General features: G+C 40.4%; 1 protein-coding gene across 1 annotated transcript; it reads right to left on the bottom strand.

Annotated features, from left to right (window-relative positions):
- Positions 1 to 47,569: 47,569 nt before the first annotated feature.
- On the bottom strand, positions 47,570 to 135,460 carry CD109 (CD109 molecule). The gene is made up of 33 exons (XM_065630899.1): positions 135,360 to 135,460; positions 134,898 to 135,058; positions 117,493 to 117,521; positions 113,649 to 113,879; positions 113,382 to 113,507; positions 105,052 to 105,091; positions 104,351 to 104,435; positions 102,048 to 102,144; positions 100,828 to 100,963; positions 99,840 to 99,949; positions 98,872 to 99,111; positions 98,431 to 98,532; positions 98,274 to 98,336; positions 96,796 to 96,972; positions 93,842 to 93,994; positions 93,046 to 93,120; positions 92,544 to 92,604; positions 91,866 to 92,001; positions 91,022 to 91,139; positions 84,842 to 84,955; positions 84,411 to 84,629; positions 82,524 to 82,668; positions 81,350 to 81,526; positions 77,122 to 77,203; positions 75,579 to 75,807; positions 74,878 to 75,043; positions 73,529 to 73,719; positions 69,585 to 69,740; positions 69,431 to 69,496; positions 63,152 to 63,288; positions 58,359 to 58,515; positions 57,834 to 57,936; positions 47,570 to 55,305 (listed from the first exon to the last, which is right to left on the bottom strand). Exons 1-33 carry the CDS (start codon positions 135,425 to 135,427, stop codon positions 55,115 to 55,117), a joined length of 4,341 nt encoding a protein of 1,446 aa, XP_065486971.1. The 5' UTR covers positions 135,428 to 135,460; the 3' UTR covers positions 47,570 to 55,114.
- Positions 135,461 to 144,179: the final 8,719 nt, after the last annotated feature.

The raw sequence follows: 144,179 nt of genomic DNA, 5'->3' as shown, positions 1-144,179 counted from the left end.
TTCTGCCCTCCAAACTGAGGATGACCATGCAGCACAGCTCTTCAGAGCTGTTCATAGGAACCACCCAGAGAATGGTTTCAGCTCCCGTGTCACAAATGTGCCCTGGAGACTGTATTTTCATCAGAAATGGATACAAAATGCGGAAGCTGAGTCCTGGATTCAAACACCTTCAGGTTTGAGCCTTCTCACATTTGTCCAAAAGAGTTAAATAGTCTTTAATTTTTGTTTCCATAAGGGCTCTTGAGAAGTATATAACCTTTTCTGGTTATTTTATTGTTCCAATACTTGGCCTCTGAACTGTCCCACAATAGAGGGATGGAGGGCTATCAGAGAAAGTCGGCACATCACAAGTTCTGAGTGAACAGGAAGAGGTATTCTTCACACAATATCCACTTAAACTCTTGAATTCATTTCAATATAATGTCAAATGTCTAAGAGCAATTACACACATTCATGTGTGGGACTGTCAAACTGCCTCAAGCGAAGAAGTCATAAACTTCTGGAGACCATATTATTCTAGTGAATATCACCATCTGTTTGATATTTTTATTCTCCTCTCCTGTACCTACTATTGGTCACTGGCAAAGACTGGGTACTGTACCAAAGAGAAAATTATTATGACACAGAGTCCATGTACTTTGTACTAGAAATTGCCATAGCTATTAATTTGTGTGCTGACTTCAAAGTATACACAAACAGACATACAGGCATTTTGGAAAATTCAGTACATTTCTATTCATCTTTCATCTCCAAAATACAGATTTACTAATGTAGAATAAGAACACAATAAAGAAATAGATTTATATTTCACAGTGTCTTCTCAAAGGTTACGTGAGTTTGTTCTGTGTTTCTTTTCTTCCTGTTTTTAACAGAATTTTTTAGAATCTCTGTTACTTGAGCATCCTTAGGTCATGTCTGTCTTGTGAAGTTAAGGTTTATACCTGCCAAACATCATGATGTCTGAAACTCATCTGTATCCTGGCTCTAGCATAAGGAACATCTACCAAGTGCATAAGAGTCATCTATAGGACTCCTGCTGATAGACTGGACTGCAGTAATCCTGCCTCGTGCCTGGCGCATCCAAACCACCTGAGTGAGAGCTTGGGCTGGCAATATGTAATCATGTATGCCCGAATTCTCCTTCTCAAGGTGTCAAGTGCTTGAGCTAGGCTGTTAACCCACCCTGGGTGCAAACATTTGGCTTTAAATTCCTAGTTCCTTCTGTCTGAAGTCTTCCCTTCTTAGCAGAATCATCTCTGTGGATATTTTAAGGTCAGTGGACAGGTTTATCGACACCACCTTTTGTAAGCTCCTGTGGGTTGGACATGCCTGCGCTCTGAGATGACCAGGTGCAAGAGCCAGCTCACATTTGCTAGGACTGTTGCAAAGCTGGAGCAAGCTTGCCTGTAAAAGCTCACACTGGAGTAGCTGGAGAGGGGCTGGGTTGCTGTTGGCAGAGACAGCCATCACAAACACCAGCATAGCCAACAACACCAGGCCAGTTTCCATCTCCACCAAGGTGCCAGACACCAAGCATTTCATTGCTGCCATATATTTTGCGTAAGGATGTGCTGACTGTCCATACAAATCCAAATCACCTGAGTCTCTGCTGGCCCTTGGAGAGCAGGTTCTTCTTGCTTGCAAACATCCTATTATCTTTTTTAGTTATTTGGGCTGCAGAAAACAGTACACATTAGCAGAAAAACAGAGACCTCTTTAAGAAACAGTGTCATAATATTGGGCACATCAAGCTGTTCATAATCAGTACATAGATTGTGTTAATAGAAGGTCTTATATGTATGTACCAGAGATCACCTTTTTTTACTCGGAATTATAATTGACATTTACTTTCTGTGGTAACTGTTTCATATTGCTGATACAAGCCCAGAACATGGACAGATGTTAATCCAAGAATTATGTTTCCTTATAAGGAAATGTTTGAGTAGCAATTCAAGTGTGATTTATTAACTGTAATGTAAAATATACAGGATTATTTTTGAAATATTATAATACCATACCATAGTGAAAAGAGCAAGGAAAGTGAAATATAGCACTAACAGTCTTTTGCTACAGAAAGCCGTACACGCGTTGTTCCTGTGGGTTTAGCACAGGGGAAAATTATTTTCTTCCAGAAATAGCCACAGACAAATAATATGTAGCTATACACATATGTTCATTAACACAGATAAATATGTTACAGGCAAAATTTGTTGTGGGATTGTTCTGTAAACAAGACAGACTAAAAACATGCTAACAGCAACAAATGCAAGTTAGGAAAACTGTTCCCACAAGTCTCAGGTAATGGTGCATGCGTTTCATTTTTTGAGAAATTTGTAAGTACATTTCTAAGTTAAATAAAGAGGTTCAACAAAAAAATCTCTACATACTTGTGCTGCTCATTTTACACTCTCCAAAATTAAAGTTCTTTCATATCTGTCATATATGTAGTACACATGACATTTTACAAAGAAGTATCAATCTTGCTTTATAACTTACCCAGTGCAGATAGAAATGTGGTCATTGAAATTCTAAAAACAGCCAAAATGTTAGAAAAAGAATAGTCAGAGTAACAGGAAAATCAAAAAATCTTAAGTACTATCAATTCTTACATGGCAAAATTATTCACATATATTCTAGAGACCGCTCTGGTTTAATTTATCAATAACATTATTCTGCTGGGACAGTTTTGTCACTAAATACAATTCTCTTACCATAACCAATTGAGCTGTATAGCTCATAGTGTTGCCTTGTTCCAGGCTTGCTAGAGATAAGTCTGGGTTCACTAGAGATAAGCCTGGGGGTGGTACGCCAGTGTTTGAGGGATGATATGCTAGCAATGTCCTTCAGTCTGCCATCTCAGTGGAGCTAGGGGATGGAGATCCACGTGACAGCAAAGACACAAGAGCTATTGATGTGTTAGAAACCATGGGAGCACCCAAGAACAGTCAGGTAGGAATTAGGACTTTGTTCCCAAAAAAGGTGGCGGGATCAATAGCCCAGCTGAAGTGCATCTACACCAATGCATGCAGCGTGGGCAACAAACAGGAGGAGCTGTAAGCCATTGTGCAGCTGGAAAACTATGATATAATTGCAATCATAGAAACATGGTGGGATGATTTACAAAATTGGAGTGCTGCAATGGATGGTTATAAACTGTTCAGAAAGGAGAAGAGGAGGTGGGGTAGCCGTGTATATTAGGGAGTGTTTTGACTGTCTAAGGTTTGATGGTGATGAAAGTGTTGAGTATTTGTGGATAAGAATCAGCAGGAAGGCCAACAAGGCAGATATGGTGGGAGTCTGTTATAGGCCACCCAAACAGGATGAAGAGATGGATGAAATATTCTATAAGCAGCTAGGAGAAGTCTCACAATTGCTAGCCCTTTTCTTCATGGGTGACTTCGACTTACCAGATGTCTGCTGGAAATAAAACACAGCAGAGAGGAAATGGTCTAGGAGATTCCTGGGGTGTATGGAAGACAACTTCCTGACACAGCTGGTCAACGAGCCTACGAGGGAAGGTGCCAGCCAGGCCTGTTTTTTGGGAACAGAGAAGAACTTGTGGGTGATGGGATTGTTGGAGGACATCTTGGGCATGATGATCATGAAGTGAGAGAGTTTTCAATTCTTGGAGAAGTAAGGAGGGGGATCAGTAGAATAGCTACCTTGGACTTGTGAAGGACAGACTTTGATTTGTTTAGGAGGCTGGCTGGCAGAGTGCCTTGGGAGGCAGCTCTGAAGGGCAAGGGAGTCCAGGAAGGCTGGTTGCTCTTCAAGAAGGAAATCTTAGAGACGTGGGAGCAGGCTGCCCCCGTGTGCTGAAAGACGAGGTGGGGGGAAGAAGACTGGCCCTGCTGAACAGAGAGCTTTGGTTGGAACTCGGGAAAAAAAAAAAAGAGTTCATGACCTTTAGAAGAAGGCCCAGGCAACTGAGGAGGACTACAAGGACGTTGTGAGGTTATGCAGGGAGAAATTTAGAAAAGCCAAAGCCCAGCTGGAGCTGAATCTGGCTACTGCCATTAAAAAAAAAAAAAAAATTAAAAATATTTCTATAAATACATCAGTAACAAAAGGTGGGCTAAGGAGAATCTCCATCCTGTATTGGATGTGAGGGGAAACATAGTGACAAAGGACCAGGAAAAAACTGAGGTACTTAATGCTTTCTTTGCCTCAGTCTTTAATAGCAAGATCAGTTGTTCTCAGCCCCTGAGCTGAAAGACAGGGACAGGAAGCAGAATTAAACCCCCCTAACCCAAGGGGAAATGGTTAGTGATCTGCTACACCACTTAGACACACACAAGTCTATGAGGCCAGATGAGGTCCACCCAAGAGTATTGAGGGAGCTGGAGGAGGTGCTCACCAAGCCACTTTCAATTATTTATCAGCAGTCCTGGCTAACCAGAGAGGTCCTAGTTGACCGAAGGTTAGCAAATGAGATGCCCATCTACATGAAGAGCCATAAGGTGGATTCAGGGAATTACAGGCCTGTCAGTCTGACATCAGTGATAGAGAAGGTTATGGAGCAGATCATCTTCAGTGCCATCATGCAGCATGTACAGGAAAACCAGGCAATCAGGCCCAGTCAGCGTGGGTTTATGAAAGGCAGGTCCTGCGGCTGAGGGAACTGAGGCTGTTTAGCCCGGAGAAAAGGAGGATGAGGGGAGACCTTATTATTCTCTACAACTACCTGAAAGGAGGTTGTAGCGAGGCGGGTGTCAGTCTCTTTCCCAGGTAATAAGTGATAGGACAAGAGGAAATTGCATCAAGTTGCGCCACAGGAGGTTTAAGTTGGATATTAGGAAACATTTCTTCACAGAAAGGGTTGTCAGGCATTGGAACAGGCTGCCCAGGGAAGTGGTTGAGTCACCATCCCTGGAGGTGTTTAAAGACATGTAGATCTGGTGCTTAGGGACATGGTTTAGTGGTGGACTTGGCAGTGTTAGTTTTACAGTTGGACTCAATGATCTTAAAGGTCTTTCCAACCTTAATCATTCTATGATTCTGCGGTTCCATGGTTTAGTCCATAAGTAAGACCAGCACAGTGAATAATTTCTACTATGAAGACAAACATGTTTCTTTCTGATAGTACCTTTTTCAGGAACATACTCTTTATGCATCACAACTCCAAATAGTGCCATGAGACAGAGGGAAAACTAAATAAAATGCAATTTCTGCCATCTGAGTTTGCAGGCAAAACATACTGAGTCAATAATGTGAATGAACAGTAATTTTAACATACATGTTCTATTTTAAAAATGAGCCAGATTTGCGTGCCATGTGCTCCTACAGCAGACATTCTTTAAAATAATTAGAGAAATAACAACACTGAAGCATGCATTTTTCCAAGCGAGTAATACCAGATTCAAACATAATGTTAAATAACAATAAAAACAATAGAGAATTTTTAAAACATGGTTCTTGTGAAAATGAGGTCAGCAGGAGCCACAGAGGTGGCAGTGAGATAGCATTCAGCTAACCAGGTTGCCCAAACTAACGAGGCCCATAATGATGCAGCTCCACAGTATGTACATCCCATCCACTTTTAATTCTTCATGTGTTTTTATTCATGATTAATCCTGGATGCTTACATGCGCCTATCCTCTGGCGCCAACACTGTTCAACTCTCAAAATGGTCACCAAATTCATCCAAAAGATTCCACATAAAAATACTTTTTGACATTTTCCAGTAATTGCTGTATTTTATTATGTTTTCTCTTGCAGGTCGTGTTCCCTAATCAGCTCAAATTTGCTCTGTGTTTTTCATTACAGCAGAATGAGAGTTCAATGAGTAAAGAGTCAAATGAGCACAGACACTCCCAGACTCAAACTATGTCATTTGACAAAAGTTCTCCAGCCTAACAGAGACATCTATAGCCCTAATTAAGCCAACAACCAGCTATACTAACACTGGTATAAAATTCTGTTTGATCCTTGAAAATGCCATTTCTAAGCATTTATTCTGGAATGCATGGTTCGTTTCAGACAATGATGATGACCTGGTAGGAGGGAGTCAGCTGCTTTTCCAGATGACTGGAGTGAAACTTGGTGCTGCTCATTGCTGTAACTGGCTTTAAGAGTGCAAACCTAGCTTACTGACAGCTACAGACTGAACCTTCTCCCAAACCATAACAGGCTGGAAAAGTCACTGCATGTGGATATGAACTTGCAAAAGAACTCAACCCTGCATCACTTGCTGCATACAACTCAGAAGATTTGTATGATCAAGATCCTGGTTTAGAGAGGATAAAAAGGTAATGGCACAGAGAGATGCAGGGTTGCATTAGATAGGGGTGGGGTCATTCTGGACCTGGGAGCATGCTCAATCATAATACACTAACTCATCTGCCAATGACAAAAAGTTCTAAAAAGCAGACAGAAGCTGTGATTGCAAGGTTTATTTTGAAAAAATTAAAAGTGTAGGTTAAAAATTGTGGGTTTACAAGGTCATCAGTTTTGAGTAGCACTTTTTTTCCTATGTACAAGTATGTACTACATATCAAGTTGCTAGTGGCTTGCCACAGTGGAACATTCCGTATACATGGGACACACACCAACCCGCCTAGCTTTCTTCACAACATTCTCAGTGCAAACATGATAAAGCCTTGGTCAGCTTAGTCACACTATAAACAACACAAAGCAAATAAATAATGAAGTACAATAAAGCGATTTGGAATGTTCATTTGCTGAGTAAACAACCACCAGAGCAGTCAGAGCAGTTATTTATCTGCTGTAATGGCAAAATCAAAATAGACTACAGATCTGCTATTACCATAATCCCTGATCTCAGCAGAACCCCTTAATGAAGTAATTCTTCTTGTGATTTCTAGATTATAATGTTTTTAAGAATTACAGCAAACATACTGACTAAAGGGTTCACAAAATAAATCACGACATTCTGTATAATCCTATAGCACAGGCTACATTAATAATGAGTGTGATCATGCTCTGGGCTCCAGATCTTCCAAGCCTCCAGGCAGGGCAAGCAATCACAATCTCCCACAGCTCCTTTTCAGCCTTCAGACTCCCTTTCTGTGGAAATCAAGAATTTAGGGAGGTTGCACTGATGTAAGCTTGCATGTGCCTGTTGCTAGAGCCAACGCTCCCAGGTAGAAGAGTTTGGAGGCTTTTGTAGCTTGTCTTACCTTTGACTTCAACTACCCAATGCTGACAGAGCTGGAGCACACAGTGAATTGGTCTTCTGGTTTGCGGTATGGGGAATAGGTTTTCTGTGAGCCCCACCAGGTCTTTCCATCTATGATATGCTACCTGTGGCAGCAGGTGATCAGTCTCAGAGAAGAAGCAAGAATTCCTGTGCCACAAGAGTTCAGCAAGTCAGCGCTTAGCGGAGGTGTTTCCATCTTGGTGTAAGAGAAGGTAGAGGGATACACAGAAGCTCTTTACAGTGTTGAGAAGTGAGGTCTCTGATCAAGGAGAGGTGATCTCCAGCCAATGAATACACAGGAGCAGATACTAGATGTAGGAGGAGAAGAAGAGTGGGATGGTATCAGACTGCTCCACCAGACTATGGAGCACCCTTACGCATCTGGATTTCTGCAAGAGCTCTATCATTCATAAAAGTTGAGGAGAAGCCTATTTGCCCAAGAACTATCTAGAAATGGGTAGGCACACACAGAAGGCATAAAATTTATTATTATGTGTCATTGTCTCCAGACTCTGTGGAGTTTAATGATTTCCTCAGGAATAAGTAACAAGAAAAAGTTAATTATATGACTTAACCTGGATTCTCAGTTATAACTGATATGGAGTAACTGGGAAATTATGATGCTACAGTGGTCATTTTATCAGCTAATGATTTACAAAGATTTTTCTATTATGTTTTCCTGGAAAATATCATCATAAATATCTATGTCATAGCTAAGGATTATTCTAGTAAAAAATTTTTTAAAATGTTTTAAAACTCCATAGAGCTTTCATCTGTGTTTACTTTTACTTGGGTAACCCCTTTTATCTGTTTGGCCATTTCTCACTGTTAAATCAGTCCTTTATCATATTGCCAGATTGCCTTCAGCTTGTTTATCTTCATAATGACATCATGCATTTTATTTTGTGATTACTCAACTATAGTCTCCAAGATGTAAACTGATTTTTATTGTCTGGAAGGGAGAATGTAATATGAAACAGAGTGACAGAGAGAATCTCATTAAATCATACTTCAGGAAAACCCTTACTGAAAACACAAAAAAGTGGGGTTTTCCCACTTTTGTTGCTAGCTAAAATTAAGTATACCTAAATACATTTTGTTCTAGTCACAAATCAGTGCAATTTAGGGCATTTCTTTCAAGCAAATGGAGAGATTCCAGAGAAGGTCTGCAAAAGCATACAAAACACAAAAGTAGGATTATTTTCACAAAACACAACTAAAGAACTTGAAGATATTTAGTCTAGAGGGGAGACATGATATAGTCTTCATATACATAAGTCTGCTGCAGAGAAGAGGCAGGGACAAGAAGTCATTGGCTTGAAACCACAGAAAAGGAGAGAAAAATTTTTTAGAAAGTGCTGAAGTGGAGCACCTCTATGGTCAAGGAATCTCTGTCTCTCAAGAGACAAGGACAGGTGAAACACCTGAATCAAGAATGTTGGTGCAGTCCATGAGCCTGTGGTTAGCCAAGCAAATGGATTAAATAACAGCTAAAAGTCTCTTTCAGAATAATCTGATACATTCCAAAATCAAAGACGTGCTGAGCTGAGATCTTGCCTGTGGTCTGGCATATCTTCACAAGCCAGCTGATGAATTCTTTTCTTTCAAACCACCTGTTCTCTACCGAGCAAGTCTAGGAGATGTGGCGTAAGCAGACCACAGGTGAAGCAACTTTTGTACAGTGAAAATATATTAGAAAGATTTCTTTTGCTGGTTGTTCAGCAATAGAAAGAACCATAATTCTTCAATAAATTATAATAGCGATTTCTCCAAGGTTTTAACTTTTGCTTGTGACGAAATAACACGTCTCTTTAAGAACTTATTGGGAACTTTATTTCAATAGTAATTTTGTACCACACCAAGCTATGGCATTTATGATGCTTAAATACAGCAAACAGTAGAAGGTTGTGGGGGTTTTAAAGTTGTGATAGAATGTGAAAATTAATCAATTTTCACCTCACCAGTTAACTGGAGGTAGGATAGGTATGTGCAGAGCTACAAAAATGAGTTTCTAGAGCTCTGTCTAAAAGCTATACAAGGTTTGTTTTCTCTGTGGAACACATGCACATGTAATTCTCCCTTCTTCCTTTTTCTTAACCATGAAAGAAAAATCATATGAGTCTTGTTATAATTATTATTATTTCCTGTGGCTAGAAATCCTACTTATGAGAAAGCTGACTTTTTTTTAATTAATATAATAATATTTCCATTCGCAAGACAAAAACAATGTTTCTAGTTTCTACATTTATATATGCTGAAAATGAAGTTCCTGGCTTTGGACCTACTCAGAATTCACATGTATATAACAGAGTGAAATGCAGCCCTTCAATTACAGACACATTTTTAAGTCTACTGCTGTTGTCCAATTTAGTTTCTGATTATTTTATAAAATGAAAAATTTATTGGAAAGTTGCATATGTTATGGGTTTTCTGTTTAACACGCTCATGATTTTTAGGCTCCTGATGAAATGGACGACTAATCTTGAAAATTAGAAAATGCAGATTTGGGTTTTTTGAGCAGACTTTACCATACCAAAACACATCCTACAGTGAGATAACTAATAGCTACCAAGTATAACTACAGTGTAACCAATGGGATGGCTACATCACATAATTTAGAAATCTAAATTACAGTGCATGAGTTTATGACAGCATACACAGATTTGTTTTTCTCCATGAGTAATAATTTCTTTACCAACAGAGACAAGGCTGGCATTAAAATACCTTTTGATGCAACATGGGTCTATAAGCTCCCCAAAAAGGGACTCATGGGCCAGGCTTTAGGGGAGCTGAAGTGATGCCCAGAAGCAAGTGAGCCCCCTCCAACTCCTGTGTGAAGGGGAGAGCTGGGCATCACAGGCTGGATCCCAAAAGAACCAGGACACTTATTTGGTAGTGAGAGAAACACTGGCAGCCCTCCTCCCCGTGAGGCAGGTGTCCAAGGTGTCCCACTATCCTTTTAACGAGCTGTCAGAGACCTATCTTTTGCCACGCAAGTGGTGGACTCTTTTCTCTCCAACGTAGACATTAGCAACTCTTTTAACACAGCCTAGGAGGAGGCATGTTCCTCATGCTTAAGCTCTCACCGACACTGAAAGGCTTCCCTATATTCAGCTCCCTTCCGTGCCATTCAGGATTTAGACCTCAAGCCACCCTGCAGCTCACCCAGGAGAACTGCTCTGAGCCTCTCCAATAAAGACTTCGGATAACCCCTGAAAGAGCTCAATTCAGTTCGTCAGATGAGAAAATTGGGCAGCGAAGTATCTCATATAATCCACCTCTTTACCACCCTTTACTAGTGAGACAGATCAGTTTGACAGTTGCCAAGTCTGTGAGGGGCCAGAATTGCAGGGTCCCAAGCAAGCCTACAGAATCTTTGATGGAGGAGATTTCTAGTCTATCTTTATTTAGCATCAGCTCAGTGATTCATAATAAAACCATTCATAGCCTTTCTTTATAGTTGTAGCAGGCTGGGGGAAATGCTAAAAAATAGAAGGTGCTGCTTACACTGCCCCTGGAAGCTGTCAACTTTATGAGTTGACCAAAACTGCTGAAATTGTGCCAGTTTGTGGGGTTACAACCATTAGTACTTCAATGCCTTCCCTTAAGAAACAAGATACTGTTTACAAGAAACCAAGTAATCTACTACATTACACAGTCCAGCCTCTACCAGTTATCATCTATAAATAAATCATAGGGAAGTGCTTTTAGCTATCACACATAATGAGCCCATTGAGATTCGCTGTGTCACCTTTTCCAGCCAGCGTGTTGCACAGCAGCGAGTGGAGGAAAGTCCTGCTTGTCTTGATGGAGACACCCCAGGAACTTAAACTTTGTGCTGAAACAGCACTAAATGACAGGACTGATGGCATATCCACAGAGCAAAATAAAACACGGCTAATGCAGAGGAAAGCAGCAATTATAAGACTTTTGTTCCGCTGAGGAAAGGGAAGGAGAACAGACATACTTTGGTAGCCCACGTCATATGAACCCAACAGAGCCCGCAAGAAGAAATGCAAGATTGTAATCACAACTTTCCCATGTGGTTTGTTACACAGCTTGTGCCCTAGCACTGCCATGTTTTACAATTTAATAGTGCTTTTCAAATTAAACTTGTACATATTTTCATTTGATTATAACTGTGGAATGGAAACAGTGTCCAAGTTAACCCAGGCACGGTTATTGTGCCCTGGCTATCACACGCACAGATTCTGAACTTGCATGTGCACACACAGCAGTCTGATGCAAGCAGTTTTAAAGCACAATAATGAAGCTTAGTGCACTTTAATGGTACGGGATTTACCGTTAAATCCATAGAGAACTTTTACATCCTTCTGTTTTTCAAGGACAAATTTAACAACCTTTTAAGACCTAAATAGTAATGGTTCTATTAAACGATCTTTCAATCATTTTACAAATTTTTAAATATTTTTATACCAGGATATACTAAGCATGACCTTGACCATGTACATGAAGCCAGTCAACTGGATTTGATGTGTAAATGAAGAGAGGAGGATCTTTTAAGGAAGAAATTAAGGCAATCTGAGCCAAATTTCACTGACGTGACACAGTGGGTCAGGGTGGTTATCTATCAGTACAGAACCTTAAAAACAACATTGTGCAACCAGATCTCATGGTCTACTCTACAGTCTAGTCTAGAAAAGCGTAGCTTTTCCAAGATTATTTGTGGTACTGTGGTACATGGAAATACAAGTGATACAACTGCAACCAAAGATAGCTTGAAAGTGACAGCAAGATGTAACATAGATGGGGAAATATCTGGGAAAAACAAGCCTCTGAATATCATGACATAGAAAAATGCACCACTTACACAGAAAAGTTGCAAGACCTAAGTAGAGACACGGAAACTAGGTGGAGAACAACTCAAGGGACAAAAAGAACGATCTGTCATATAAAATTGGGAAGTGTAAATTAATAGATATTTGACATGTTTTATTCCTTATCAATACTAAAATCCTGCAATTTTGTACTTCTGTTCCTAAAATGCAGTTGGTATTAGCAGCATGACAAGAATTTCAGATTTCAGTCATCTGGTCAGAGAGTTACTTGCTCAAGAAAACTGTGTGCTTGGTATCTGAACCCTGATGAGCTCTTGTGCAAGTTGAGGCATTACATTTATTTAGACTTGAGACAGTAAAAACATACGCTTTTCCATACAAAAATCCTAGCAGGAATTCATTACACATTGTAGCAGAACTCCATTACTCTCGAGGCAGTCCGAAGAGATAGACAGCTCCTGCATGCTGTTCTTCTCCAGGAAGAACCCAAAGCAACCACCACCAACGTCATCTGAAGGTTCCCAGCGCTGTTAGAAACTCTCCACTTTGCTTTGCAGAGAACTTTGTTTCAACCATATCCCACCTTATTGCTAAAACAGCTCCAATTCATAACCTCATCAATTTAATTGCATGCTCAATGTTAGAATGAACAAATAGTCCTTCTCCACAGATCAAGGAGTAAAAGCTGGTGCTGAAACTGTCACTGCTGCACTGTATGTCAGGCAGAGGTTTCCTTAGAGGAAAACCTTGACTTATGTACTGTGCTGCCTTACGTGTATTATCTGCTTTACAATGAAGAGCAGAATGCCTGTTGGCAAGTGTTTTTTTCTCTTAGCAACACCAGATTTTGTTGTGGCTAATGCTATGGAGTATCTCTCTGCTTTTTGAAAGAGTTCCCAATTTCCATTTTACTACAATGTGACAGATCTTGAGAGCTGTTTAAACCAAGCCTATGTCAGAAAACAAGACCAACATTACTGAAAATTTTTTACTTTCTTCATTCCAGCTATGTGTCATGACATCAGCTGAAAGCCTCAAACAGGATTACTAGCCTGTAACTTAATGCCAAGCTAGATGGGATTTGTAATCAGTTTAGCATACAGATCACAGCAATGTTGAATCAACAATACAGAAATGTCTAATGCGAGTGTATATCACGGTGTAAAGAGCCCCTACACGAAAATTTATTCAGGGGCTTCATTCGATGTTGTCCCACCACTAAGGGATTGTCTCAGGCTTCATGTTTTTGTCTTTAGTTCATTCCAGCCAAATTTTGCCCAAATAGAAAAGCAAACAGGGAAGTGACTGTCACCATTCTGTGATGATGCTCCAGCACAAGTAAGGACAGCTTCTTTCTACTGCCATGAGCAACAAGGGAGCTGGAGCTGGAGATCAAAGGGTCATCCTGTAGTCTTCTAACAGTTAATCTCCCCCATGTATGGTGAGGTGTTCACCCTTAATGCACCTAAAATGTACTTTTTGCTGCTCACTCATACAAATTGTCTTGTGTGGATTTGAGGATTAGTCCCCAATCATTTAAAGTTCATGTGACTGGCATAAATGTATGATTACAGTCTTTCCTGTGAGGAAAAATGAGCCCATGTAGGCTCATTTCCATATCTTCTGCATGACAAGGAATGGAACAGCATTGCTTCCTGACAACTTTGTTATCACTGTTGAAAAAATATAAATCAGTTTTCCAATGCATGTGAAAGCATTTATGTACTCCCCAAAGCTTTTATGGAACTGGAATGGGAAGCTTTGAGCCTTCCCTATTGTACAGTTATTCTGTAACTGTCCTTACCTGTCAGGATCTTCTCTGTAGTTTCATGAACACACAGAGAAAGCTGAGAACACAGAAACATCAATGAATTTTTTGTGGACATCTTTAAAAGGGCTATTTTGGTCATATTAAGGCTAAAGAATATGTGCCTTTCCATGCAAAGAGGAGGATTAAATCATTCTCAAGAGTACACCCTAAGTGATTGAAGATGGCATTTTGTACTTGATTTTCACCCATTTATGTTAACCACAGGTTTGACTGATATGTGGAAGTCCAAATACTATCTGCAGTAAACCATGAATTCACGAAAGTTTAAAAATGGCTCTGATAGGTAAGAGAGTATGTTTCTAGCTGCTGGAGAAAACAAGAATGGTATAGAAGACAAAAGATAAAGAATTTTTTAAAATCTTTCCCTAACATTATTCCATGAACTTCAGAGAAATTACTTTTTCTAAACATGGAATTGTTTCTCTTTGTTTCATCTACAAGGATTTAATATGCATAATATTCCAAGTTGTTTGCAAGCTCTCAGTTCCTGCACCAGAGTGGAACTTGGCTTCAGATTCAAATACTTAAATTCAGATGTCTACATGTAGACATCCACATGTGAGCCAGCTGTGTAAGCTTTCCACAGACAGCAGCTTTATGGTCAGCCCAGTCAGTGGAGCCTGCAGAGCTGTTCATCATGTCCCAAAATAAATGCAAAGAGCTTGATTCATTTGCCTGAAATTAAACACTCACTGCCTTTTGTATAACGTCAAGAAGAGCATCCTGCTTCATCTTAACCTGCTACTCCAAAAGGACGCAGGTCTTCCATAGGAGTGTTGTCCTGTGGATGTGCTGTGTGGATGTCTCATACATCCTGAGGCACCTCAAGTAGTGGTAGGCACCTCAAGTTAGGGCAATCAATTTAAGATGTTAGCGGCTCATCTCCAAGCACCATTGATTCCATAAAAGGAATTCTCAAGCACCTATATTTATGGATCTGAATTTAGGTGCCTCAGTCTCAAATGAATCCTACCCTGACAGACCGATCAGTCTCTTATATACCATTCACCAACCTTGTGATAAATCTTTTACCTTTTTTACCATATGTTAATAACAGAAGTTATCAAACTGCTAAACATTCTGCTGGTAGAGTGGAAGCATCTGTATCCTAACAATGTATTTTAGATACTCAGTGCCTAGGAGTAACTGCTGGATTTTCCTAGAAAATGTGATAGTTATTTTTTAATGCTAGTATTCTAATTCTACCCAAAATATGGTATTCCAGAATATCAGGTCAGAAAACGTAGGAAATGTCAGACTATAATTAAATATGTTCTACATATGAGAACAGATGATGAATACATCGTGTCTCAGTGGGCAGACAGTGCTTGTGACAGAGATAGAATTCTGTAATGATTCTACCAGTAATCATGTTATTAAGAATGCTCTTAACTAAACTCCACATGAAAACAAAAGGTTTCAATTGAAATGAAATTGGTACGGAAGAGATTAAAGTGGCTTTTCCACTTCCATTAAGATTCAGAAGCACACTCATATTCCTACTAGAAATAAACACGAAATACATGGAATTTCTAAATCCATGTAAGATGAATTAATAAATCTAATCCAGAATGAAGAAGAAAAAAAACCAGTATTAGTTAAATTATAAGTTCTCGGAAGTTAATGCACTTAAGCAACCTGGTGGGGATCAGCATGCAATATCTGCTGGGACTGATATAATGGAACAGTAATCGCTGGATCTCCTGACTGTCCAAAACACTGCAGAAAACGCCTTGAAAGTGCAGCTTTATTACATCAAATTTCTTGGTCCCAGCACTTAGCCAACATTGTGTCTGCCAGTTCCATTACCAAGTTAGTCATTCATATCACTCCCCCCCCCAAAAAGTCTGCATAACACCGTCTCAAATTGTTCAGCATGGGTTTTGACAAACAATTTTCTACATGCTTTACCATGTGTGCATGCATAAGCCTTTCTTTCCTACCTAAGTTAAAGACTGTAACTACTGCTAAGGGTAAAAGAATCACTGTGGCAAACAAAAAGGTATTTAAGCCTTTGACAAAACTCTTTCCCACATTTCTGAAATGTCTCACGCAAACGTATTTAATAACCAACAAAATGCAGGGTTTATTCTGGGATCACAGACCCATGACTGCCTTACTTTCCTAAAGCTCAACAGAATACTCAGATTTATTAAAAACTGTGTCTCATTTCAAGGTAATTACTGAAGACCCTTCAATGAATGGTCCGCTGCTTGGTGGAAAAGCTTACAAGAGCATTAAAAAGTTTGAAGTAGATAACAGTATTGCTGTGAGTGAGAACAAGAATCCAGGTTTGAGCTAGGAAATATCAGATGGAAGAGCAGTGGTAACAGCTGGTTTGATTAAATTTGCTATGATTTAATTTCAAAGCCATCACCTTGAAGAGTTCACAGAGGATAGTTGAGGCTCCAGATGGCTGATAAAGGGCAAATCAAGGGTCTCCCATTGGAAAATAGGGAAATAGGAGTCAGAGGGTTAGTTAGAGGATTAGAGGAAATAGTCAGTCAGCCTAACCTCAGGTCAGTACTAGAATGAAAATTCATGTAATTTGAAAATATTTAGCAAATGGAGAGAAGACCAGTCACAGTCAATTCTGACAAATCCATTTTATTCCTCCTGCAAAAAGAGGTTGGTTCTTATAGATAAGAGAAATGCAGTCAGTGTGGTGTATCTTCAAATTCACACACTTTCTAGTGCTGTCTTACACCATATTTTCATAAATAACTGAGAAATAAATCATGTAGAAATTAATAAATACTGCAACTACTATGAAAAACCTAGATACAGACAATACAAATCTACAAGTGAACTAAATCATGCTTAGACCCTTTTTGTGTCACAGAACATCCTATGTCCACGTTCTTTAATTTCCTTCCCCTTCATAACATGGTGACACACCTAAGGTACCTGTTGCTCGGCCTGAGAGGTCTCTGGTCCATTTTAACCTCACTCATGCTCAAACATTGTTTGAGAAAGTATTACCTGGCTTGGACAAAAATCACAACCATGATTGGTTTAAGAGTTTACAAATAGCACAAATGATGGAGTCCCAATCCCAGATTAAGACACCATAGCATATGAAAGAACAAGATGGAAAATGAAGTGTAGGCAACTACAGACTGTATCTGGTCTCCTGCATCAATAGCTGCTGGCAGAGGCACTGTTAGCTCCTGGCTTGCCACAAAATTACACATTTTAGTGACTACACTATATTCCAAGTTATTTAGCAGATCTGTCATTAGCAGTTATTAAATAGCAGCTCACAGCTCAAAGAATGCATTTTTTTTAATTCACTTGAGTAGAGAATTGCTTTGTCTGGGCTCCAGTCCTAATATATTTAGCACACCTCAGTGCCTCACAGTCCTGGCCCCCAGTCACCCCCAGCTCCCTACCAAGCCACCAATTCCCATGAAAAGCAAGGTGAAGGAGTGATAGTATTCATGAGGATCTTGTCCTAAATGGGGTTGGACCACAAGTGATGTCTACCTGCTACTGGGAGCTATGAAGTACCTGGAGCTCCAAAGTTCAGCCATACCACCAATGAGCCTCTGTTTTGCACATCGGGGATATGCCTAGACTCACTAAGCAAGTCAGGAATGAAATCCACACAGTTTGATTCCCATATCACTAAAGAACTCTGTAAGTCAGATGTAACTTTACCTAGGGTCAATTCACGCACTCTTCAGATCATTAAGGACCAACCACTGATTTTATGTGTGTACGAATCTCCAGGAGAACACAGTGATAACCCAGAAGTTGCTGTAAAAAATTATTTTACCATTTCATTCCCATTCTACCCATCCTAAACTTGACTGAAACAAGTTTTCTGCAGTAGGAATTTGCAGAACCTTCCATGGTAATCACTGGTAAGGACTCAAGTTTAGGAAAGTCCAACCTAAGAATTATCACTCAACCATCTTTCAACAAGCCCTATCCTACCTGGATACACTAGTCAAATTATGTTGAGGCATCACACAGATCTAGTTCAGAATGCAGTAAAAAGATATCTGTTTATAACATTTATCCTAGAAACAACATCAGATCTACAAAGAGTCTTATATTCTGAGGTTACTAAAATAATTGATTTAACTATGTCATTTGCAGCATAACCTATGTTTGAAATGGAGAATCCTGTGAATAAAATGAGGAAGTATTGCAAGAATAACCATCTAAATTTTAAAGGCACCCATTCTGTCAAAACTGACTAATACTGAATAGTCAAACATGTGAGTTGAAAAACACCACTTACATTCAGGTGGAGGAAGAAGTGGAAATCATGTTCAGTGGCTGGCATAGGCTGTGGCAATATACTTTTAAACTATTCTGGATTACTCTTTCTGCTGTTGTATGGAATTCAGTGTTTTCTGTCTCTCTGTAAGATAACTGTATATTATGTCAAATAGGAAGCACGTTCTTCCTTGTTTTATAACCATAGCTATTTTTCGTATGACTAATAATTCAAATAATTCATATAATTTCCACTAAACACACAACTTCAGACTTTTTCCTGTGGTAATTCAGAAAAAGCAGAAAATTTTACAGATGTCATCAGCCTCAGAATGTTTTCTTGTCTTGAAAAATAAATAGGAAAAAAAATGATTGAGACAAAACAGGAATAAGCATTTCTTAACTCTTCAACACAGGTATCTCTTTCAATGTATCAGATCCTTTTATAGTGCTTGAGAAATCTACTGCAGAGGAACTCACTGATTCAGCAGTTAATTATTTCTTTCCATAGATGCAGCACCCAGGCCGAGGATTCTGACCCATATGCACTTTGGTTTTGAAAGCTTAGGAACATTTCTAGTCAGATTTCTCATTCTGCTTTTTGTTCCTAGACTGAGGGATAAAACTGCGATGGCTCTTGTGTTGCAGCCATAGGACAGTCTGTTCTACAAAAGCAGAGGGAGGCCTCTGGGCACTGGGACTGGAAAATACCGCAGTGGCAAATCTGCCAGCAACGTTGATCAATGCATTGTAGACTGAAAAAAAAAAAAAAAAATCCACGTTATCCACGTTCAGGTCAGACTCACTGACAGCTCGATGGTAGGAGAGGCTCAGCCATCCACCCCCTGAGTCACAGGCGTTTGGCTTGCAAAGTGCTCTTTTGTCTGCAAGAACAAAATTCCTCAGATACAGGTGGTGGAGTGTCAGCAGTTCTTCTGTAGCTTTTTTGACTTTGTTACTGCAGCCTATTTCCATTTCATCCCCATACAGTTGCATAGGTTTAAGCAACCCTCAGGATTGGAGAGTATGAAAATAATTTTCGACATTAATTGACTTTCCTTGTTGGGATTTCCACTGTTTACAGCAGATAATAAAACTTTCCAATGGCATTTACTTGAGGTCTCCAAGCAACATAAATGCAGCATTCGGTTCAGACAGAGTCTGCTGCATCGTGCTCAAATGGTTGTTGATCAAGACCAAACTCTGAAAAATCGTGTCTAGACAAACGGCACATGAACATACCCAGAATTTAAGGAAAATTCGTGCTGATTCAATGTCTAAGGCTGTCTGATTAGTCAGACCACGAGGCCAAAGAAACAAATAACATCTAACTCACAGCTTTCAAGCATACGCTTTGCAAAGACAGGACGTTGCCAATAAAAAGACCTCCATATTTTAGTCTGGTTTAAGTCACCCACTTCCCACTGAGTGCCCATAAATACAAAATCATCCGTTGTGTAACTTGCAGTTATTTTCTTACAAACACGAGTTATTTAAGGCATACTTTCTGGCATCACAAAGGTAGCTTCTTTTGTTACACACTGTTAAAACACAAAACACAAAGTGCACATGTAAGTATTTATGCTTTACAATATTTTTTTCATCCAAGAAGTCAACGTATTGAATATCATATCCACCTGACAGAAAAGGTGCTACAGAAAGATATACGTACTGAAAAACAAAATGTGGCTGGATTCTTCGGCCTTGTATACAAGTCAGAATTGACTAGATCATTTTATCTCTCTAATAACCCTTTTTAAGGGGTTTCATATGTTTCAAGTGTTTCATATGAGCAGCACTGTGTCAGAATAGTCCCAGGACCAGATCTTCAGTAGCCACCATTTCAGAAGACTTATCTCCCCAGTGCATGCACAGAGGGCTGGCATGAACGGAAGTCTTGGAAATACCAGGGCGACACTGATGCTGCTATTTTTAGCCTTGTTTCAAGATACGATTTAACTCCTTAGATTCCTGTTACAGCTGAGGTACTGTAGAAATCTCTGAATATTTTGTCATACGCCTTATGCTGGTTTTTATAGCATGACATACTCTCTGCTGTATCTCAGGTAGATCCCAGCTGTGCTGTACTGTGAATGCAACATGGAACTGGATTAGCTCATGGGGCCAAAAAGATCAAAAAGGAATTTAGGTAGGGGGACACAAAAATTTGTAATCTAGTATGTGATACTCATGTAGGTTTCTCCTGTGCTTAAAGGAGAGCTGGCTGCCTGGACTATGGTGAGTTAAGATGAAGCAGCCTCTGGAAAGGCCTCTGTCTCTCTAGCAACAATGCAGAGAGTCTGAACAACTAATTTGCAGTGGATATTTTTAGATGGCTGGAAACAGTGAGATGAATCCCACCTCCTGGGTTGATCATTTCTGGCACAGAGGAAGTCACAATGAGTCTAGCCGCGTTCATTGAGTCTATGCAGGAGAGATCTAGGAAAGAACTCAGGAGTGTACGATGGGACCCTATCCTAAATTCAGGATTCAGCTGAGAGAGAGGAGTGAAAATGGAAGAACAATTAAGTAATATATTCCTTTCTGTCAATTATCTGTTCCAAAGCTGAAATACAACTCAAGAGCACCACCAAGTGACTGCAAATTAAAAGTGTGTTTTAAACATAAGTGCAGTGTATATTCAAAGATTTCCTTTGGGGTATTTTAAGACATCCCCATCCATTCTCACTCTCCTTCTGACACTTTGGTAATCACACCAATAGCAACCATTCTCTAAACTGATCCTACTCTGACTTCATTCCTCTAGCAATATTTACAGTAACATTTACAATATAGATTTAAGACAAGAAAAAAAGAAAAAAAAAGAAAACAAACAAAAAACCCACCAGAACAGGTTTTCAGCTTGTCACAAAAACATTTCTCGTGGTACTGCAAGACATTACAGTGCTGCATGGAGCACTGAAGTAGATGTCAGTTTATCTTGTGGTTGGCTGCAAAGCTGGAAAAGAAAATCAAGGAGAAACTCCCAAATCTGAAAGAAACTCCCAGAGAATTATTCTCTCACCTCTAACTAATTCTTCTTTTCTGTAACATTAGTTTGCCTCCTTTCAACAAGTGAAGAAAATGTCAGCAAACGGACAGAACAGTTAATGGAAAATCCGTGGAAAGCTGTCTTATGCATGTGGGCAGTTTGGTTTCCTCTCTGTTAATGCTACCTGAGGGAATCAGTCAGCTGCTTAATATGTTTTGACTTCACTAGATTCTCATGGAGTCGTGCTGTGAGAACCTAAAACTTTAACATTGCTGTTCTTAATAGGAACAGCTTGTACTATATGTTTGTTGATGAATAAGTACACGCAAAAACTGATGAGATCACAAAGCTATAAAGTAAATTAATTATATCTTTAATGGCAGGAAAAACAAATTTCAGTTTTGCCAAATTGTGCATCTCACTATCTCAGATAAAAATCTGGTTTTCTTTTCTTATATAGTAAGATTCACTAAATAATGTCACTTTGAAAATGTAGGCACCTGACAAGAAAAAGCTGTTAACAAAAACAAATAAAAAGGTAGAGCAAATTTAAGTTTGTAGATTTCAAATCCTTCTATCCTTGTACAAAGCAAACCAACCCATCCTTTCTTGGCTCTGCTAGCAGACTTTTTGAAACACATAATCTTTGCCGCAGTTCCTGGAGAGGTAATGTCTTTACTACAAAAAACTTTATCACAGTTATTTACCAGCTGCCGTCAGTCCTCACGTAATCAAATCTGAAGTCTTGACTAAGCAAGGTTACACACAGGTGTGAAAGAGGAAAGCAGTCACAACATGTGGAAGCAGAAAGGACGACTGCTTAGAGGTAAAAACTGGGCTATTCAGCTCTCTGGGCAAAAGGTCAAAGCATGTTGATGACGAAGCTCGAGCTATTATTTAGTCTTGAATAGTGGAAGGCATATTTCATAACTATTGCGTAGCCATATTGTATGTGTATCCCTGATGCAAAATCCCCATTGTCTTTGTATTGTAACTCTCCCCACAAAGTACAGAAGATAACTCCTAATTTGAAGGCTGCAAATCTCTTAGTCTGCAATTAAAGAGGTTACAGCTTTACTACAGTAACCTAGATTTGCCACGTGCTTAAAGCACATCCACAGAATTACTGTGGCTCAGCTGACTTGTAGTAACTTGTCAAACTTGACCAATTTGGTTGCTTGTCTGAACCCTAAGGCTGCTCTGCTTTGACTTATCTAGTCAGGCACAGAGCTTGTGAGGAGCTGCCACACCTCTCCTGACAAAGATGGCACAGTCAGAAGGGCATTACTCAACACACACTAAAAACAGGGGGAAGAACAACAATATTTTGGTTTTTCTTCCATGTTCCAAGCAGAGTGTACTGAGAGAATCCCTGCACAAAAAAACACAACTGACAAACTCTATTAAATCACTTGTTATCCTGCTTACTTCTGATTTAATTAACTCAGCTGGACTTTGCCATCCAAATATGAATAATATTGGCTTTAGCATGTTGGAAACCAAGAAATGAATAAGCAACCATGAGAACTCGGCAAAGGGCAAGCAGGCATTGTCCAAGCTTCTCTGCACTGTCCCAGCAACACTGACTTGCAGCTATGTGCCCTGAGGTTGCCAATAATGATGAATTTTAGTGTTCCTCTGTTATTTTTATACGGGCAAAACAATCCCATTCATTTATTTTTGTGACCTTCTTAGAGATTGTGTCACAATCTCTCATTCTGAAAAACCTCAGAAAGAGCAGCTGATTCCTGGAATACTGTTTGTAAAAGATAACCTTGCTAAACATTGCCCTGGCAGTGGAAAATTCATCCTCAAACTCTTTATTGCCTCAGACTACTACTATTAAATGATAATATATGGAGAAACAGTAAAATGATACAACACATCCTATTTGAGGCCATATCTTGGATCTGAATTCTAACTTAAAGTCATACCTTGAAGAAGATTCATATTTAGTCTGCCAAACATTGCTTAGGGCAAGAACAATGTTTGAAAAAAAACTCTCAACATTGTCTTACATCTCTTGGATATCTGTGATGTGCAGACACGACAGCTTTCCCTCTCAGCCTGACTTCAGCAGAAGGTTGCTGCTATCAGCCCCTTTCATGTTTCTTTCCAGCTCTTTAAAGGCAGATTGTCCTGGCAGAGCAACTTGTTTCATTCTTTTCTACCTCATTTTCTCAGTAAAATTATTCAAAGGGGTTTTGTAGTGAATATCTTAGCAGTGTATTGAAGCTTTTGCATAAAATGTTCCACTCCACTCCCCCCCCTCTCCTTTCTGTCTCCACAGTCTGCGGTTTCACTGTGTCTGCCTGCAGGTACGTGGCATTTCTCAGACCTCAGGCAGCAGCAATCTATAGTATCAGTCTGAGCTGGACCTCTGGAGAGTACTCTACCATCACACTCCCTGTCTTCCCTGCTTTCTGCACTCTGCTCCAGTTGCCATGAATGAGCCGAGCAGTGCAAGCACGGCACTTTGAACCTACTTGAGCTGATCAAGTGTTTTGCTATCATCTCTTTCAGCAGCTGATCTAGCTCTCCAGCGATACGATCCCTGTGTTTCCACCCATCTCTCATCTTTTCGCTATGTCCTTTGTTTTATGCAAACTTCTCACTGCTTTTTTTTTTTTTTCACTAGTGGAAAAATGAAGGACTACAGATGATGTCCATCTAGACTTCCGTAAAACTTTTGACATGGTCCTCCACAACATCCTTCTCTCTAAATTGGGGAGGTATGGATTTGATGGGTGGACTGTTCAGTGGATGAGGAACTAACTGGGTGGTCACACCCAGAGAGTAGTGGTCAATGGCACAATATCTGGCTGGACACCAGTGACAAGTGGTGTCCCTCAGGGGTCCATACTAGAACCAGTATTGTATAATATCTTTATCAATGACATAGACAGTGGCATCAAGCACACCCTCAGCAAGTTCGCGGATGACACCGAGCTGTGTGGTGCAGTTGACATGCCTGAGGATGCCATCCAGAGGAACCTGGACAAGCTCAAGAAGTAGGCCTATGCAACCCTCATGAGGTTCAACAAGGCCAAGTGCGAGGTCCTGCACCTGAGTCAGGGCAGCCCCTGGTATCAATACAAGCTGGAGGATGAAGGGATTGAGAGCAGCCCTGCCGAGAAGGACTTGAGGGTATTGGTGGATCAAAAGCTGGACATGAGCCGGCAATGTGCACTTGCAGCCCAGAAGGCAAATCGCATCTTGGGCTGCATCAGAAGGAGCGTTGCGAGCAGGTGGAGGGAGGTGATTTCACCTCTCTACTCTGCTCTGGTGAGACCCCACCTGGAGTCCTGCATCCAGCTCTGGAGCCTTCAGTAGAAGACAGGCATGGAGAGGGTCCAGAGGAGGCCACGAAAATGATCAGAGGGCTGGAACACCTCTCCTATGAGGACAGGCTGAGAGAGTTGGGGTTGTTCAGCCTGGAGAAGAGAAGGCTCCAATGAGACCTTATTGTGGCCTTTCAGTACTTAAAAGGGGCCTATAAGAAAGATGGGAACAGACTTTTTAGGAAGTCCTGTTATGAGAGGACAAGGGGTAATGGTTTTAAACTAAAGGAAGGGAGATTCAGGCTAGACCTGAGGAAGAAATGTTTTACACAGAGGGTAGTAAAACAGAGGAACAGGTTGCCCAGAGAAGTGGTAGATGCCCCATCCCTGGAAACATTCAAGGCCATGCTGGACGGGGCTTTGAGCAACCTGATCTGGTTGAAGATGTCCCTGCTCATGGCAGGAGGGTTGGACTAGATGACCTTTATATGTCCCTTCCAACCCAAACTATTCTATGATTCTTTCTGGAGTTGGTCTGAGGGGCTGCTGCTTGTTGTGGCTGCTTTCCTCTCTCACACACCTATGCATGACTTTGCTTATTCAGACTCTAGATTTGATCATCTGGGGACTGGCAACATTTACTGTGGCGATATAACAACATCCATCCAGTCCTTAGAAGTCTGGCCTTTTTAATTACTGTCCCCAGACAACCCATCACAACGTATCAGACAGCCTTGAGGCAGGGTCTGGACACTGCAGTAGGATCCTCTAGAGTGCCCAAACATGTTTCACAGTTCCCCAAAAATACGTAATGCAGCAAAATGAAGATTATTTGTCCCGGTTCAGGATGGGACCCAGTCACCTGTGTGTGCTTCAGGGATAGCTCTGACTCAGGCTTTACTGGCATCAGAAAGATGGTCTGATGGCCAGTAGCTTCTCCTTTAGGGGACCTCTTGAATCCTCTTGGTCTCCTTGTTTATCACATCAAGTCAAGATGGAGCATCCCAGGGCAGTGGAGTTCCTCCCCATCTTCCCTTACAGAGCAGATGCAGTTCTTGAGGCTTTCTATTCTAAATCAGCATTTTAACTGCTGATCTAGTCCCTTCATTCACATTGTCTGCCAGTGTGTAACATTTCCTAATTGTCATTTTCAAGAATGGTTTCAAGAATAGAGAGAAACAATTAGCTAATTGGCTTCTGCTGTAAAAGTGGCATTTCTCTTTCAGGAGACATAATTAATGTTGCTCTTTGCAGATGCCTCCCCACATTGAGTTAAACTTCTTCCTTTTGTTTAATCACTTTTTATCACTTTCCAAACAGCTGTTTATCCTCAGTGCAAGGGCAGTACTACATCTTGGTTTTCAATTCTGGACGATTTTTGTCATTGCAGCCTCCGTACTAACATTTTGGAGATGGATTCCAATCATTTGCAACAGTTTGCTTTGTCTCAGATTTCTCAGTCTTTCCTCTGCTTCCTAGTGCCTGTCCCAAAGAATACTTCCACAAGAGAGTAATTTTTAAATAAATTGCTGCCTGGGGAGACTACATCCCTGGGCTGAAACACTTCTTGGGTTTCTGTACAAGAACATGATGGCAGTTCATCTTTCTATTCAAAGTGTGAAGGACCACTATGTCCTTCAAAGAAGGATCTTCATCTGACCCTTATTATTTCAGCTATCTAAGTTGAGGTGGCCTTATAGCATGAGGAAAAACCCACAACACATAGTTTCTAGGACTGTGGGAACATATAAGCCTTCCCATTATTCCAAGGATACTCTTCAGGGAAAGGAGTATCAGAATAAATCCTAAAGATAGCTTACGCAGAGAGATCATTAGCAACACATTTTCTAACAGATTCTTTCCATGTGAGTGGCCAAAAATTTTTTAAAGCCTTGGATTTTTTTCTGTTGTTGTCATTAAGTAGTGTTTTCAGTATTCTGCAAAGAAAACATTTTTGTATTTCCTAGCCCCAGAGCCAAATCTAAAATAAAATAATGCAAAAGGAAGCAATACATTTTTGGTCAAAGGAAGAGTCCAGAGTACTTTATGGTTTCATAGAATCATAGAATATCCTGAGTTGGAAGGGACCCACAAGGATCATCGAGTCTAACTCCTGTCCCTGCATACGACAACCCCACAGTTCACACCATGTGTCCGAGGGCTTGTCCAGTCTCTTCTTGAACACTGTCAGGCTTGGGGCTGTGACACCTCCCTAGGGAACCTGTTCCAGTGCTCTACCACCCTCTGGAGGAAGTACCTTTCCATAATGTCCACATCTTCCTGCCATTCCCTCAGGTTCTGTCATTTCTTGTCTTGAGAAAGACTGCTCTCAGATGATTTTGCATGCAAACCCTAACCTTGCTATCTACCTATAAAGGAAATGTGGTTTTGCGGTGAGCTGAACAACTTTGAAGCCAAAAATCACTATTATTTCCCGTCTGCTAGAGGGACTTATCCTATTATGTGACAAGATCTAAAGCTTTCTGGTGACCCTCTAAGCTTGGGCTTGCGCAACAGTGAAACTGCACCGGGATAAGTGGGGTTGGGTTGTCTCCCTTGTTGTTTTAACTGCTTGATTGCTGTGTGTTCCCAAAGACGTGTGAGAAATAATTTTCACCAGCAGACAGTGTAACAATCCTAGACCAGCTGAAAAACTAAGAAGACCCACCTGAAAGGTCACAGCTCATATAAAATATTGCAGTTACAGGGAGAATCCCACTGATGGTTTGAAGGTGTTAGGCTAGAACAAATTAAACAACAGTTTTCCAGTGAACCTCTTTAAATAAGAGTATGTTCCAACTTATGAATAACTACAGAGGACCAAAGGTATTGTATCATATCTTCCAGCATACATCATATGTTAAGTCTCAATAGGCAGATTTATGCAATTTATTTGATCTCTGCTGTCTGGAACACACTACACCTGTGAGACAGACCCCATGTGCAAAGCAAGACTTGTAAATGAAAGCCAAATGTGGCTGGAAGTAGTGCTTGTAAGGCAGAACATGTATTTAGCTAGTGTTTTCTCCCAAAATTTTGCTGCTGATTTCTTTAGGCTCCTTTTGATCAAGCTTTATGTGTATGACTTCTTGGGTCTCATTGACAATTTTCTTGGCACTAACCTCCAGTCAACTTCAACTTATTAACTACCTGTTTACAGCTCTCTGTTAAGCCAGACACATCTCTTAGGTAGGAATAAAAAAAAAAAAAAAAAAAAAAGTTTAATTTGTACAGCTCAGTCACACCAGCTTCTTAGGAGAAGATGAGGCTTCGCTATTTGTAATCAATGAGGCTTTGAAGGTTTATGACTGAGAGGGCTCTTTTTTTCTTGCCTATTTTTTCTGACCTTGCAAACACAAATCTGATACACAGATTTTTTCCTTTGCCAACCGATTATTTGTCTCCCAATAATCCAGTATTAAAAAGTGTAGGAGCTAGGCAAGCCCATGAAATTCAGCAGCAAGTACTGGGTGCAAACTGATCGAACCAAAAAAAAAATTATTCAAAAAAACCCACCATTTCTTAGGACACAGTTTCTTCTGAGCATGGAGGAATCACAACTGATCATAAGGAATAGGCTTCAACCCAGATGCCCTAGCAGATTTTGTTCTTAAAATATTGCCCGGGTGCCTCTGTGTGCTATTCAGAAAAGCTGGCTTGTCATATACAAAACCCCCCAAATCTGAACTACCCTTGTTATTATAGTCATATGTGTGTGTGAAAGGGAGCCCCAGTCTTCTGAAAATTTAGGTTCTAATTCAGCAAGGGAAGTATGTGAACAAGCCTCCTAAAATTATAGTTTTCTATTGCATTCTGTGCCAGAGGTAAATCTTACATATTTTTCTTGGAACAGAAACAATATAGAAGAAGATGCAAACAATACTGATGAAAATACAAGCAGCAGAATATACTGAAACAGCCCACCACCAAGACCACAACTTTTAAAAACTGATGGCCACATTTTCTCATGATACAACTGCCACAAATTCCACACAAGTCAATTCAGGAATAAAAGTCAAGAAATTTACAGTATCACAGCGTTTGTCAAATGTGGTGGGAAGAACATCCTTTTCTGTAATCATTCTCTCCAATGGCTTTTTTTGGCCTCTGCTTGGGACACGTGCAGCCCAAAACGAATGATTACTGTGAGCGGGACGATCACAGAAATTTTTTTTAAGGCCATATTTTTATGGAATACATGCCATTTTTCTTCACATGTTGGTATCAGGGAGAAAGGCGTTTACTTCAGCTGTTTAAAATATTACAGGAAGAAAATTTTTGCTGAGTGCACATACCTCAGCTAAATAAGGTGCTCGTTTCTCTGTCTGTAGAAAATCAGTAGCACCATGAACTGAAGGGGGAGTTGTGAGGGTTGGAGGAGTTAGTGAGGATTAAAGTCTTTTTATATGCTATTCAGATGTTGCTTAAAAGTTTTTAAAGATCTGGTGAATCAAAGGTCAGCTAGGGGTTAGATGTGGTAGTGGAAAAATATCTGGCTGGCATTGTCTATGGAATGTGTTGCAATCACTTTGAATAACTCTGGAAATCCAAAGCTAGAAATTAAGGAGTTATTGGCAACATTTTTGACAGATAACAGCTCAGTGGAAATATCCTCATCCTGAAAAACTCCTGATGACATTTCTGGTTCATTTGTTTTTATTGCATGGCAATAGACTGACATCTAGTGGATATGGTCCTCTCAGGAATGCTGGGCCTAACCAGGACTGCGGAGAAATTGTCTGATCCATTTTTTTTATTATTATTTTTTAGTGGAAAAGTATATTTTTTACTAGACAAAAGCATTCCTGGAAATTTTTCTCTTGCTTTTTCATAGGAAACCACAATTATTTCATCATTTGCCATTTTAAAGCATTTCTCCCAACATTTGACATTTTTGGCTGAAACCTAACCTGCCTTTTTTTTTATTACTAAATTTTAATTTTTTCCGTTTCACATTGAAATTTTCCAAGCAGCTATGTCCCTGATCTCTGTCTCTGTGAAACATCCACTGCTGCTCTACCATGTAAATCCTCCTCATTATTCTGGTGGTTCAGGGAAACAGAGCCAAGAAGAGTCACGGGCATACAACTGATCCTTTGCCTTTGCTTATACCCCCAAGCAATCTCAGTTAATATCTTTTCAGTGTGGACCAAGGACACAATTCCCAGCCTGAGCACCCGTGAAAAGGGTGAGGATTTATTCCCCAGGGAGCTGTTCATGGGCAGAGCAGGACTATGAAGCTTATTTCTTAGCAGCTGGTGTGTGGTGGAGCAGTGCAGAGGTGCAGCATCCCCTGTGTAGTATCTGCTCTGTGGCCCAAGAAAAACACATGAAAATTAAAGCCGTTGTTGCTCTCCCCCTCCCAGTGACATGTCCCTTCCCCACATGCCAGGTTTCTCTCCAAGTAATGGCTTTATGAATCCTTTTATAATCAAAGCCATCTGATCTGCGCTTCTGATCTGCCATTCCCTTCCCCAGGTGTTATTAATCTTTTTGCTTTATAAAGGGGTTTCCATTTCAAAGGCCTCTCCCGTGGCACAGCGGGGGCTTGGCTGAGCCCCACAGCTGCCCTGCTGCAACAGGGCTGGACCACCCCCACAGGTACCTCTGGATAGGAGCCCAACACGGTAAAGCCTAGCTTCCCTGACATCTGTGAACAAGAATGGTTTGGAGTATCTAGTTTTCCAATGAGTATTTTGCAGTGTTGAACCGTGAGAGAGACCAGACAAGGGAAAGAGAGAAGAGTCAGCAGGGCTGCAAGGTAGGAGGCTGGGAGGTCTCCAACCAGTCACGGGAGGAAAGCCCTCCCCATCTACATGCTCAGCTCTAAATGGGGGCTATAACTGGCCACCTGCTGTCTGTTGGCTTGATTTGCTGAGCTGGTGAGATATCTTTGTACCTGACACAAGAACAGACTAGTAATGATCATCCCTGAATGACTGAAAAGGCAGCAAGTCCCTCTCTGTACCAGGGAAATGAAACCAGAGATGACATCCAGCTGTGGTGGTAGCTCAGCAAACCCATTTCCACCCGTACAGGCCTGGGTGCCTGGGCGTAAAACTGGAGGCAGGCTGGCGGGACTGGAGCTGCCTGCCACCCCTCGCAGCAGAGGCCCAGGCAGCGAGACCCGGCTACGGCCACAGCGAGGGCTGCACTGCTCGCCAGGAAACAAAGTCATGGATGGTTCTGACCGGCCGCTTCGCTCTTTTCCCACTGCAAACACCAGCAATCCAATATTCAATTGCCTTTACTTTGTCAGGATCTCTGCTTGAAAGAAATAATACACTTAATGCTGCGGTTGTAAAATGCATACTCTATGGACTCAGCTGTTCACAAAGTCTGACGTAAGAGCTTTACTTAGATAGGAGACGTTTCACTCCACAGATTTATTCACTAACAATTTTATTCGGCAGACTGATTTGACTCTGTCTGTGTTGTTTAAGAGCAGCTGGGACAATAAATCACATCATGTGTAAGAGTTACTCTTCCCTACTTTAAGGAAGAGTACAAACAAGACCTATATTAGAAAAAAAGCACACAGGCACTACACCAAATGATGTGGTAGTTCAGCTGTTGCAGAAAAACGAGTCTAGAAGAAATAACATATACGTTGCCAGTCAAATTTGATTTGAGTATATACACACAGAAATTGCTGTGGTTTGCAGCTCTTCTTGTCTCCTGCTTTCTGTACTACAGCAAATATTTTTTCCAGGCTTGTTTTGATGCATTTTTTTATACTGTTATTTCATTCCTGGAACTAGAGGGAAAAATGAACGGGAAGCAAATTTCCAGCACTGCTGCAGCTGAGAATTTCACCTTGATGGTGAAAAGCAGTTGGATCCAAGCTTGGACAGAGACCGGCAAGAGATCTAACAGGTGCTCACCCACAGTATTTGTAAACCTTCTTTTCTTCACCCTGAAAAAAAACCCAGAACCTGTCCTAATTGCATTTTAAATCATAAACAAATGTGATCACACGGAACCTTGCCATTTTCCCAGTACTCCTTTGCTCTGGTAATTCAACATCAACCATTATATTCATTAGAGTTTGCTGTGATTATTGTTGTTAGCCCTAGTAGCCATGATAACATTTTGGGTGTCATCTTTTAAATACCGGAAGATCAGAAGTTTTTGACAAGCCTTCTTAAAATGTCACGTCATTTTTTTTGCACGGAGGCAGGTGGCAGCGGCCGAGCAGCTCAGCCCAGGCTGACAGCCAGCCCTGCCCCGGGGACAGGTGTCCTGCTGGCACGCAAATTGTCCCCCTGGCATTTCCCACCCCAGCCTTCAGAGCAGAAGCTTGTGTTTGATTGCAGATCGACTTTGCTGCCTGGCCCCAGTCCCTGCAGCAGCAGAATATCCTGATTATTTTTGCAGACCCAGAGCAGCGCTATTTTGCCATCGCGGCGGGCCTGATGTCAGGCTGTCTGAGGGGCAGTGCATAGGTTAAATAAGGCTACTGCGCACACTGTTTTCCTTTCTCATGCAGGAGTAGCAGAGAATGTTTAAGGTCTCATTTCCCTGAAAATTCAGTGGCCCTTGCGCTGGTGGCAAATTCCTCAGCACCAGTCTCATCAGGATCAAACAGAAGCAGAGCTTTCTGGGCTCAGAAAAAAATGAAGACCAAAGTCCTGACAAATGCTGTGTCTGGTGCCGTTCCTCCCTAAATCCCTATGGGAATAGGATGGGAAATCAGGGGAACATAACGCCAGTTTTTGTGCTATTACTCCTTCCTCCATATCTGTAAAATGCTACAAATAGTATCCCCATTTAGAGAGATACATAAGAAGCAAAATGCAGGAAAATAATATTTACTTTACTTTGATAAAGTGAAAGCCTGTAAACAGAATTTATCTCAATTTTTTTGCCTTCAATGCATTTAACCATTGATTTCAAAAAACATCCCCATCCAAGCTGGGCTTTAGTCAGGCACCTATTTCTGGCAACCCAGTCTGACACCTCCTTTGCCTGCAGACACACGGCCCTCTGCAGAAAATTATTCCCTCCTGATTAAATATCCAGGCTACACAGATGAGTCTCATTTGCTGCACAGCATTTCCCTGGGCCACACTTCCAGAAGGATGCAGCTCTGGAGGGCAGAGTCCCCAGCCAAGGGCAGCACCAGCCCCCAGTGCAGTTCTGGGACAGCCACCTCCAGCCCTGCCTCCTCCAGAGGCAGTGGCAGCCCCCAGACCCAGCCTTAGGGGGCTTGGCAGAGCTCTGCTATGTCCCTGCTCTTTGCAGGGTCTTGGACTAGAGGACCTTTGAAGGTTCCTTCCAACCCAAACTATTCTATTCTATTCTATTCTATTCTATTCTATTCTATTCTATTCTATTCTATTCTATTCTATTCTATTCTATTCTATTCTATTCTATTCTGTTCTATTCTACCTTCAGTTGCAAAGAAAGCCAAAGAGAACCAGAAGCTCCCACCTGCCAGCCCTGCTTAAAAGGCAAACCTGTCATTCAGAGGACTTTGAAATGGCCAAGCTGATATTACCATTGACTGGAAACAGTCTAGCATTGCATTCTTATCAACTGCATGGACTGCAGATGGCATTGGCTCTCAGGCAGGCCAGTCTATCCACCCCTCATCAGATACGGATTGGATACACAGTAGGATCAAGTTCAGCGGAGGTCTTGGGTGCTCTGAGCCTCACAAGATATAAGTTTTAGGAGTTTGGCTTCAGTTCACCACATGATGCATGAGGTGAGCTAGGTACCTCAGGATCTTAAAAAAAAAACCAAAAAACAAAAAACACACACACCAAAAAAAAAAAAAAAGAAAGAAAAAAAAAACAGCATCAAGTGGCAAAACAACAGGTCTCACCAGTGCTTTCAGGTCAGGACCTTCTGTTCTTGCCCTGTTGCTTCTGGTGCTACACCTTGATTTTGAGGATTTTCCTCCATTCATTCAGGAGTCATAACCCAGATCGGTGAAGACAGCAGCCTAAATACTTATTTCTAAGAAGGGAGTAATAGTCATTCACTTACTCCCTTTACCTCTGCTCCTTACTCCTACTGCTCTGCAGAGGTGCCAGAAATGAAACCCAGTTGCTGCCTCTGCTCCCCTCCTACCACACTGTCCTCTCACTGAGGATCAGATGCTCATAAAAGAGGTACTGAGGTGTCACCTTGCCAGCGTTATTCTCAGATATGTGGAGCATCTGTAACTCTGAAGGCCTCTGGACTGCATCAATGAACAACCATGGGATGTGGGCAAGGGCAATAATCAGTGACAGTCTGCTTTAAAATTACTGTCTCCACTGACCAAAGCTGTCACTTGCATTACGTAGCATTTTGGGACATGGTGGGGTTGGCTCTGGGTAGGTGATACTGGCTGCTTGTGCTGCACTTTCTGCTCATTTCCTGACAGGTGTGTGTCTGCCTTCTGCTCTTTGGTTTTGCAATTGGGGTGTCTGGTCAGCATCCCAGCTGCCAGGCAAAAAGTAGCATCCACTATAGCAAAGTTTGCGTTTTTTCCACTTACCAGATGGCTAAAGGATTGCACCTTTTTATTTTTTTTTTTTTTAATTTTTGGATGTGAACCTTGTAACTGTCTTTTGAGCCTGTGTCAGCTGGAGATGATGGTGCTGTGCTCTGCATTTTTCTTCATGAACATAAGAAGCACGGCGTCTCCACAGATTTGCACTGGCAACAGGCTGTCTGCCAGACTGGGTTTTCAAAAATCTGTCTCAGTGAGCTAGACCTTTCCTAGGAGATGTCGTCTTTTCCCCATGGTGGCTGGTCAGAGCTGCCTTAGCAATGTGCTATTGCTGAGCCCCACTGTTGTAGGAGTAGGAGCACAGCAGGAAGTTCTCTGTTAGAGCTCAATGCCTTGGAAATTATTTCCCTCCTCGAGCCACATACAGTCATTAGTCTCTGAGAGAGAATCATATTCCTGGCCAGTGAGGAGGTGGGACATAAAACTCTGCAGATGGCAGAGGGGTGAACTCACTCCCTTCCTTCTGATCTGGGGCTAAACTCAAGGAAATGCAAAGTGATCATTTTACTACACTTCGAAGTCTGCCAAAGGTGCCATAGCATTCGGAGCACTTTCTGTTACAAGTATCTATATAAACAAAAATCATACCTGAAAAGAAAGGAGAAGCAGGTTCTCAATGCTTTTGAAAACTAAGTTTCTACTCATGTTGCTACTGCGATTAGCAAAAGCAACCTGTTTCTGAATGCCCAGGTGAGAAATTGCAGTTCTAATTTGTGACAGTGGGCTTTAAGGAATGAAACTTTAGGGAGATATTTTCTACCCAGGAACAGCAACACATATCCCCAGTTTGAACTGTCATCCCAACACCAATTTCATTAGGGGCACAAGGTGGGAATTTTGGGGAGAACTCCTGTTGTTAGGGAGCAGAAAGGGTGGTTATTGAAGTGCCAGGTTTGTTTAGCAGTGAGACCAAAGCAGGATGGCTGAATGAAGCTGTTAACAGGTTAAACAAATATCTGTCAGGCATGACAAGTGGTCATTGAAGCAATGGAAATACGACCATCTGAAGTTCCTAGCAGCTCTGTTTTCTATCATTTCTGGGATGCTCTGTGATTCTTTGGCCAAGTATATAGAACAATTTTTAATTATGACTGTGGCAAATCTATACATAACCAATGAAACAGTTAGGATTGTAATATTAGAGCTGTTTGTTTAGCAATTGGCTGGAGTAGGGCAGGGAAGATATGTGTGTAAGGAAAATATGTGATATGCTGGGTGGTCTTTGCTCATCCTCCAAAAATGCCTTATGTTCCTAATTTGTTGACTGTCTTTATTAATTATCATATTTATTTGAAACAGTTTTAAAAGCATAAAGCATTATGTCAATGGAAAAAGCTACTACAGGTCTGTTGGAATCTTTCCATTTATGCCTCATCTGTAAAAATGACATCAGACCAAGGAAAAGGAAAATGAGCCAAACAAAAAGGCATGCACAACAGGTGAAGAACAAACAGGGCAGCACACTACTGATCCCCTCTGTCAGTTACAGGACACACTGCAGTGTGCCCTGAAGGTCTGTCCTCACTGGCCTTGGACCACAGAGGGGAATGGCACTGTCAAAAGTTCAGCGCTCCTGGAAACCTGGCCTTGAAGTCGCCTCTGTGACTTTAACTGCTCTGGAAGCCAGCAGGTGCAATGGCTTTCACCCCTTTCTCCTTCAGAAATCAATTGTTCTGATTATGTCTTCCTTGAAAAGGGACTAACATTTATCCTCATAGGGTCTTAAGATTGGTTAATACGAAAAAATTAAAAGCACTGCATAGCTGGCAAGTATTAAAATAAATGATGTCAACAGCAGAACAGCATGTGCTGGGAAAGTGAAGCATCCAGGATGATTTTCAAATTTTCAAATTTTCAAATTGACGATTATGCAGCTTAATTTTGCAAAGGAGGCTGGTGACAGCACAGTAATCATCTGGTCCTCTTCATAAAAAAAAAAAAAAATAAAAAATAAAAATCTGCTGGACAAGGGAAAAGGAACAGAGATTTAAACTGTCTATACTTTCCAAAACCTTTCAATCTGAAGAGGATAGACTGAGCTCAATTGCTGTAAATAAAAGGGAAGTGGGCCATTACTACAGACATCTGCTGCAAAATAATAAGCTTGCATTGTCTTCACCAGAGATGGCAAAAAGTAAGGAAGACAAAAACCGTATCTGAAAGAACCTAGAGAAAAATAAGGACGATGGTCATCAAAGCACTGGTTACCCATTGTTATTTGTTCAGAGTCCCTCATATTTGCAGAGTAGCAAGATGAGTTACAGAGGAAAAAAAAACGTGCAGTGAAAGAGATAAACAAAGATTTGCTTTCCAATTATGTTCTAAAGAGAGTTAGAAAATCCACACAATGGAACTGAAACAGAGAGGAGAGAATATGAACTGCCGAGAGTATGCCAAAATATTAGTCATCCCTTGAGTCTACCCTGAAAGGTTAGTGTTGTTTTTAAGAACACATTCCTTTAAGGAAAAGAATAATTTCCTAGCAGAGGTAATTTCTGGATGCTCATAAACTCTCTCAAGGGAAGCAGAAGCCCCAACAATGAAGTCAACAAAAGGTAGTCAGAGGAAGAGGAGGAGGAAATCTGCATAGGAGTCCTTGGGGAAACCCTGAGGGCGAGCTGCTACTGGAAGGGAAGAGATACACAAAAGCCTGGCAGAAAGCAGCTGTTGAGTAGGTAAAAATCTGGGTGGGAAAACATATACAAGGAAAGGCAGTAGAAAACAGGTACGTGCTTCCTGGAGAACATCTCAGGTTAGGTGTCAGTAGTGTCCTTGTTACGGTGACATGAAGAGAAGGCTGGTACATTATCCTTTAATTTAGGTTTGCTTCATTTGAACTACATGAGGTTTTCATGGGATTGAAGGCAAGACAAAATGTTGTCACCTGTCCTGTGGCTCACAATACAGAATTTGTAAATCTTCAGGGTATCTCTAGCAACACTTAATGAACTAAGGGCTGTTATGGAGACAAAAGAGTCACTCCCTCTGGTTCCATACCACACTCATAAGCCAGCATTTTCTTCAGGCAGCCTCAAGTTTTGCTGGAACCTGACTATTTGTTTCATTGCTCTGGAATTGTAAGCGGCAGCGTGTTGCCCAGGAGACATAGGAAAGCATGGTTTGTGAGCTAGATGGCAGGTCTTATCCATCCCTGAAAGGAAATGAGCCTGTGAAGGGAACTCATGAGTCCAAATAAGCAGTATGCCAGCACCTCATCTAGAAGCCTCCAAAGTTACAAGTTTCTGAGAGCTCCTAAGCCCCTCTGGCATGCTGGACAGTTAAGGCTGCCCAGCACCTCTGGATGAATCTCTAAGTACCATGACAATTTGACCCATTGTCATCTGGACAACACACCGCTCTTCTCACTGAATGACAAAGGCTGATACTTGGCTCACTGGGACCGCTTAATATATTAAACAAGTTTTATTGCTAGGCATTCTTTAAAATTGGAAAAAATTAATAGACTCAGTCATTTGATACGCTATGAGGTAAAGACACTGTTTTTCAAAGTAAGTGATGACACTTCTTGTGAGTTCAGGAAGGAAGGAAGAAATCCTGTAATGTTAGTCAATTTATCAATTCTAAGTAATTAGAAATAAGTAATTAGTCATTACTACAATCAACAGACATAGAGACTTCTGAAACAAAGCAGATGTCATTCATTGCAAGACTTGCACATAAGTTTTTCCAATGTGTTCAAGTTTCTTTTGCTGTCTGCCTTCTCAATAGCTAGCCTTCTCTAAGTCTGTTTTTCAGTCCATAGACAGTAGAAGGGAGAAACTATTTTACCAGAGAGCATGCATAGTGCCAAGCCCATTTTCAGCACATTTTAAGTATATTCATATTGTGGGGATTGGTGAGAAAATCTTCTTTCTGCAAGGAAATTCATTTTGGAGCTCCATTGCTTTAGTTTAATCCATAGCGCCAGTCCGGAAATGTGATCCACGTGATTCCTAGCATCAATGGAAACCTTTTTTGTGCAGGGACTAACTTGGATTAGAAGCTTTAATTTAACACTACCTCATTCACGCTCTTAGGAAGTCAGATCATGACATTACATGATGTTTATATAACAAGAGAATAAAAACCAATTTCTAATGGACAGTTCATCAGTACTCTGACTGGAGCTGCCTATCGATAGCAATGCTAATATTAAAGATGTTCTTTTGTGAGTTTGAAGCCATGAAACTGGAATTTTAAGAACTAATAAATGTATATTAGGCCAAAATCAGCTGTTTCTCCTTGGGAGGTTTTGGGCTTGGAGGTTTTTTTTTCAGTAGCTGTTTCTTCCAAAGCAATTATCTCAATATTGCCTCTCACCAGAATCCAGTTTTGTTTTAATTTGAATGCCACTTCTTCCAGTCTGCTTACAACTTTGGTACTGCCTTGATTTCTTTGAGGTTTTTAAGGATAAAAAAAAAAAATCTGTATTGCCATAAAGTTTGACTTTTGGCTTCATAGTTTTTTACCAAGAGCTCAGAAATTCTAAGAACTTTTTATGGGAAGAGTTTCTGCAATCCTCAGTTGGAATTTCTGGTCCAAAGAAAATCAGTCCATAAGAGGATAACAACAGCTGAAAGTGTAGGTATTTATTTGGAGATGAAGGTTTCATGTGATGTAGGTCTTAAAACTCAGTCTTTTACATAACAGGTGTGTTCAGGGTTCCACCATATCAGCCATTGTCTAATCCATAACAACAAGAGCAATAGGCACTACCATGACTGGACTCTTCTAGACAACACTGTGAGAAAAACAGTATCTTTTTCAACATTACCAACAGGGTTCAGGGAAGTGCAAATACCTTCCCACTCCCTGCCAGATTTCTGAAATATCAAAGACTAAATCAGTCTTGAATTTAAGGTATTTTTATTAAATGAGGTCAGGAAGATCATTTAAGGAAAACTATCACAACTCAGTGAATCTGGAATATTTGAATCAAATCTGAACCTCAGCTGACTGAAATTTCCAAGCTTCTGCTAGGTGAGTTAGACTTCACAATTCTACAATGCCAGCAATGTTTTATGGTCTTTTCCCTTACTTTATGGTGAATTACAACTTTTATAAAACGAAATCATTGCCATAAAGTGCTGAATGATTATATTGCAAAGATATGCAATGCGCTCTTCGTGAAACACAATTTCTACTTCAAAATAGAAATCTTTCAATAATATCTTGATTTGAAAATTCACAGGAAATTCTGAGAAATGTCTGCAGGTATCTCCTGGAATTATATCAGCATGATCAGTATTTCTTCTTTTATCACAGTGCTCTGGCAATAATAAACCTCAGGCCAAAACAGCCACCTGAGCCATCTTGAACTCTCAAAACTGGGCACTCAGGAAGCCCTTGTGCTTGCACCTGAGTTTAGCAGGTAAAACCTGCCTTCTGAATATGGATGTCCGGGGATCTGCATCTGCTTCTTGCTTATTTTCCTGTTATTTCAAAATTCAACCCTTACAAACAAAGGCTCAGCTTTTGTAACACCTGATAATAGACCTCCAGGCTTGTGAAAAAGTACAAAATTATTATAGCATCATTTGTCACAAATACTATCTGCTAGTTCCAGATGTTCACATACATCACATATCACACACAGAGCAGTACATACAGCGTTCTGAAGCGCAGCCACATAAGCACATATCTTTTTTACCTATACAAGAATGTATGTTACACTTTAGTCAGACTCAAACATTTCCCAGTATAGTTGGCTGATGAAGATTTTCCCAGTCCTAAAATACTTTGCTTCCTAAGCTCTTGCAATGAGGTCAGTCTCTTGGAGGCATAAAAAATTTGGCTTTATTACAGTACTCGGCAGCATGTGTGCCTAAGATGCAGGAGCTCTCTGGAGCTAACTCTGAATTGAGCTGCTTTATCATCCCTCCTGAAGCTGCAAAAAGTCAGGTATTAAGCCACTGGAGAAATTGCACAGTTCTGTTATTTCCAAATTTCAGGACAGAAACTCGGAAAATTTAATGAAGTTCAGGTTTGATTCAAATTTTCCAATGTTATTAAATCTGGAACTCTCCTTCTCTCCACACCACCCCCATTGTTCTTCTGGACCTCTTCCATTTCTCAATCACCTTCTGCATGGCAAGGCAGTCCCAGAATACTGTGGTCATCCTTTCTGTTTATGAAAACAGAACAAGAGACGGTGCCAGAAATTTTAGGGCGCTTTTAATTTATTTAATTTCTCAGTTCCTTATGTGATTTTTCCACTCACCAGTTCCGCACACAGAGGTAGAATAGCAGTCATCCAAAAAGGAGAGAAGCTAATCAGGGGAGTGTCACTTCTATTTGATTAACTTTTTCTTTTAAAAAGCACAACAATTAGATCTGCAGTGCTTTGACATTCAATTACATTAAAAATCTACTGTTTTCCATGAAGAAAACTGAATGCAATGATGAAACTTCTCATATGGGTAACATTCCTTTTTAATCCACTTTAATGATATTTCCAGAATAACTATTTAGTTACATGAGGGAGTAATAAAAACAAAGGAAGGCATTTTTTTTCAAATATTTAAACCAGGAGGCAATCGGTCACCCCCAAATTCATAATCACTTCAAAAGTTTATAGCTGAACTCAAATCCCATCATGGTTCCTCTTCTGACCCTTAAAACTGACCATGACACCACTAAGGCAAAACCTACTCAAGCAATCTTAATGATCTTAACATGCCCTTAAATACCAGTCACGTAAAGCAGCATAAGCCCCATTTAATTAAACAGTTAATGTAAGATTATAGTTGTCAATGCTTTGTAGCTTTAATGAGATCCAAAGAGAAGATGAGAGGATCTGGCCCAGAGTGTTACCTACATCTGAGCTCTACTAGACACACAGTAAGAATCAAGACTGATCTATCCACTGCTTTCTAGTTGCCTCACTATTTCCTCATGTTCCTTCATCTGTCCGCATCCTTCTGCATCCTTCCTGTCTCATGTGTTGACAGAGAGTCTTCTGGAATAGGGACCATAGTTTTGCTCCCTGCCTGTACGATGCCTGGCACAGGTTGGTCATGGCCACTGAGAAGGACTGTCCCATCTAACAGCAAAGATACAGTCAGTGACAACTGCATGTGCACCAAGTCCTGACCAGCATGCTGGAGTGACAACCACTCTTCCACTGCACCTTTTAAAATTGGATATTGTGTGTGCATGCCTGGAGTTTCACATACCCCAGGAAAAAGAATATGGAGCAGCTGTTAATGATCTGACTAGAACATTTTCGGTTGACGGATTCTTCAGTTAGGTTACACTCAGCTGAGGCTGGACACCATATTCCATTAGTTTAGCACCTGAAAGGCTGTCCAGAAGGTTGACCTGAAGTAGAATCTGGTTTCAGAAAAATCTGTTTAGTAAATCAGTGCATCATTTACAATCAAGTTACAGGAAGTTTTTCAAAATGGGAATTTGCTGCTTATAGCATCTGGGGACTAAACTGCTTCTTCAGCTTTTGAAAATCTCTTTGCTTGCAAAACCTTTTTGTGAATGTGTCTGGAATAGTTTACCTGATATACTTTTATAAAACCAGCTATAAATTCTTTCTATAATTACTTTTTTTTTAAAATCCTGTTTAAAAAAAACTTTGGGTACTTCACTGCACATTCTTTCTTTAATGAAAGGATCTAATTTTGTATCAGGAGTCTACATAAGACTTACTGAAATAGTTGTAGATCATTCAGAAGCTTGAAAGGAAACTCGGTAAGTTCCTGTGGCTTTGGGACTTTGTGGTAGGATTGTTGGGTCATAGGAACCAACCATAGTGAAAATGGACTGTGGCTGAATGTACTTTTTCTCTAAACTAGTGGCATTTCCCAAGTAAGCTAAAAAAGTGGGATTTTCAATCACAAGTGAACCTCTTCAGTTTGAGCATCAGCCTGTTTCATAAAATGTGGTGGTACATAAACTTTCTATGCTCTGCTATAAGAAATAAAAGGAAAAAAAAATCTAACACTGTAGTCATTTGATCTTTCTACCTCCTTTATTTTCTCTGCTCAACTTCACATATGGAAAGACTTGCACAAAATCTGAGTACTCTAATAAAAATAGATAAAATCCAATAGAGCATGTTGAGGAGTAGAACTGGAGTTACATTGGGCCATTTGTTGCATCAGGAAAAAGAGGATTAAAAAACCTTTGTCACCTGGTTCTCAGACCCTCCCAGGCTCACTCACTAGGCATTACCCGAGTCATACCAATACTGTATGTGCAGATTTTTTTCATTTTGACTATTGGCAATGTTTTTTCCAATGTAAACCTACCAGTAAGCTCTTATAATCGTAGTTAGGTCACCAGACAGCAGTGAGCTCATTTTCAAAGGAGCAGATCACTTACAGCTCCCTGGGACTCTGCGATTTTCAGAAACCAAGAACTGAAATTCATCACCATTTCTGATTCTGAAATATTCAACATAAGTATTTGAAGATGGCCTAAAAAATCAAAATATGTGGAGCTGGTGGCTGAGCATTACATCCACACTTTGAGAAGCTGCCTCAGCTGAGATTCTTTGGTGGCCTCCAAAGAAAATTCCACACCTGGCTCTGTCTGCTCTAAGTGCTGCAAGGCATGCACCAATTTCTGTTAATATTTAGATTACTGCTCTCACCATTAAATGATAATTTTTTAAAAGTTAATAGCACCGCAGTTGGTTTTTAAAATGGATGAAATCAATTTTTTCCCAGATGGTAAAGATACAATGGCTCAAGGGGAGCAATTCTGGTATTTGCTCTGGCCCATCATTGTGGCTTCTTTCATGGGCATCTGCAGCCCAGAAGAATGGAAATACAGAAAGTATTTGATGAGTGTGCATACCTCATGAATGCTCACTTGGAGATGTTGAGTTGAACTACTGCCAGGGTATAAGACCTATATCATTGGGGATTTCACGGATTTGGGAGGATTTCAAATTTAAAGTGTTTATATCTGCAGCTGCAAGCTGTAGAACAGAAAATAACAAACTGCTGTGCTGTTATTCAAGCCATACACAAGTGGACAAGCAAAACTAGTAACTGGCAGAGGTCGAAAATCTCTCCCTGCAGTTATCTCCCCTCCCATGTAATCCTGCAGGTTGGGTTTGGTTGATTTCTGCTTGACAAGTGTGTGCTACCAGCTATGCTTTCTGTCATTCTCTCAGTCACTTGTACCGGGGACTAGCAGCTCTAGCAAGCAGTGCTGCTGAACAACCAGGATAGACTTCCTTCTGTAAAGGTTAATGGAATATTTGAAAAGATGCAGAGCAGTGCCAAAGAATTTTTCGAGAGCTAAAAGTTTAAAGATGTTGGGACATCTTTATATCTTTGTTCTCTCTCCAAATTGTCTTTATGGAGGTAGTGAGTATTCTCACCAGGAAAACAGAAATTCCCCATTTGTTTTATAAACCACGTCATCAATCTCCATCTTGCAATTGTGTTGGCCTCCCAAGGAACAGTGGACATTTCTGTTTTATATAATCAGGCCAAAGGTTGTCAGCTGCCATCGCTAACTGCCACATCTCGCAGCGTCTCCTACCTAGATTATAGAGTATGTGGTCACCTCACCACTTTTGGAGGCTTTAAAGCTGGATGCACTACAATAGTCTGTTCCATGGTTGACCCCTTCAAGGTTTAATCCTCAACACAACCTTTCCTAGAGAAGTAGTTTGTTGATAAATATAGAACAACCACTTATTATACCGTGCTTTCAGCACTTCAGTAAATGTATGGCATGTGATAGATATCTAGTCACTTAAATAAGGGGCCTTTTCCTCCCACCACCTTGGTGCCAGGGAACAGCAAGAGCAGGGCTACTCACTGAGAAAGTTTGAGAGGTTCTATAAGCATAAGACCCCCTAGAAGGGCCCTGACTGTTGGGCTCCTGGACTTCTAAGGCCCTTGCACAGGCAGTCACAGCAGTTAGAACATGGCAAAACAGTACAAACAAGAAGAAATAGGATAATAGGAAGCGCTGGGACCATGCCAGCCTCATCTATAGATGTATTTTAAAGGTACTAGGTGTAGAGCTGCGCTTCTGCCTAACAGTCTGCCTTCAGCACACAATTCAGTGATAAATAGTTCATTTGTTTAATTTCTGTTTGGACAAGCAAACATGAGCTCTGGTTTCATGGAAAAGCATAACTATAAATCAAAAGTGTTGCTGTTACCTTGGTTATCACAATCTTGCCTTCTGTGAGCGTTATTACATGTCCCCAGTATATTTAGTATAATTTTTCTGGGTTTGTAACCTCTAGTATTTTGATTTTATCCTTGGGGAAGAAAATGTTCAGCAGAAATATGATATGGAGGACAAAGCTTGGCACAGAATCGTAGCCACTAATGAAAACACCCTCTGGATAGCTTGCTTGTACTCTGTAAAGTTGAATCTGCACACTGTAATCTAACAACACAGCTGTAACCAGCAGAGTCACAAAGATATTATTTAAACATCTTTATAATAATGAGAAGCTTGGCGTTGAAGCCTGTAAAACCTATTATATGAGTCAGCTTCACCTTGGGAACAGCCTGGGAACAAGGCACCTGGTGTATGTTTACGCAACTCAGATCTGTAGTTTGGTTGCCTCCTCACCTTTATTAGTTATAGACAACTCCTGAACGACTCAGAAATTCAGATCTCTGTACCTGATACCCTTTCCTATAGGATGCCTGATCCTATACTTTCCAATGAGGCATTTTCAAGAGCGATTGTATCATTCTCCAAATATTGTGAATTCCACTATTCTTTTAAGAATCACCATTGACTTTATGGAGGGAATTACAGGCTGGATTCTCATTTACAGCATGTAACTCTACCATAACTCCAGTGAATTCAAAGCAGTTTTTCAGCACTTACCTTGGCAACAGCAGAAAACTACGCCTTGCACATCTTACAAAAGCCAGCTAACGCTGTGTCATTGTGGCAGAGCTTGCAGACGTCAGCTCATAACAAAACAGCACTGGAAAGGACACCATGAGATTACTTATTCCATCTCCACCACCTAGATAGACTCGTACAGACCCAGGTCATTATTAGCAGATGTTTTTCTAACTTGGTCTTAAAGACAGACTTGCTGAAGAAGCAGGCTGTCATCCACAACAGCCTGTCTCACAGTTTGTTTGTCCTATGATGAAGGTTCTCCCTGATGTTTAAACTGAAACTTCCTTTCTGCAATTTAATCACCTGCTTCTAATCTTACCTCTCATGGTCACAGCAGACAAATTATTCTCCTCAACATTTAAAGAGTTTTTGCTATAACTAGACACAGCTGACAGAGAAACATTTTATCCCACACCGCTACCTCCAGGGGCTTCAAGCAACCCTAATTAATTTGACCTTCCCATGGTGGCTGTGCTTTCTAGACAACCCTTGTTGTCTGCCCTGGGAGCTCCACAGCCAGACCACTGGTTTCCTGTCACAGACCTCAACAAAGCACAGCCATGGCATTCCCAGCAGCTGAGAAGTGGAAGGGCGTCACGCGTCTCCCAAGATGTACTCTCGTTTATGCATCAGAGTCTGGTGTTTGCCCTTTTCCACTGCAGCTTGATGTTGTTGACTCTTGCCGGGCTTGTTTGCGTTAACATGTCCTGCTCCTTGAGTTCCTTCACAGAGCGTTCTACATTATGCGTACGCTGCACATGATGCAGAGCAAGAGATTCATGTCCAGGCCAAAGTGTGTAGGACTGTGTTTTGAGACGTGCAAAACAGGTCACGTAATGCCAGCCTGAGGAGTTACTTTTGCTGCCACTATCACAGAGTAAACGCATTGATCAAGTGACAACAGTCCAGCATCGAGCTGACCGAAGTTTTGCTCCTTCTCCTTTTCCCTCTTCCACGCAGCCGTCTTTCCCTATGTCTCTCAGACAGACTCACACCCCATTGCCAAAGGCATTTTTTGGCCAGTGAGCAGGCAAAGAGGTTGGCCGCTGCCGCAGGGGGGAGATGGCCACTCATGCCTGGGCATTGGGGCAGGACGGTGCAGACAGCAAGTGCTGCCTGCCAGGCTCCTCTTGCTCCAAGAAGCCACCTTTGCTCACTGTCCCTCTCCTTGTCACTCTGTGCCTGCAGCTGCCCGGGCTTGGGGAACACAAGGCAGCACTTGGTTTTGCCTGCAGTTCACACAACTTCTTTTTGATCACATTCAGGAAAAAGGGGCCAGGTACAAACCTCCTGCAAGCCAGACCTGCCCCACTGGTTGCCACGTGAAATGTGCTAATCTAGAGGGACTTGGGGATTCAGTCTGTGTTTAGAGTTTTCCTGTATTTGACCCTGTGCAGCATTACCCCAGTCCTACTTATTCCAAGTGCAGAAGAATAAAGATATTATGAGTAAGTGGAAAAAGAATGAAACTAGAGAAGTAGCTGAGGCATAGCCGGGTAGGTCACACTAGGCTTTGTTTTCTGTATAATGCACCGTTAAATGTTTCACACTCCTTTGGTGAGAGGTACCATTTTGAGACCACACGCTGTGCTTCCTGACAAAGAATTCACACCGTTTTTCTTTGGCTTTGCTTCTTCCATATCCTGTAATAAAAGTCTTCTAGACTGCGGTTGGTCTCCATGAATTGGAAACACGGATCCATTTTAACTGAACCAAGCATAATATGTAACAAGGGCAAACTCACTCCTTACAACTGTCTCAATATTATTTAATGTTCTTAAACATTAAAAGTGTTCATATTTTTGTTATTCTAACTAGATCAAATTAAAACCAAGAAGGGAGAAAGAACAGACCTGAGCTGCATGTGAACAACTGATCATGCACAGGAACAAGACACATGAATCATATGGACTCTTATCTAACATTCAGCCAAGCTATTCATCTTCGAATTATCACCATGGTGATGATGCATAGGTCATTCCTGAAACCAAACTGTAACCTATAAAGGAAAAATCATATGGAACCTTGCTGATACATGCTCTTGTACTGAACTTAGAATACAATGTACAGCGAAATCCCTGGCTTAATTAGTTGTGCAGTGAGCTAGAGTTGGCTGCTATCTTTTTTCTCCATATGAAACCACAGAGTTTTCTCAGTACATTATTTCCACATGTGCTTGCATTACTATCCCTGGCCCTTGATCCAGCATTTTAATAAGCGTTCATCTCTTAAAAAAAAAAAAATCTATCCACATACCTAAAATATCCCTCAGCCCAGTCCTCCCTTTCCATCAACACGAGCCAGAAGAATTCACAGAGAAATCCAGTCTCCCTGGTAGGTGGCTGTTGTGAATCAGGTCAAGAGGCTCTTTTTTTATATCATTTTATTCCTCTTTATTAGGGATGAAATTTCTCATTCTTTGCTCCAGACATATTAAAATCCTCTCTTGCCTAAGTAGCCGCGCCTGAGGTCTCGGCTGGTTTCAAGACATGAACACGCTGCGAGAGCCAGGCAGACGTGTGCTGCCCCAGCACGGGGCAGAGCACACTGAGGTCTGAAAGCCAGCACTGCCAACTTGCGCTTCCTCTGCAGGTGGTCACAGGTCTTTTAAAGGTGTCCATGGGCCAGAGAAAAAGAAAGACATCAACACTTCTTTACCGCTGACACATGTACCTGCCTGACACTTCCAGGACTGCTCATGTAGGAAAAGATGGTTTGTTTACACCAATACCTGCACTTCAGCTCTGGATGCTTCTACATTTTATCTTGTAGCCTGCACCAAAATCAGCTTTCTAGGAACTGGTCTGTAGTCTACAGGTCTGATCTTCCCAATTTGCTTTATTTAGGGGTAATATCAATATTGAAACTAAAAATTTTAAATATAATGCTTTACTCGACAGCCAAAGTTGATTTAAGACACTGTTTCATGTTACATTTATACAATCTCTCCTTTTGTTCATCTTTAATACAAAAATATTTTCATATTAAACAATTATTGACAAAATTGAAATTCAAATTTCCATATAAGTGACTCAGTCTGGAGACCACAGTACCAAGTACCTCCCATCAGACTACAAAATTAACTTCTTGTTATCTACCACCCTACAAATTTTAAAATGAAAATTGAACTGTTCATGAATTTCTTCTAATAACAAAATATATTGAATGGCATTGCAATAAACTCAGTGGGTTTCACTTTTCTTACAGGCTTTCATGAAGAGTGAATCAGTTTTATTGCATTCTCAGTTACCGTAATAAAAGTGTTGGCCTAGAAGATACACTTCTAGGTTTATTAATCTGATCATATATCAGCTGGGAGTTTATGGCAGACAATAGTTCATAAAACTGTACAAAATATACTCTAAGGTAAAACTACAAAGTAATCCTTGCAGTCAGCTTGGGAGGAATCAGCAGTATGGATTTCATAAAATACTTAAATTGAAGGCAAATGAAGAAAATAAAACAGGATACCAAATGCAACAAACAGTATCTAAAACAAAAGACAAAAACTAAATGTAATTTGCCAGCAGGAATATAAGCACAAAGCAAGTTTTGCATCTAAATAAGCCTATGCTGCTATGCAACTGTTTATTCAAGCACTTGCTATGGCCTTATGGAACGAAAGCCGATGATCGGATTCTGGACCCGGATGAATGAGAGTGTCAGGGACACTGAGAAATCACATCCGTGCCCCAGGCAGATCTCCAACAGCTCCTCCATGAACTCCCACAACATCTTACATTGGCTGTTCTCAGTCCGCCAGTTCAGTACAGGCGTTCCCAGCTCTTCTGTACCAAACTGCCTAAAAGCCTCACTATCAGGCTCTGCAGTCCTTCAGCTTCAATCCTTCAATCCAGTTGGATTTCATAACTGAGGCTTCCGTGATATTAATTAACCTACAAGCTATTTTCAGAAATTTAAGTATTCAAGGTGCTTTGACTCTTTTCAGTAATATCCACACTAAATGCTCATTGCTGCTATTTAAATCTCTTTGCTACTTTTACTACTATGATAATAACCTCTATGATAAACTGTTATCACATTAGCCTCTGCCGTCTGTTCTGTTGATTAAACCACTGCTTTCTTTAACCCTTCCTCATACGTCTCATCTGCAACATCCCTGATCTATTCAGCTGCCGTTTCCATTCACATCCCCTTGCCCCTGGAGCGCTGTGCCCACATCAGAGCAGCTGCTCCAGCTGAGGCTGCAGCAGTGTTGGCTGGGGAAAGCATTGCTTTTCAGACAACACTCCTATTTACACAACACAGCATATTTGATTATTTTGCAATAGCTTGACAAACGTTGTCAGATACAATATCCTGGACAGCATCCAGTGAATGATTCATTTGCATCCTAGCTTTTCTTCTGCAGAATTTTCACCTTGTTTGTCATTCCCCAGTTTGCATCTGTGCAGCTGAGCACTGTCTTTCCTGAGCATGGAGCTTTGATGTTATCTCAGTTAAGAGTTAATGCTTTTAGAGCGTTTTTGCATTTTGTCAAGGTCAATTTGAATTCTAGTCTCTGCAGTGCTGGAAGTCCCTCTATTCATTATCTTGCTGCCTGCAAATTTAATAAGGCTTCTTTCTAGCTTTCCAAATAGGACCCCAACACATCCTTGTGAAACTTGACTCAACGTGACTTTCCCTTCTGGGGCTTCAAAAGATCTGCCAGACCTGCATAATCCTTCCTCCACTGCAACTGTCAGTAGTTTTAAGGTTTTCAAAGCCCAGAAGAGGATGATAAGCAAGTGGCAGTGTTGCTGATCACAACTCTTTTGAGTCCAGCTGTTCAGCCAGTTTTCAGTCCACATCGGTGCCAACCCATTTAGCCCATACTTCATCAGTTTAGCCATGAGGATGTTATGAGAGAAAGCCTTACTGAAGTCCGGATAAACATCCACTGTTCCCCCTCATCCATCCAGCCAGATCTCTCATCACAGAAAGCATTCGATCAGCTCAGCTAAGCATGATTTCGGTTTCATAACTCCATGCTGACAAGTCCCAAGTGTCCTTTGTCCCCACTGAGTTTGAGCTGATAGCTATTTATCCATCAGTGAGACCAAAAAGGATTTCAGCTCTGAAGGAAAGAGTAGATCTGTGAGACATCAGCACGAGGACGGTTGCTGAGCTCATGGGCAAGATCAGTGAGAGGTCAGGGTAGAAGAGGTGGGCAAGGTTGTGCAGAACCTGACCTTGAAGCTGAAACAGGCCAGGAAGCTCTTGCATGGGGTAGCAGGAGGAATGGCAAGAGGAGACTTGTGAGAAGAATTAGGGAAAGGTGGTGTCACAGAGGCAGTAGTCAACACAGTAATGAAACTGTGATCTACTACAGGTGCATTATTAAACAAGCAAACACTAGACATACATTATTAAAAGTCATCTTGAATAGAATTCAAAAATAGCAATTGCAAACTTTATTTGAAGAAAAATAAATCAATTATAATCTTCCAAAATCCTGTGAAACAGTCTAATTCCTTAACATTTATTTTATTATTCGAAAAGGCAGAAGCAATTTGTATAGCTGGCATGTTAGTTCACCTCTGTTTGCTCAAAACAGCTCATAAAAGCATTCTTTTTCTATCATTGCTAATCTGATCAAAAGTGGAAAATGTCATGATCCTAACCTAGATCAAAGTGGGTACCTGACTACGTCTCAAGGCAGCCAAGAATTTTAGTTCAAATTGCTTAAGACCTGATACAGAAAAAGAAGAGATGCTATAGCCAGGAGGACAGTTAATGTATGGTACATTACACCTGCTTATGTGATAGTTCCTTTGAGCCAGCGTTTTTACATTTTCTTCTTCATATTAGTATCCTTCCCACCCTAACAATCCTGAAAACCACAACAAAAAAAATCAATCCATAATATAGTATTGTAAGATCTGAGCAAGGCTGAATAAGCTTTTGGGTAACCACTAAGAAATACAGAAATAAAACGTATGATTTGAAATTAAAGAGAAATCTTAACATTGGAGTTCTGGTGACTCAAATGTAGCACATGAGCAATTAATGCCCATACACATCTGAAAAGAAAGAGCTACCCATTATGAAAATCACTGGATTGATCTAATACAGCTCACTGTTGGACTTTGTTGCATAGAATAGCATTAGTGCAATGATATTTCCAAGTGGCACACAAAAATACAATAAACTGACAAACAACACTGAAGTCAAATATTTTGACATGGGGAAAAGGAGAATCTAATATAACTCAGAAGATCTGATCACATACCTGTTGTTAAATTTTTACATATAAATTACTAGTGATAAAATTTAATTTCAAATACTCATCTGTATTTAAAGGACTAAACACAAAGATGTTTCACTGCATGAAGACTTATGGTAGAAGAACAGCTATAATAGAAAAATAGTGGCCATTACAATTAACATTTAATAATGCGGGTGATTTTGTACTCTTTGCTTAGATAGAAAAATGACGTCATTAGGCACCAGTTGCATTCCTAAAAACCTAAAAACCTTTCCTAAAAACCTAACTATGTTTTGTAAAATAGAACATCACACAATGTCGTGAGTTTGGGCACCCTGTGAAGATCTTGTATGTTTTTAATTGCACATATGTTGCACACTGTAGTACACTGGAGCTTATATAATGACTATGTACATACATATGCCTTCTACAGGATTCTGCTTAAGCCAAATATTGTCAATATTCATACCAACATGAATGACTCATTTGGAGAAATATTGCTAGGATCATATTTTGAAAACTGAATAAAACCAATTTTTGAATCGTAGGTCTGATTTTCAACAGTGACTTTCAAGCCAAAGGAGAGGCATGTAACGTTGGACCTTGGCTCTTCTGTTTCTCCTGCACCAGTCTGGCTAATTCCCCCTTTTATCACATGCCATTGATGTGCACAAGCCACAAGCTCCTGCCACACGGGGAGCCAAAACAGCCATCGAGCTGGCCCCGCAGCCAGACTGGGAGGTGCTGCAAACCCATTCAGCAGCACCCAGCATGGGACAAGCGTTCCCCGTTCTGCATAACAGGTTTTGATACAGATTTCTAGATGACACCCACAGAGAAACCTGTAGAGAAAACCTTGGCTAAGATAATGGATGACAGCAAAGGCAGAATTTTGAGGAAGAGATCCTTTAAAAGGTGTTAAGTTTTTGTTTTAAGCTCAGTCCTAAATAAATGGCTATTTGTTACTGCTTTAATAGTGCATTAATGGCACTGCACATACCGTGTCCATTGACATGTGGCTGAAAAGGGCACCAGAAGTACCATAGAATGCTCAGATTTCATAGAAACAGCAACCACATGGAAATGTTCAGTCAATGCAACATGAAGATTTCATCACAAAATACCTTTTCCGGACTGCTTTTAGCACCACTCCCTAAAGCTCCTTAAATAATTTGCTCCTAAAGGGTTCCCAAAGACTTTTGCTAAAAGACTTTCTAATAACTTCAGTGGGAGCATGGCCCCTCTAACATCAAAATCTGACTTTACAGAGCAGTGGGAAAAATATATATGCCGACAAGTTGTGTAAAGGTTCCTATATAGTGATGAGGAAAACAAAAAAAAAGTCACTACGCCACATAATATTCCCTTTCCTTTGTTCCATTCCCTACCAACATACAATACAAAATCTATCCCCTGCAGCTCCTCCAAAGCACTAGTTGCAACTGCAAAGTGACTGAAGGCATCAGTGTAGGAATGTTAAAGGCCACCTGGTGTAAACATTTGTTTAAAGTCATACGATGTGCATTGTTCCTTTCAAATAGCTTAGTACAGAGGCAGATTTGGATGTCTGTAATGATTTGCCTGTTGTATAGATAAAAAGTAAAATAAAAGAGGATGTTTTTTCACTGACTCAAATAATTCCCATGACATGGTGCATTATAACTGATGCTTCTTAGTAGGGTGTGCAAGGCAGCCAAGAGTCATTTAAAAACATGTGTTGTTTGTCTCAAAAACAAATGTAAGGGAATACTAGTAAAAGCTGCACTGTTTGAAATTAGGCTGAGCAGTTTAAATCCATTTTTCTGGAGGATATTCAGGAAGCTGGGACTGCCTGCAATTTAAAACTAGCTTATTCCTACTATCTACTGCAAAGGAGTAGTTTATCATCTCCAGTACATCTTGTCTAGAAAACAAGCCTCTTTATCCTAACATTAATCAGATATCAATGTCTCTCTTAGAAGTTCTACACGTAGTAAAAACAGAAAGTATGTGAGTTTTGGGTTCTTGAAATTATTGAATGGAGGCAAATCACATATGAAGGCTGCTGTCCCCAAACACAAAAGATGACCTGCTTTCATAGTTCACCAAGAAATCAAACACATGCAAAGCACATCCCGGTTTAGAGTGCAAATGTTTTCCAGATCTGACACAATTCCATCTGTGCTTCTACATAGGAGTAAAGGATTTGAGACATGAAGATGTGTTTCAGTTTGTATCTTGGTTTCTATTATATGAGCTTTGGACCTGTGTAACCAAGGGCATGACTTACAGAGGGTCAGATCCTGCATCCTATTGACTAAGTAGTGCTTTGGATTTCAATAAATACAGTATTGCTTCACGTGGGTCAGAGCAGTACAGGCAGTCATGGTAAGGCACTAACCAACTATTCAAAGGGCTAGATTCAAAGTGCGCCAAAGAGAAGTGAAAATAATGAACTGACTACAAAGAACCAGGCCTAAGCTCTGCCAGAGAGACAGAACAGAACCCTAAGTTTGTGAAAAACATTGTAAATTCTAGATATAGCTGAAGTAAAACAAATAACCTCACCTAAACTAGCTTTGTAGTTAAAAACGTATACCTCGGTATTAGAAGGCACTCAGTTCAGGAAGTTCAGGCCTCTTTCCATGCTACCATGCATTAATTTCCTTTGTGAACAAAAGTATAGATGAGCATAAAATACAAAATATACATTTTAAGCAGTAGCAAAATTTGAAAAAAAGTTTGAAATTGCTCAAGGAAAGTGACTGCCATATTATTACATGTGCACATGTACACACTCCGTCTCAAAAAGGTATGAAAGAAAGGGAATCAATAGCCTTAAAATTTCCACCTCTGTTAGTCAGCATGACAGCTGTTAAGTTCATTTTAGTAACTAGGAATGTTATCAGCTTGGCTTCCTTATCAAAAAGAAGTAAGCATTAGATATCACAGGCAGTGTTCAAGAAGAATAAATCATCTGCCAGACAGGGAAGATGTTCATACACTCAGGAGGGAAGAGCTCCCAAGCTCACACGTTTCCACATTCATAGAGACCTGTAATTCTCCCCATGTGCAAAGAGCAGGTTTGGGTGTAAAAGTGCCTGCTGCTCTTCACCGCCTCTCTCCTCCATCCCACTTCAGCAAAGCACTTATGCACACACGGATGTGCTTAAAGTTAAGCAAGCATGTCCATTTTTTTGCTGGACTGAACGCATGTGCAGCCCATACCTCCTAAAAGCCTCTCCCATCAACCAACAGCAGGAGTTTCATGTAGCGATGGCATCCAGGGCCAAGCAGCTGACACGGCACAGGGAACGGGAAACAGCTCTTTAGGGCTATGCCACTTAAATCATTGATGAGGCAACACTGGAAGCACAAGACATAAATGATGCCCCAGAGTGACGTTTCTAGAAGACTTCCAAACACCAGAAAAGGATCGATGCAACCTTCATCCTGCTGGCCACAAATATGCCAGTGGACATCAGCATTCTACCGTGGAAAGAGAATTAGGTTTGTTTCTGAATAACCCTGGAAAAACGAAGTCTTAAACATAGATTCCATCTTTGATACATTTACAGTAAAAGCCTTTCAGAGTAAAACACATGAGAACATCCTGAGGCCTCATTTTCAAACATGATTAGCTTATGAATTGGCAAAAAATCCACGTAGCTTCTCTGTAATGATAAAAAAAGATCGACAATTTTCTGGAGTGTTCAGCAGTTTGTGAATACAGCACTTTTTGGCTCTTGGATCTGCTCTGAAGCCAGCTCCTTTTATTTTTCATGTTATTCCCCATGAGAGCATACAGTGAAATTCAATATTAATGTTAAGTGTCATGTCTGCAGAACAGAACAAAGCGAGCCCTGATACCAAGCTCCCAGCGCTCTGCTTACCAACACCCCTATGGAGAAGCAGAGAGTTTTTCAGAAAAGCAAGTTAAACTAACACACATCCCTAAAAACCAACAACAATTGAAAGCTGGGGTAGAAAGGCAGTGGGAATGTGGAGCTAGGTTTCTATTTTCTCACACTGCTTTCTCAGTAAGTCTGTGCTTCTTCAGAAAATAACTTCAGTATGAAACGAACACTTGGAAAGTTTTTCCAGCAGACACTTAAAGAAGTTTTCTGGCACAGCCAGAAATGTACCATATGGGCCAGCCCAGCTCTCCCTGAACACAGCAGGAGTTTGGTCACTGTAATCACTAAAGACAGGCTGGTATCTGAACATAAAATTTTCTTTGGATAACTTATGGAAACCTTAGATGGGAACCATAATCTGTTTCCTTTTACAGCACCCAACCACACAGCAAGTTTACGTGAAGGACAAACAGCACACAGAACAAGGAGGCCAACGAAGAGTGCTGGAGCAAGGCTGGAGAACCATCTCGGTGGCAAAGACTGCAATCGCTTTCACAGAAGTCACAAGGGGTTATACTTTGCATTACTTCTGAATTGTAGCTTCTCACTGCTCTTCTCCCTGTTCAGAAAGGTTAGTTCACATTAGCTAATGAACTTCTGAGAAGTGACCAACAAATTAGCTTCACAAAAAGCATTTTTAAAGGACGCACTAAGCTCTGATACAGACCTCATCACATTCTGCAAAATACTTCACAGAGTGGGTGTTTAAGCCTAGGCATTAATCTTTGTTCTTCTCCCAAAACATCAAAATCTTTTCAGTACATTCAGGAAAATGCTTGGTGAAAGGCACACTTTCAAGGACTCGATCTCAGCTGTTGGACTCAATCTGTTCACAAACCTTCATCAAATACTTTAAAAGGAACCTTGCCTCTACGTACAGACCAACTCCCATGACAAAGGAATTGGGATTTTTAACTGGCAGGTTACTGGCTATGACATTTAAGAGCTGGGTCTCTCATAACTGATGCTTTCTCAATATTTTGCCTGGGAGCTTCAGGTTTCTGAATCTGGGACTGCCCACCTCACCTAGCTCCTGCTCCTGTATTTTGTTCCCCCATTCCCTGAAGGGTTGCTACAGAGCCAAATGGACTAGAAATCTGGAAAATCATATTCATTTCAAAAACATCAATGCATGGTAATTACAGAACAAGCTTTTGCAAAGTTTCACTCCCATAGTGGGGTTTTTGGTTTGAAGGTTTTCATTACAACCAGGGACACTGCAATTTCTTTTTTTATTAGTAGTATTTTTAACTGAAATTATATTCAGTTTCTTTTTGAGTCTCAAGATATTTTAAAAAATAAAATAAAAGACACATCTTTACTGGCCAAAATGCTTACCCAACAGTGACACCCAACTAGCTCTGAACCAAGTCAGGTAAGAGAAGCAGCAGTCATTTGAATGTGTTGAGGAGCTGCATATATTAATATTAACCCTGGCAGATCTCCTTGCTGGCACTGCTATTGGCATCCAAGCCAGCTCTTCCACCTATGCCAGTTGTGGTATCTGCCACATAGACGCAGTTTTTTTGATAAATGCCAGAGCATGAGGACTCCTAAGATGTCCAGCTCTGAGTATGACAGGATTCTGACCGTCACCATCACATAAAATATACATCTGCAGCTTGAGAGTGATGGAAAATAATAGATTAAAATAAAAGCATGTTCCTTTATTAGGAAGAAGTTTTCTCAGAACAACTCAGAATCATGACATATGTGTATATGTTGACCAATAATATGTTTATGCTACATGATAATAGGAATGGTGTCTTGTAAAATAACATTTGAAGCAATCTTTTTTCTTAAAGTTAAAGACTTCTATTGCAGCCCTGATTATATCATTTACATTTTAGTCTTTAAGGATATTAATTCATACCTTTAAATTAATATTGATGCATTCTTTCAGAATTTATAGACACTAAATTTGTTTAAACAGAGTAAAAGTATTTACACATGTGCATTTATATGTCTTTTCAATATTTGTTAGCGTATCTAACAGCATTCTTACAAAAAAATAGGTCCTGAGCTCTTCTTGTAGTCATTGAAGCATGTGGAAATTCATTTTGCAATAGATTCTAAGTGTTATATGTTTGTCTCAAATAAAACTTGCTCTAATTTGTTAAGCCACTAGGACTTAAAACATGCTTGAGTTTAACAGACAGTTTAGTTAAATCTGCTAATTTTCTATTTTAGCTTAAACTGCGATTGAACAAACATTTCAGCCTACATAGAATAAATGTGATCTTCATGTAGGCTAAGTACACCTCATAGCACATTTGATTGTCTTCTCTCTTGTGCTAAAACAAACCAACATGAAGAAAATTGCCTATACAGCATTGTTATGCCTTATCTCAAAACAAGCCCAAATCTTTAATAATGTTTCAGCTGGCTGGTGTAACAAAATCTCTCTAGTATCTTCTTCAGCAGCTTGTAATCTTTCTTTGCTTTTAATTTTGCCCAAAAGCTTTGTACGTTGCTGCCTTTCTCCAAAACATACTCTATATGTATTAAAAAAAAATTTAATAATAATAATAATAATAATAATAATAATAATAATAATAATAATAATAATAATAATAATAATAATAATAATAATAATAATAATAATAAACTTTGAAGCTGTTTTTCCCATCTACATCATTTTTACAGAACTACAGAAATCAAAACACTAGCATTTTCTCCAGTAAAGAACTCTATAGTTTAAAAAATAAGCAGATGGAAAATCTACTTGAAACATAATCATTAACTTGGTAAATGAACCACAGTGAAGTTCCTGCTTCATTTTGATAGTTCTGGGAACACATTGGTCCAGATCGAAGCCAATTTATACCAGCTGACAATTATGTTATGGCAATTCACACCAGCTGAGGAACCAACCCATTAGGACAGTAAACGTGTATATGGAAAAATACTACCATTGGTTAGAAATTCTGGCATGTCAATGTCAAAAATGCTGTAGTTCAATGAAAAAAAATAAATTTCAGTGCAAGGTGGGTTTTTCTTCGCTGACATTTGTCCTATTTCCATGAAAATAAGCTTCTTTTTAAACTTCTGAATCTCTAAAATCCATTTGGAATGACTGACACTTACGAGGTTCATAGTAATCCAATATAGTCACTGAAGCGTCTTGGATATTTGCCACTTTAAAGTCTCTCACAGCCGGAATATCCACACAAACCTGTGTTTCATTTAGCTAGAAAAACAGAGGAGAAACATCCTGAGAATCTGGGTGAAAGTGGTTTCATGGAAGAAGTTAAGGGCTTCTAGCTCAGTGGTAGTCTGCTTCATTTCTAAAGACTTGGAGTCGGCATGCATATAAAGATGATTATCTCATTTGTAGTCATTTTGGCCAAATTACAGACTTCTTGAAATCTCTGCCTTCTTATATATGATTTTTAAGAGGCTTAATCTAGAAACTCATTACAAATATGACTGAGTTGTACCTATCCAATCACTCTCACTAAAAAAACAGTGGAACTATTAATTCAATGTGAATAGCAGATGTTGATTTCCCCAAATAATACAATCATAATGTCTTTCCAAATTTAAACCAAACAATGGCAGAGTCAAGATTAACATCACTACAAACACATTTCTTTGTTATTTTCAACTTACAGAGTCTAAGTATAGGTTGACTTTTCCATTGTCCTTTTCCATCTTCTTAACTGTGTTGTCTAATGGAATGAAATCTGGAGACACTGAGAAACCACTGAGTAAGCCAACCTCCATGAGGACCATACCACTACTGGGAGCTGTGCCAGAACCCAAGTACCTTTTCAAAACACAGAGACAAAAAAACTTTTACTAGAAATACAGTAGTCCACTCTCCAAAGAAACTGTTTGATCATTAAATCCCAACTATGGAAACAATAATGCTTCAGAATACTTAAGAAACAAATGGAACAAAATGCTGATAAGAAAATTTATAACAGTAAAGAGATAATAATTGATTTCTCTATTATTCTGCATGATCATTTCAATCTATAAGTGCAGGTGTAGATCACAAATATGCAGGAAATATTGCAATTAAACACGTGTTTCAAAACAATTAAGAAAGCTCTGTAGGAACTCTTCAACTAAAATATACATGTTTCCTCTGATGGATGCATTGTTTTGCTTTTATTCATTTTTGGGGCCAAGATAAAGGTATACACCAAAAAAGTCTCCCAAATCTTTTCATATTTCCTTCACAGAAATTGACAGTTCCATTAACAAAATAATCATTAGATTATTTCTCAAAGCTCTAGTTTTAAAATGCATAGCCATGTTATTCATCTAGTTTTGGAAAAAGATTTAATAAGTTGAGTTTCTTGGTTTTTTTCCTAAATAATGCTTATTATTACATCTTCCAATACGAGAATCAGATGCTTGACTAGAAAGCTTTGCTCTGTTGAGCAAGCTTTACATACTATGGTGCACAACAGAACTATCAAAACATATTTATGGTGTTCTGTGCTACAAGTGAATCTTAAATGACCTGCAAAAGATTGTTTTGCTTTAAATAAAGTAGGTGGCAGAAGAGGTTTCCCCTCATCTTGGCATAGAGGGTAAATGATTGTTGTACTAGAACAGAAGTCTCCCCAATCCTCATTTTGAATGTCTGACAGTAGTTGAAAGTAATTGAATAAAACTATTTATTTGTAGAGCTGGATGGTTTAAAAGAAGGGAAGACTTGCTTTCAAAGCAACGCTGTGAAGCCAGGCAGCATGGCTGACTGAACGCAGATATGACTTTGAAAGAAATATAGCACAATTGCTGACTTCAGTTGGCTCATGAGATTAGAAAAAAATGAAACCATCTGTTGAATGATTTGCTGTGCCAAAGTAGCTGCTATTGAAAACAAATAACTGAATTGGAACTGGATGTAATTATTTCTGCATAATTACCAATAAGAGGGGAAGAAAATAGCCAAGATGTCTAGCCAGCCTAGGGTGCTACCAAAATACCAAGAGGCAACCAAACCAGCTCGGTGTTGTCAAGAAGTGAATAAGATATATCCCTAGAAGTTGTGAGGATCTGGCTCTTTTTACAAAGAAGAGAGACAGTCTTGGGGGTGGTTCCTGGTATTGTCTCTCCAACTCCGTGATCTCTTAAAAAAAGAAAATGAAATCACCATGCAAGAAGAATGACCAGTAAGAGAAAGACAGAAAGAGAGAAAGACAGAAAGTGAGAAAGACAGAAAGAGAGAAAGAAAGACAGAAAGAGAGAAAGAAAGACAGAAAGACAGACAGACAGAAAGACAGTGTGGTGGTTTGACTGAAAATGAGTTAATTTTCTTCATGCAGTTAGAAACCTTTCTTTTTCATAGGTAGCACAGTCATTATTTGGACTTAGTTTGATAACAAGAAGATAACACCCCAGGACAGAGTTAATGTTTTAAATTGCTCTGGTCTGAGGGCCAAGGACACTCCGAGTGCTCTGCCCACAGGTGTGAGGCATCGAGGAAGGGGGGCATGGATGGAACAGAGCTTGACTGACATCCAGACTGATCAATAAGAGTATTCCATCCCATTAGCATCATACTTCTTATTTAAGGGCAGTCGTGATCTTCTGGTCTGTCTCCCTTGCTTCTTCCCTCTCTTTGTCAGAGCCAGGATGGTGCAGGGGAGTTCTGTGCAGGACTTCCATTAGTTCAGCTTTTTGCCATCCTGCCATTTTGCAGAGGCCTCTGGGCCTTTCTGCCTTTTTCCTCTTTTCTGTCTCCAGGATCAGCTTTGGTGCTGCTGCCTGGGACTGGTTGCTCAGTGCGGATGGAGTTCATGAGGAATTGCATTGAGTATCTTTTATTTTATATTCTATTGCTATTTTATACATATATTTACTATTAAACTGTGTCTATCTCAATGCAGGTTTCTCCCTTCCCTTTTGATTCTTTACCCTATTTGGGGGCTTGGGAGGGGACTGAATGAGCAGCTATCGTGGTTATATTGCTACCTCGGGTTAAACCACGACAGACAGAAAGAAAAGAAAGAAAGAGAAGATGCAACCTGTACCTGAAGAGAACTGAGAATGTTCTGAGCTGAATTTTATGTTTCAGCTCTTCAGCAGTATGAGATCTGTGTGAGACCCTCTCATAGATGATGCAAAGAGGAGAAATCAACACCAAGCTAGGATAGGCAGAAAGTGTAAACAAGAAAGTGAGCATCAGCAATCAGTTTCCCATGCCTGAAAATGGTTTGCAGGCCACAAGACTGACCAGAGAAGAAACTGGCACCCCTGGATATTTGCTTCCCAGACAGTGACTTGGCTCCTCTAACCAAGAATCGGTACAATTTGAATGAGACATCATCTGCTCCAGCATCATAAATGATACCCAGTTGAGATGACCATGGCAAATCACTATCAAGCTGATTGAAAGAAGGAAGAATATTCTGAACATTAGATAAGAAAAAAAATGCAAATCTTCATCTTCTGTTACCTGGCTATTCATATTCACAGCTAGCTAAACTGCTTGAGATTTCAGCAGTCCTTCTGTATTTGCCTACTTGGCTTTCTCTACCAGAAAGCCACATCCTGTTGTAAAGATTGTAAGTAGACCGTTTAAACTAATTCAGGAATCGAATACAGATAATGCATATATTCTGTAAAATATATAGGGGAAAAAGAATAGGATGACTAGCTTATTAAGCCAAGCAAGCAGAGATGAAGTCTCAGCCTAAACAACAGAAACATAGACTTACAAGAACTTATACCAGTTCACTTTCCATGACAAGAGTTGATGTATCTTAATGTTCCAAATATTCTCCTGTGGCAGTTTTATAATGCCACTAGATTTTCCCCTATCCTGTGAACACTTTGCAAGTAAAACATCATCACCCTAGAGCTTTCCCAGAGATGGAACCCTTCCTGCCTGTATTCCTGAGCCAAAGGTCTCAGTTGGAAAATCAGAATGCTCAGCCAAGACCTATCCCAGACTCATCATATAAGCCCTTTATATGTCAGGAGTTTGTGCTAGACTTTAGAAAGCTGTTGACACTTCATAGAAAACTTTAAAAGAGAGCAAGCCCATTCTATTTCAAGAGCTCACATGTATTCTAGTGTCCCTGCCCACCATCTGTATCACTGAATTGGTTACCAGAAACACATAAAAACAGGGCTCGGCTTTGTGCTTGCTGGCTGTTTCCCAAATTAAATCAATCCTTTGTGTACTGAAATCATATTCACTATAGCTGATTATTTGTATGACGGTGTCACCTAGAGGACCAATCTCCAGTCACAGATCCCTTGTGGCAGGCAGAGCATAAAAATAGTTCTAGGTATACGGTGTTTAAATAAATAACAAAAAGAGAATGTGGAGGAAAGCAATGAAAGAGTAATCACAGTGGATCACGTGGTACTTTGCAAATCTTGCATTTATAAGGAGCTCATTATAATGTCACAAGAAGAAAACAGAAGATAGAGGATAGAAGATTAAAAACATATAGAAATACAATGTCCTATAGGGTTTTCTGTGAAATATGCACTGTTGTTTAACTACAATAAGAAGAGCATACTGAACAAACTGAGAAACAAGAAACACACTAAAGAAGCCTTTGATTTTTTTCTTGCATTTCGAACACTTCCATGTACCCTCTAACATTTAGGGTACCACCATCTTTATGCATACCAGTAAAAAATATCATTTGGCTAGCAACAATTTTGAACAAAAGATATATCACTCTATTTATTGACTTATTAACTGCTTCTTAGTTTAACTACTGCCATTTTCACAAAGTAATTCATAGAATCATATAATGGTTTGGGTTAGAAGGGACCTTAAAGATCATCTAGTTCCAACCACCTTCCACTAGACCAAAGCCCCATCCAACCTGGCCTTGAACACTGCCAGGGATGGGGCAGCCACCACTCCTCTGGGCAAGCTGTTCCAGCACTTCATCACTCTCATGGTGAAGAATTTCATCCTTCTATCTAATCTAAATCTCCCCTCTTTCAGTTTAAAGCCATTACCCCTTGTCCTATCACTACATGCAAAAAGTCCTTCTCCAGCTTTCTTGTAGGTTCCTTCTAGGTACTGGAAGGCTGCTATAAGGTGTGCCCAGAGCCTTCTCTTCTCCAGGCTGAACAACTCCAACTCTCTCAGCATGTCTTCATAGCAGAGGTGTTCCAGCCCTCTGATCATCTTCATGTCCCTTCTCTGGACTTGCTCCAACAGGTCCTTGTTGTTCTTATGTTGGGGGCCCCAGAGCTGAACACAGGACTCCAGGTGGGGTCCCACGAGATCAGAACAGAGGAGGAAAATCACCTCCCTCTACCTGCTGGTCACACTTCTTTTATTTTCTTTAGTTATACATTTATATGTCACACATTAGTAAATCCATCCAAACAAATGGATAACTTGGCTCATTTAAAATAATTTAAAAGCTGTATAGACAAAGACGTCTATGAGATATTCCAATTGAATTACCTACCTTGTGCACACATTCAAGGTCAGATGGTTTTTATCATCTTTGTCATCCTTTACATCAACATTCAAGTCAAAGGCTTCTTGTTTTCGGACAGATCTGAGCCTCTGATCAGTGTGTTTTGTGTTGTAAATAACATTGAGCTGTGGATTGCAAGTAGAGACATTAGATGACATATGTAAAGTAAATCTGTGTGGTTAAAACACTAAGTTTCTAAAAGTATAACACCAGAGGAGTGCTCACATGAGACAGCCTTGTATCTGACAGCTGCACACATGAGATTCATAGGAATTCTCTGAAAGAAATATCCTTTCTGAACAGTCTGAAACGCAGCAGAACCAGTGCAATTAGCAGGACACAACTGAGGCAAACACAAGGAAGCTCTAGGACAACCAGCAATTTTCTCCCTGGTTGTTGTCTGCTAGTTTATCGTGTGTGCAGCTACTTCCTGACAGCATGAAATGGGATGAACAAGGGCAAACTTCAGAGACTGACACTCACTGTGTTAAAAGAGACAGGCTGAATATGAAAGCAGAGCACAAGCAAATATATAGTGTATGTACAGACTTTATCTTCAGTCTTCATGTCACAGCATTCATACGCTGAAACCAGATGAGGAATAATATGTTACTCCAAGCTCAGGACAACACAGTTGTCTTGCAGTCAAGTAAGCAGTTTCATTATCTGGTTCATCTGTGCAAAGACAAACCTACAGCCTTCAGTCTGCCTGCAGGACAGAGCTCTCGCCCCTTCTGCTCAACAACTGCCCAGCTCTGCTGAGAGAACCAAGGTAAGGAAACATGACAGGGTGGCCAGTGCAGGACACTGACATTAATAAGATCATCCATTAGGAACAGACTGAAGAGTTTCCAATTCTTCTGGTGTAAACATGTCTAAGATGCTTGAAACAGTGGTAGGAGAGTGGTAACACCAGAATCCCTTAAAAGAGGTCTGAATAATTAGAAGATAGCCTGATCATTTCAATATCCCGTAAAATTACCAATGCCAACAGCCAAAGCAGAAATACTGGAGCTGGAATTGAGCAACCAATGAGTACTCTCACGTTATCAGCCACAACGGAAAATTAGGCAGTAGAAAAATCAGGCTGTACTGCCTACAGAATTGAATTTGATGAGGTAAATAAGCAGCTAAATCATTACCTGCACTGTTTCTTTAAAACTGCCTTGGTACCAGACTGAAGGATGACATTTGTGACAACAATTTTTAAAAGAGTACTGGAGGTCTAGAAAACTGTGGATATCAAGTAAACTGGGTATCTGTACCAGAAAACACAGTCAAAACTATAATAATAAAGAGTCAAATTAGTGGAAAAAATAGTATATATGACATATTGGAGAATAGGCTGTTGCTATAAACCCACCAGCTACCTGAATCAAATGAAAAAACATGGACAACAGAGCTTTGTCTAGTATAAGCTATCTGGATGTTAAATTGGCATCTAGCTGGCTGGGAAGATAACTAGCCAAAGGTATTGGAACAAAAGAATCTGCCAAGGGATAAAGGGCTGTTAAAAGACAGTAAGAGATGGTGGGAATTAATGTTCAGACATGAAAGGAGTGGAGTCCTGAAGGAATCTGTGCTGAGTCACCACTATTAGACATATCCATACATGATGTAGGAAACAAAGTTAATCCCAATATGATAATATTTGCTGATTATACTAATTTATTTGAGGTAACAAAGACTTGGATTACTGCAAAGCATTGCAGATTGAAAGAATATTTATGTACACAATAATGGGGTTTGAACTGGTTACTACCAGGTCTATCATTTAAGAAATTGTAAAATAGATGAAAATTCAGCCATAAACATGTAAGTTGGAAGAAGGACACAGTAAAAGCCTACAGAATAATGAGTTGCAGGGGAAAGATGAATAGGAAACAGTTTTTCATGCAATGCAAAATTAAACTGTGGCATTCTTTCCCACAAAATGCTGCAGATACTAAACGGTATAAGCATTCAAGGGCAAAATAGACAACTTCATGGAACAAAAAATTTTCTAAGCCCACAGAAACTATCTCCAGCTGAAGGTCTTGAATACATGGTAAAAGGTGGAAGACAGTCAGATAATATATTACATGTATTTATATTCATATACTCTCTCCTGAGCATCCACCTTTGGCTGTTGGGGAAAACAGAACACTGGAATAGACTGAACTTTGCTCTGATCCAACACAGTTCCTCTTACGCCTTCTCTCCAAATACAAGAACTATGGGAACAGATTCAAGAGGAGAAAGAGGCAGCACTTCTTTGTGCAACACACCATTAACTGCAGAACTACTTGCTGCAAGAAGCTGTGGTTGTTAAAAGTTTAAAAATATTTTAAAAGATACATATTTATGGAAGAAAAAAAATCAAGAAAATATCTACCAAGCCAGAGAGAGCACACAGAGATGACCTGTGGATTGGGAAGGCCCTGTGTTATAAATTGGTGAAGGGCAGAAGAGTGAAATATCACTTCCTGCTTGCCCTGATTTAGTAGCCTTCATTGCTCATCATCTCTCTACTGGCCACTATGGGATATGGGACAGTGAATAATATAAGTTGGCCTGGCACATCTGCTCTAGCATACTCAGGTACTTATACCAAATAAAACACAACAAAATGAAATTAACTTTGAGAAACCATTCTAAGGTGCTTCAGACTGATTAACACCCAACGTGGTATTGATGGTAACTACAGCACCAGTTTGCTGTGGCACAAACGCGACATCACCTCTGAGACAGGACAAGAGACTGGGTTGCTGACTCAGCACCTCAGTGAGATGAATAGGAGAGCTCAGCTTTCAAAACCCTAGAATGACAAAATCAAATACGGGAAACTAAGAAAATATTTACTATAAGTAGTGATTTTCACTGACAACAGAACAGCAAGTTTGCATACAGTTTTCATACACAAACTGACAATCATTTTCTGTTCCTTTAGTCATCAAGATAAAATAAATGGCAGGGCTGAGAGGGAATCTTCTTTGATTTTGGTAGAAAAATAATCAGAAAGTGGCTCAAACAGCTGCCCTTGCAAGACCTAAACATGCACTTTGCTCGGCTAAGGAAAAGGGAATGAAGAGTGCTTCTGGAAAACCATAGTCCCTTTACAACAGTTTCTGGCAGCAAATGGAAACCTGTCAGTCCAAATTTAAAGGTATGACAGGAGGTTGTCCAAGTTATTGGCTAGCAAGTCAGTTATAGGTTAGCAAGTCTGTGCAAACAGAGGAGTCTTGAATTTCTGATTTTTGCTTTTTGCTGCTACGTCTCTCACTCCTTGATAGGAAAGTCATGCTCCTTCTTTCAATCTACGCACACAATTCCCATTGCCCTGCCCTGCATTGCTGAATTTAGCAGGCTGTATGAGTACAGAGCCAAATCTTTACAGGCGCTAAGGACAACTGTGGTGCAAGAGTGAAGATTTATCTTGTACAATTGCTCTGCAGGAGAAGGCAGTACCAAGGATGAAGCCAATCTAGAAAGCCTGCCAGTTAAAGGCATGCAGAATGTTTGGTAAAGACAACCTGGCAGTGCCTCAATGATCTGTCATCACAGAAACAAAGCTGTTTTAACTTTTGCCAGAAAAAGCTAATGAATGGGAATTTACTGCCAGTGCAGGATGTCTGAAACCACATACAGAACAGGTCAATCATGTATTTTCATGGAATGAGTTATTGCTGTTATGATCTGACTTTCCTTTCCTGATTTCTCATGACAATGAAGGAAAAATTTTTCACAACACAGTTTAGTTAAAGCCTCCTCCTTTATACGCTCTTACTTTGGGGACAGAAGGCTATTATACAAAAAGTAGTATTAAATCAACAAAATGAGGAACTGCGTTTCTTCTTAACCCTTTTAAGAAGCAGCTGCCAAAGCTAAAGGCAGAACTGGTCCAGTCTTGTCATACTGCAACCAGTCCTTGTGAAAGGCCCAAGAAGAGAAAACTAAAAGCTAATTTTCTGCATGAGGGAGATGCTTGTACTAGTTTCTGACCCAATCAGCTGCACTACGTTTCAGAAAACTTGACTCATTTATAATGTCCTAATCAGTGTCTCTTTCCCTGTCCTTTTTGTTTTTCAACTAGCAGCACAAATGTGTTTGATTGAGGGCACGAATTCAATGAAATCATCTGCAACATTTTTCTGTCTTTTTTTGACTGCTTAGTATCCACTCAAACCGGAATGGAGAAATATTAATACGTGTGCATCTCACAGTGGACCTTTTTCAGTACTATCATACTGAATAACATCCAGTCTCTTGCCTAAGTCTAGTAAAAATACACCAAGAGAAAAAAATTGTCAGTGCTTTTCAGTAACAAGTAACAGGTGATTCTCAGGTTTTTCCTTGGTCCTTCTCTATACGTGATCAGGAAATCAAGGAGATCTTATTCACCTATCCACTCTGCTCATACCCGCCCTCTTTGAGTCTGCCCACCCTCTCCTCATTGCTAGTCCTGGATTTCAGTGGCATTGTCTTTCCTTCCAGAAGGCATCAAGCACACTAAATTATTGAGGCGTTTGCCAAGCCCAGTTTACAGTGGTTCCAGACAGCAGAGAGGTGTTTCTTCCAAGACTTTCAGCAGGCCACCTAGGGAAGATCACTTCTTCAGCTCCTGTCTCTAGAGATTGTCTTTCATATACCCTAGCCCTACAACCATCCTCTCTTCCCGCTTGCAGAGTCAGTGTCTTAGGTCACCCATAGTATGTGCCCACATAATGAAGGGATGAGCTAGGAGACTTTGTTGACAGCAGGACCACAAAACTGCAAGTAAACGTCTGCTTTTGCAATTATACTTTCCAAAATAAATACATTTTATCAGATCCTGCGGGGTCAAGATCGAGTGCACTGCCAAGTCGTACACACAGACAGTGAGATTCCACAAAAAAGAAAAAAAAAGGGTTTTTTTTCTAAGAATCCATTCTGTTGGGAAAGCAACCTTTTCCATTAATGGACCGAATCTTGTGTTTTGGGATATTTAAATGAATTACTGTTTTGACATGCTACATTTGGCTGGAAAGACAAATCCCAGAACAGTGAATCTCACCACTATACTTTGGCGGGTCTAAGACAATGAAACCCAGCTGAAGAAATGTGATCGCAATGTCATATGCTATCTGATTTATTAAATGCAACCCAGGTCTAGCTTTTGTCTGGGAAAAAGAGAAATCTCATTCAAATGGTATCGGTGCTCTTTCTTTTAGAACACCACACCTGCCAAAGGAAGCAAAAGTAAATAACTGATCCTAGCAAAGAAAAGGGTTTGGAGAAGTTACTCCAATGTATTAAGTACAATATTTTTAATCAAGTCACAGCATCTATGACTCAAAGCTGCAGGAAAAAAGGCAACAGCACAGTGACCGAAATGAAGATCATCTGGTGTTGGTATTGAACACCAGTTATTTGGGAGCACATTTGCATGTTCGTACAACAAACCAGGAACTTAAACCATGGTGCTATGCACTCCCAAGGAGCCCTTTAACCATGGAGTCAACTACTGGCTATTCTGGGTGGAAGACTTCTGCTCAGTCTTCACCAGACATGCTGGTTTGGATGTGAAATTTTCCTGCTGGCGAAAATGTAATTGAAACCAATGTGCTTCCAAAAAAGGCATTCATTTCAACAAATCAGTGTCTTCCAGCAAGAAATAAATTGCTGAAAAGTTTCTGATCAGCTCGCCTGACAAATTAGTTGACTCAATATCAGGGAGTATTTCTCAACAATGATTAAGGTTAAGTAGTCTTAACTGTTCTGGAGTCCCACTTCGTTGCATTCCACATACACACACCCACTGAAATCACAGACGTGTGAACGCAGTCCTGCTGAGATGTTCATTCCTATCTTGGCCTGAGGGTCTGAATCTAAATTATCCTCTGAAACTTTTGAACTTTGCTGTAAACTTAATTTGCGCTTCTGGGAATTAATAGACACGGGTAATGATTTGTGGCACTGTGGGTTTTGCAGACTGGTGCCAAATTAATGAGGTATATCTCTAGCTGCTGTTCACTGCTGATAGACAGCTGGAAAGGTTTCTTTGTAAAAGCCTTTTATCCAAAAGCATATTTACCAACCATCACGATGCTTTTTTGTTTCCCAGATGCATAAGAACACTGAAGTGAAGGTCAGGCTGGAAGGAACTTGAGATGGAATCTGACTTGGCATAAAACTTCAAGACAACTAAAGGCAGCCTAAGTTCAGTTTTTCCAAGTATGACTAGAAGGAGACTAGCAGTCTAGTCCTTATAGAGAGCATATCTTTAGCAAGAATAACTGCACTGCATACCTGAAAGACAGCAAATCCTGTCCCCTTGGCTGCTACTGTAATTGTCATTGGTTGTGCAGGGGCAATCTGAAAGAAAGATGAGCAAAACTGTATTTTCAAAGTACTTTCAATATTTCCAGTAATTTACAAAAGTATTGCTCATTTTCTACAGTACCTCTTTGGTCTGAAGCAGAAAACGGTTCTGAGTATCAATTGAAAATGTTTCTGGTGTTTTCAAATAAGGTGCTGTCACTGTTACATCCATTTCTGTTTTGCTTGCAGTAGTGAGAGTTGCAAATAGACTCAAGGCTTGCAGAGCCACCACCGTGTCCTGTTGAGAGAAACAAATCCTTCTGCATTAAACAGAAGCAGCCTGTGCAGTGAACTGCCTGTGTATTGACCATGCCCTGGGGAGCTCACGGTCCCTGCATTGTCTCATTTGTTGATTATACCGGAGTCTTCATGCAGCCACTTCCACATCTCCATTGGGATTCCAGTGGCATGAAGGATCCCAGCACAGGCGAGGGATGGCAACACAGGACAACAAGTCAGCTATTATGCTATGACATGCAATGGAGAATGAGATGGGAGCCAGCTAAGGAATCTTCCTCTTGTGCCAGGTATGTGGAAGACCTGACATGCCCGTAGACACAACAGTCAGAATCACCCACCACACAGACAGTGAAGAGAAAGCCAATGAGGAAAGTAATGATACTGCTACTTTCAAGATTTATTTAGTGATCATGCATTAAATATCCAGTACTTCACAGGAGTTATTCAAGGTACCTTGATCACCAAAGCAGAAGTCTGAAAAATTATTAACATTTATTAAAAGAAAGTTTTTATACTCTATATTTGATGAAAAGGTTTTGTGCAATTGTTTAATCATTGCAGAATATGCTTATAAGCACATTATCATATATGTACTTAAAACTGTCTTTTGTTTATCTTTGCGTATGACTGCAGGCTTAGCTTTCAAGATTTTGAACACAAGAGGCAGTTTCTGAACATTTGGTCCAGCACAGTTTAGTGAATGAGAATTTTAACATCCACTATTTTCTGGGAAAAAAAGCAGTCATCAGTTATATCTCTCTAATGCTTCTCAGGAATTTTTGCTGTTCATGTAGTTTGCACATATTTTGAACCAGTGACAGTGAAGGAATCAGCCTTGCAGACTCAGCATACAGAGATGTTTTATTCCTTCTCAGATCACTTCTGCTAACAAAATTCTAATGTAACAGAAGCTCATTAACATGGTGACTGTGCCCCACCTTAAGGTACCAGCATGTACCACCTATTCACTCTAAATTATTAGAAACCACTCTCCTTCCCCTGCCTCGTCCTTCTATGAGATGACCTGCTTCACTGATTTCTTACAACCCAGAAAGATCAGCTGATTAGCAACAATGCCAAAGTTGCCGGTATGGTGAACCACTACAGCTGGGACCCCACATCCAGTGCTTTACATGGGGTGATAGAAGAGATGCAACTAATGGGCTACAAGAAGATTTAATAGTGTGGAGTTGGTGGCAGACTTTTCCAGTAGGAGGCCAATAGTTAGCCTGAAAGAATGTCTTCAATTACGCCTTTGCAGAAGACAGTGACAAAGCACCTGAATGATTCTGCCCTTACTCAGACTACTCACAGGTCCATTTCTGATGAAGATCTGCACCTTAGAAGCCCAGACTTACGAAACTTCTTTCACATTGAAGTGAATGAAACTACAGTGATCTATCACATGTATATACCTAATCAATCTTATAAACCTAAGGAGCTATAAAATCTTGCTGGAGAATTTATTTTAACAATATGAAAGCAGAAATACGCCTGCCTTTACCTAAGTTGTAGAAACCAAGGAATACCTTGAAGCACCTTAACAAGTCCTTACGATTTTATTTCTCACCCTAAATTCAGAGAGAGTTCAGGATGTCTAGAAATGCTATCTGACTTCAGAGTTCTTCCACATCCTCACCTCAAATGACTCTCAGAAACACAGGTGAAAAACAAGAGGGCAAAGAACCACCTATAGAGAAGATAAACGTTCCCCTTGGCATGCTCTAACACAGAATCACAGAATGTTAGGGATTGGAAGGGACCTCAAAAGATCATCTAGTCCAATCCCCCTGCCGGAGCGGGAACACCTAGGTGAGGTTACACAGGAAGGCGTCCAGGCGGGTTTTGAATGTCTCCAGAGAAGGAGACTCCACAACCTCCCTGGGCAGCCTGTTCCAGTGTTCCGTCACCCTGACTGTGAAGAAGTTTCTTCTCATATTTAAGTGGAATCTCCTGTGTTCCAGTTTGTACCCATTGCCCCTTCTCCTGTCATTGGTTGTCACCGCGAAGAGCCTGGCTCCATCCTCGTGACATTCACCCTTTATATATTTATAAACATTAATGAGGTCTCTCCTCAGTCTCCTCTTCTCCAAACTAAAGAGCCCCAGCTCCCTCAGCCTTTCCTCATAAGGGAGATGCTCCACTCCATTAATCATCTTTGTGGCTCTGTGCTGGACTCTCTCCAGCAGTTCCCTGTCCGCAGAAGGCATAACCAAGGCTTCTCACCAGGAAACATTCACAGCTGAAGCACAAGGTGCACAGCTCAGTATGACAGTGCTGCCTTCAATACACAACCTGAAAAGATAGGGAATAGGATCTCAAGCCAGACTCATACGTCTGCCTTGCCCAGCAACACAGGCTTTGCAGAATTTGCTACTCTTCCCTACCTTTTAAATCTACATTCATATATATGCTATTTTTGTGTGAATTGTATTCCTGTACATATGAAACATATACATTTTATGCCCAAACATTCAAAGCACTATAAAGCAAATTCATAGTAAGCATATACACATACGCAAATTGCAGTGAGTTACTATACCCTGACTTACAAAACATCACACGTGCAACTAATTACTTTCCTCCTTATTGCTTAACAATATATTAAGTTTCTAATGTAATAAACTCATGGATGGAAACACTCCAAACATTCCTTTTAAAGCAATCTTAGACGTTAACAAAAACTATGGGGTCATTTCCACAAATTAATAAACGCATCTAGAGAGACAGTAGAGTAATTTTGAAATCAAAACAATTTATACTGTGGAAGAACAAAAGGATTAAATTAATTTCTTAACTTGACCCTCAGGGGTAAATGGTACACTGCTGGATTTTCAAACTTTCAAGTAAAAATGGTTTCTGGAGAACAGAGAAAAGCTTTTTCAACTCATTTAGTGCTTCAATCACCCTCTTCAAATAATAAGCAAGAATTAACACATTAGGAAAATACTAGAACCTCAGGGGAACCAGGCTGCCTCTTAAATTGCATTTTATTTAGTAGAACTAATTTCTCTCAGAGTAATACCTACAAACATTTGAAAATAATGAAGGATATCCTGTACAGCTTGATACCAAGCAGTATGATGAAATAGGACGTTTTACTGCTATCAGCATTTGTAGTTAATTTAAAAGCTAGTTTAAACTAATGCAATCCAAAGTACTATATACATTTTCTGGATGCCAGCACAGCTTACAAGATGTGGTTTCAATAACATGGAAACCTGGAGATAATGAAGATCTTCCAAATTTCACAGCCAATCAAAAACCTATGCAATAATGAGGACAAAATACATTATTAAGTTAAGACTAACCGCCAAGAGAGGCACTAGGTTAGGCTGTTTCTCTAAAACCTGCTCCCCTTTCTTAGCTAACAGCCTTTCAGGAGTTTGAAGACCCACATATGGAAAGAATGGAAAGAGGTTTCTCTCCTTGGAAAGAAAGAAAGCACAGGTATTTATACTTGCTTAGAAAATCTGATCAATTACTTTTCCATGGGCATCACTTCTTCTTCTTAATTTATTTTGTTATTAATATTTTATATAATCAAGGTGACCCTCTAATTCTGTTTATATTACACTTGCCAAAATACTAAAATTGCTAGCTCAGGTTTAAGATGCCAATATCACAAAGAATGCAAGCTTATACGTAACCAAGGCTGTTCGCACAAAACAAAATTCAGTAATTATTATGTAAAAAAACCCCCACAAATGTTCCCTTTTTTTTTTTCTTTAAATACACAGTACTCATTTAAAAAGTATAACAAAGCCCCTTGAGACAAGATATTACCTGAGTAGATGAAAATCCTCCAAGGTGATTTCTTTGCTGACTTAACCATTTCATAATAGGGATCCCCTCTGCTAATCTGTCTTGATGAAAGTGCGAGAGCAGAGCATATGCTGCAAGTTCAATGTCAATGGACCGTGGCTGCCAGGAATCCGAAATTTCAGAAGCAGGTGTTATCCAGAAACGAAATTCTCCTGCAAAAGGAACCAGTAATAACCTCAGATCTACAATCTGAAGTCTTCGGGCTTCTGGGAAAGACAGGAAACCTCTTAATTAATGCTTACATATGGGATCTTGCAAGGTTCTTAAAATCCTGTTAATGTTTAGGTGTGTGTCACATAATAGACTGACTAAAGCACTTCCTCAGCAATGACTGAATCTAGGTACAAAAAAGCTGGAGTCCAAATAGTCAATCCCATTGATTTCAGTGGACTTTACGTTGATCCTTTTGTTGTCAGCCCGAAGTGCTCACATAAAGGAGCATTTGTGAAAAGGCCACCTCCTTGTTGGGGTGCTCCTTTCTCATCAGGACTAGAGAAGGCACCTCAGCCAGCACAGCTGCTCACTAGGGTCATTCTTGAGTGAAGCCTTCCAAAAAAGTTACTTCCTCCCTTTCCCAAAAGTGATTGTCCGAAAGGCCTCAGTAAACTCAGTAAACTCAGAGACAGACAAGAGGTTCTGTTTCTAGGCTACAACAGTATTTCCTTTTGGATTTTTCAAGAGGACAGTTACTATTTTGAGCCAAAAACTTCCATTGCTTATAGTCCATATGGTCTATTCTTCTCTCAAAACAGGGAACAAAATTCAGTCGTGCTGAACTCAGAAGGGGTTAAACATAACGAGATGCTGAGTTCCATTAGAAAATTCAAGAGACCTCTGTATTGTCTTACAGGAAGTCCAGTCTTTCAACTCTTCATTTCAATACCGATTTTAACTAATTGGCCCCCTCACACACACACCCCCCGCCATCCTGATCTATCCAACCCACATTGGAACAGCTAACCTCATCCATCTCTCTTTAACCAGGTTGGTTTTACAAGCGCACATAATAACACACGAAAACTGACAAGTCATGTTCTTCAACAGCCCTGTGGTACTCCAAACAGGAACACGGTAACTGAGACTGAAAGGCCTGGCTTTGTTGTGAATTGTCCTTCATTTATGGACACTTTTCATTAAGGTTGTCTCAGAAGTCCTTAACTTATTCTCTATATCATACTCAAAACAGATTTGTATTCAGAAGAAGGATTCTTTTCATCTCTAATTTTATATGCGGCTGTAGATATATGATAGGTATTTCTAAATTTGACAAAAATCCATCTGTGCAACTGTACAAGATAGTTGTGCTATACCTTGGTGTTCTGCTCTCTGGTTCAGCATATTCAGTGCTTCCTTTGCCTTTGTACTTTTTGCCCAGGACAATGCACATGTCACAACTGCCAAAGTGTAATTATCTGAAATGCCTTCTTCTAATTTATCTTCTAGAAAGTTTGTAGCACTCTTGATGACATAAGCATGCTGGAAATGAAGATCGTATTGAAGAATGTACAGTGAATAACAGGTGTATTGAAATATTATAATTTAAAAGAAAAATTTGTGCAGAAACAGAAACATTATTATCTACCAAACAACAACCAAGAAATACTGAAGGTCTCTTTCAGAGTCACAGGCACGAACCTGAAAGGCAAGTCCTTTGATCTAGCACTGTCTTTTATGAACATGAGTAATCTCAATGAAATCAATTGGAATGACTTAACATCTCCAAGGGTAGTTCCCCCCATAAATTTCTTTGCAAGTTCTTGGACTAAAGCCATGACAATGTTCTTGTGAAAAGCAACTGCCTTTAGATTTTGCAAAGGCACATAAAACTGAAGGGCCTAACAGTACAACTTTGTGTTATCTAAGGTAGATAACAAAGTTTAACAAAATCAGGTTAAATTGTGTCTCTGTTCAAATGCCCCCTATTTCCTTAAACTGCCAAGTGTTTGTCAGGTACTATGACAATTTACAAAGTGTTCCAGTAACTATGAATTCTATTTATGAATTCTAGTACCTGTTTATCTGGGAACCCTAGGAGGGATGACATGACGTAAGCTGTGAGAGTGACTGGATTATTGGTGCCTCCTTGAAGATCACTGTGTAATACTTTCCCAGGCTCACGAAATTCTCCATTTAATTTCTGATGACGGACAATCCATTTAGCTGTATCCACAAGTACATCTTGGTCAATGTCTATGAATGGACGAGCTTGAAGGAAACATCTTAATACAAAAGCTGATAACCTTGGGGAAAAGGTTAATCAAATATGACAAAATTAGGAAAGTATTACAGCTTCTTCTGTTTAAGATGATGTGAGAATACTGTGATGCGTAAGGTGTTCTACACACGTCTCCCAAGCACAGGGGAAAATACATGGCTCACCCAGACAAGCAAGTAGACTAAGCTTAATCCACCAAAAAGAGAAGCTATGTCCTTGTTGCTAAATATCACCTTTTTTTGCAGCTGTTGTATTGCAAAAATAAAAGAGTATAAACCCCAAGTCTGCCAGCACGTGTATCTTTCTTCAAATGTTGCTTTCCTGCCTTCTGCTGCTGGGGTAAAGTGGCAAAAAAATCATAGTTTACAATGTAATGCAGTTATGAGTGTGATGTTAATTATCACAATTATCCATGTCATTATATAATTAAAATAACCTTCGTTGTTTTATTATTAATAATCCCAAGTTCGGCTTTGACTCCCTTTTTTGCCAACCGTGCATTCATGTAACCTGTCAACACACTATTTAAGTACCAGAGTTGCCAGTAAAGATAAATTATCTTCATTTTCCAATTCATCAATACTGAGCGTAAGGCAAATCTTGCTGATGTCAATGAAAGATGCTCACTGACTCCAGGAGTGACTCAGTCAGTGGCACAATAACTGAGATGGTTCTGTTTAAAGTCAGCAGCGTATACTGAAATACATAAGTGTATTTAAACAAACTGAACATACGTTACCTGAGAAAAAGTGCTGGAATTTTTCTATTACCTTTCTAACTTCCACTACTATGCTCACTACGCTTCTCAGAGTGAAATTCAGCACTGAAAAGGCTTTTTCAGCTGTATTTACAGTCTCAAAAAAAAGGAGGTGTGAGAGAGGTAAGCAGGACAAATTCTTATCACTAGTAACTGTTCACCCCCTAGGAAATGCCTCAGTCAGTCTTCAGCCTCCTGTACGGAGAGAACTGAAAATCTGTTTGAAGCAATGACGATCACATAGCCCTAAATGGTTTAAGTCAACTGCAAGAATAAGTCACTTAATTATTATTCTTCATTCCTTTGTGGAAAGCAACAGACAAATTTTCAGCCCAAGATATTCCCTTGGCTAAAATAATTCATCATACATATTTTACAAAATTAAAAAGCCTTGCCCTAATAATGGCTTTGACAGCATGTTATCCAGCAGAATGACCTTAAAGTTGGCCTAAACACCTAATGAAAACCAGGCAGAAGGCTAATACAGCTGGAAATTTTTACCAGCTTCACAAAAATTTTTTAGTCGCAGGGAAAATATCTAAAATACTCAAATTCCACAGTGAATCTGGCAGAACTACCTACCATGTGCTCCCAGAGGGATCTTCATTTCCAAAGGCACTAAAAGAGCCATCATCCCTCTGGAAAAGCAGCTCTCTCTGGTAGCCTGAAGTGGAAAAGCAGAAACAGGTATTGAACACTTTCCTCTAACGCGGGTTCCACCACAAACTTTCTGCCGATGTGAAGCGAGGCACTTTCTAAGGCTGAGAAGGGCAGAACTTGAGCTCATATTTCATAAAAAATTCCTCAAATATGCGGGAACACATAAAACTGCACAGAAGATGATGAGGAAGCAGGCAGCAGTAATATGAAGAATCCATCGACAAAAGCAGAACCAGAAGCTCCTGCTCCCACCCGTGTGCCACCCCAGCACGCCAGCGCCGTGCAGACTCACTCCCGCAGAACTCGGTGGCTCCAGGAGTGCAGCAGTGAGCACGGGGCAGAGCAGCAGCCACAGTACAGTGCTTCGGCGCTTTGGGGAGCTGCGGTTATGCACCTATGGAAATGCTCTGTCTTTTCAGCAGACGGAAGGACATCAAAAATGAAGTATTTTCCAACTGGAGAGGCAAAGGTACAGCAAAGCTACAAACGGTGCTGAAAAGTAGACACTTTCAGTGATTTTTTTTTTTGCCAAATCAAAAGGACTAGCTATCAGAAAAAAGCATGCTGGAAGAGGCTGTTTTGAAACGAGTGAAATATTCCAAAAGACCTGAAAATCTTGAAATCCTACGAAGGATCCATTCAAAATGTATCTGAAGACTTTTCAGTATCCAGAACAAGAGCAGCTTTCTCCTGACTGCTGAACATCTACAATAAGAGGGCCCTAAGGGCTCAGTAGTTGCTCATGCCCACCAGCAGCATCCTTACTCCACAGCTGACTTCAGTGAAGAACCAATGTTCATTAATGTTAGAAATGAAGAGCCTCATATGATATGCTATTCACTGTGGTTTCCGATACCTAAAGCCTTCCTTCCCTTACATTTTGCTTGCCATTTGTGTATCCAGAACAATAATCATACCTATTTATAGAATTTCACAAGACACCTTTTCTTCTTTTCCCCACCTTGTCTTTTCCTTGGCTTTACTATTTTGGCTATTATAATTAAGGAAGTATATTAATTAGTCTAACACCTGACAGATACAGACACAATACTGAACCAGCCAGGCAGCACGAAAACACTTGGGCAACTATTAAGTCCTACACAAATGGATGAATTTACAAATACACTCAGGAAGGTCCATCCAGCTACAGCTGTTCCCCTGAAAAATGTTCCTTGCTTTCACCAATAAAGAATTAATCACTTCCTTGCATATCATCCTGAATATAGCTACATAGTGAGTGAAACAAAGCCTTGATTAGTGAGCAACAAATGGCCTGGTCCTGCTATCTAAGTTACAGTGTAAGATGAAATTCTACTCAAGGTCTCTCTATAACAGAAGAGATATTGATACAAAGGCGTGAATCTGAACTGCTACATTATCCCAGTGCACCTTCCCATATAAACTCTTATCCCAGTAGCAAAAGGTTTAGTTTTTGTCTCTTCAGAAGAGTTTGAAATTGCAATTTCCACTTAAACATAGAAGAGTTTTAATGTATTTAGCACAACAGTGGTTAATTGCATGATTAAAACTAGTGAATCTTTCCCATATGGACAAATCTATCATCTCAGTTAACGACCTTGAGAAGTCAAGCACTCTTGAGCAGGACGAAAAAAGAAGGAATAAATGGTATTTCTCATCAAGGAAAGCAAAAGTGACTGTCAACGTTTAGGTCTCAAAATAACATGCTATGAGGAACACAACTATATGTACATATACAAATAGATTGAATTGATTGCTTCCTCTTCCAAAGTGTCTGACTACAAGGCCTGAAAAGTGAGGTCTTCTGCTTCTTTGCAGAACAGCAAATAAACAGCAATAAGTATTATAATCACCACTCCGCTGGTAGAGCAAACACAGAAAACTAAGACCAAGACCCTGCTTAACAAAGACGGCTGAGCAGTCCTTACACAGGGATAAATTTATCTCAGAATTTGTTAAGATTGGGAGGGATAAGAAAGATGATCTCAACCAGAGGGAGGACGGAGCGATCAGTCAGCTATTTCCTACAGTCTGGGTGCTTTCTTCTTGACACCAACCCTGTTGTAGTCATGCAAAAGTCTCCAAACACGAGTGTATCTAACACAGGGAAGCTTGCAGAAATGCTGGAACAGGAGACCTGGGCGCTGTGAACCACCACGTTCATTCCAACAGACACTCAATCAGACATGAAAAACAATACTTCAAATGTCAACACATACAAGTGGAAAGGCAAGGAAAAGAAGGATCCTGTTACGAAGATGTACACCAGTACTCCCAGAGGACTGGCTGAACCCACAAGGTGTAGGCTGAGTGAGCCTGAAAGAGGAGCGCATCTGGATGGGAAGGACTTCAGAAATATGGGAAAGACCACAGGGTCTCACGTTTCAAACAGCTTGGAAAAACTGCTCAAACTCGTTGCTTCCTTTGGGTCTAGCACCAAAGTTTTCAGATCAACCAGGATTTTTTTTTTATTTCTAAAGTAGTGATTTAAAGATGGGATCTGTCATTCCCACAAATGAAGGAATTTTTTTTTAAAGGCAACTTTTCTTTTGCTTTGCCTTTGTTCTAAGTAAATAAAAACTGCCAAAAGAAAGATCATACAGCAGTCTCTGCTGGCTACATAATCCCTTCTTCTCACAACGATTTAGCCTTAAAATCAATTCTGTTTTCTTCAGATTATGAGGTCACTTTTTCAAATATTTAGTGGATTCTGACATGTGAAATAAAGTCTGTTTTAAACTAAACTTCCTGACAATCCTTTCAAAAATGATGCTTATAAAAGTTACATCTCAAACTAAAGACAAATTTCAACTTTAAGATTGCATTAAAAAAAAAAACAGTGCAACAGCAGAAATCAATTGATAAAATAAAGCAAAAAATGTTTTTCAGATTGTGGTTCTTTTTTATCTTAAAGTTACAAATATTTCAGCATACTTATTATTTTGGCTACTACAGTGTCAGAAACATGTACCTAAATTGAAAACCCCGGGAACAAGTTAAGTAACGCAATGCTTTGTATACAGTGACATTTAATCCTATAATTTTCACTTGCTTTGAAATAACTTTGATAAATCTGTTACTGGAAAACTTCAGAAAATTATGATAGCACAACTCAGCCTTCAAAGAGTGGTAGACTGCTTACAAACTTCAGAGTAGCTGTTTACATAACTCTTCTCTTCCCCTTCGCTTATTTTTCAGTAAAACATGTAGCAGGAAGGGTTTAAAAAAATCATGTAAGTGCTTTTGACAGAAAATTGGGATCTTGATGGAAGGAAAATTTTTTTTTTTTATTTATTTATTTATTTTGAGCCCTGTCTTTTCCAAGGGAAATGTCAACAACTTTAAAAAATATCAAACACCAAAAAAAAAAAAAAAATAAAAAAAAATCAGAGACTTACGAAGAGTAAAGAAAATTTTAAAACGTCATCACAGTGCCTTAGTAGGGGTGTAGCTCACACTACTTCACTCCTCTCTGTGACCCGGGCTCTCAGCATGCAGGCCGACACAGGGCCAGTGTGCTACATCACAGTTAGACACCGTCTGACCCAAAAGGCACAGAGAAGCATAGTGCAACTATGTTCTCCACACCTTGTGATGCCCTGGAGTATTTCCTGATTAAAATATACAACAATTTCCAACTAAATTTTTCCGGCTTTTGATTTCCAGCACGTAGTTCACTTCTGACCAGGCCTAAAACCTGGGTGGGCAAAAGCCAGCCACTAGAGCAAATGCCGCTCCTCGAGCTCTACAAGGACATGGCAGGATGGGGACAGTGTCACTGAAGACAGACACACACGTGGGATGAATATGGTTCACCCCGCCCACTGACTAATTTTCAACCTCTGTGTCTCGAGCAGAGGTCAGAAATGTTTGCTGACACATGGTTTTATCAAAGGAGAAATAACAATCACCTAGGAAATCCATATGAATTACATTCTAAAATGAATCTTTCATCTATATAAAAACTTGGTTTTTTCTGAGCAAACTTGCCCTTGTAAACAAAATCATTTGCTCTTTAATTCTGTCAGCTTAGAAGAAAGAGGAAAAGAAAGAGAAGATGGGCTTTTCTTCCAGTTCTCATGATACCAACAGGGCAGTACTTCAAATACCGAATGCAGAGTCACAGATATCTATTTTCTAGCAAGAGTTCTTAAAATCCTAACATACAGACCTTTTCTCATAAATGATAGAGCTTTTGATTTAATGTCCTCTCTCAGCTGCCTGGTTTTAGTCAGGTATTGCAAAACATAAACATTTGGAGCAAAATTGATCATATTCTGTTCACCGCAGCCATAAGGCATCTTAATCAATGACGACAAACCATTGATAGAAGGCCCAAGTAAATCACCTGAAAGATAAAATGTAATGAAAATAAATTAAAGCTTATTGAAAATAAATGCATACCTCACACATGAAGGGTGGTATAATCTAAACTGGGAGAAAATATGATACATTAGGAACATTTGTACTAAACACCACTAGCCAGGCAGAAAAGATACTTCATCTTCTGACTAACTTCCTGCCCACTGACTCATCTACCCACAGACCTTTCCAACTACAGAATAATTTCAAACAGCCACCATTAAAAAAAATATATATATATATACACAAAATATATTTAATCCAGGAAAACGTTCCAGTAATGTTATAATACATATTTGAAATTCCCTGAATTTCTTCTTTCACTCACAGTTATCAAAGCCTAGGTTTCACAAGAAACGATAGTCAGGTTTTAGGTTTTATTATGCAGACAAGCAGAATTAAAACAGGACACTAAACAACTTTGCAGGACCTTCCTTATTAAAATCTGACTCCCTCTCTAACTCTGAAAATGCATAGTCAGAACAATAATATTGTAAATTAAATAAATTAAAGGAATAACACCCTTCACCATAAGGTATTCCTATGCTTAGTCTAATGCATTAATGGTAAATTATTTTGAATTAATGATTGTTATTAATATAGCAATTCAATACAAATTAAGGCAGTTAAAAACCTATAAAGCCACAGCCCTACGGGGCAAAATCTTGTAAGGATCCTTCAGCAGGGGCTTTGAGACAAGGTCTGGCAAATCCTGCTAGGGTAGCTCAGGTTACTACACACCAACCTCTCTGCCTTATTTGACAGAGTTTACTGCTTCTAGTGACTGCTGGCAACTGCTCTATTCTTTAAAAACCAGCTATGCCTGCAGTGCAGAAGATGCCAGCAGCTCAATTATGGACACACATATCTTAGAAACTGAGTTCAACAAAAGCCCAGCAGGCAAAAAAATATTTTTAAAAAATTATAAATATATAGCTGAGCAGTAAATAATAGAGACGGAAACAGAATAAAATAATCCTTACCAACAGCAGTGACCTGCACTCTCTCACTGCCACTTACAACATCAGGAGGAAAAGTGAAATCCAATGTTTTTGACACTTCTTGTGGTTTATTCCCAGTCAAATCTAAAAGGACTGTCTGAGAATATGTCTGTTCCAATCCTTCAGCCTATCAAAATAAAGACAGAATTATTGTAATCTCCAATAGTTTGTTGCTTTTAGGACAGGAGTTGTGTGTTTACTGTACTGAGTGATCTAAAACACTGTCAGGAATTTTGTGCTGCTTGCTAACACATCAAGAACCTGAGCTATTGGCCCATCCAAATTGACACAGAAATGTTTTTCTTATAAAGACCTACCTGCACTATTTGCTTCTCCAGACCACATGTCAATTACAGAAATACACCCATAAAGTCAGTGAGAGCATCTCTGAGGGTGGTAGAATCTTGGCACAGGTTGCTCAGAGGGGTGGTAGATGCCCCATCCCTGGAAACATTCCAGGCCAGGCTGGACGGGGCTCTGAGCAACCTGATCTAGTTGAAGATGTTCCTGCTCATTGCAGGGGGGTTGGACTGAATGACCTTTGAAGGTCCCTTCCAACCCAAACTATTCTATGATTCCAGTGAGCTCCATACCAAGCACAGAGCTCCACCAGCAAGCACATGCCAAGACTGGAGGTGGTACCTTTCATGCTGTCTGCAATCCTACAGCATATCATACAAGGAGGACTTAAACTGAAGTTAGGTACACGACCATAAAGGTTTCATTTCCTCATGCGCACAAAAACCCTTGAGAAAAACTGCCCCCGAAGCAGAGAAAATAAATGGGTTTCTTTCCTCAGTCTACACCTTAGTCTAACAGGCTTTTATTCTCTTCTGCACAACAACCGAACTTCAACAGCAAGTGGCATCACCTGAAAACAGCTCATAACGCTGCAGAATAGTGGTTTTAAGCAGTCTAAGGAGAGGCTGAGAGAGCTGGGGCTGTCCAGCCTGGAAAAGGCTCAGGGTGGATCTCATCAATGCATATAAATACCTGAAGGCAGGGTGTAAAGATGATGGAGCCAGGCTCTGCTCCGTGGTGCCAAATAGCAGAATAGGAGGCAACACACACATTCAAATAAAGGGATTTCCTTTTAAACATAAAAAATACTTTTCTATAACTGTGATGGTGTTCAAACACTGGAATAAGCTGCCCAGAGAGACTGCAAAGGCCCTGTCCTTGGGGATAATAAAAACCTGACTGCACATGGTTTTGAGCATCCTGCTGTAGTTAGCCCTGCCCTGAGCAGGAAGGTTGCGCTACTCCCTTCCAACCTCAACCATTCTCTGATTCTGTGATGTTAAGCGTTTATTTTAGGATGAGATGTACAAAAGTCTACCGCCTTCCACTGAAATGGAGCCTAACATGAATCAGATTTAAATGTCAAAAACTAGGCAAGTCTTATCAGTTTCTGGTTTATCAGAAAGTCTAGGGGCTAAACTTCCACTACTAGTAAAATACAGAAATGTTAATATAAAATACGCTATGAATTAAAGCCAGGATACGGCAAAATTGATTTCACTTATCCATAACACAGTTATTTGGTCCACTCTCCACAGATTATTAAGCTAGCCGTAGCACCAGGGGTTCCCTGATACACAGATAGGTTGCCTCCTGCTTTCAGAAGCATTTGACTCTCTACCTGTTGCAGAACAAATCTATGTGTTCATTCCTGGAAGGCAATCTAAAGAATTTTAAAGGAGAAATTATTTTAAAAGAAGTGTTTTCTATTTAAAGCCACCTGACACAAAACAAACCTTACAGAGCAAGAGGCAGACAAGTAAATTGGTTCGCATTTTTGCTGTACTCTGTCGTCTGTTTTAGGGAACTAATTCATTTCAGGAACAAGCCAAGCTACAGAGTGTTTACCTTTACTAAAACTTTCTGGATGATAGCATCGGAAGCAGCAGATGATATTGCAGTCACTTTGATGGGAATCTCTCCCAGCTGTTTCGGCTTGATTGGGAATTGAACAGTTTTCCCATCTTCACTTGGTACAGATACAGACTGTTGATTTTCTGTAGCATTGATTTCATTGGATGTTAGAATCATTTCAAAAGAATCATTCATATCCAGGATCACAGTGACCTGTAATACAGTAACATTTGCAATACAAAGTGTTAATTTTGAAAAGCTGCTTTCATAAGATGCCATCTTTTTTGTGTACGGAGAAATAGCTTTCTGGTCTGTCCACTGAAGAAAATATTGAAGTTCTCACAAAAGAAAGATGTGGTCTCCAATAGTAATGGAAATCCTGCAGTGTCTAGTAACATTCAAGTACAAAGAGACTGTTATTTTACCTCAGCTGCTTCTTTCAAATAATTAAAGATATTCACTTCCAAAATGAACTGCTCCCCTCTGATGACTGAGTATGGAAGGTTCAGGAAAACGAAGAAAGGTTGAAAAGCTTCTAGCTGCAAAACAGAATCAGCAGTGAACCCCTAAAATTAGATACTATTAATAGCAAGAAAATTACTATACAGCTTGTCTTCTGATCACTTTTAAATTCAGATGATAGACTATGTTTACCTGTACTCTACAGTTAACAAAATGTATTACTGCAGGGCCGAAGCAGAAGCCAAAGATGCTTCTGGTCGTTAGCACCTTTGTGGGAACTCAGCAGCACCATTTAGACAAGGGAGGCTGACAGCTTTGACATGGCAAGTTCCAACAGAGGTACCTGTCGTGGGACTAGAGTCTATCATCTGGCAAATTTGGAAGCTGTGATCTGTCCTGAGATCCCATTAAGGCAACTGCGAAATGTTTTGAGTGCACAAGTAACAGATGATTAAGAATCTGTCAGTTCTCCTATCACCGTGTCAATACAGAAACACATGCTGGAATACAAAATAACTAACTCTCCCAATTTCTGTAATTCACTAACACCTTAGAATGATGTGTTGTTTGGCAAGATTGATCTTGGCTTAAGTTCTTTAGTTATATTTCTAAAAATACATCTTTTCTTAATTAAAACTTCAGAAATCTACCAGCAAACAGTTATTTTTATTTGTGAACAGAGGTTGTTGGATGAAGTCTTAGCTCTAAGAAGTCAGTGGTAATCTCTCATCGGGCTGAATGGGATCAAAATTTCACTGTTTATGAACATCTGCACAATAAGAATAATGAAGCATTATATGCTTCATTATTGAAATATCAACTAAAAATGGTTTTAATTTGGTTTTCATTAAAAAAAAATATTCCAAGTGTTTTGAGTTTCAGATCCAAAACACCCTAAGCTTTATTTCTAGCTAGCAAATATTGCAATGTTTTTTTTCAAAACTTTGAAAAGTTGTTTGCTAAAGTTTTCACTGTCAAAATTTTCTTTAGATATTAGACATTAGAGAAGTTCTAATGGAGAATTTTTGGTTAGTTCTTAGTTAAGGTTTTCCCTATACACCTATTTCCTTTGTCTTTTTTGTTTCGCTTTTCTTTAAAACTCTTGCAACACTCAAGTTTTGCACTTGGGAATATTCTGGTATATTACAATAAAATACAATAGGGTAGAATTATTGAGTCTCTGTGTAGTAGAAGTCAAATAAAAACAAGATGCAAAGCAGTGAATTACATTAAGCATGCAGATGCCACTTATATATTTCCCCATGACAGTTTTCGTGCATTTCCTTTATTTGCCTCTCTGTATGGTACTGATTAACATGTTTCAGCCATATGGATCTCCAAGTGCAATCTAAACATCCCAACAAGGGTGAAGTACTGAACAGTGCATGTGAGTGATTATAGTTAAATAATAATCTCGACATCTGTTCTACTTGTAGCCTTCTCAAATTTGAGGATGAGAGGCCAAGTATATATTTTCATACAGTTTGAATCAGAAAACTATTCTTCTTTCTGTCCCATCCCTGCCAAGCCAAATGAAAGAAATGCGAATCATTATTCCAGTCTTAAAGAAGCCTTTGCCGTAAAATCCAGATCAGGCTCCAAATTCTGTGGTGGAGTTATGATCAGGATGTTCAAAGCACATTTTGACACCGTATCCCACAGCATTCTCCTGGAGAGGCTGGCAGCTCATTGCCTGGCTGGGTGCACTCTGCGATGGATAAAGAACAGGCTGGAGGGCCGGGCCCAAAGAGTTGTGGTGAACCGAGCCAAACCCAGTTGGCAGCCGGTCATGAGTAGTGTTCCCCAGGGCTCAGTATTGGGGCCAGTTCTGTTTAGTCTCTTTATCAATGATCTGGATGAGGGGATTGAGTGCACCCTTAGTAAGTTTGCAGATGACACCAAATTGGGTGGGAGTGTTGAGCTGCTGGATGGTAGGATGGCCATACAGAGGGATCTGGACCAGCTAGATCATTAGGCTGAGGCCAATTGTATGAGGTTTAACAAGGCCAAGTGCCAGGTCCTGCACTTGGGTCATAACAACCCCAGGCAGCACTACAAGCTCAGGGAAGAGTGGCTGGAAAGCTGCCTGGCAGAAAGGGATCCGGGGGTGTTGATTGACAGCTGGCTGAATATGAGCCAGCAGTGTGCCTAGGTGGCCAAAAAGGCCAAGAGCATCCTGGCTTATATCAGGAACGGTGTGGCCAGCAGGACTAGAGAAGTGATTGTGCCACTATACTTGGCGCTGGTGAGGCCCCACCTTGAATACTGTGTTCAGTTTTGGGCCCCTCATCATAAGAAGGACATTGAGGTACCAGAGAGAGTGCAGAGGAGGATGACGAAGCTGGTGAGGGGCCTGGAGCACAAGTCTTATGAGGAGCAGTCAAGGGAGCTGGGGCTGTTTAGCCTGCAGAAAAGGAGGCTGAGGGGAGACCTTATCGCTGTCTACGACTACCTGAAAGGAGGTTGTAGCATGAAGGGGGTTGGTCTCTTCTCCCAAGTAGCAAGTGATAGGACAAGACGAAATGGCCTCAAGTTGCCCCAGGAGAGGTTTAGATTGGACATTAGGAAAAGATTCTCCACGGAAAGGGTTGTCAGGCATTGGAACAGGCTGCCCAGGGAAGTAGTGGAGTCACCATCCCTGGAGGTGTTTAAAAGGCGTTTAGACAAGGTTCTTAGGGACATGGTTTAGTGCTAGAGTTAGGTTATGGTTGGACTCAAAGATCCTGAGGGTCTCTTCCAACCAAAATTAGTCTATGATTCTATGATTCAGCATCTGGTGTAGCAGCCAACTATGAAATCTGGACCTAGATCACAGAATCACAGAATGTTAGGGGTTGGAAGGGACCTCAAAAGATCATCTTGTTCAATCCCCCTGCCAGAGCAGGAACACCTAGGTGAGGTTACACAGGAAGGTGTCCAGGCAGGTTTTGAATGTCTCCAGAGAAGGAGAATCCACAACCTTCCTGGGCAGCCTGTTCCAGTGTTCTGTTACCCTCACTGTGAAGAAGATTCTCTCATATTTAAGTGGAACCTCCTGTGTTCCAGTTTGTACCCATTGCCCCTTGTCCTGTCACTGGTTGTCACCAAGAAGAGCCTGGCTCCATCCTCGTGACATTCACCCTTTACATATTTATAAACATTAATGAGATCACACCTCAGTCTCCGCTTCTCCAAGCTAAAGAGACCCCGCTCCCTCAGCCTTTCCTCATAAGGGAGATGCTCCACTCCCTTAATCATCTTTGTGGCCCTGCGCTGGACTCTCTCCAGCAGTTCCCTGTCCTTCTTGAACTGAGGGGTCCAGAACGGGACACAATATTCCAGATACAGTCTCACCAGGGCAGAGTAGAGGGGAAGGAGAACCTCTCTCGACCTGCTAACCACCCCCCTTCTAATGCACCCCAGGATGCCATTGGCCTTCTTGGCCACAAGGGCACAGTGCTGGCTCATGGTCATCCTGCTGTCCACCAGGACCCCCAGGTCCCTTTCCCCTGCTCTCTAACAGGTCATTCCCCAACTTAGACTGGAACCTGGGGTTGTTCCTGCCCAGATGCAAGACTATACACTTGCCCTTGCTATATTTCATTAATTTTTTTCCCCACCCAACTCTCCAGCCTGTCCTGATCTCGCTGGATGGCAGCACAGCCTTCTGGCATGTCAGCCACTCCTCCCAGCTTGGTGTCATCAGCAGACTTGCTGACAGTGCACTCTATTCCCTCATCCAAGTCGTTGATGAATATATTGAATAATACTGGTCCCAGTACTGACCCTTGAGGGACTCCACTAGATACAGGCCTCCAACCAGACTCCGCTCCATTGACCACGACTCTCTGGCTTCTCTCCTTCAGTCAGTTTGCGGTCCACCTCACTACCCGATCGTCCAGACCACACTTCCTCAGTTTAGCAGCAAGGATGCTGTGGGAGACTCTGTCAAATGCTTTACTGAAGTCAAGGTAGACCACATCCACTGCTTTGCCATCATCTTTCCACCTCGTTATGTCTTCATAAAAGGCTATGCATTGGTCAAGCATGATTTCCCCTTGGTGAAGCCATGTTGACTGCCCCTGATGGCCCTCTTATCCTTGATATGTCTTAAGATGGCACCAAGGATAAGGTGTTCCATCACCTTTCCAGGGATGGAGGTGAGGCTGACCAGTCTATAGTGACCCATCTCCTCCTTCTTGCCCTTTTTGAAGACCGGAGTGACATTTGCTTTCCTCCAGTCCTCAGGCACCTCTCCTGTTTCCCGAGATTCAGCAAAGATGATGGAGCGTGGCCCAGCAATGGCTTCAGCCAGCTCCCTCAGCACCCGCGGGTGCATCCCATCTGGACCCATGGATTTATGGATGTCCAGATTGCTTAATTGCTCCCTAACCCCATCCTCATCAACCAAAGCAAACTCCTCCATTTCCCTGCCTTCCTCTGGGGCCTCAGGGGTACGGGGCTCCTCAGGACAGCCTCCAGCAGAGTAGACAGAGACAAAGAAGGCATTCAGTAACTCTGCCTTCTCTGTATCTTCTGTCACCAGGGCACCTGCTCCATTCATCAGCGGGCCTACATTGCCTCTGGTGTTAGTTTTATCTGCCATGTATTTGAAGAAGCTCTTCCTGTTGTCCTTGACCCCTCTCACCAGGTTTAATTCTAAGGAGGCCTTAGCTTTCCTAGTTGCCTCCCTACATCCTCTGACAACAGCCTTATATTCTTCCCAAGTGGCCAGCCCCTCCTTCCATGATGTGTAAACTCTCTTCTTCCACTTGAGCTTGCCCAGCAGTTCCCTGTTTAACCACGCAGGTCTCCTGGCTCCCTTCCTTGACCTCCTACGTGTTGGGATGCTCTGATCTTGAGCTTGGTAGAAGCAGTCCCTGAATGTTAACCAACTATCTTGGGCCCCTTTACCTTCAAGCAGCCTTGCCCATGGGATTTCCCCTAGCAATTGTTTGAAAAGGCCAAAGTTCACCCTGCTGAAGTCCAGGGTTGCGATTCTGCTTGCTATTCTGTTCCTGCCACGTGAGATCCTGAACTCCACCATCTCATGGTCTCTGTTTGGATCCCACAAGTTGCCCCTCCCCAAGAATGTGAGGGCATGAGAATTTAAATGGGTAAATGGCTGTCTTCAAGTTATGCTTGCACTAGTCCTGGCATCAAGTTGGAAATCTATGACCCAGCACTGCACAGGCTCAACTCTTCTAACCTTAGATACTTAAGTGGAGTTTTCTCAGGAACGCAGTTTCTCTAGGATCTTTACATAATGAACCGAAGGAGATAACTACCTTCAGAGGATTATTCAATATATATAAAACACTAGACAAATGAGACTTCGAACTCTCTCTAGGTAGCTCTTTCCATGAATATAGAGTGAGTCTAGGACAACTACACTTATACGTTAGGAATCTCGGGTTAGAGATCTAACCTGAGGAGTACTGAATTTACCTTAAATTGCTAAATTCCTCGAATGCTTAGAAGCACAAAAAGAGCTTCCAGAGACAGGAACTTGGCAGGAAGCAGCATCTCATCCCACCACTGGTTCTCAGTGCCCACTCTGCTCCTCAAGCTAAGTCACCCAAGCAGCACCTATGTTTAGTCCAAGACTGGTTTTAACAGATAAACGAAAGCGAGGCCAAAACTTAATCTTTAAGCAATTCTCCTGTCCTCCCTCCCGGGATGTCAGTGGAGCAGCGCAGTGGCATGATCTTTCCAGCAAACAACATGTTTGTCCCATCCCAGGCACCTCTTCCCAGCGAGTCTGTGCAAAGCTCCCTGCATGTACTAGCAACTCAAGGAAAGACCTCTTGGCAGAGCTAAGAAAACAGGGAAACACACCATCCTCAGGCAATCATTCCCCCTTTCTACATAGGAAGATTCTGCAGCAGGCACATCCTGAAAGCGCTCTAACAAAACAACTGCTGCAACAGAAATAATTACCCAAGTATCTGTGTAATGTCTGAGATATTTATACGAGCAGGAAGGGGAGGCAGATACGGTATCACGCATGACTTCAGTGATGATGTTTTCTTTACAGTTCGAATACACTTTCAATCGCTTTACTGGTATAAGGAGACAGCTGCTGTTAGAACTAAAATACAGCTTCCAGTAATAACCTACAGTGTTACCAGCATTTAAAGGAGAACTGTCTAGTGCTGTGGTACCTCCACTGGAACAGTCGTCACTCCAAGCCCACGGTTTTCAGACATCACAAAAGCACTGGCTACCCAAGATGTGATGGTATCAGGTACAATGACTTCCATTGTGGTGTCTGTGTCAGATCTGATGGCAGAAGGGGAGAGCAGACTTTCAAAAGCATCCATTTACAGACATGAGTAAGTGGACACGATTGCTTAAAATGCAATAAAAATTAAGTCCAAACTCTTGGCGGGAAAAACTGCTGTTTATCTGTTTTTCTTTTCCTAATCACTTAGAAATATTTGTGATGGGATCAAAATGATGTTAAAAAATATTTTAAATTACATTAATTGAATCACATTACATGTAATCGACTTGTACAGATCGTTTAAAACAATCTCAAATGACATTTGTTTCCCGAACTCCTAAGCTGTGAAAGAATACAAGATTTGTGCTTCACGTCACAGGTCAGATTTCACCATCATTTGGCAGTTTGAACTCCTGATTAAATTAAGTGCAGATAGGAAAGGATTTCCCTTTCGGGGCCAATCACCATCTTCTCACGTGCTGTAGAGAAAAAGACTGGGTCTCCCTATCTGTTATCTCCTCATCTGTAAAAGGACGAGAGTCTCTTTTGTCTCCAGGGGTTTTATCTAGTTTCTGTTGAAACTATAAGGCATTGTCCTATTTCGTGCAGTTGGCTCATTTGGTGAGTCTCCAATCTCACTTGTGGCCTCTAGGTGGTAGTAAAATATAAACAATACTACATTTTTAGGCAGTGTTCTTCAGCACCAGTTCAGAAGGCTACTAAAAGCTACAGAACAACAATGGCAAGTGTAAATCAGTTTCCATTTGCTTCTAATTTTATACCTAGTTTTAGTGTCGATCCAAAGCCAAGTCTCTGGAAAATGTGTCCTCACATAGAGATTGCTGAAATCAGGAGGTCCATTTTTAGACACCGGCATATCATCACCGAAGCCATCCTCTATGGGTATCATTCCACCATCTACAAAATAAAAATATTGTCCTACCTACAAATATCTAGGTTTAAGAAAAATCAAATTAATACAATTAAGAAAAGTCAAATTAATACAGTGTTTGGAGTATAATCTATAGCTTTGTTATATGTGGTAACACTACTCTCTGACACTAGGAACTATTTTTTTTCTGGCTTGTTTTTTTTTTAATAATAAAAGAAGGTTCACACAAACTTAAAATTTCTACATGGCTTCTCTGGAGTGCTTATGGAACTGGTAATACGGCTACATAACAAACCACTGCAATATACATCAATGGGAATTGCAAATAAAAACTCCATTCAGCCTCAGTCCTTTAAGGGGTAGCATCACTGAGGACAGTGGTAAAAAGGAAGTTTTTAAAATACTAGTCATACACATCTTGTATGTCTTAAACCTTGGAAATGGTAACAATTTGCAAGGCTGGATGCTGCCTGTGTGCAGTACAGTAAGACCTAATAGGGGATCTATTCATGGATCTCTTTCCCCACTCAGTAAGTTAGATTTGGCTACATTTATTTTTATTACTTACAAAGAAAATGTTCCTTATCCTCCTCAAGAATTGCATCAGTTGATACCCAAAGGCTGCATTTCTGGATAAAATTTATACAGTACATCTCAATACAGGACATTCAGGACATTGACGTTACTTATCTATTTTATTTTTCTTTTCTTTCAAGAAAATAAAGTCATCATAATAAAGAAATCATAGCACTAAAGCAAGTAATATATAGGAATCAACAGAACTGAGATCATCTGAATTTGAACATTGCCTTAATGACTGAAGACTTTTCAAAGGGAAAACGATATCAAGTACAAAGCAATCCACATTTATGAAAGTATAAACATATTCCTTTGCATCCAGAGTATTTACATATTGATAAATTTCACAATTCAAAACTCATACAGGCCATGAAAACAGTACATTGTCTATAGTCCCAGCTTCAAAAAGGGCATTTTCTCTTAGCAAGTGGTATGCAAATCACTAAGCAGTACAAAACCCAGCTTAGATTTAAAAAAAAAAAAAAAGGTACCTGAAAGACACCAAAAGAACCTCTGACCAGGGGGAAATACTGCCCTGTGCTGTATAAATTGAGCTCATGGGTGACCTAAGACAAGAAAAACAAAATCATTCAGAGTGAACACAAACACATTTTTCAGAACTTTCACTGCTTTAGATGCTAATTCACAGAACTGTACCTCAAGCAGGAGCTAGCTCTCATGTCAAAAAGAAAAGAATCCATTACATGATGAAGGGGATTAGGCTGCAATGGTTTCACAATTAATTGAAGAGTGACAAAGACCATATAAACCTAAAATAGGAGCCTACAGCCCACTGATACTCTATGGCACTTGGGCGGTGCCACTTGAGCACTGTCAGCTCTTTCAAATTGTTGATGCACTAGAGCTTCTGCAAGTAAAGGGAATTCAAAGAGATGAATAATTCATTCTGCTCTTCAAAAAATATATTTCTTTATTTTATATTACTAATTTTAAAGAGTACAAAGCACAAATCGTTAGGGAGTTTTCTGACTCTTTTGCCTTTCCCAAAATAAGAAACTGCCAAGTGTTAACTGAGCAGTTTATCAAATGGAAGAATAATAAAGTATTAATTGGAATTAGAAATGCTGGGCCTATTACCTTGTAAGCCTTACAGTCTTTTTCACCTGTGGTGATAAACTACTTGCAGAAATAAAAAATATTTCATACTTAAGGACTAAAAATGCTGCCCAAAGAACATTTGTCATTCAGTATACCAACTGTAACATTTCCATCAATATACATCTTTCATACACACAATGATGAAAACCTTTTTTCCCATTTACTTACAGATTCTTCTGTTATGTCACTGCTTTCTCCTAGAAGCTTTGTACTTTTATCAACAACTGCAAGTCCAATTACTGATCCCGGTTCTGTTGTACTGATTTTAAGGGAGACTTCCTCAGATGGCTTGACCTTATCTTTGCTCCAAGAGATTTTAATCTAGAAAACAGTACAAAACAGCACTGGTTAAATTATACAGTGACATTTAGAGCTACTAACAACTCTGAGGAAGAATTTTCTTAGCTTAATTAGCTATAATTAAGACTCCGGATTCGCTTTTCCTAGGCTCTTTGGGAAAATACTACGGCATTCATTTTGCTCTCCTGTTCTCCTAGCTCATCAGCTCCTTGAGCTGGTGGGAAGTCGGGATCAGGATCCATTCATGTTTCAACCAGCTCTTAGTATAGAAGCAGCGATCTCTTGAGTCACAAGAATACACCAGTTTCTACAGCTGAGGGCAGTAACAGAAATGCATTTGCTGTTTATCAACATAGCATGTAACGTATTTAGGGAAAGATTATTTGGGGAAAAAAATCAGCCCTCAGAGATTACAATCAAATGTCCCACAGTGAGATCAGTACAGAAAATGGATATATGTAATAGGTGCATGGGCAAGGAAAAAGGAAACAAATAGGCTAATACAGGATCAGTATGCTTTCCCTCGGGTATCAAAGACAGGAAGGCTCATCTGCTGTAAGGTATTTCTGGCACATCCCTGCACCAAAAGCAATGCAGAATTTCTGTTTAAATGGACAGTTTTACTCTTTTCCCTCATCACAACACCACTACTACAAAGTCTTGAGGTGGAATTCAGCTCCACACTTAAGTTACATACATTTAGCTGTCCACGTTTCAATTCAGTGTTTAAGCTCCCATCACACACAGAGCCAGAAAAAATAACAGGGACTAGATAGCAGTTTGGCTCACCATGAAGCATAAATCCAAGTGGTGGTGAAGAAAACAGTCCTACAGGCTCCACTGACTGTACTGACTGCAGGTGGAATTCAGTTACATAAACACCAGCACTTAGTGTCATTTGAGATGTTCAAAGGTATCCAAGACATGTCCAGTGGTGCTGCCAGACAGGACATAACTTACCCTTCTGGAGCAGACCCTGGAGTCCAGGAAGAATAACTTAAAACTACACCCTTTTGGGGCAAGTGATTCTCTGTAAATTGAGTTTAGACACATAACTCACATAGAGAGATGAGACTCAGTCACCTGAAGGCACCTGGAAGCACTTGAGAGGTCCCACAGCACTCTGTCTGACACTCAGCTCCCATTCCAGAAAGGGACAGGTCTCCAACAGGACCTTTGAAACACCCACCCGTCCCATGATGATATCTTGGATACCCTATAACCTCTTGGAGGACACTAGATATCTGTGCTTCAGCAACTGAATCCTGACCCTACACGTAAATACATGTATTTAGATGTCTGAATCTACGGCCCCATCATACCCTTCCTCTCATAAACATATACGTAATGGTATCTTTCAAGCACATTCAGTATGAAAATCACAGAACAACAACAAACTCGTGTTGCCAACATAAATGGGATTAGCACCACGTGCTACACTGTAAATGGGCATCAGACTGATTCATGCAGAAAAATGCTTTGTTTCTGAGTACACTGTGGCACTGCAGCTCTGTATATTTGATTTTACCAACTCATTTACAGAAATTAAGTGCTTGGCAAGACTACGAATTACAGACAAAGTAGCTTTCCACAGTACTGAATTAATTTCAGTGTCTAGCATTGAAATGGTAAAATGGAACTAGACTGACATTTGGAAGCCTTTGAGATCAGTTCTTTCCTTATCTTGCATTTTCTCACTGCCTAGTGAAATATAGCAAATACAGTTAGGCTGATATTAAATTATCATAATTTATTGTCTCAATTTTTCATCCTCTCTGTATATACACTAGGATCATGGTTTTCATCCATAAACTGCATTTGATAAAACTGTTACTTTCAAGATCAGGCCTCACCTGACTGCTACAAAACATAATGAAATCTTATTCGTGGACACCGCCATCAGTGGGAAGACTTTGATTGTTTTCCAGAAGGCTGAACCAAACTGTTATGCCTTCTTCATTAAAAATATCTTTCTATATCCACCCTAAAACTCCTAAGTTTCAACTAAATTATCTTATTTGATTTCTATGTATTTAGATTCTTCAGACAGCGGTACATAATAACCATTATCAACAAACGTGTCTGTAGCTGTGTCACTATCCTGCCTCTCCACTTCCTTATCCTGTAATAAAAACCCGCGTTTCCTGAGTTTGGATAAATCACAAAGCAAACAGAGAAATTTTTGATGCAGGAGTAAGACAAACACGCTCCCTACTGATGTCTGGTTGTAAGTGTTCAAGTTTCCATAGAGGAGGAAGAATTTGAACCCATTGAGAGCCTTTGGGTGGTCTCACCTGTAAAAAGTCACAGTGAGGCTTTTACTTGCACAAAGGACCAAATCTCATCCTGGTAAGTAAGCTGGAAAAATCAATTATTTGCTGGAATAGTAGTTTTCCCACTCTTATTCAAGCTTTTTTGAGTTAAAGTATGCACAGTCACATGAAACACACACACTGGTCAGATTCACTGATGACATCAAGTACAAGGTCTTGATAAACATTTACAGTTCCACACTTAGAGCACTTACAAGTACCTTCCTGCTATATTGGCCAGAGCAATCTTTAGCTCAGTAATTGAGCAAACTATTAAAAATACAACTTGATGCTGTGCGTCTGTTTATGTGGAAAACACAGGGCTAGTAGAAATTTATTTCAGATATGCAATAGCTGGATCCTAACTGCACCGGTATTATTAAAAGCCTTTCCATGGACTTACACAAACCTCAGGTTAGATCCTCAGTGAGGAAGTTTTAATTTTACATTTACAATCCACACAACAAATGGACAAAAACATGCTCTCAGACCCAAGTTCAATATAGTTACCTTGTCATCCAAAACAGGCTGAATGGGGACAGTGAGAGCATCATTTACAACCACTCCAAGCTCATCAATGTAGAATACAAGTATACATGCCACAGGAGCCCAGGAATTTTCTGCTGTTAAAGTGAATGTTTTTGCAGCCTTTGTGCCGAAAGCCATTATTTGTTCCTTAGATAACACCTGAAAGGGAAAAATGAAACACTTAATCTGTTAGTAGCTAAATATGCCATAAGATCTGCAATTTCTTCTACAAATAGCTGTTAAATGAAGAGACGTATAACTGCGGGTTTTTTGGTTTGGGTTTTTTTTTTTACTAAGTGGTTGACAAGTTCTACAAGACTGAGTATGGAACAGGTGGGTTGTTTAATATTTAAATACTACAGGACATTTCAAAAAGATGGAACCAATTTGAAATCACTATATTTCTGCAACCATGAACCACCCATGACTTAAATTCTTAGCACGTGAAAGGGCAGGACAGAGTTTCAAATGATTACTGCTAGATGCCTCTCCCAGCGCTCAAACAGCCCCCAGCCTCAGTCATTCATAAGATGGCAACTCTGCAACTGCTTTGAAATTGAGTCCATCTTTTTGAAACACCCTGTAGAAACAGATTTTTTTCTCTGCTTTAAGTCCTGTATCACTACGGACAAGTAAAGAACTACACCAACGAGTGCACAGCACAACATATGCTATGAGAACATAAAAATACAACAGTAATACGGCTGGGTCATGTGAGTCATTTGAATTTGGATCAGGAATACAATTTTAAAAGCAAATCTCCCAAATACCCCTACTTACCATACTTGAGTTTGCACCATGAAGATTGTCAAATGGGGCCTACTAACATGTCCCAGTTAAAAATGGGCATTCATTTTACCACACCAGATTAGAGCTAGTCTGAAGGTACCTCAAAATACCTGGAGCTCAGGCCCACGGCATCAATTTTTTTCACTCTAAATCGGTTCCTATTGGACCATACCACTTACTAATGAAGACAGGCCCGTGAAAGGCAGTTCCCTGCCTTTGACTGCATGGACCTGGGGTTTTTTTAAATCTTCTAGAGAGTATTTCTATTTTAGAAAATACATGTGATTGCCCACAATTAAATCATGCTAAGGTTTTCCTTATTCAGTTTACTATTAAAGTCTCTGAAATCAAAAGAATTGTAATTTTCATTATCATTATGGCATAGACTCTACACAGGACAGGCACGTGTCAAGGACAGGATGGGAGACTGATGATGGTATATATAAAAAACACTTCAGTCCAGTAAGATACAGTACAGTAGCTGAGCCATTAAAACAAGCCATTACTTTTTAAATGCTTCCTACAAAGTTTTTGGGCTACCTCTTTCACAAAGCACAATAAAAAGAATGCTGATTCTCTCTAACATTCAATCACATTCCACTCACAGGTGTATTTCTCAAGTTGGTAAAAGTCATCTTGGATTGTCCCCTTATGTAAAATCAGTAACTTACCAGATAGTGGAACTCTCTCACTGGCTTGTTGCTTGCAATGCTTAGCTCGAAAGGCTTCCCAGCCTAGGAAAAGCATACGACTCATATGGATGAGTACGGAAACACGATGAGTTACTTGAACGGTTCTTACCTTGGCAAGTTTTGTCTTAGACTGTACCTTTATATCCTGGCTCTTTGTTTTAACCTGGAGATAAGTCTGGCTGGGCGAGCTGAACACATCATAAACACCTATGTCAGTCCTACTGCTGAGGAACTCTGCCTGCGAGACAATGCAAAACAAAGCTCTTAACAAAACAGCAAAATCTGCGTGATGTTCCCATATATGGCACTGTGTACAGGAGCATGGTAGCCTTAATAGAAGTACAGAACCACTTTAATGCTTGCTTTTGGTATCTGGGTTTTTTTTTTCCTTTGCTATCTTGGTGCAATTATTAGATCACATTTAGACAGGATCCGTCACCTTCTTTCCAGCTCTAACATGAATATGAGGTAAGGAAAATAACAGTAGGTGACATATCAGCTGTTGCAGATGGCAGGAACAGCATATTATCGATCACCCCGCTCAATTTGGTGTGTCACTGCTCCATAGCAGCAATACCTGAACTCTCAGAGTTTTTGTATCAGACAGGACTGGAAACTCAATATCAATTATTCCATTTTCTGGGACCGTGTAATTCAGGACATGGACTGTCAGATTTCTCTCCTCTGTTGCCTCATTCTCAAGGTGAGAAAGTGAAGAGTGGTGAAAAAGCAGGTCTGACTGTTGTGCAGTGACTGTGACGAGATTCTGCCTTTCTTCAGCTGTCAGCTGGTTGCTATCAGAACGTGACACCTTTAGCTAAAAAAAAAAAAAGAAAGAAAATACCCATCAAACAGGGTAAAGCTAATATGCACAACACATAACATGTAACAATATATTTAGGTTTGATTTTTAAACAGTAAAGGCTCAAGAATTGTAAAGTCAATTCCTCTTTCCAAGCAAAATGCAGTGATGAAATATGCAACCTCTGCTAAATGTAGAAATACTGAAGAGAGACTACGGACAGCATGAGCAACATGAAATAATTCTATGAGAGGACTGTGGCTGGTATGAGAAACACAGGACAGAAGGCAGAAAAGACACTTTCACTTGAGATCAATATGGTTTGAGAAGTTTTACTGAATTTTGTAACAGCTGCTTAATTATATATATATGCATTAAAGTATATATTTGTGCATATATATATATACATATACACACTTCCATATACAAACATTATTAGGAGGGTTGGGACCTAATGGAAAACAATCAGCTAGAAACTGAAAAGATTTCTCTTTCATAAGAATACTGACAAACTATACTTAAATATATCCTGCCAACATGACAGCATTCCCTGCCACTTTTAGTATTTTCTAGAGCAAACGCCTCTAGGTTTAGTATTTGCCAATATGTATCATGAAAAAAGGTAATTTGAAAACAAATCTGTAAATTATACTCAGAAATTCAAGGCAAACTTTGGCATCTAAGCAAAAATACAGAAGTCACATGTGTTTATGCACAGATCATAATAAAACAAAAGAACTTACAGTAGCTATGAAGTTCAGAGAAGGCTTTATAACTCTAGAATAGTCCAAAAATTCAATAAAATAGTCACTTTGCTTTGGAAATATGATGGTACTTGAATTTTGGGAGATTCCTGTTGAATAATTGTATGCGTTTAGACAACATGTTTTTAGCACACATATTCCTTTAGCAGCAATACTATTTACTGTTCATGATTTTTAAATCATTCTGTCATTTTTTTCACCATTTCCACTTCTATCACTCTTCATCCTTCCAGATAAGGATCAGTACAAAGGTGCTGTACGTACTGGTACTGTCTTCCACAACACAAAATAAGCCATACCACATAGTGCTCTACTCCACACAGACTATGTCAGAATGACACAAGGAAGGAACTTATGAATCCCAAATCAATCAACTTCATCTTGATGAGGTTTCTACAGAACGTCTGTAATGCAACCTAGTTTCTGGGACAGGCAGAAATTTTGTACAAATTATTTTTTTCTAAATATGCAAGGTGCAGTAGAACACAAACTCACAAGAAGGTTCAGTTTGAAAATCAGCTGATCTAGAAGAGGGTAGATGGTGGAGAACAAGGGGCCAGAGAACTCCTTTGTGGTTTAAAAACAAACAAGGTAAGTTTATGATTAAACTTAAGTTTGTAAGACTCAAGCTAATGCTAGCGATTCTTTATGCCTGCTCTTTCCATCAAAAGTGATCAGTTATTGACTTCAGGTCCCCACCTGAACATATTTCTTGGGTATTTAATAAATCATTTAGCGCAGAACTGTTTTCAACTCAGTTAACAGCTGGTTAAACCATTTAATATCTAGGCAAGCAACTGTTCAGATAATATATTTTTTCAGATAATATATTTGCACATAGATGGTTGGCACTGCCACCAGCACATGATACTTTTCTAGTGCTCCAAGCCCTTCCACATAGCAGTAAGCTCTTCCAGCACCACCTACTCTTTGGATTTCTCTCTGAAGACATCACACATCCACATACCTGTGAGCGACTCAGTGACCACCGCAATAATTTCTATTGGCTCTGTGTAATCACTGTCACCTTGGTGCCACGACTGATCAGCGTTCAAGTTTTGCAACATAAGCTTGTTACAGGTTACATTCACAGATCCATTTATCTGCAATGTAGAAAAAAGAAAATGTTGAGCCGGTAAAGCCAAGGACACCTTAACATCTACAACAGCTTTGTGGTTAAGTACTCTAGCTCTCCCCACATAAAAGTTCAACATCATGTCAACATCAGAAAATTATGAATGCTGAACTTTATTTTTTGCTTTCAGTAAGTATTTTTATTAAACCCAGTAGAAGTTCATTACTTTTTAGAGTCAACGATGCCTTATGGAGAAAGTTACTTTTGGCTGGGTTTTTTTTTCTAATATCTAGAATCATCCACTTCTACATGGCCAGAGCAGTGGTGCTTTACAGAAAAGTACAATGAGCAGGTCCCTGCCTGAGGAGGGGGGTACGCTCTACCCAACATTCCTGAGCTCAGCATTTCTGTAGGCCAAGTGCCGCCGAAGGCACAGAAATCAGCCAACTGCTCAAGTCAGCCAACAGAAAACAACATGCACACCATTTAGCAGAACTTGAACCTGTTTAAAACATACTCCACAGCTCAAAAGTAAAATGTTTGATTTTGCAAAAGGACGCCATGAATCTGTCACCACTTTTAAGTCTTCAGATCACAACTGCATGACTTTTTAAATTTCACGCTCCAGGTTACACTTAGAGTAACTCCAATGTAATTATAGGCAATTAGTAGGCAAAACGCTTTGGTCTCTACCATGCTAGACCTCCACCTAGACAATTGCTGTGGTCTCCTCTGGCCTTGTAATGCAGGGCTGAGTGTGCAGGGGCACACATGGGGCCGGGAAGCGCTCCTGGCCACGGGTCCTCCATCACCTACACTGCTACAGTGGCTCCTGGAAAGTTTTTCTACCTGGGCCAACTAGCACTCTCCAAAACAACTTCCAGGCACAGTTCAAGGGACCACAGCGGCCAAGTATCATTCCCAACAAGCAGTCTGAACGTAGACACTTTATTCTGGAAATTAAAGACATTTTAACACTATTCATGCAAGTCACTCCATAGAACATGCCAGCTGAACTCAGCATTCAAGAACGGTCCCAGGCATATTGAATCTACAAAAGGAGACATAGACTTAAAGTCTACACCACTACAAACTGCTAACAGAAGACTCACCTCCACTGTTGTTGTTATATTTTTCTTGTTTGTCCAGTAAGAGACAGAAAGGCAAGTGACTGTCACAGTTCCCTTTACTGGCTTTCCATACGTGTACCTGAAACACACCAATCAAAGTCAAACCACGCACCACCTCCAGGGCTTGGGCTCCTGAAGAGCTCTCAAAGCAAAAGCTTCTACTAAAATATTTTTCCCTGGCCAGAGACATGGTTAGAACACATTTGTACTTCGAAAACGGAATTTTCAATACTGAGACCAGTTAATCAATACTGAACCAAAACCCGGAAAAGATACTCAACGCTGCTCTTTCCTGCACACGAGCTCTATAAACGTATTATTATGGGATGTACAATGTAGGAAAATTATATTAAGCTAAGCTAGAAGTAAGTTATTCAATGGAACACCAATGTAGCATCATAACTAATATGCAGTAGAGTTAAAATGGGATGCGGGAAGTGCAAGTGTTTTGCTTCCTAAATGCTGCTAACACAAAATCAGAAATCTCAATATATTTGTATCCAAATTATTTAGTAATCACAGTTATTATTACATGGCAAACATAATTTGCAGCTGTGGCAAATCTGAGAACTGTAATATATTCACTTCTTAGAATGATGTTAGCAACCTGCAATCAGTGAGCAATAATTAAAAAAAAAAAAAAAAAAAAAAAAGGATAAATGTTTCTGAGTTATATATAAAAGAAACCATGACATTATCTGATTCAGACAGAGAAAGGCAGGGGGATGGGTAGCACAAACCCAAAATCATTCTAGTCCATCAGTACTAATACATTCAGATGTGATGACTTTAAGTACTTTAAGTCATTATGGATTTGATTGGCAGCCACTTAAGAAATATCAAAGCTGAAAAGCAGAGAGAAAGAATAATCAAATAGCATAGTTACAGGAAGAACTCTGACAACACTGTCTTGCACTTGAACTCAGTCTTTCCAAGCAGACCTAATTACAGTAATAAGTACTTATTAACCTTGAAATGATACTGCCATTGGGTAGCATCCCTCAACTTAACCTAATAATACTCTAGAGACTAAAATGAGAAGGGTTTTATGACATCTGCAAGTGTAAGAGACATATAAACTCTTCATATACAGAGGGATTATGCCTGTAAAAACAATCACCAGGAATGAAGTCATCTTCTAGAAATAATTATGATGTATCAGTAGAACTTTGGCACTGCTGGGATTCAATCTCAGACAATTCACTGGTGTCCAAGTCTGGATTTATTGCAGCAGACAGGTACACTTTTGAACACCTTATGAGTACACCTAATGAAGGAGACAAGTACCCTGTAGAAGATCAAAACGACTTAGGAAACCAAATTCACATTGGCATATAATGGATTCCAAAAGGAATGGAGAAAAAAAAAATCAGGAAAACTTTTTTTTAAAAGTTCTCCCTTATGAGAAACCTACATGGTTTATAATATCAGGTTGCATTGCCCCTAGGAAAGTAAGTTTTTTCTCAAAAGTCCAAACATTTAATTTAAATAGCTTGTTAAACAATCATTTCTGCTTTTCATTTATAAATAGAGTTCTTGTTTAGAAGGTATGTATTTTATGGCATTAAATAACCCACAAAAGACCTTTTATTTCAAGTCTTCTCAAATGGATCTATTACATAGCTCTATCTGGCTCCCATCTTCCAAAAATAAAAATAATTTCAATTTGAGATTAATGCATACTAAATTTTTTGTCTAGATATTTGTTCAGCTGGAAAATAAAATATTATTTATACAATAGTTTACAGTGAAGTCTCTTCTGAATTTCTCAAGTGTTTTTAATTCTTCACCCATTTACAGGCTTATGTATTTTGACAGGCAGGAGAAACCTAGACTTCAAATCCACAATGTGGATAAATTGGATCAAGAAGGATGCACATAGAAGTTTGCATAATTTTCCAATAAAATATAGCCTAATAAAATATAGCTACACTACCTACAGACCTTGATGTGGTAAGTTGGAAAGCACCATAAAAGAGCCATAAGAACAAGAAAATGCCTCAAAATATACATTTTAAGTAAAAGACTCAGGAAATTTTCTCGATATGGTAGCTAAAAATGTCTTGGCTACAGTCTAGAAATACCTTTACCACACCAAAAAAACTAACTAGAAGTCTGAAGACCTACTTAACATTGTTACAACAAAATCCAGTAACCAGAAATGGATGCTAACCAAGTAATTTTGACTAGAAGTCACTTTTTTAGCATTCTAAATATATTTTCACTTTGATACTTAGAGACCCACAATAATTTTCTTATGAGTGAGGTATCAATTATTTACTTACTTTGCAGTGACAACACCAGCTACTTCTTCCTCTCTCAAAGAGTAGTATAATGGTGTTGTTATCGTAACATCAAATTTTGGTAAAACTAAAACAAAAAATACAGAAAGCGTGAAATTCACATAAGAAAGAATATAATTTTCTTTTTTTAAGGAATAAGGGTAGAACATGTAATATGATAAAGACTACTACAGTTTCCTAAGGAATATAGGGTAAGATACATCTTTAACCTAACCCTACGCCTGCCCCAGAGTAAGACTTTTTCTTGAAAGGAGAACAACAAGCATCATAAGAGCAGCCTGCACACAAGCTTGTAAGGCTGAAATATAAAATGTTTAGCTTATTCGGCCTTTACAGAATCATCAGCAAGCTTCATGATCAGACATTACACAAATATTTTGAGATAAACACATTACCTGCGTGGTCCTGGAAAAACAGAGACAATAACTGCATCTCACAGGCTTAGGATAAGTAATTTAAAGATTGCATGATATCCAGACACTACAGTAATAGGGCATTAAGACTACCAAAGATAAACAGGGTAGCTGATAAGAGGATGTTTTTCCCAGGACAAAGAGTCAGTCTCAGACTCTCTTTCTGTGACTATTCAAAAGGTTCGTGCTAGCCAAGGCAAGCTAGTGTAAATTAACGGAGAATCAGCTACTAATTTTGGTCACTACTAAATGCCCTTAAGTAACACTTACCATATTCCATCACTTTAAATCTTTGATAATGAACTTGACCCTATTGAAAAAAAAATCATATGAGAAAATACATACAATTGTGGTTAGATTAGCAAGTTTAACATTCCTTCCAGGCCAAATCTCACCCATATTCAAGTGCATACTTACTTCAGCAGAGATACTCTTGGGTTATATCTTCCCATCTTGTTTATTTGTTAGTTAAAAATCAACGGAAGAAATAAACAACTATACAATATATTGCTACTTGTGTTCTCTTCTATTTTCTTGTTCTTCTAATTTTTTCACTTATTTCCTGATTTCACTTATTTTGTCAGGAGGGTATCTGAAAGCATATTCTGGCATATCTTTGAGATGTGGTACATCAGTCCATATATGGCACATCATTGGGCAATTAATTTTGAAGTTTTTCTTCACTCTTTAAATATTAAAACTGCAGCAGCTATTTTTGCTCTTCAGTACAATGACAATTGACCAAAAAAGTCATGGTAGTCTGCCACGTAAATTTTGCTTTTTGTTGTCTTGCTCAATTGTTCTTTTTGCTAAAGTGTGATCAATTCAAGTTTCACCAGCAAAGGTTTAAATTGGATATTACAAAAAATTTCTTCACTGAAAGGCACTGGAAGAGGCTGCCCAGGGAAGTGGTTGAGTCACCATCTCTGAAGGTATTTAAAAGACTTGTAGATGTAGTGCTTAGGGACATGGTTTAGTGGTGGACTTGGCAGTGTTAGGTTTATGGTTGGACTTGATGATCTCAAAGGCCTTTTCCAACCTAAATGACTCTATGATTCTGTGATTCTATGATTCTGACCAAGCATGTACATCATTTATCTGCAGACTTTTAACCCTAGTTCCACGTGGTTTTTTACAGCATTATACAAAAAGCTGCCGTCAGCGGAGAAAGGGCATGAGGCGACTTACCGGCAGCGCCTAAACTGAAGCTCTGAATCTCAGTTAATCTGCTTGACACAGGGATTACATGGGAGCAATGATTTTCCAAGAGGAAAATCTGAGCTCAGCTGGGCTGGAAGAATGGGCTGAGAAACCAAAGGAGTCTCCACTTTCCAAAAAGCAGGAAGGGAGAGGCTCCTTTTGAAAGCTTATTTTGCCTCTTCCCTCAAGTCTTCTGGGAAACAGGGGAAAGATCAAGAAAGCCAACGGTCAGCTAGGGGGTGGCTATTTTGAAAGGTTAGTATCACCAGCCGCTGCTGAGGTTGCATGAAGAGGTTATGTTGATGTGGACCTCAGTAGTCTGATTACTTTGATTATTCCTGAGAACAGTGACATCACTGAAGTTATCAAAGTGCTGGAGTATCACAGTGAACGTGGTTTGAAATGTGGGGCAAAGGAGACTGAATGTGAATAACCAATTGTCAGGCAGCATCAGGATATGTCAGATGGGAATAAGCACCTGTGGCAAGAGATGAAAAACTGAGAACTACTGTGGAAAAAACCCTAGGATCAGGATCCAAGCTGGAAACAATTATAACTGATCTCTCTTACCTGATCAACAACTTTGCAAACGAGGCATCTCAGACCAATCCCCTTATACTTCTATATTCACACTTCTACTAGCAGAATAATTCTATCAAAGTAAAAATGAGATTGCTACCAATTTCATGATTGAGTCACCGATCACCAAAATAACTGCCATATTTATATACCTAGGTTTGAAAAGACACATGCAGAATCTGCTATTTTCACAACATTTATGCAGATCATAATCCTTACAACAAAATGCTACAGCACTAACATGCAGTACACCAGCTGATTACTATCAGGTAATCTTAGGAACAGGTATCTTACGAAAATGACCTATAGGGAATTTATCTCATGTCTGGTTCTCTGTACATGTTTAATTTCCAATGTCAAGCATATATATGTCACCCTTATCATTAAGCAAACCACGAACGGAATGTTACCACAGCTGGCAGGATGAAAAAGCATCTCCCTTGAAAATGAGATTGTGTTTCACATCACCTTAAGTAAAAAAAAAAAAGCTGTGCTTCACAGTGCAAGGAAAGGAACAGACCCTACTAGGTCATCTTGATGATTTGAACACCAAGCCAGATTTCCCACTAACACACACTTTTCAGCCAAACTGGTTTGAAATAGGACAAGTAACAGCACTTCAACCACTCCATATCATTTTAGTTCCTCAGGGCAGGGCTGTCTCTCTGGCAAATATTGTTCCAATATTTTGGAATGGAAGTTGTTAAACCAGTTTCCAGGAGTGGCGGCTTTTGAGACAAGGAGTTAGTTACATATACAACCCAAGGGAGTTTTGGGTTGTTTTTTAAGACAGGAAAACAACATCATGCCTATTCCACTTGTTTCCAGTGCTGCTTTGTTCTAGTACCATTTTTGTCTTCCATACCTTCTCCTGCTTCTTAAACAAACTCACAATTCCAGACTATTAGTCTTTTGCTCTAAATCAGTATTTCTTAAACTGCAAAACACCTACTACATTCTGTGCACGTTTTCAAGAGTATTAAGAAAACAGTGCCAAAAAGAGATCCATATAAGTATTCTGAGACTGTATTCTGCAGTTGAGCCTTAGATGCTGTGGACCCCGACATCTAAGAATCACTAAAAACTACAGTCCAGATTTTGCTCTGCTGTGAGGAACCAGTCCTGTTTGAAGTCATTTGGATCTAATCCAACAGCTGAGATCGCAGGAATTGTTCTCCCAAATTTTTTTTGTCTTCTTTGACAATTGAAATTCCCTGAAATGAATCTGGTCTAGATCTATTTTCTGATTTGTTTCTGACATTTATGTGTGTCACCAGCTATAGCATCAGGAAAGACTCTGGGTGTGGTCTGAAGGCTCTGCCCTGAAAAGCGCAGTGCTGGCACCAGCTGTACTCCCGTGGCTACGGCACCGTCGCACAGCCTGTGTCAGAAACACTCCTCCACTTCTGCTTTGCAGATAAATTAAATAGATTTTTATCTAGATGGAATTAACAGAAGCGTTTCATGACCACTCTCATGTTTTATTTTCACATGCAGGAAATAAACTCCAAAATAAAATTCTGTATGACTTTCTAAACTGTTCAAATCCACCAGTACGGTCTCCAGATACTAAGCAGAATCCCACCAATGTCACCAGTATTAACGCTATCAGATCCTGATTAAATGTCAGTGCCCATTTGCAGACTACTGAATACACAGCCATTCCCAAAGGTTTTATCTACAGTCTGATTTTGAAGGAGGGTGAGATTTTTTTAAAGTAATTATATAACCTCAGACTCAATGGATCAAATGTGAAATCTGTATGTAGCTGACCTAGCAACACAAAATCACAGAATTCACTGTGGACACACTGTAACATACATAAAACCTCAAAAGTTAAAAATTTCAAATTACAAAGTATATAATCAACCCCAGTTGATTTTGAAAGTTGCTTTATAGCTGAAGCTTTAAAAAAAATATAATACTCTTTAAAAATAGTTTAGAAAGCCCTTCTTGCACATGAAATGTTACTGCTCTTCAATATTTGATTATAAATTTCCAAACAACAACTTCCATAAATTAGATCACAAAATGCCTTATAACTAGGAACAACTTCTGGTCAGAGACGACTGCTACTAACTCAGCAACTAAAAGTGTTTCAGCAGCAGGATCCACAACAGGAAATATAAGATATCCAACTAAAATACAAGGTGGAGTCTTGGGAACCAGACTGTAATTATTCTGTCTTGAGTTTTCTTGGAACAGCTGTACTAACACCTGAACTCTTATTAAAAAGTACTACAGGATGTTTAGCAGCAGCAAGCAGCCAGGACCTGATTTAAAACAGGATTCAGAGGCAGTACTTCCAGAAGTCCAAACTCACTGCACTTGGGAACTGATCTGTAACCACTGGAAGGGAAATATTATTTACTGACTTAATAACACTCTTTAAGGACAAGAGGGAAACCTGAGATAGAAAGGCTGAGACTATTTAACCAGAAAATTCAGGTCATGACAGCAGGATAGCTAAGTCACATGGAGATCAGTCTGGGTTTGCCAACTGAAGATGGTGGACATATCTGTCAAAAATGCCAGACATTATACTAAGTATCTCTTAGCAATAAATCCAAGTTCTCGGTGACCTCTATTATAAGGAAGGGACTGGTGAATCTATGCAACTTTATATATACCACAGAAAAAAAACTGTACCTGCCTTGGACTGCAGAACAGTGAGGAATATCCAGACAATAGCTTGGAATATCCACTCAGGATCATGCGGGTCACTCACTAGCTTTTACTGAACACCAAATAACTCTCCACCACATCACCTACATAGAAACACCCACACGTCTTAAACCTTGAACTGAATCCCATCCCAAATGACCTGTACTTCAGGGTGCAAGCTCACTTGCAACCAAGAGAATCAAAGAGTTTCCCATCAGGAAAGTTCTTTTCCTTTATTCTGCAATGCTTCTTGCAGGTTTCATTAATCCAATAGTATGATATGCCATCAAAAATAACTGACTGTGAGACAACCCAATAGATAGACCTCGTATAACAATCTGAATACTGCAATAGTTATTTAATATATTCTGCACATGATAGCCTTTATCCAGTGTAAGATGCTTTGTAGGCACATGCTACATTAATAATCACAGAATCACAGAATGTTAGGGATTGGAAGGGACCTCAAAAGATCATCTAGTCCAATCCCCCGATTGCATATTTCTTTTAGTGTAGAATTTGAAAATTAAAGCAGAGCTGGTATGAATGATGGAGGAAAAGGAGTCTGAAAGTAAACAACATAAGCTTCTATGTGTGGGGCTTGGGGTTGCTGCTTTATTCCCACAGGATAAGAATGGTAAGAATAGCCATTTTTTTCTGGACTCTAACACCTACAATTGTTATCTATCTATCTACCTATCTATCTATCTATCAAAAATATGCTGTTCTTTTTCTCCTCTATTTTAATTTTCAATTCAAAGAGTTCAATAACAGAAGCAACCATCTAGCTCGACCTGGTTTTATCCCAGGTTTGGTCACTCAAGTATTCAGCTACTCCAGCAAAGTGCATTATTTTAATGTATCTTCCAAAAAGGCGACCATTCCTGGTGCTAAACCACTGAGTAACAGAGAAGCCCTCACTCCTTTTCTTTTTTTTTTGGTTCCAGTGATTAAGAGTCTCGTTGATGAAAGCCATATATATGCTAAAGAGAATTTATTTGGCTTCAATTTCTATTACTTGATTCATACTATGCCTTTCTCCACTGGACTAAAAAGCCTGTTAAAACCTGTAACAGCAGTCACAGACTGTAATCAATAAATCCATGGATTCACTTGATCCTTTGATATACAGTCAACAGATGGGACTTCTGCAGTCTCCCATCATGGAGCTTTCTTCCCCAGCTCCACCTGCAGACTGTCATTATGCTAGAAACACCCTGGGTGAGTGTTGATTGCCCAAAAATCAATCCACTCTCCTTCAACAGACTTCGCATTGCTGTTTTTTCATTAGGATTTTGCACAACGAAAAGCCTTTATAAAAATCTGTTAAAAGAGTAAATCTACTTTATTAACCCAATCCATAATCGCCTTCAAGAATTTAATTCTTTATCAGTGGAATCCCAAATCACCTTTGTCATTTTTTTTCTCATGCCAGGTGACAGGTCTGGAGTTTCCCATGTTACCTCACTTACTCTTTTCTGTTAAGGACACTTATATTCTGCTGGTCTCTCCACACTGAGATTCACCTAACCACACAGAACCATCACCCCCTATTAAATGATTCCATCTCTGCCACATAGTTACAGTTTCCTCATGTTACTGCGCTCTGCCACTGCTGGGTTTTCTTTTGTTCCTAGCAAACTTTAAAAACTCTTCCATACTTTTATTAACAATTAAGTTTTCTTTGGGCGCTTTAGATTTCCTACAAATACGCAAGAGTTTAGACTTTAATTTATATTGATATCTATCTCCCAGTTCCCCTTTTTTCCACTTATTAAATGCAGTGTTGCTTAACCATTTCCTCTGTCAGTGAAAAAAATTATCTCGTTTCTTTTCTGTCCAAGTTTACCTTTTGCTAAGAGAGCATTTTGTTAAATGTACCAAAAGCATTTTGCAGTATTTTCCACCTTGAACTGTCTCCTTTAACAACAGTGAATAGAGAAAGATACCCTAGTGTGATGGGCCTTATCCCACCACTGGATATTCTTCATGCCACTGAAGCATTTAGAGCTCTATGAAGAATCTCAAACACTGCACTCAGTGTCACACTCAATGCTAAAACACTAAGCTTTAAAAAATGTAATGGTAAAGAAAATGAGATGTTCTTAATAAAACAGGATAAAGACAACCTAGGAAAGTGCACCCCGGTAGATGTAACACAAAGGCCAATGTCCAGCCTCTGGCAGCAGCCAAGGTTCTACGGAGATCTGCATAGTCCAGGGCAGCCAGCAGCAGCACCATGCCAGCCTGAGCCTTGAGGTCGCCAGTTTGCAGTTCTTAATGGGCTGTATTTCTGTGAATTTGTTCAGACTTTTTTGATCCCACCTGAGTTTTCCGTATTCACAACTCCCACCAATGCTGTGCTCTAGAGTTCAGTTATGCTGTCCTAATTGTTTCCGAATTGCTCTTTACCTCCTTCACACAGTGCCCTCTATCTACTCATTGGAAGAGACAGTGAATTAAATGTTCCTTATTTGTCTTCTCCCTGTTACTCATGACTTGAGAGACATTCCCACCCTGTCATATGTTTTCCATTCTCATTAAACTTCTGTAGTCCATACTAGAGAGCTAAAATTTAGGATACCATCACCTATGGTCCACTAACATTTCACTTCACTTGTCTGTTTTCTCACAGCTGTTTCATTAGCCCAGACGAATCTAATGGATTTTTCTTTTAATTTTACAATTAACTTTTTCCTTTTCTTTTTGGTTTTATTTCAGAGGGGATGGGCACTCATATTCAGATCCTGAAAACAGCTGCTGCAATTCCTTCAGCAGTGTGCTCCTGATGCAAGGATTACTCCAGACTCCCCAGAAAGCCCAAGCAAAATTTCACAAACACTTTTTTGCCTGGCAAGAGAGCTGTTGAAGGAGCCCCCCACTGTCACCAGCCTTTGTTCCCATGTCTGAGCCACACTTCTCACATTCTGAAAAGTGCCGAGGCAGCTGTGAGTGGGGCTGTGCTGTCAACCAGCTCAGTAAGCTGGAGTGGATTAGGCAAAGAAAAACACAGAGATGAGAGATGTTTTTCAATCTGAGTCACTTCCCTGATGTGCTTTAGATCTCAGCCTTACTACAGCTGCCTCAACATGACTGGGAAGCTTTTGAAGAGCAGTGCAGGGATGGGAAGGAGCAGCCGAGCACAGGAACAAGGGCAGGAACAACTTAAAACATTTTTCCCATCAAAGACAACTTTAATGACTCCACACCCACAGGAGAACGTGTTCAGAAAATCCAGTCCTGATGCTCACTTGAGAACCACCCTCACCTACCTCAGCCTGTAGAAATCCACCAAGCGTGTAACCAGGACTGGTAAATATTAGTCCCAAGTAATACACGCTCACATGAGATTTTCTGCTTTCTACCCCACCACCTCCTTTATTAGGAAACATTAAGCAGTCCTGTTTGTACTTGCTAAATGTCTCTGAATGGCCATGGCAAGCCAAGTCGGAAATGCAGTTCCCAAATTACAGACATTTAAAGCAGGCTGAATAAACCTGACACACAGAGCTTTCAACAGCTAAACCTCCAGCTATTTTTGCAACATATTCCATGGTGTATGAGGAGTGTACAGCTTAGAGGATTGGACTGATAGAACTATTACCAATAGCAACATATAAACTAGATCTTACCAGTTTTGTTATGCAATAGTTCTGCTTTACTATTCATCCTTTCTATTTTGCTGAATTACTGAAACACCACTAAAACCAGGCAGAGATTCGTAACTCACAGTCTTTGATTCCACACCCCTTGAGACAGTGACAGGCTGCACAGCAAGGCAACAATAAATTTCTGTATATTCACTTACAAAATAAACATAAGAGCATTTCACTTAAAAAAAATAGTACCCCGTAAGATCATTCTTTTATATTAATATTAAAAACCCTTGATTTTTAAATAACATTCGTATTTTAGAATCAAAACACAGACCTTAGGATAAAATAGATTTTATATATATATATATCTTTCCTTACAAAACCATATACTACTGAAAATTTTGTGCGGTTTGCATAATATCTTGGGTTTGCCAAGAGGGAAAGATTTCCTTTTCTCATGGTCCATGCTTATTTTTTTGCTTTGCCAAAGTAAACAAAATTTTATTCATATCTATCAGGAGAAATGAAACATCTCTATGATTTTGCAACATTAATACTCACATTCACTTCCACCTCTATGGACCAGTCTCCTAGTGGAGGGTTCATGGATAACTGAAATTTTTTGGAAACTACGCCCAAATCACCCTCCTCCATCAACCACTGCTGAATCAATTTCTTCCGAGGGTCCTAGGAGAAAAGTCAGGCTGCATGTTAAATGCAAGTGGTCTAGCTAGCAAGATTTAGGCAGCAACACATACAATCTTTGCCACACAAAGTTGGAACATATGACAAACTGCACTGCATAACTAGGTTCCTGTGGATACCTACTCGGATATATATATTCAGAGACGCTTTGTAAGGTTTGAGATCAGGATAGACGGTGACAACTCGAAACATCACGTCTTGTCCTGGTTTATACATAGATTTATCAGTCTGGATGAATACGGAGATGCTCTTTGACATGTACATCAAGCTGGTACGGTTGGAGAAGATGTGCTGGCCATCAGCATGGCCTTCTACCAGTAATTCATAATTCCCAGAAGCACTGTTCAAAGGCAGCTGAAAAGAAAATAATGATTCTGTTAACTATCCAAAATATTCTTGAAGATATTCCAAAAACATTTGACATAAAGATCTGACATATTCCTGAACTTGTCTACTTACGTAAATTCTGAAAAAGAGAAAGAGGATTTTAGGGGTTTAAACTTTTATTACAACAATTACCAAAAAATGTGTTAGCAGAAGCACCTTTTCAACAAATTTGCGCCTACCTTTCAGTAGTAATCAGGTTTTCAACAATGTAAGTATCTATGTATTCATAAATCATTCATAGACTCACACACACACACATTGTGCTTTCTCTTTCACAGTTATTTAAAAATTTCTCGGGTTTGATTTTGGGGGTTAATTTTTTCCTGACTTCATCAATTTTTGTAATGAATTTTCCAAAAATATAAGAGCTGAAGAAGCTTTATGCAGGCAAGATGAGTAAGGAAACCTTGTACTTCTTTTTACAAGCTTTAGGTTCATGTCCTATGGGGTAGCAAAATCAAATTCAGAATGAAGATCTCATGAGGTAAGGTACATTTTTTCAGTAGAAACCTCACTGATTTTGTCTTGTTTCAGTTTAACGATTCGTAATTACAGCATATATTGTGACTCAGCTAGAAAGTAAAATAATTATTCTTCCCAAAATATTAAGGAATAAAGGAAGAGACATTTTATATGGTTAACCTATTCAGGATAGACATTGAAGGCTCCTTCAGCGCTGGCAGTAAGCATAGACAGACATCACTGGCAAGGAAATTCAGACCATGTAAGGTCAGAATAACCACGCACAGGTCTCTTTCCTTGTCTCTCCAGCGGACACAGGAAATCTAGAGTTCGTAATTCAGATGCATCAGTTCATTTCCTAAAGTTAGGTGGAAGGAATCCGAGCCATGGGGGCTGAAAGGCTCAAAGCAGAGCTGCTGCAGCACACGGCAATGTCACCTCAAGCAGAGCCTACGCAGATGTCAAATGACCCCAGGGACATCCCAGCCCAGATGCCAGCTTCTGTACCGCCATCTGCTTAGGAGTGTCTCTTTGAAGAAGGAAAAGGGTTTCAACACAACACACGGCTGGTTCCAACAACTAGCCCTGCTAAAAAGCTTAAAGAGTCACATGCTTCTGTTTGCAGTTATAACAGTAAATCTGGAGTAAAACCTCTGAAGTCAAGACAACTAAAACAGACAGACTTGCACTTTTCAGCACAACATATGGAAATGAAGCACTCCTCTTGCACTGGCAATGAAAATTTCAGCTGTTAACTCACCAGGCACAGCACTTCAAAAGTATCCTACCAAGCCTCTATAACGAAAGGCTGTTGTGCTGTCAAAACTCATTTTAAGAGCACACAGTGAGGTAAGGGAAATTCCCAAACACGGAAAAATGTCACAGGGTGACAAATGAGGTAGATGCAAATGTCTCTATCAAATATATTTCCTTCTCTGTGTGTTTACCTATGTAGAAGAATCAACTACAATTTCATCCCTCTCTGTTGACTTTCTGTTTTTAAAAACAAGGCAGGAAAAAAAAAAGATCAGGTAGGGGAAAAATAAACAGGGTCTCTTTTCGCCCACAAGTGGGTGTTTGATGACACAGGAAGAAGAGATTCCTCCTTTAAAATCTGAACTTATATAAGTAAATTTTAGGTGGAAAGCACCACACTGTAATAGATACTGCATTTTCTTCTGCTGCAGGTTTTTGTATACACATAGCCAAGAACATATGATTCACATATTTCAACACCCTCCAACTTCCATGCCAAGTATTCTGGAATACATTAAATAGGAATAACAGCCTTAGTTACTGCATCTGACAAATACTACCTTAAATTCAACTCATTTATGAATGTTACCATTTAGTAAAGAAGGTGTATTCCCTAAAAAGCAGATAGGATTCCCTGCAAGAAGTCCAGGAAACATCATAAACATCCAAAATCAAAATGGGGGGAAAATAAGCTTATTTTGTCTCACCATAGCAGTGAATTGTGATCTTACAGCATTATTTTAACAATTTGCAAGGATTGTCTTTGATTTTTTTCTTTAAAAGGCTGTAAATGCCTTTTAGAGGCCTCATATATTTTCTGTATCTTTTTCTTATCACAAATAATGACAGATAGCATGGGTTGCTCCCTTGATTTTTACATTTCTTATGTTTCAAAAGACCTTACCTTCCTGCAACATGGTGACAAAACTACCTGTTTCACCTTTTTATGTGTAAAAACCCGAGGCAATGAAGTCTGCATGGCCACGGCAGTATATTAGGACAACTGAGGTGCAAGGTAACCCACCCCCTCATGGACACATCTATGCCTACAGAAACTGCACTAATACAGCACTTCCAGAAGGTCACTCCTACAATAATTGTAACTATTTACCTCAGCCCTACCAACTCCTTCCCTAAAGGGTTCTTTCTCAACCCAAATATGAGCAAGGCAGCTTTTAACAGTAGGTAATAGGAACTTGCTGTGAAAATATTTCTCTCTCCGTTTTGGCACTCCTAAAGAAAAAGGCCATCTCACATACTTCTCCTGACCACGCCAGCCACCGTCACGAGCACCTCAGACAAGGAAGCCACTGTTTCCTCTGGAAAAGATGACTACTGAAACCAGAAAGTCATTACCCACTTTCTCCTACCAGTCAAATACACTTTGGGTGAAACATAAGTCTACCATGGCTACACGAATGAAAAAAACATCTTACTATTAAAAAGTGAGTCAGTTTTCATCACTTCAGATAGTGGTGAGAGAGGAAGGAATTCACCTCACCTAGTTTCAGCTGCTTGAACACTTTAAGACCTGGCCAGATTACATTAAGGAACTTGATAATTCTTTTCCTTTTAAAAAAGAATTGAATTTTCTATGTTCACTAATCTACAGTTCATACAGATGCATCTCAACCTAGTAGTCTTCATAACGTTGAGCTGCTCATTGTCATTGATTATCCATCTATCAAACATTTCCAGATTATTTCATCAGATATATAGTTTATTTGAGATCATAATTTAAATCCACTGGATTTAGGGACGCTCAGACTTATAGATGTTTAAAAAAATTAAAATTTTGGTAAAACTTTTGTCCTGACACAAATTCATAATTCTTTAGATTGGGTTTTCAAGATAAACATCCAGGATTATAAATTCAGGTCAGGATTCATACTCAACACACAATTCAATATTATACATTTTTGTTGACTAGTTAGCTTATTAGGTACTTTCATTGAACATGCATTTCCAAAAGCTTAAGAAGACTGTATATGTTTTTGGTTTCATATTTCTCAGTTATTGCTTTGCACAATTCTTTCAGCTCTAATTAGCCCTCATGGTGTGCCTGAAATAAAGACATAGGTATGATCTAGTCAAAAAAAAACACAAAGCAAAGTTCTGTATTCAATTCTTATGATAGCTTGTGCTGATGCTGAAAGTCAGCTCCTGAATCCTGTAACTACTTGTAACAAGTTGCAGACCACTTGATCTGAAAACTCCTTTGTGTATTGGTCAATAAATACACGCATCTGAGAATGTGAAAATAGCTAGGATCACATACAAAATACATGATCTCATCAACACCAACTGATGAAAAGTTACAGCAAGTCAACATTTTCTGAGGAAGGAGGAAAGAAATACTTACTGCTGGAAGAACAAGAGTCCCAAAGGAATCTGAATAAAAAAGAAAGAATGTGACACTGTCAGAAACCTTATAAAAACTTAACAAAACATCAACATTATCAGGTTAATTAGAAGACCAGTGGTCCTCCCCCATTCCCACACTGCCCATAATACCCATCTGATAACCGAATTCCCTTGATGTGGCTACTCTGGAGCTCAGGACACATGGACCATCCAGCCAACACACATGCAATGGCTGTGACCTGCTGGCCAGCACGCACACGCTTATCGGCCAGCTAACTGCTGCCAAGCACCGTCTGGACATGAATCTGAAAAATATACAGCCTGGAGCAACTGCTGCATTAGTCGGTATTGAAATATTGTGTTTATACTCCATTCAATGTCTCATTCTCTGCATTTATTCCTCCCAAGTCCTGTCAAGGCCACTGTCAGCCACCATTAGGTTAGGGGATAAGCAACTCATCTCCACGGTTCATCTCCACAGACACATGAACTAGCACGAAGGAAGGACAGCAGGTGGGGGAACACAAATAACACCCAGCCTCACTCCAGGGGAGCACTCAGCCCATCACCCACCCATCACCAGAAACCCAGAGGCACACCAGGAGGGGGAACCCCAATACCCCAGTCAGAGACACAATCCCCCCACCATCAGGACACCAGATTCAGCAACTCCCGAACAATCACTACTCTCCCAAATCGGCCAGAGCAGAACAGCCCAGAAAAACTGAAATGGAGTGCTCCACTTAATTAATGGTCTGAGGGTGTACACGGTGTCCCAGTTGGGAGCTACCTGAACAAGCAGGGTATGGTTTGGTAGTGCTGTCCTTGAGAACAACTACCCTCTCGGGTACCACTGTCCTAAGACCAAAGCATCCCTCTGCTTCTGCAAAGAAGTTGATTCTACAACTCTTTCACATGTAAGAGAAATTCAGGATATTTTGTATTAATCTCCTCTGCAGTTTAGTAGGTGACTACTTTTTGTAGTCATTTTTACCAAGATTAACAACTTTGCTAGAAGGAATAAAAAAGGAAAGTACTTTTAACTATATGTCATTAGATAAAGGCACAATGGCAAAAAGCTGCCTTAATCCTGGCAATTCCCTCTAGCAGTAACCTCCTACGTGGTGGCTTCACTGCTATGAAACAAAGCCAGCAGTGTGGCAGTATGCCTTTGCTGAGCTACTACCTCTACGACAACCTAAAGTTGAGTCTTCACTGGGGACAGGCTCTCAGCCTCCTTTTCACCAGATCCATCCACTCTACCCCTTCCTCCCTTACACAACTGATGGAAGAGGGGCAATACCTTTTGCAGGGCTGCAGCAGTATATGAACTCCAGTCTACAGCAACATTACTTCTCTGTTTGGTGAGGCTCATGCCCATGTTCTCCTCTTTAACAATTTCCTGACTGAAACACTTTCACAATCTATTCAATGCTCTACTCCACCTGAGTTATTTTCCATTTACTCTGCAGCTCAGATAAAGGCTAAAATTTTCAAAACCCTGCACAGAATTTACCACCCTTAAGCAAAGGAGCACCCAGAATTAACCATCCTCATTGCACTACATCACCATGGGAGCAAGTAACCAACACATTAACGTATATGGGTTAATATAACATTATTTTAACTATTTTAGATAACGTGGCCACAGATATTTTCAGAATCCAAATAAGTGTGCTGTTAAGCTCCTGGACACCATTACATCATGAAGCCATAAGTGCCAAAGCTTTTATTTCAATTATGAAACGAGAGAGGAGAGGGGAGGGGAGGGGAGGGGAGGGGAGGGGAGGGGAGGGGAGGGGAGGGGAGGAGAGGGGAGGGGAGGGGAGGAGAGGAGAGGAGAGGAGAGGAGAGGGGAGGGGAGGGGAGGGGAGGGGAGGGGAGGGGAGGGGAGGGGAGGGGAGGGGAGGGGAGGGGAGGGGAGGAGAGGAGAGGAGAGGAGAGGAGAGGAGAGGAGAGGAGAGGAGAGGAGAGGGGAGGGGAGGGGAGGGGAGGGGAGGGGAGGGGAGGGGAGGGGAGGGGAGGGGAGGAGAGGAGAGGGGAGGGGAGGGGAGGGGAGGGGAGGGGAGGGGAGGGGAGGGGAGGGGAGGGGAGGGGAGGGGAGGGGAGGGGAGGGGAGGGGAGGGGAGGAGAGGAGAGGAGAGGAGAGGAGAGGGGAGGGGAGGGGAGGGGAGGGGAGGGGAGGGGAGGGGAGGGGAGGGGAGGGGAGGGGAGGGGAGGGGAGGGGAGGGGAGGGGAGGGGAGGGGAGGGGAGGGGAGGGGAGGGGAGGGGAGGGGAGGGGAGGGGAGGGGAGGGGAGGGGAGGGGAGGGGAGGGGAGGGGAGGGGAGGGAGGGGAGGGGAGAGGGAGGGGAGAGGGAGAGGATATGAATTATTTCAGTTGGAATGGACCTCTAACAATTATCTAGTCCAACTGCCTGACCACTTCAAAGCTCACCAAAAGTTAAAGCATGTTGTGCCTCTTAAACACTGACAGGCTTGAGGCATCAACCACCTTTCTAGGAAGCCTCATCTGGAGTTTGATCACCCTCTCCATGAAGAAATACTTCCTAGTGTCCAGTGTGAACTTCCTCTGGCTTTGAACCATTTCCATGCATCCTATGACTGGATACCAGGGAGAAGAGCTCAGCACCTCCCTCTCCACTTCCCGTTCTCAGGAAGCTGTAGAGCACAATGAGGTTTTCTCTCAGCTTCTTTGTCTCCAAACTAGACAAGCCCAAAGTACTCAGCTGCTCCTCATAGGACATTCCTTCCAGCCCCTTCCCCAGCTTTGTTGCCCTCCTCTGGATGTACACAAGGACCTTCACATCCTTCTTAAATTGTGAGGTCCAGAACTGCACACAGTACTCCAGGTGAGGCCACACCATTGCTGAATACAGCAGGATAGTCACCTCTTTTGACCAGCTGGTGATGCTGTGTTTGATGCACCTCAGGATGCGGTTTGCCCTCTTGGTTGCCAGGGCACACACTGCTGACTCATGTTAACTCATATTTTCTTTCGCTGATTCCATTCAGTTAGAACTTTTTATATCTCCCAAAAAGCAATGGGTTTATACTTATCTTTTACTCATTTTTTTTGTAGACTATGGAAAAAAAAATTATTTATGTCCTTCTCTATCTTGGACATAAAAGCATTCGAAGATGACGCAATCACTTGACCTTCAAACTCCAATAAACATTAATTTGAAAAGTCAATTAATTATTTCCTTTGACGGTGACAAACAGAAGGAAGTCTCAATGGACTGAACACAGGTTGTCCTGGCTGCTACCAGAGCACTAAAGGAAAAATCCCGTCCAGTATGAACCATCTATTCAAATTATAACCTGGGTTAAACCAAATGACTCACATCCCACAAATGAAGTCTGTGGGCAGCACACTCCAGTACTTCATTCTGGTATTCAAAAGCTTAACGGAGATGGGTGGCATCGGGCCCTAAGCAACACAGTTCTTTCCACAACATGTTTATGCTACTGTTAAAGCCACAGTTTTTTTTCCTGTCATCCCTCTCTCCTCTTCACTCGAGAAGCAACCCATGTACTTGCTGACTCTGAACAACCCCACCAGCCTTCAAGGTTTTCCAGCCAGGAGTCTCAGGCAAAATACACGCTTCTTTTCCCAGCAGCCAGCGGAGTGGGCACCCTGCCCCACTGCACAGTGGCAGGGAGCCCCACACTCGGCCAAGCTTGTTTGGCACACGAGGCTGCAGGACAATCCCCAGCTCCAGGAGAGGAATTACACAGTCCTGCAGAGTACCCAATTCATCGGCATTGTCAACCCCTGTCCGCTTTCTGGTATGTTTATTCCCAACATCTGTCCAAACAACGCCATGCCCAAACATTAAAGAGACATCATTTCAGCTAAAGGAAACTTATGTCTTCCTAACTCAGGAAAGACAGGGTGACTGTTAACTAGGAAGATTTTTTTTCAAGGGATTATGATATTTCACCAGTAAAGGAGGCTGTGTATAAGGTAACTAGCAACAACAGAGATGGCATAAAACTACCTACTGAAATTTCTCTCAGTTGTATACTAAAAGCCTAACCCTTCTCTAGCTCCTGTTCCTCTGTGGAATGAGGCTTTCCTAAAGCTAGGGTTTGTATAACCACATGACACTGTCGCCAGAAAAATAAAACCTTTTGCAACTGCTGATAATTGTTATTAACAAGAAACAGGAACTTAGTTTTATTTACTACACGCATTTGAGTTGATATGTACATGGTAAGTATTGCTACACGAGCTTGGATCTATCCAACACAGCTAATTATAGCACCGGCTACAGCAGTGACTTCAGCACATTGCAAGACACCAAGCACAGATCTGATATTCATGCCATAGCCCACACCATGGGGTTTCTATTTCCATCTCTACCCACAGCAAGACAAATACATTAGTACACATGCACCGCGAGGGCAGAGCACCGAAGAGGAATGCTACACATCACCCTGCACAGCACCTAACAGCTTTCAAAGCAATCTTACACTTAAAAGGGCAGGTACTTTGCAGCTTTCTCATCAGGGCAGTGCCTGCTTGCCTGCACCTATTCGGAGAACAACTAGAATGCAAAAGACAGAAATCTTAAGGTAGAAATACTGGGTTTCTTCCATGTTCCCAGGCCTGGGAGACCTAACATCAGGTCTGAGCCAGATACAGTCATGATGCAGAGGGGGAAGCAGTTGTGGGGGAGGGAGATTTAAATCACAGTCACTTCTTTATGCAACTCGGAAAGCGTTTACCTTCTGAAGTGGTGTTAGAGAGCTACAGCCTCCCTGGCTGCCTTGATAAAGCCCAGAGCACCGTCTCATTCCCGGCCAGTGAAAATCATAAAAGAGGCTCTTGGGGCATAAGGTAATCATCCAATTCATGTCACTACGTAATTATTTTCTTAGAAACTGAGCAGCCTGGGCAGACCCGAAACTCTTTGGCATTGCAGTGAATTTCTCTGTCATGCAAGATTTTCCCATGTTCTCAGAGCTGCAATCAATCCCTTGGAGCTCTGCTCAGCTACTCCCAGGGGTGGCTTTGGATGTGCTCAAGCCAGAGCTATAGGCAAAATATTTCCTTTATGCCAATGCCGAACTGCTGAAATTCACCACATTTTTCTGTCCACTTGATGAATTAAAGTTATATTCAATCATACAGAAATCTCGAGTTTATAAGGGTGTGGGGGACTACGGTGGGTCTGTGGATTCCCTGACGGAGGGCATGGGAACAGAAATTGGCCTTGAAGATTTTAAGGTGCACCCATGAGAAGGAAAGGAGTAAAGGAGTATCCAGAGATATTAAGGTGTACCCATGAGAAAGAAGGGAGTAAAAGAGTAACATTGATGATAGTAAAATTAGCCAATGATATGTTACTATTGCAGCCTGTAACCAATAGCAAAAAGACACTTGAGCTGGTAAAGACTATATAAAAAGGTGTTTGTGGCAATAAATGGAGACTGCTGTTTGTACTTAAGAAGAACTTTGTCTATGTCGTTTGCCCATCCCAATCGCGACATAAGGGGTTAACCACGGTCCAACAGCTAGCACGTGGCACTGCTCTCCTGGGAGATCTGCTATGGTGCAGCTGGACACTTGTACCCACATGCAGCGTGTGACACTTCCACATCATTTACACATTACATCAGCAGAGTCCACTGCCCCAGAAATGGCAACAGTTGTCACCTTCCTTCACCACATCCCTGCAAGGGGACCCTTCAGTTATTAAATACGGCTCCCAACTATTACAAGTAACTAACTCCAGGCGGTAGAAGCAGACGTAGAAAGGAGCCCAGAACAGCTACGCCACCGGCACCGAGCATTGCAGACCACAAAACTTTTCCTCCTGACTCATCCCATCCGCTCCCCACAGCAGCAGATTAACCAGCACGGCTGCAACGGGCCACAGAGGGGAAAGACCAGGCGAGAGTCCCGGTCCCAGCCACCGCGAGGGCTTAGTTAAAGAAAACTCCCAGCTGGGAGCCATGCCCTGGCTGCAGGGGGAGGCAGGAAACATTCAGAGGACCATTCCAGACTAAACTTGAGGAAAGTTAAAAAACAAACCACCAAAAAAAAAATCCCCACAGAAGTCACATGATCCTTCAAGAAAAAATATCCTTCCTCATCACTCACAAAATCATTTCTATCACAGAATTCCTGAAGCTTGTACTGTATTCATTCAATAAATACTGCATTGAGGAAATACATGGAAATACTGTGGAAACAAACACCACATTGTCCTGCCTCCTTTTCCTCAGATTCCTTGGCATTTAGGACAGTCCAGCAGAAGAGGAACCGAAGGCAGGGTGGTAGAGACATGTCACCAGTATAGACAGCAGTAGGAAATTAAGCAATCTTTCAAACGTACCTTGCCACCATGCCACTTTTTGGAGGTCTAATAGTCTTGTTATCAGCAAAGTAAATAGGAAGAAATTCTACAGAGCCAAATACATGCATCTTTTTTTAGACTTACGGAGAGCTGCACAAATGATGGCATCTTACGTTCTTCCCATTGCATGGGCCTGACCCAAACCCAGAAACTTATGCTACCCCTTCTTAAGCTGCCACCACCAGCACTAGGACTAGACATATATGCTTCAGCTTCCACTCCCCAAAAAGGACAGAGGTTCGAGAAAAATGACTGCATGGCTTGGCATCGTGAACTAGAGCTTGTGCCAATAAAAATCAGTACAGCAGCACTTCAGTCTCCAACTAGTTTACACAAACTCAGAACTTGATTCTATATTCTACCTCATATGACAAGTATTGCTGCAAACAAACTTCCTCACTTAACATTTTCTACCTATGTTCTCATTCCTTCTTATTCCTGTGTGAGACTGGAAAAATATAACTAGAATCACTTTCAGATTGATTTACTGAAATGATGCCACATCTTTCTTCTGGCAGCTGTGTTCATATATCCATGCTTCGGAAATGTTTACAGAAAAGCATTTTCTTTGCAGTGGTAAATGGATTTTTTTTTTTCTAGTGCGGAGTCTATTTCAAAAACTCATTTTAACACTGGAAAAATAAAAAATATTGTTCTTCAATGTCCTTCCAGATTTTTCTTCCTATCCAAAATATAGACTATTTTTATGTTTTTTAAGGGGGGGGGGGGGGGGGGGAGGAAAGCCACCTAAATACCAAGGCCTAAACTGCCCAGGGAGTGAAAAACATTTTTTTCTTCAGAAAAGAAGTCCTGTAAATCTGTCGAGTTCGCATTTTTCTTTAAATGTGTTATACTCCTCACCTGTTATCCTAAAATTAGCACCCAAATAAGCACTTGTTAGTTTACGCAAGTAACCCAAAATACAGTGTGAGCCACGGCTCTTAAGTTATGGCTAAATTTGGGGCAGACAATAGAAAGAGAGGCAATACAGCACTCAAACCCATGCAACAGGGATTGCTAGAGGACACCAGTATACAGGCTGATATGCAAAGCCAAAAGAAGCCAACAGGTTTGCAGGAAAGGGCTACATACTCACACCACAAAGCCTCCTAAACCCCTCCTGCCTATGTACCCTTCCCTCAACAGCCGCTCATTACCCTACTCCCTGTTTCCACCACGCCTCATCCTTTTCAGTCCTTTTTGCAATTTTGGGAGCTAAAAGCACTCAGAAATTAAAAAGGTAAAGAAAGAGGCAGGGTAGGAGTGCAGCCTAATGGGACACAAGGAATAATCTGGACAGGACCAGAATTCATCACCTCAGGGTGCAGTGAAGAGACAGGGCACCGCAGATCTTAAGGGCAGGAGAAAAGCAACACATACAGATGTTTTTGTGACTAAAGCCACGTTTTACCGAACTCTGCAATCGCTAGCAAGTCCTAGCTTCAGTTTTTAGTAAATTGTAGCTTCAGTCTACAATGCAAACTGTAGGTATATTTTCCTGACAACTAGGATGATTCGTGACAAAAAAAAAAATCCAACCTTCTCCAGCTAAATTCAAAGGGTTTTGCCCAAACTACTTTTACTCCACAATCAGAAGCAGGGGTGGAAACTCAACCATAGGAAGCACAACCAGAAATGCTCATGTCCAGAACAGAATAGACACAGATTTACCGGAAGGTATGAAGAGAAGTAGTGCTGTCCTTCTCATCTGCCCCCTCGCCACAGCTTTCCCTGTGTCCTCCTACTTCACATGGCAAAGGAGTTGCGGTACTTCCCTGCTTGTCCTTCTTACCAGTTCAGCTCTTCTTCTCTCACCAACACTGCCAGATCCATCCCTGAGGAAAACCACCATCTCCCATGCCCTCAGACAGACAGACAGACACAGCCGATGCTGGATGACCCTTTCCTTGCCCTGCCACATCCACGATCCCTTCCACAAGCAAGCACTAAGTTTCCTGAAGGCTGGCCCTTCTAATTTCTTTTTAGACTTAGGTCATAATTCAGATGTTTAATTCTCCACTCAGTCTTCTAAAGCAAAATGAGCAGCTCCATGGATTATACTATTATTACCACTTTCAGCTGAGAGGTCAGAGAGCAGCCAGTTGCAAGAACACAAGACTGAAAATGCTCTGTGGTTTATCTGAAACACTGCATGCCGGGTAGGAAAACAAAACAGCTTCATATTTCTAAAACTAAATCATGTCTTTAACAGAGACCTTCTGACGGCTACCCAGCAGCTACCATCCCAGATGCTTCATCACAAACTCTTTTCAACTTTTTCCTGAGACCAGCCTCTAAAAGCCATCCGTGCACTTATTGTCATGTCCATGACATTATCACTGCTTACCACACCCAAACAACTATATTCCCATGATTTATAAATGTACAGCTGTTAGCAAGATAAGTTTTGAATACTACAGAGAAAACTTTCTTGACATCAGATCCAGTCTATGAAACTACGCAGACAATTCATAATAATCTCAGACTTTAGCCTTTTACACAACTAAATGGGAAATTCATTTCATTCAGTTAGTTTTTCCTTGGTGACTATACAAAAATACACAAACTTACAGGCATCTGCACATCCTGCTTTCAAGGCACTATTGGCCATCATTATAATCCACACTTATATCCATGAAATAAACACAGACAAAGCTACTATTACTGCAATTTAAAGCAGCTGCAGTTTTTATTTCAACTTAAAACATAGGAAAATCACACAGCCACAAAATGTGGCTAAATCTGTCTATGCCAGAGATTTGGCAGTATTAATACCACCCTCATCACATGAATTGCTGCAACTGGAGCAAAATCCCAAAGACAAGTCAACTTTCAAACTCATTCACTGAAAATAAAACATTCAGGAACTATTTAGGTTTCCTCTTAGGGAGACTGAAAGAAGAAGGTTTGTTTTCATATTGGTTTTCTGCCATTTTCTGGAATGCATTCAGAGTCTGTGATGACAAAGACACATAACTTTTCTGAGACCACAAAACTATTTTGATGTATAAAAACATTACCAGAGGTTTGCTTCATTGGCAAATAAAGGCAATATAATTCCTCAACCATACAAAATAAGCACCTGGACCTCACAGCTGTACCTCCAGGAAGCTGGAGAAGTGGGAAAGAAGGGGTTTGTCACTCTGGCCATGTTTTCTATGCACGTATTTATTTGGACTGCAGTGAATCTAGATGAACCAGTGTAATCTCTTGCCATGTGCTGTTCAGCCTCTGGAGATACGATCTCAACTCTGTTTTCACAAACGTGTAGTCAGGGACAGCAGAGCATGGGAACCAGCAATGCTGCCAGTGCAGATCTTCATAAGCACCTCATGAAAAGAGAAGTCACCTGTATATGACTGGAGACCCATGAATTTCCCAACTGCTTCCTGCCTCTACAGGTACTTCTATAACCCTCAACACTTCAGCTTGGACCTCTTTCTAATTAGACACTACTAAGGACATCATCCTTGACCCATCTGGAGATTCACTGCAAGCTCCCACCTCTCTCTCTTTAAAGCTACTTTTTATGTACCTGGAGGGTAATAACCAAATGCTTTCCAGAATGAAGAAGCTCCCAGGGTCAAACTGAAAGTCTATTCAGCCCAAGGTCCTGTCTCCAGCAACGGTCAAGGGCAGATATCTCAACAGCGTAAAAAAAGAACAAGTACACAGTGACCCTTCATTGGGTACTCTTCTCAGCCTATGTAGTCTGAGGCTTGGGGCTTGAAAAGCCAAATTAGTGTATTTATACCAAACCTGTCCTTGGCGGACTTTTGTCTCATAGATTTGTGCAGTCACATTTTCCATCTACAGCACCTGGGGTTCCACAATTTATTTCCATCTCATGTGAAGGCTCACCTTCTTCTGTCTGGTTTGAACTTGTCTCCTGAGAGACATCCAGTCTTTCCCTCTGCTCTCCCTGGAATTTCTCCAGTTGATTCACAGCCGCCATGAGGAGTGCCCTGAATCAGGCACAGCATTCCTCAGGCTGCCTAATTAGAACTGTGAAAATTATTAGAATATTTTCTCATAGCTTACAGAAAATATTCCCGTGTATATATTTGAGTTCAGCATTTGCCTTCTTTTTTTTGAGCACCACAGTGCTACTTACAAGCTTTCACCTTTTGGTACCTTTAAAGCATCACTCAACACCCCCCACACACACACCATTTTCCTCACCTTGTTTCTCCTCTAGTAAACACACACTCTTTTACTCCTCATGAAGAGCAGAACTGTGTCCCAGTTTTTCCCCTAATCATTTCATATATTGCCAAATTGAGTTCAAAATCTAACCCTTCCTCCCAGCATCCTTGCCACCTCTTCACTAACCCAATAAATGTTCTCCCTTTTTTCATCCATGTCAGTCATACTGACAAAATACAGTTCCAAGGCGACCCATTTCCAGTTTGATAGTGAATGACTTGGACCCACTTTGTGAATATTATTTTCCATCCAGCCACAAATGTGTTTAGTAAGAGTTTCACACTGTCCCCACTTCCCCAGCTGGCTTGTCAGAGTGCCACATCAGACTATCAAAACCCTTACTAAAGTCAAGATGTAACAATATCCTGCTGCTTCTCCACCTACAACCCCTGCCAGCCCACAGTGGAACACATTTTATTTGCAGGTTTTCAATCTTCCAGCACCTCTCTCTTCACTCAAACCCTCAAAACTTCACTAGCAGTTCTAAAATTATTTCAATCAATTCCCTAAATATTCTACAGGCAATTTTATTAGCATTAAACATCTACTTTAACAAATTACTGTTTAACCTGTTCGTCTCCTTTTGCTGCCTTAATTCTTAACCCTTTTCCATGGCAGTTAGTTGATCCTCTCAGTGAAGACTGATCACTGATCACTTACTGCCTCTCAGCATCACTGACCAATGCCCGTCTCATCAGAGTGAGCAGCAAGTCACATCCTTCGCCAGTCTTCCTGCTATCAATACGGTATTTAAAAATCCTGCCTTCTCAACCCTCACATTCTTTTCTGTTAATGGTTTGACCTCTCCAATTTTGTCCCTTCTTACCCATATTACTGTCCTTTAAGCTCAGGCTTTGTAATCTGACCTCATTTTCAGTTTATACACAGGGTTTTCCTTTTTTCTGTTGTTTTGTTGGCCATTGATAAGATCATCTTTAGTTACTTTATTTCTTATCCTCCTGCTCTGTTAGCATAAAGTGTACTTATCCCTTTAACATGAATCCCTCAAGAGATTTCTCCCTTTGCTTCTCTTCCTTCTTTTTTCTGACAACATCTTACCTCCCAATTCCTGTCATTTATTGGCATCACTTTCCCCCCCCACCACCAAATCAACAGCTTTTACTGTGTTTTCCTCTCTCCTCCCTTTCCTAAAAGCTGTAAACCCCCTCCAGTCCACAGCAGCAACAGGGAAGCCCACACTGAGGCAGGTAATATTCCCTCCTCTGTAAGAGTCGCCCCACTGCCACCATTTCTGCTATGAGGGAATTATTCAACCCTTCTCAAGGCACTGTGAAGCAGCCCGTAGCGCTGTATCTGCCACACTCTCCTCGGCTGGGTATCTGTGAAGAACACAGTGACCAGAATGACCTCATGTGTAAATGTGTAAGCCTTGAGCCGCAGAAGGACTCTTTCCCTCAAATCTCAAACAGCATCCAATCAATTAGATAAAGCTCAAGTATTGGAGGGAATTGCTACTTCCATTTTTCTGTAAACTACTTAACGGGTCTGTTAGCAGGATAGATTCAACAACAGACGCAGAAACCTTTTTTTTTTTTTTTGTCTTCTATGTACTCCAGCAATAAGAAAACACATAAGAGAGTGTCCACTTCTTTACTAGCTCCCTTGTCCCTAGATCCAATCCCAACACCTCCTTCCCCAAAACTTCTCCTTCATTCTGATTTTGCATAGGTTATCTGCACGTGCTGACTTATTTTTCATGAGGCACGGTTACACATACATTCGAAAGCAGAGGTTATGGATGCAAAAATCATAGGACCTGCTCACTTGCTGTTTGGCTTTTTAAGCATTGATGCAGAATCAGGCAGAAAGGAGCTGTCCCACTAAACTGACATCAAAACCCTTTACCTCACAGATTTTCAGCATAGATTTTGTGGTCACCAATGAGTCTGTCATTTTATTGTGAAATAAGGTACAGATGCATCTCAAGGTTAACAAAAGGGACTGGCCTACTTAGGCCATTCATTCCGATTTAGCTGCTACTTTACAACTTACTATTTCTAGTGTTTTTCCCTATTTCAGGTACTAACATGGTCAGAACCATATTATTAAGTATGCAAAACATGCCTTCTGGTAAAAACAGATTTTCCATTGTCTTTATGAATGATCACTACATGTCTGAGCTTGAGAGACGTTCTCACAAACAGGAGAGATTCTCATATTTTGTAAATCCTACCTGAGTATTTACCACAGTCTAGCCCAGTAACCTCTGTTAACAAAAACATTTACTTCTCTCTAGAAATACACAAAAGCAGTGCAAATTAATTAACATGTACAAGTAATTACAGGGAGCCCAAACCACGTATGCTATTTTAAACCAGATTCTTCAGTTCACAAAAGTAGTTCTTACTATGCTTTAAATACATTATGTTGTACCTTAACTACCAGAAGCTATACCTAAATATTATTCTTAAAAATTAAAATTGTTCATGCAGTCAGGTAAATAATGACACCTCATTACACATAAAAGCTTTTCTTAAAACTAATTTGTTTTTTCAACTTACATGCTGCTTACTCTTTCCAAATCATTCTAGCACCAACAAGGAAAACAAGACTTTTCAGAAGCTCTTGCAATTAAGGTATAAAGTTTCTCACACACTAACACACACTGCAATGTCTGGGTAGCAAACCCTGTAAGACAACACTTCTTTGCCAATTCAAACTATATCTTTATTGATCAATGACAGGATAAATACTCATGGTAAGAGACACCCCTGCACTGTAATCACTGAAAATCAAGACATTCATGCATGAAATTTAACTTGCCTGTCTGTTATTCCCATCATTGTTTTTTGTTATTGACCCAGAAAACCCAACAGCTCCAATTGCATATAAGCCATCGTTACCTTCTGATGTAATTTTCAGTGAGGATAAGGATGTTTCTGATACTGTATCTCCACAGAAAATGTGTCAAGGTGTGCTACATGCACAAAAAGAGCTTTAGTTAGTGCTCTGTGGTTTTTTGGAGCCCACTGCAGACAACAGAAACCTGTTCTCTCCTGGTGACGCACTGACTTTTTTTTTTCAGTTGTGCTTGCTCACACAAAGTTTACCTGTAGCAGCAACATCCTGCTTGCAGGCAGTCATTTGGTCCATTTTCACTACATTTCATCTAATTAACTTAATTTCTGTACCAAAACATTGGTCTTAAACAGTCTCCCTTGCTACAGTACATTTGGATTCTGGTATGTTGAGCCGAGTTTCTTTAAATGAACATGCACACACACTTTCCCATTCACTTCAAAAAATACAAACTAGGTACTTTTCCCTTTGTTATATGAAAAACGGGACAACAACGTGAACCAAGTTCCACTGCTAAAGTCTTTCTCAAATGGTCAAGAATCACCCAGAAATCAAATTTCCACTTCCAATTATATTAAAACGGTGAATCTTTTATCAACTGTCAGAGGGCAAGTGCTCTATTTCTTATATAAAGCAAAATTTATATTCTATAAAGAAAAAATAACTGTGCCTCTAATTCAACAAGGTCCTTTTATGCGGCTGACTCTCAAATGTAAAGACAAGCACATGTACCATACTGAGCTGCTGCTGAAGAAACAGAGAGCATCCTTAACTGAAAGCAATTGCAGATGCACTTTGTCAGACAGGTATGTAATAGCTCTCATGCTCAGGTACTCTGTTGAACTTGGCCCGCAAGATTAAACAGCACTAGTAAAAAAGGTGTCCACAGTCTGTCCTCTGTCCCCAGCACCCAATTCTCAACTCTACGCCCACCTCAGTTTCCTCAGCACAGATGTTTGCACACTGAACCAAGGAACCCGTCTGCCTAAAAAGAATATTCAACAAAATAAAAATATTATTTTTCAGTCAGATCAGTTTGTCAAAGCAGTTAACCCCCTGTTTTTGCTGACACCGTGCAAGGAAAAATACAGAGCATAATTGAGCCAGCTTAGGCAACAGTGCCACTGAATATGCAGCCTAACCAAGGCAGGCAATCAGTTCCAGCTTTTTGGATATCCAGCACAGTCAACAGCTTCAGTTACACCCTGTCTCCCTTAATAGTTATTTTGCATAGACACATGGCAATAAAATTCATCAAACTTATGTGCACCACAGGAACAGTAATACCACTGTATCAGCCACTCTGTGTAACCTCCTGGGTCCGAATGACAGATAAAGCAACATTTTCTGGGCACTAATATATGCAGCAATGATGTCATTTAAAGAAGATTTTGTGTGCCTGGAGATATGTTTGGGTTTTTTCCTTCAACTGCAACAGCTGGCCTAATAAAACCTCCCCCAGCCTTCCTTCACTCACGTTCTTAGACTAACACAGCTACAACAATATCACTACATATTTTGTTGTAAGGTTTTTTTGTTCTTCAGTGAAGGATTTAAAGCTTTAGAATCTTATCTAAGAAGCTGCTTTCTCTCTAAGTAACTCTATTTACAATTGATCCACTGCTGTAGCACCTTCGGATACACACTTTCAACACTACATCCTCTATTACAGGGCAGTTCCCTTGTTCCTGGCCCATAACAGTTTTGTTTACATATTTGCTCACAGAGAACAACTGATTAGCAAATTATATAACTTGACTTTAAAGAATGGATGACCACTTACTAAATGTTAAGATTTTTGCAAGAGGAAATACACTGCATGCTCAGTATTTTTTTTCTGTTCCATTTATCAAGTAAAAAAGCATGGGAAATCAAATGTATGTTTAAAAGACAGGAAAATTATTTAAATTTAACAATAAATCCATGTACTTCAAGTAACGCACTATACCATTTCTCCTTTTTCCTCACTGTATCCAGTCTAATACAGTGTTGTGCCCATTCCTGATCACTCACCATTCCCTCTGACTTCAGCAAGTCCCAGTGTCAAGCATCATTCTGTATTCTGTGCAGATACAGATATCCATATATTTTCACATGCTTGGAATTACCAGTTGCTTGTCTGCTTTTTAATGTTGAAAAGGACAATAACAGACAAGTTGAAACTCATACAAGGCTCACTGAACTTCATGTTAAGCAGAACAGAAGCAGGAAATAAAAGCCAGTATAGTTAGAGGGGGGAAAAAAAAAAAAAGGAGAAAACAGCTTTTCTTTTAAAAACAATATATCAGTTAGTTTGGATTTGTTTTGCCTTTGTTTCAAAATACTGCCAGGAAAGGTTTGAAAAGGAATTCTGAACTTTAAAAGGCAAGCTCACTACTAATGGCATAATAAATACATCAAAGTTATTTTCTCCACAGAATAAGAATGTTCCTTTATCCACTGCTGAATCCTGTACTACGTCTAGTCCAAGAGGCTTCACCTGTGCCTTTGGATAATCAAAATCTAAATGTGTCATGGAAAGTTAAGATTAAGGACCATAGGCATGACAGTCAGTATGTTTTGCTTGCATACAGATTTTAGGTGCCACCAAATCTGCCCTCCTAAAGTCACCACAACTATTAGTGTTAGATTTGGAAACTAACAGATAAGTTGTATAAATTTGATTTAAATCAGGAATGAACACTTAGGTTTTTTTTTTTTAATTAGCCACAGCACTAAAGGAAATTTGCCTCAGGTTTATGCTTTTACAGTGGTTGCTGGAGGATATATATCTGATAACAATATAAAATTAGATTGGATAGACAATACCGAACCTGAAGTAAAACCTGGCAATGCATAGTTCTGGAGAACTTTTTCAGAATATTTGAAATAGCAAGAAGATTTTTGACCAGATATTCTTTTCTGCATCATGAGGCCATGAATTTTTTTATCTGGGCAAACTCCTTCCATCACACTTAAAGTCTCAGTCTTCCCTACAGGTTATGAAGAGAGATGGGTTTTCATGAAGGGTTTGAAAAGAAGTTGCGATGCTTATAATTAAGGCATCTATATTAACTATAAGACATTAACAGAAATATCAGTTGACACCAAGGAGAAAGTGCATTACAGCAGGGTGGATTTTTCTAGGACCTCATGCTGCCCCTAGACTTTCTGTTTTTGACAAATAAAAAGCTAAGAGTTTGGGTGTAATTTATATTGCCTCATACTAAGAGCAGTTTGAAAGCTGGATTATCCTGACAAAATATTTTCTTTCCCATGAGGGCAATTCTCTGGCAGGACAGCTCTATGCTTCTGTTCCCAGCTGGCCTTTAAGAAAAGGAGCAGTGACCAGGATATCTCAGTTCTCCAGCTACTCAGAACTGCCACCATGTCCTCTACTGGTGCCCAGGGGACATACATTAAATCAGGCTGCTCTAAGGTTTGCTTATCTTCAATCCCAAACCTGTCCTGTGATTCAGTTCTTGATCCTTAAAAACTGCTGTTTCCACAAACGGATAGACCTTCCAAGTAATGGAGCTTCACACAGTCATCTCTACTTTCCTATTGTACTCAGGCCCTCACTTTCTTAAGGCATGAGAAGCAGCCAGCTCCAGATGCTTTATCACCCTTGTTTGTTCCACCCTTACCGTTATCCCACTTGCTTCCACCTTGCACCTTAACAAGCCTACCAGTGAGCACCTCTTTCTCTGCTGCTTCTTTGGTGGCCCCACTACATCGACCAGAGTCCTTCCTGGCTGCTCGGAAACTCCATCACACTTCACTACCCTCTGATTATTTTCTGAGTTTACAAGGAGTTAGCATACCCATGCAAATGCTGGCTGTCCTGCGCAGTCACCCACCTGCACACAGAGCCAGTAGAGTACAAGATTATTTTCCCACAAGTGACCTCTACTTGGTAAAATAAAGTTCCTATTTTAGTACTGGTTAGAAGTCATGATATTTTGGGAGCAACAAAATATTTGTGGGATAAGGCAAATCTAAATCCCTCCAGGCTAACTCCATTCTCTTACCTTTCTCAAAGACCATTTCCCTGCTCAGGACGGTCTGGTTATCTCTGATCACGTCTCCCCTTACGGTGACCTGTGCTGGGCTGTCCGGCAGCAGAGCTACTCCAACAGTCACGTTTGCTCCAGGCCTGATGCTCCAGGGAACTGCCACCAGGAACGTAGGTCTGGAAAATCCAAACGGGCAGAGGGAGAAAGGCTAGAGAGTGAAACACAATCCCCCAAAAGTAACAGCGGCCACACCATAGCGTGCGATACATGTTGCAAAGCACTTCTGCCGCGCTCCGCGGCGAGGGCTGGCAGCGATGCTCGCTCACTCCCCGGGCGCTGCCGAGCGCACCCCGGGCTGGCGGGACGGGGGGAGGCAGCGCCGCTCCGCCGCTTTCCGGACAGGCTGCCAGCCGGGCGCCGCCGAGCCCCCGCTGCCCCGCGCAGCCGCCCGGCCCCGACCCTCCCGGCCCCACGTACCCGGCCGCCGCGGAGCTGCAGAAGAGGAGGAGGAGGAGGCGGTGGGCAGCGCCGCGGGTCCGCGCCATGGCGCCCCGTGCGCACTGCTCCGCGGCCGCGCTGCCCGCCGCCCGCTGGGTCCGCCGCTGTGCGCAGGGCCGGGCCCGGGCGGGAGGCGCCTCGGCGGGCGGGGAGGGAAGGGAAGGGAAGGGAGAGGCCGCCGCTGCCCCAGCGCCAGCCGCACGAACACCCGCGGGGGCGTTCCCGAGGCCGGCCCCGAGGGGAGCGGGGGGGACGGCCAAGCGGCGAGATATGAACGTGTATACATCCATATCCACGGGTGCGTTCCTGCTCCGCGCAGCCCCTGCAACCCGCATCTTCGGGCAGATGCAGCTGGGGAGCGAGTGGGATTCTCGGACAGCGCAATGTCCTACAACATAAACACCGAGAGTAATGTTTTGTGCCTGTAGCGCCGAACAGAGCGGCAGCCTGTTGTCGGGACCTGCCCGTTTATCCTTAAGGCTTTGCACTGGAGAGGCTGGGAGAGCCTCGGAGGCGCGCTGGCATGGGGCTCGGGCTCCGACACAAGTCGGGAATCGTTTTGGGTCTGAACGATGCTGGCAGAAATTCAAGGAGCCTTGTAGCTACTTAAACGTGAACCGATTGGTAATGTAGCTCTGGCTGGACTGTCCTCTGTTCCCAATATCTGTAAAATAAGGTCATGTCTGCATTTGCATCTTAACCCACTTTCAGAGTCCAAAAAGTGCCCTGAAGCAGCTTGGGTAACATTCTGCTCCTTCAGCATGTTCATTGTAACTGTGTGGACTAGACACACCTAAAGGTGTTTTGATTCATCTGAATTTTTTCATCTCTGTACAAGTCTAAAACATGTAGAAATTCCACTCAGTTCTTGAAGTCTCGTCTCTTTAGAAATGCTGGGCTGACACCCTCTGCATTGCATTGTGCAGACAAAATAGAGTCAGTTATAGCCCTGAATAGAAGCATCGTGTTTTGTTCTTATGAAAATCAGATATGAACAGTAAACGTACATAAACACTGTGTTCTAACAGTATCCCAGGCAGTCATAGAGTCTTTTCACATCTTTTAAATTTGCTTTCGTAAGTTTTAATACCCCTGCTGATTCTTTTCAGAGCACCAGTCTTTGTAGTGACAGGAGAGAGGGTGCCACCTCTGTAGAGCAGGGAAGGGGTGATACTGCCACAACCACAGCTGATGCCTGGAAGGTCAGTCTTGGCAGCTACTCACCTGCAAAAGGTGCATGATGAGCAAAGTTTGGGAGATATTTGCTGTTATTTGTAAGTCCTTAACTCGTTGCTTGTGAGAAACAGGCAGGGAAGATGAACAGTCACTGCCACTCCTTTTCCTGGAGATGTCAGGAAAAAGTGTTTACAAGTAGTGCCGCATCCCCAGCACCCCAGCCTCAGATGGTAAAGCTACACACAGTCTGCACTTCTCCAGTCTCTGGCACTGAGCCCAATGGGGACCTGTCCATACTAATCAGCTCCCTTAGCCTCTGAAACAAGGTGGCCACATCCAAACTTCCTATTGGGTATGGTCTATGCTAACCCCCAAACCACACCGCGAGTTGTTCAAGAGAGCTTTTTCTGGCCAGGGCAAAACCATGCCAAGGTCAACTTGAGGGTAGAGACAATTAACTTCCAGTCCCAGGAACATTTGCTGACAGTGTTTAATTCATTAGCATGAATGTAGCCGAAAAGACCATCAGTGAAAGTGCTTGCAAATATTACAGATTTTGCCCATTTGTGCAACAGTATTGTGGACTCCCATATTCCTTTTTTTTTTCCCTAAAGGCTTGTTATTTAATGCTACTTTTGTATATGTATTTGATCTCTTCTTCTACAAAAATACCAATAAAGGAATCCTACAGCAGGAAGTAAGACAATAAATGGATTATTGATATTACAATTTCATCTGTCCTGAATAGATTTATCGCTGATCAGAAATAGATAAACACAAATAAGTATTAGATGCCATTCCATAACAACATGCAGGCTCAATTTCTTTCAGGTATATCCATATGCTCAGAGATAGGTTAAATTAATGGAGGACAATCCTACCACTTGGAGATCTCTGAAACCCCAAGTCCTCGGAACATACCTCCTTCATTCCCTTCCTTATCCGACATGGAGTTTCCTCTGCTGAAGTTATACCACCCTCGGATTCCCTCTGCCTTGTTAGAAGACACTTAAAACCTCTTTTCATCATTTCTTTTCCAAACAGGATATACCACACTGTAGATACATGTAGAGGGTTTTCATGGTTAAACATACCATTTAGGAATCGAATGTGGTACGTAAGGATTAAGTACATTCCCAGTTAGCAGAAAACTTAAACACATAATAGCCCACTTCAGAGATAATTTTAAGAATCACCTCTCACCAGCATCTAAACAAGGTCTTGATTTTCAAAAGTGCTCTGCAGCTCCTAATTTTCATTGTAACACAAGGTGGCGTTTCCCTGAAACACCACTTCAGCTCCTCCACTCTTTTATCAAATGTGGTCCTTCTTTGGCACCCAAAGGGCACGGGAAGTAGTTATACTGTGTGATGGTTTCCATGAGAAAGGCAGCCCCAGGAGCTCCCTCTACCATTCTCCACCCAGCACCTCCCAGCTCTGTGGCCCACAGCCCTCCCAGCCCTCCTCTGCAGCCTGTGCCATACAGCTCCTTCTGGAGAGAGGTTTTACTTCTAACACAGCTCATTTCAGTAGCCCCATTTGCAGCTAAGCCCCCCATGTGGCGATCAGCACAGTGTGTAGATACCAAGCTGTGGAGTGTGAGCAGACACGAGGTCAAATAAGGAAATTTTAAGCCAATTTCAGTTCTATAGCAAATGTATGCTACAAATACACCATGTATCTCAAGCCTCATCTGCACATTCCCCTGCACACAGAGAATAAAAATTATGCAGTACTCAGGAGTAATTGGAAAATAAGCATACTTATAAAGAATTGGGCTAAGCCAATATCCTATTCACGCTCATTAAGTGTTCTGTCAGACTTGACCTGTGTGTCAGGTAAGCATAATTTATCACGCAACCTTACCAGTTACAGGACTGTTACATTCCCCTGTGGTCTGTTAATTTGCTCATTTCCATTCACGGTTGTCTATGCTAGGGTTTCATTATGCGGTTACATGTCACTGTTTAGTTTGATCCAGGTCAGGCTGGTAACTCAAACAAAAACAAACAGCACTTCAGTTTGTGCTAAATTGTTCAAATTTAAACTTTGGGGCACCTAGATTTGAAAAGTTTCTGCGTACTCTCTGTATTCTGTCATAGGGCACAAAACATCCTCAGCTAAAAAATACTTGTCCACCCAGAATAGGCCTATTAAACCGCTAGAAGATCTCTCTTTAACTAAACAAAAGACCTTAGCTGGCATCATTTTCAAGACCACAAAAACAACCATTTGGCAGTGTCTTGGGCCTAAGTAGGTTTTAAATGCCTGGCTCTGACAAACACCTGAGAGATTAATTTGTGCACAGAACTGGAAGCAGGGAACTGCACAGCAAGTTATTGAGATCACCATGTGAGGGAAATTTGTTTTGGACCCGATTTCTGCATATTAGGAATAATTTTGAAAGAGTATAACCTAGCATGAAAGGATTTAATAATCTTCAACTGCTCCAAGCCAGTGAAGTGGATACTCTGGAGACACAATTTAAGAGGTAAAACAGGTTGGCATTGCATTCGGCATGCCAACTCAGGAAGCTAGCTGAAAAATCCCTCTCTGTTCAATTTTCACGTTTTGGAGTTAAGCAAGCATTACCAGACTCAAGTTTTACATCCATCCGTGATACGTCACCATAAAGAAAATTCCGCTTTTACCACCTTCACTGCTCCTCAAGAATCTAATTTTGCTCATCCTTCATGGTCTTTTACAAGCAGAGCCTGTAAAGGCTGTAAAAGTCATCTACAGCACTGGCTACGGTCTCAGGCAGCTAACAACTATAGTGTTGTCTGTTCCTATACAACTTGGTTTAAGTCTAGACCAAATACATGTATCAGTATCAGCTGAAATCACATCTTAAAGTTGCAGCCTAGGTATACTCTATGTAAAAGTATATTTTAGTAAATACAGAGAACTGGAATGGTTCTTTAATGAGTCTGGAAAGCAACTTCTGCCTTGGTAAATAAGGATTGCAGCACCTAGCAAGCACTACTAAGTGTATGAAGATTGGCTGGAAATAAACACGTGTACAGCAAGGTCTGCATTTCTCTATCACATGTAGAAAATAGTACTGTTTGGTAAATGTAAAAACCTAAGCACTACTGTACTTAAAATACTCGGGAAAATCTCAACAAAAATTACAACAGCAGGGACTTGAATGGTCCTGTCCTGCTTTTAGCATCAAATGGTGAACTTGGCTCGTCAGACCTTCAGCTGTATTCAGCAGGCATTCAACCAGATTGTGGTGCAAATAGAGCATATTTCCACGAAATGAGGCAAATTCAGGGAAATCTGAAGAGCTATGTTACGTGGAATTTGAAATACAAGATCACTATAGTCTCTTCCAGCACAATATTCCATCTTTTCAAAAGCTTAGCCACTTGCCTTATGCATCACTGAACTTAAGGCCTGCAACAAAGCTGATTTAGGGGATGGATAAATCTTTTAATTAATCTCAATAGGCTTTGGATGAAGTCCTAGCAGAAACTGTGATTCAGCAGCTCATGGAACTGGGAAGAAAGCAGAAGTTTGTTTCATTACTCATAGTGAGTGGACAGAAATTATAGTGAATACTAAAAATAGGTGGGTAGAAGATCATTCCCTGGTAGTAAGAGGGCACATTCCTTGCTTAGATGTAAGCCTGAAGAATTACTATTTGCTGGAAGGTACTGACAGGAGCACAGGATATAAAGCTCTCCCAGAAGTCCTCAGTAATATTAATAACATTTCTGATGCTGGTTCTGGTGATGGAATGTGTCAAAACATTTTACACCACACTGACAAAGGGTGTGCCACACACTGAAACTTGCCCTGGGCTATTCAGGGTGGAGTTACAAGAAAATCTGGTCTGCATTGCAATTAAGATCTCTTTTCCAAGTACCTGAAGACATCTCTCTTGATAAATAGTGTTATCAGCAAATTCAATTCCAACTTGAACAGTTACTCCAAGCATAGTAGGTAGGATTCACCTAGTCAAATGTGGACTCTGCAGTTGTCTACAACTAGTTATTCACATTCACTGGGTAGACAATGGAGCAATGTAGGCACTTTTCAGGCCGGATTTATACCACTCATTAAGGTACCAATGTTTGAATGAGCAGACATTCAAAAGTGGCCTTCTAAATTAATCAAGTGAATCCCATCCTGAAAATACCAATTTCTAATAATGTCTAAACAGGGAGTTAAGACAAGCAGTTGAAATACATCTTGTTAACTCCAGAACATGTAGGATGACTACAGCTTAAGTGTCCTCATTGAGTATTAAATGAATAAAGCTAAAGACAGACATAAATTTTGACATGCTTTGGATCAGGGCTTGTTTGAAGGCATCAGATTTTGTTTCTATGTGTTCAAAGGCTGGCATAAGAACAAGCAAGCAATGTCCAAATAGGAGGAAATCTTATTTGTAAATATAGCATAGAAAGAGGTTATTATCTTGGAATTACATGCTTATATTTTCATAATAATTTGATTTTGTTATTAAAATACCTGTACACATTTTAATTATACCCATAAAAATTAATGTGGTCAAATCTGTAAATATTGTATTATTGCATTATATTAAATGTGTGCTTTGAAAAACCCAAACAAAATAAAGCACTGTCTTTTAGAAAACACATCAAATGTAGAAGGGCATGATAGTTAAGGCTTCATGAGGTTTTGAGACATTCACTTTTAGAAATGAGATTCGGAAAGAAAGGGAATTAAAGAAGGACTGAGAGAATTATACTACGGGAAATGTGAAAGTCTGAGGAGCAAATCTACAAATGTTACACCTAGGAGTTCCACTCCAGCAAAGATAGTCCTCAGTTACCAAGTCCCCTGGCCTTACAGCCCTTCTGAATGGACTGAGAAGTGCAGAAGAACCATGATGGAATGGAAAATTAGGACCTTGTTCTGTTTTTCCCAGAACAATAGTTCTTGGCAGTCGAAGGATCTTACAGAACCATAATGAATTACTGCAAAACGACCCTATGTTCTTGCTACTGATGTGCTGAAGGTCCTCCAAGATGCATGTAACTGTAGTAACCGCAACGGGTTTTTATGTGTAGCTGAATTTTTGGATTTCCTCTGCAGGTATCCCCAAAGTAGACTCTTGGCTTTACAGAAATCAATGGTACTGGAATCATTGCCTTCAGAGAGGTCAGGACTCAAAATTGTATCATCCACCTTGCTTGAATCTCTGTAACTTCAGTATGAAGGATTGAGTTTTCTTGCACTATGTGCTGCATTTAGTCCCTTAACTTTGATTGATATACTATATCTTATCTGATATATATGAGCAGAATATTTAAGAAGCAAGTTCACGTGATGCCTTTTTAATTGCAAAGTCAAAGCTATGCCACAACTTTTTTAATTTTAGCATTTTTCTCTGATTGTAAAATGTTCAACTATATGGTAGGGGCACATTAAAGCATGTACAAACATGCTGGTTTTATGAAAGTGAGAGAAGTAAAAAGCTTTTACAAATGATGACAGGTTGTCCTCAAAAATCTGTTTTCCTAGGGCGGTATTTTTTACAATTGTATGTGATGAAATTCCTTTTACCAAGATTCATTAATCATTTTATTTTAGCTGCTCTTATTCCTTTTGCTTTCTGATGGTTTTCAAAAGGTCAGTGCAACCCCTCCTCCCTGCAAATACTACTGAAGCAGCCAAGAAAAACCCCATTTTTATTAAACACTTTAGTGTGCATTAACACTATTTCATTTTTTTTAAAGGTGAGAATTCCGTGTGGATTTAAGTATCTTAACCTATAGTCTATAATTATACTGTAAATTTAAATTATAGCTTTTAAAAAAGGAAGTTCTAAAACTAGTATTTCCGTAGTGTCATAGAGTAGTATATCACAGCATTCTGGACTGCATGCATTCATATATTGTAACGTCACTTTTAATTATGTACATAAAAACTGGCAGATTTTTCAATGAATGTGTGTTTCTGAAATAGCTATTTACGACATTCATCTACCCCCCCAAAAAAGGGGGATGTTAGTACAGCAGTCTGTTTTATAGACCAATGTAACTCTGTAGGCAGAGGCAGCTTCTTTTCAAAAGCACACTGACCTGAGAGCAATTTGTAATGTAGACAAACCTCTTTTCCCACATGTTATACAAAAGTAAGTCAAGGTGTGGAGACAATGATCTAAACCCACAGACTACAGAGATGCATATTTTAATGTACCCAGAAAGGACAGAGCAGGAATCTGCTCCCAAGGAAATTAAATAGAATTTACAAGAGGGAAAGAAAAGCACCTAGCAATGGTGGAGACTATACTATTTCAGTCCTAGTTTACTCCGTCTTGGCATATCCAGAAAAGGTCAACACCAGAAAAAAAGAAGACAGAATTAAAAGTAGTTATTTAAAAGAGAAGCTTTTGTAGGATTGATCTCTGGAAGGACAGGCTTTTTTTTTTTTCTAAAAATGAAAACCAAGCTTTCTTCTTGGAAATTGGCCCAAAGCTAAAGTTGTGCCTATGCTTAAGTTTAGTTTGTCTTTTTTGTAAATCTAAAAAAAAAAAATCCTTCACTTTCCAACTACCTCCACAACTCCACTGTGATACAAAGAAGCAATAGCTATTTAAAGTAGAGGTAGGCTGACATTAATTATGTAGGTAAAACCTCTCAGAATCTCCATTCTATTTTAGAATACATCCATTTGACAATCGTGTAACACAAGAGTCAACCTCGTGTCATGCAAGTTGTCAGTTTCTGAAGTAGATTAACTGGCTTCTACAGACAGAAGTGATTAAGAATTATTTTTAAAACATACACTCAAGCTATTTATAAAACTTGCACAAAACTTTGTGTTTAGTTAGGACAGAGAGAAATACCAGTTGTCTCTCCCTGAGGACCAACTCTTACCACATGCTGCCTACAGGAAAGGAGGGAGGGTTAGGAGTCCGATCTCAGTGATTAAGAAGGACCTGAGTAAAGGTTTCATGTTCCAAGGCACCAAATAAGCCAGTGTCTTAATACACTTAGCCCTTGAGTAATGCCACTAGAGGATACTCATTCACGCTGTTCAAAAAGCAACTGTTTGTTCCATTGCCAACCACCCAAAGCAGCAGTCATGTTTATTTGAATGAAGAGGGTGTGGACCCAAGAGCTACATCTTTCCAAACCTTACTGTAGCAACCGAATGTTTGGAAATTGCTGTCATAGTCTGAAATGTGTCCTATACTGGACAGCTTTCTGAGGCCTCCTAGCTGTGTTTTTAGGCTAAAGATTCACCCTGTGATTTTTCTGACCACTGGCAGCAGTTCTGGGAGTTTCTTCTTCTCATTTTGTTCCTTAGCAGTAATTTACTTCAGACATTAAAAATAAAAACAAAACACACTATATTTAAGACGCCTCGTGCACAAGATATTTTTTATTCCTGAGAGGGGTCACAGGATCACAGGACCACAGGAAAATTCAGGGCAGAAGAGAGCTCAGGATATCATCTAATCCAGCCTGCTGTTTGAAGCAGAGTGAGGAACGAGGTCAGACCAGGTTACTTGGGGTTTTATCCAGAATGATCTTGAAAACCTCCAAGGACTGAGACTGCAAAACCTGACAGTTGCATGATACAGAGCTCAGGAGTCTGGAATTACGTTCTTTACTGTGTCTGAAACAGAGCTGTTAAAAC

The sequence above is a fragment of the Caloenas nicobarica genome, chromosome 3, assembly GCF_036013445.1.
Source record: "Caloenas nicobarica isolate bCalNic1 chromosome 3, bCalNic1.hap1, whole genome shotgun sequence".
Classification (NCBI taxonomy): Eukaryota; Metazoa; Chordata; class Aves; order Columbiformes; family Columbidae; genus Caloenas; species Caloenas nicobarica.
Note: the sequence above shows the minus strand (reverse complement) of the source record. Positions and strands in the feature narration are given on the sequence as shown.

Bases quoted from the DNA above. Each gene is read 5' to 3' on its own strand.
- CD109 (XM_065630899.1), bottom strand. From the start codon at position 135,427: ATGGCGCGGACCCGCGGCGCTGCCCACCGCCTCCTCCTCCTCCTCTTC. The intron at 113,508-113,648 runs GTAGGTATCCAC...CTTTTCTCCTAG, and splicing joins CTCTGAATATATATATCCGA to GACCCTCGGAAGAAATTGAT. The intron at 55,306-57,833 runs GTAAGTGTCAGT...CTTTCTGAACAG, and splicing joins ATTGGATTACTATGAACCTC to GGAGAAGAGCAGTGAGAAGC.